The sequence below is a fragment of the Cricetulus griseus genome, chromosome 7 (genome assembly GCF_003668045.3).
Source record: "Cricetulus griseus strain 17A/GY chromosome 7, alternate assembly CriGri-PICRH-1.0, whole genome shotgun sequence".
In the NCBI taxonomy this organism is placed as follows: Eukaryota; Metazoa; Chordata; class Mammalia; order Rodentia; family Cricetidae; genus Cricetulus; species Cricetulus griseus.
In genome coordinates this window covers 43,314,896-43,456,273 of record NC_048600.1, presented here as the reverse complement: position 1 = coordinate 43,456,273, position 141,378 = coordinate 43,314,896, and the positions used below count along the sequence as shown (strand labels likewise).

General features: G+C 47.9%; 6 protein-coding genes across 7 annotated transcripts; 3 read left to right on the top strand and 3 right to left on the bottom strand.

The window, feature by feature from the left end:
- Positions 1-66,511: 66,511 nt before the first annotated feature.
- LOC100770108 (testisin) lies at positions 66,512-71,557 on the bottom strand. The gene is made up of 6 exons (XM_027424830.2): positions 71,434-71,557; positions 71,309-71,335; positions 70,842-71,007; positions 70,001-70,284; positions 67,044-67,201; positions 66,512-66,751 (listed from the first exon to the last, which is right to left on the bottom strand). The coding sequence occupies exons 1-6, from the start codon at positions 71,525-71,527 to the stop codon at positions 66,512-66,514; spliced, it is 969 nt and encodes a 322-aa protein (XP_027280631.1). The 5' UTR covers positions 71,528-71,557.
- Positions 71,558-79,259: 7,702 nt separating this feature from the next.
- LOC100770395 (serine protease 33) lies at positions 79,260-85,216 on the bottom strand. The gene is made up of 5 exons (XM_027424829.2): positions 85,093-85,216; positions 84,314-84,476; positions 82,401-82,681; positions 80,863-81,026; positions 79,260-79,526 (listed from the first exon to the last, which is right to left on the bottom strand). The coding sequence occupies exons 1-5, from the start codon at positions 85,214-85,216 to the stop codon at positions 79,260-79,262; spliced, it is 999 nt and encodes a 332-aa protein (XP_027280630.1).
- A 9,338-nt stretch (positions 85,217-94,554) lies between these two features.
- On the top strand, positions 94,555-99,014 carry Prss41 (serine protease 41). Its single transcript, XM_027424809.1, has 5 exons — positions 94,555-94,621; positions 95,005-95,176; positions 95,999-96,279; positions 98,255-98,412; positions 98,775-99,014. Exons 1-5 carry the CDS (start codon positions 94,555-94,557, stop codon positions 99,012-99,014), a joined length of 918 nt encoding a protein of 305 aa, XP_027280610.1.
- A 4,322-nt stretch (positions 99,015-103,336) lies between these two features.
- On the top strand, positions 103,337-105,217 carry Prss33 (serine protease 33). The gene is made up of 6 exons (XM_027424828.2): positions 103,337-103,382; positions 103,744-103,767; positions 103,882-104,044; positions 104,193-104,464; positions 104,712-104,881; positions 105,059-105,217. Exons 1-6 carry the CDS (start codon positions 103,337-103,339, stop codon positions 105,215-105,217), a joined length of 834 nt encoding a protein of 277 aa, XP_027280629.1.
- Positions 105,218-109,736: 4,519 nt separating this feature from the next.
- Positions 109,737-114,772, top strand: Elob (elongin B). Its single transcript, XM_027424889.2, has 4 exons — positions 109,737-109,819; positions 109,921-110,055; positions 111,412-111,517; positions 114,610-114,772. The coding sequence occupies exons 1-4, from the start codon at positions 109,817-109,819 to the stop codon at positions 114,720-114,722; spliced, it is 357 nt and encodes a 118-aa protein (XP_027280690.1). The 5' UTR covers positions 109,737-109,816; the 3' UTR covers positions 114,723-114,772.
- Positions 114,773-114,931: 159 nt separating this feature from the next.
- Srrm2 (serine/arginine repetitive matrix 2) lies at positions 114,932-136,227 on the bottom strand. 2 transcript variants are annotated; one of them, XM_027424887.2, is made up of 15 exons: positions 136,038-136,227; positions 132,023-132,294; positions 131,081-131,188; positions 130,727-130,891; positions 129,335-129,412; positions 128,894-128,956; positions 128,407-128,439; positions 128,144-128,194; positions 127,601-127,693; positions 126,768-126,960; positions 118,619-125,187; positions 117,606-117,893; positions 116,398-116,511; positions 115,984-116,091; positions 114,932-115,372 (listed from the first exon to the last, which is right to left on the bottom strand). In XM_027424887.2, the coding sequence occupies exons 2-15, from the start codon at positions 132,262-132,264 to the stop codon at positions 115,363-115,365; spliced, it is 8,115 nt and encodes a 2,704-aa protein (XP_027280688.1). In that variant the 5' UTR covers positions 132,265-132,294; positions 136,038-136,227; the 3' UTR covers positions 114,932-115,362. The 2 variants fall into 2 exon arrangements, with proteins under 2 accessions (XP_027280688.1, XP_027280689.1); XM_027424888.2 differs by lacking the exon at positions 132,023-132,294 and having other exon boundaries at positions 136,038-136,226.
- Positions 136,228-141,378: the final 5,151 nt, after the last annotated feature.

Genomic DNA, 141,378 nt, shown 5'->3' with positions numbered 1-141,378 from the left:
TGAAAGACAAGTAGATTCATCTTGGGCTACTTTGCCACACCAGGTGACATAAATTATCTGCTGTTAAGGATTGAACCCCTCTAGGGTGCTGTGTTTGTTAGGAATAAAGATAACAGTTCTTACATTGGGTATGACCTCTGACTCCTGAATCATAGCACTGGGAGATGCCATCCCCTTTTGTTGCACCTAAGTCAAAGGCCCGCCTGGATCTATGAGATCCTGTTTCCAAACCATCTAAACTGGCCAGGCAATGTGCAACATCCTCAGATCCCACACTCTGGGAGGCTGAAGCAAGTGGATCTCTGTAGGTGCCAGGCCAGCCTGAGGTACATAGCTGAGATCCTTCCCAAAATAACTACAACAACACAGGAAGATTAAGATCCTATTTTGTTACTGATTTGTGTTTTTGAGGGAAGTTCCTTGTCACACAGGGGTGTTGCCACAGGTGCAGAGTCTCAGTCCCTGGGCATGTGACATCATTCAGGAGAAACCAAGCCTTCTGAAGCCATCTAAACCTATGGGAAAACATGGTTCCACAATGTTCTCTTAAGTCACCTTTGGTGACCCTTGATTTTACATCTGCTGTTTCTCCAGAGAATCCAGGAAGTCTTCCCACCTCCCTGTGGCTCCTGAATCCTCTGGATCAGTAGTTCTCAAAGTGTGGGTCCTGACCATCAGAAAACACATATTTCCAATGGTCTTCAGAACTGAGACACCACTCAGTAGCTAAATTACAGTTATGAATAGCAATGAATATTAATATTTGGTTGGGTGTTCCTAAGACCATTGGAAACATTGGTAGTGCCTCCTGCAGAGCCCAGGATGGGTCTCTACACCTGGAGTGCAACCACAGCTTCATTGGAGTCCAATCTCTGAGAACTCCAGTGTTGCCTCATCTACTGATATAATACCTCAGAGGTTCAGGGTGGGAATGACAGCACCGGCTTCTTCTACATACAGGGTAGGAGCAGGGGATGTGTGGCAGAGAATCTGAGTCTTCTTGGACACCCCAAGCACAGTCGAGAGATAATAGCACCCTGGCTCCCGGTCACCTCCACTGGACACCCAGTTGTACTCATCTCCTGTGTCCCAGAGGGAAATCTCTGGCCTCACATCCCCAATTGACCCAGAACTCTCTCTTGTTGGCCTCTGCTTCCCCAACCTGACCTAGGACAGCCCACACAGGGCTTGAATGCCCAGCTTGGATAAACGTGGAGCCCATTCTCAGGAGAGGGACTTCTGATTCAGAAGATCACAGAGTCTGAGGGTCCCTTCTCCAGGTATTTCTTGAGACCTAAGGACCCTGTGTTAGTGACATAATGGCTCACATGAGCTGAGAGATGTCACTGTCTGCCCTCACAGAACATCAACTGTGTGGTGCACTTCTGAACCTTTGCTCTACTCTGGATATGTCAATCAATTCCTGGAACAGGCTGGATCTTGACTGTCTTCACCAGTGTCTGCCTCCAGGGCTCTGTTGCTCTCCTAAGGTGCCACAGAGATCTTGTTGCCAAGGGCACAAATAAAAGGATAGCATGGTTTGGGAGGAGCAGGAAAAGATGACTCAGCATTCAAAAGCACTAGCTGCTCCTGTGGAGGACCACAATTCATTAAATAAAAATAAAGACGAAGCCTCACCATGGTGAAGCTCGGCTCTTATCCCAGCACTTGAGAGGCAGAAGCAGGTGACCTCTGTGAGGTCGAAGCCACCCTGGTGTACACAGCTAGAGTTCCAGGACAGCCAGGGCTACACAGAGATACCTATCTCCAAAACCTAAATGGATAATTTATAAAAATTAAAAACAAGTCCTTTTGAAAATGAGGCTTGGGGAAATGCTGCATTACAGTGTTTCTTAGATCCAACCTAGAGAACTACAGATTCATCATCGTCATCATCATCGTCATCGTCATCATCATCGTCATCAAGAACTGAAGAGACTGCACTGGGGGTAAAGACCTTAAGACGCTGCAGCCAAACATAAAGACTTTGATTCCTGGGATCTGCATGGTAGAAAGAGAAAAAACTCCTTCACACTGTTCTTTGACATCCACAATCACACCATTGTACTTGTACCTAAACACACACAAACACAGGAGAGAGCCAGGGAGGCAGACAAGGGCCATGACAGGATTCTAATAGGCCCTGCCAGGCACTAGGCTTTAGTTAGGTTACTGGAGGTGGCAGCAGATGAGCAAGCAGTTCTCAGGAAAACCACAACTAGGAGGCAACCAATCATCAGGCATTCCACAAACTTTTGCTAGCTCAGGCTAGCTAAAGACAGCTTTCCCTACCTGCCACTGGATAGAGACAACCCAGGAGAGCCAAGTACCAATCAGCCCCCAGACACATCACCCCCCACCATTAGGCCCCCCCACTAATCACCCCCCCACCATCAGCCCTCAGGCTAATTGCCCCACCACCACCACCACCATCAGCCACCAGGCTAATCTCTCCTTCCTGAAATTCCCCTAACACTGCTTAAAATAGGGCCTGGGAGCCTCTTGGTTTCTAGCCATTTGCTACACCTAACATGAGGGAAGATTTTTCATTAATAAATGCTATTATTGATTGCAATCCACACTGGTGGTCTTGTATGAAACTCCTCTCGAGTACCCTAACAACACACACACCAACACACACACACACACACACACACACACACACACACACACACACACACACACACGCACAATTAAAAAGGCTTGATGGTCCGGAACTGTAACATCACTACTTAAGAGGCAGAAGGAGGGTTCATGTTCACCTCAGCTGCACACCTTGGCAACATGAAACCGCCATTAAAAATTAAATGAATAAATAAATAATAAACAAACAAAAAATAGACTTCAGGAAGCTAATAGAAGGGGACGTCCTCAAAGACACTGGAGGGAAGGTGCCACTGGTCCCTGTCCAGGCTGACAAATCACAGGAAGGAATCTCTGATGACTAGTGCTCTGTGCACCAGCACAAGGCACAGCTTCAGGAAGCAGCTTGCTCTGCCTCTGGGGGAGCATTGTGGCTCCACCTCTTCCCAGCATCCAGCTACAGTTCACCTCACACTGCAGCGCCCCCTAAAGAGCACCTGGAGGCAGCATGCAGGAGCTAAGACTGCCGAATAGCCAGTGCCATGGACTGTCCCCACTACAACTGCCCTGAAGGCCCAGCTCTGACCAAAAACCTGACTTCAGGAACTCTGGTAGAAAGCCTTCCAGCAAGTGCAGGTCCTAGCCAGAAGCTGCTGATGGTCAAGGCATGTACTGGACCAAGATGGCTTCTTAGAAGGTAAAAACAGCTAGGCCAACTAAAGTGCTCAGCTCAAAACCAGACCTATGACCAGGAGCACTCATCCCACAGGGCCCAGACACAACATGGCCCTGGACTGATGTAGGCAAAACTTAAGAGGCTCTGAATCCCTTTTTCAAACAATATTTCTGCACTCATGAAACCTGCCTGGTCCTTGTCACCAAGGGAGCCTCAGGACTCCCTGAACCTTCTCCCGACTGTCCTCTCTTTGGGCCCTACAGGCTCACTAAGCAGGGGTTTGGACAAGAAGGATACTTTCTTGGCAGAAGCCCCCAAAGTCCTGAGAACAAGGGCAGCATCCAGCCAGAGCTTGCCATAAAGCACCACTTGGCCTGCAAAGAGTGCTTAGTGTGTGGAAAAGCAAGGCTTCCCCTTGGTGGCAGGGGTAGTTTTGCAAAGATAGGCACAGCTTCACTTGAATTGGGGTGGGTGTGAGGTCACTGGCCTTCTCACCTTTCCTAGTACTTCTCCCGGCACCTCCGACTCTCCATTTTCCTGGCCTCGTATCCATCCAACCTCACAAGGAACAGGCTGCCTGGGAACAGGGTCTATTGATTTGATATTAATGAATTAGTGCATTTATGCACTTGTGCAGGACTGAAGCTTGAACACTGGGCTTGTACATCCTATGGCTTTACCAACCCTGGACCTCCACACAGCTTGCTACCTCCTGCCTCAGCCTCCTCAGAGTGGCTAGGATTACAGAACTGCATACACTACTTGTCCTGGCTAAAGAGAGTCACTTGCAGGAGGGAAACAGGTGCTGGGGAGGGTCTCAGCAGTGAAGGGCACTTGAGTGCTCTTCCAATTCCCAGCAACCATGGTGGCTCACAACCATCTATATTGGGACCTGATGCTGTCTTCTGGTGCGCATGAAGACAGAGCAGTCTTGTACATAAAATACATGAATAAATAAATAAATCATTTTTTAAGACTAGGTAAAGTCAATTTATATACATATGATAAAGAGAAACCTGTCACTTCTCAGTCAGCATGTTGCCATTCTTGATCCAGCCTTCTTGTCTCTCTGGGAGGCTCTGCAAGACACCTGCCAGCCCCAAGGAAGGGTGACTAGAGGAACCTGCCTAGCACAGAAACTCGGTTTCCTTTTTAGCAAGTCAGGTATTAAACAATGGGTAGAACTCCTGCAAGGTGGACCACTAAAACCCTGTGGGAGAGCCACAGCCAACCCCAGTGGCTTCCATTTCCCTCTGCACAGCTGCTGACAGCCACAGATGTGCACATTCCAATGGTCAACCCCTGCACGCCTGAAACTCACTGTGTAGACTAAGCTGGTGTCAAATTCACAGAGATTACCCGCCCCTCCCTGGAGTGCAGGGATAAAGACATGCACACCACCTACAGCAAATTGTCATCTAAAATTGGAAGTTTTTAAGGATGCAGCTATAGCTCAGTGACAGCTATAGCATGGTTGAAGTCCTAGCTTCAATGCCCTATAGGACAAACATAAATGAAATAACTAAAAAGGGAGAAACATGATGGTTTGTGTTTCCTTCAGAAATGAGGATTGATAATTACATCTTTTTTCTTTTTTGAAGATTTATTTTATTTATTATGTTTATATATTATTTATTATTTTGTTTATTATACAGTGTTCTTTCTGCATGTATGTCTGCAGGCCAGAAGTGGGGGACAGAGCTCATTACTGATGGTTGTGACCCACTGTGTGGTTGATGGGTTTGAACTCAAAACCTCAGAAAGAGCTCTGAACTGCTGAGCCATCTCTCCAGCCCCTCTTTTGTTTTTTTGTGGTTTTTGGTTTTCTTAAGGCCAGGTATCATGTAGCCCAGGCTGTCTTGGTACTCACTGTGTAGCAGAGGATGGCCTTGGGTATCCTGATCGGGTCTTGCTGCTACCACTTCTAAGTGTGATTAAATGCACAGAACATCACCCGGCTTTTGCGTGATGTTAGGAATGGAACCCAGGCTTCATATAAGTCAGGATTTTCCCTACAAAATGAGCTGAACCTTCAAGCTACTTGTGAAATTGTTGCCTTAGATGGGCTTCAGGGTTCAGACTTCTCAGCTGGACTTCAATGCTGCTAACTCTGCTGAGTGACTGAGAACAAATTCCTTTTCCCTCTGTGCCTCACTCAGTTTCCTCATGGGAGTACTCTCTCTCTCTCTCTCTCTCTCTCTCTCTCTCTCTCTCTCTCTCTCTCTCTCTCTCTCTCTCTCTCTCTCTCTCTCTCTCTCTCTCTCTCTCTCTTTCCCAGTAGTCGTGGAACTCACGCTGTAGACCAGGCAGCCCTCCAACTCACAGAGATCCTGCTGCCTCTGCCTCCATGTTTGCGGATTAAAGGCATGTGCATGGCACCCAGCCCAGTCTTCCTTGTGCAGGTGGGTCTGTGTGCCTGGGAGAACTGCAGGTAGACGCCTGTCCTCAGTGCTCTCTGTCCTGCAGCTCCCTGCTCCCTATATCTACTTGACTTATCTTCCCTCTTCTCTGAGGACCCAGCTCAGATCCCATTGCCTCCAGGAAGAGTCTCTGAGGATCTCTTGCCTGCCTGGCCTCTGGCAGGGGCACCCACACACCCCCTGTACATATGAGCAGGAATGCAGGAAACTCCACAGTCACCATGAGCTTCTTCATTGACCCCTCGTGGCAACTGGCCGCTCAGCTGGACTCCAGGCCCCTTCCTGTGTGTCCATGTCTGTGCGGTGTGCATGTGATGTATATTTTGGGTGTATGCACTAGTGAGACAGAACACACACTTATATATGTGTGTATGCACTAGTGTGAGAAAACACACACACTTGCATATGTGTGTATGGCTGTGGGAGAGCCACAGATTGGTGGAGACCAGAGACTGACCTTGAGTGTCTTCCTCCATTATCTCTGCCTTATTTTATAAGCCAAGATTTTTGCCCATAGTTTATTTAAATTAGAAACAAGATTTTTTGACATGGCAATCCCAGTTCCCTCTCCCTCCTCTCATCCCCTGCCCTCCACTAACACCCTACCTATCCCATATCCTTTCTGCTCCCCAGGGAGAGTGGGGCCTTCCATGGGGAGGTCTTCAGAGTCTGTCATATTCTTTGGGATAGGGTTTAGGACCTCCCCCATGTGTCTAGGCTCAGGGAGTATCTGTCTATGTGGAATGGGCTCCCAAAGTGCTAGGGATAAGTACTGACCTACTACAAGACGCCCCATAGATTTCTGAGGCCTTCTCACTGTGATCCACATTCATGGGGTCTAGATCAGTCCCAAGCTGGTTTCCCAGCTATCAGTCTGGGGACCAAGTGCTCCTCCTTATTCAGGTCAGCTGTTTTGTGGGTTTCACCAGCCTGGTCTTGACCCCTTTGCTCATCACTCCTCCTTCTCTGCAACTGGAATCCACTTCAGTTCAGTGTTTAACTATGGGTGTCTGCTTCTACTTCCAAATCATCTGCTGGATGAAGGCTCTAGGACTGCATATAAGTTAGTCATCAATCTCACTATCAGAGGAGAGCATTTAAGGTAGCCTCTCCTCTGTTGCTTAGATTGTTAGTTGGTGTCATCTTTGTAGATCTCCGGACATTTCCCTAGTGCCAGATTTCTCTTTAAACCTATAATGGTTCCCTCTATTATGGTATCTCTTATCTTGCTCTCCTCTATTCTTCCTCTGACTCAACCTTTTGCTCCTTCATGTTCTCCTCACCCCTCCTCTTCTCCCTTCCCGTTCTCCTAGCTCCATCTGAGCCAAAATCTCTTTCCTAAAGCAAGAGCCTACAGAGTTGACTGGACTAGCTGGCCAGTGAGCTCTAAGATTCAGCCTGTCTCCACCTCTCCAAAATTTCTCCCATTGCTGTGGTTACAGATTGCACCAGCTTCTGGGAAGGTGCTGGGGACACAACTTGGGTTCTCATTTTTGCACAGGAAGCACTATAGCCACTCAGCCATCTCCCCAAATCCTCCAGCCCCCTCCTTTTTGTTGATCCCTCAGTTCCGAGAAGAGCCTGGTGGAACAAGCTGTTGGCAAATGTGTAGTGGCAAACCTGAGGTCCCTTGCACAGGCATTGAAGTCTGAACAATGCAGGCAGGGCCAGCAGAGGACAGGTGGGTGTGTGCCAGGTACAGAGCACAGTCCACAGTGGTGCTCTTGAGCTGACACTTGGGGAGTATAGCCCAGGGTCACTGTGCCCATGCCCAAATCCTTGCCTCACCTAATTCTACCAACACTCACTTTGACCTACTTCTAACCACCCTCATTTTGGTTCCCAGAGAGAACCTTCTCAGACGCAAAAATCCCACTTGGACACAGAGTTCATGCAGATGTACTTTTTATTAGTGGGTTCAGTTTTGAAGTCCCAATGGTGTTATCTGACACAGACCACTTCAACTTGGGTGGCCATGAGCCTTACTATGCACATGTACTACCTGGAGTCCCCCAAAGAGCTTTGATGGCCCTTATGCCACTCCTCACATAATAGCCACAGAAGCCCAGGAACTCAAAGGAGGGATTTGGGGAGTCGTCAGAGAACTCATTTTTACCTCTGGCATTCCCATAATATATAACACGACCATTTGTAGTAGTAATGACTATTTGCTGCATGTAGCCATTGTATGTGCCGTAGATCGACATGACTTTTTCATCACCAACAAGTATCAGTTGCACAGGACGTCCATCTGAATAGCCATATAATTGACCCCATTCGTCTCCAAGTCTCAGCTCGATACTAGGGAAGAGGACACCCTTTAAATACCCATCCACACAGAGTGTAACCCGCCTCCCGGGGACCCTGGTGCTCCCTTTTGGCTTCTTGAGACACACTAGCCTCTCTGTCATTCTGGGGAAGCCAGTCTCAAACACTGATCTGAAGCACCTTGCTCAGCCTGTTGGGAACTCAGTTATTCATATTCACAGTAGACATGCCAAGCAGAGCAGAACTGGGGAACCTGCTCATGAGACCTTCAAAGGCAGCACCTACTGTCACAGCGGGACTGAGCCTGACAAGCTGGGACTTTCTCACCCCAGATCACTTATAAGAAAGCAGCAGATCACAGAAGAACAGGTGCCTTCCATGCCCCCTAGGGGACCGCACCAGCCCCACACACTGAGTTCTTCAGCATCCTCGTCTTTGGTGGCATTCCAGAGCTCTCTCAGCCCTGTTCACACGCCGTCTTCAATTTTCCTGACTCTTCCCCTCTCCATTTCCTATGAGTCCTACATCTTCCAAGTGAAAGCAGAAATCCACTCAGGCCTCAGGCAGGGTTGCCCCCAGTATGAAAGGCCTGACTTTGGTTTTCTGCTTCCAACATATCTTACCACGAATATTCAGTCAGAGGTCACCTCTGATCCTCACCTCCTAGACTACCCTGACAGGCTAGAATTTGCTATTACTTGTGGGGACTCAGGGGACTTTTGTGGTTGCCTTGAGTAGGAAGAAGCCTCTCCAACTTCTCTGATCAACCCAAGAGGCAAAACAGGACAGTACAAATGGATTCAGTAAAAAGCAGGACCGTGCTCAGGAGAGGTGGTGGGAACATTGACAAGACAAAAGGTTTGGCTTGTGGCTCCATGACTCTGAAATCAAATGGCTTTAAAGAGCCACTGGAAGCCAGATGGGGTTCCGTGAGAAGAAGACTTGATAAGTGGGCCATGTACTTACAGGTGGGGTTCTGAAAGTGTGGGAAGAACTAGGGCAGGGCACAGTGGTGGGGGCCATGAGCCTGCTCATACTTACCCTATAATGTTGATATTCCGAACATACATCCGAATTCCTGTTATGTTTTTTCCTTCGGGGATGGAAGTGCAGAAATGTGTGCCAGTAGTTGTACCATAGTAAGCTGTGTGGATGGAAACCCAGGGAGGAGAAAACCCACTCAGATGTGTGGAGGACCTGTCCTCCCACCCTAAATGCCAGGAAAGATTGTCCTATGACCATATTTAGTCTGTGGCAACGGCTGGGGAGAGTCCCTTTGTCTCTTAGGTTGAGAGAGATGAGGTAGACTCGAGGGAGGGGGACACACTCCAGAGTTGACTTACTTCCTGTAGAAATGGCGGGCGTCCCCAGGACGGCAAGGATCAGCAAGAGCAGCATGGCCTGCGGCTGGAACATCTGAAGGTCTGAGGGAAAGAGCAAAGACCACCTAACTCCAGACAGAGAACCAGCGGGGCTTCTCCATGCCAACCCTGGGAGCCATGCACTTACCTGGATGGGAGAATTCACCCTGGGTATCTTGTGCCTGGACCTCCCTCCCCTCCCCTTATATGCTCCTGGAGTCTCTTGGGCCCCTGTCCAGAAGGAAGGAGCCACGGGCCACCAGAGGGACAGGAAGGAGTTGGTGGGGGGTCTTCCTGCTGGAGTGTTCAAAGCCATCTGGGGAGGCTCCAGGACACACTGTGTTTGCCGACTTGGCACTTCCACTTACATCAACAGCGCTGGTGACAGTGACAGGCCTTTGTTTCTATTGTCTGCTCTGGGTTCTCTCTCATGAGCACATGGTCAGAATTGACATTAGAAATGCAGAGGTTTCCTGAGAGCGGTGTCCAGCTCTGTCAGGCAGGCTTCAACCAGCTATGGTGACAGAAAAGCTGGCCTCAGAAAGTCTGCAGACCAGGTCCAGACCTCCATAAGCCTAGGGATCCCCTGGTCTGGCAGACTTCGCAGAACCCCTACAAGCTCCCTGCAGACCTCAGAGCCAGAGACACAATCTGGCTGCCTCTGCCCTGCACTAGTTCAATGGTTGCTTGGCCTCTCACTCAGGTATTCATGGTGGTCTCCCTCACATGCTGGATTTGTGTCTAGTCAGGATGGACATGTGGTGAGAGACTCGGAGGCCATGGGTGTACAAAGACACACAAGACATAACAGGAGCCATGATTAAAGGCAGAGAGTACAAGCAGGAGCCATGATTAATGGCAGAGAGTACAAGCAGGGGGAAGTCTCTTGTCCAACCATGTGGTAGCTCCTGGGACTCAGCTGATGGTGTGTGTGTGTGTGTGTGTGTGTGTGTGTGTGTGTGTGTTACTGAGGATTGAACCGAACCACCAATTGGTCCACATTTGGCAAGTGCTCCACCCCTGATCTCATAAGGGTCTTTTCCTCTCTGTGTGTTTCCTGTGTGTGCATGTGGAGTCGGGAGTGCATGACTGTGTGCACATGTCAGTGGACATCAGTTGTCTTCTTATTTTTCCCTCATTCTCATCCTACCTGTCCTGTTCCTCCTCCCCCTCTTCCTCTTCTAGTTTTTCTTTTAAAATGGGGTCTTGTATAGCCTAAGTGGTCTGGAACTCTCTACATAGTCTAGATTTACCTCAGATTCACAGACATCTACCTCTGTCTTCCAAATGCTAACCTTAAAGGCTTGAAAATGTTTCTACTTTTCAATTTAGAGCATGAAATTTTGTATTTTACTCTTCTGAAATTTTCCTATCTTTTAATCCTAAAAATATTTGTATATGGATGGTTTTGCCTAAACATATACCACTTTTATGTATGGTCCCATTCGATTCCAGAGAAGATATCACATCTCCTAGAACTGAGTTACAGACAGTTGCGTTAGTGCAGGAATCCAACCCAGGACCTCTGGGAGAACAGCTGCACAGCCCTGTCTCCAGCCCTTTATTCCTGTTTTTGAGAACATCACTCAGTAAACCAAGAGCTCACTAACTCACTTAGACAGGCTTGTCAACAGGCCCCCCACTTTATTTGCACTAGTATTACAGTCATGCAGGGCTGCCTACAGCCTCCTTTTTTAAGACAGGTTTCTCTATGTATCCCTGACTATCCTGGAACTGACACCATAGACCAGGCTGGCCCACAACTAATAGAAATCCACTGCCTCTGACACCAAAGTGCTGGGATTGAAGGCAAAGGCTACTACTGCCCAGATACTTTGATTAATCTTCAAGCATGCTGTCAATTAAGTCCTTTGAGAGAAATGCAACATGAAAAAACACACCAGGGGTACTATTCTTCTTCCTATGCAATTCTCTGTTAAAAAAACTTAGTAAAAAATTGACTGACACTGCTTTGCTCTGGTTCACACTGAAGTTCTCTTGTGGGGGAAAGATGACGATCTGGCTTTATGTTAAGGACAAATCCCTAAAAGGGGAGGGAATTCCTCAGGCTACTGTGGGTGTGCTCAGCTATGTCTCCCTGCAGAGATCCTTCCTTTGGCTTCTCTGGAGACTTCTGAAACTGCTGGTAAGTTTGCTGTCATTCTCTTCATCATCTCAGCCTTGCTCCTCTGGCTTCTGTTTCTTTCTTTCTTGTCTTCTGGCTAGAGACCCACCAAGTATTCACTATATGTCTCCAGCAATCAACTAGGAAACCATAAAGAAATTCAATATGCTTGACGTTGATCAGATAGAGGAGCACACAGCTTGCCTAGGAGGACATCACTAAAGGACTAACTCTGGAGAAGTTCTGAGCTGCCCTTTGCCCTGACAAGGGCATCAGAATCAGCTAGACCCTGTTCAGACCAACTGGCTGTGGTAAGAACCCAGAGAAGCTAATCTAGTTGGGAGTTCCACTTTCAGATCCATGCATTTAGGAGGCCATCTGGTGACATAAGAGGACTCTTGACTTTTTCCATAGGTGGTAAGATTCTCCTGTCTGCCATCTCAACCCCATAAGCTCCCTGATGAGTCTAAGTGTGACACATACAAGCATGAGCCCCAGGGGTCCTGGACAGTGTGTCACATCCCCTGGAACTAGTTACAAGTGCTTGTGAGCTACCATGTGGATGCTGGGAACCAAACTCCAGTTCTCTGCAGGAGCAGTAAGCACTCTTAACAGGTCAACCATCTCTCCAGCCCCACAACTGTCCCTAGAAAGCTTTTAAGTGTCATGTACAAGGAGCCTGGCCAGCCTCTTTCCAGGCACTGCCTTGCAAACTTCTATGTCAGCCTCCAACCTTTCCTGACCAGGACTCTCTGTATCTCACCATGTTTCTAGATTCTTATAAATAATACTTGGGAATGGTTCCTCCAAAACATTGCAAAGCTGAAAGTGAGTAACACAATTCCCAGGGTTCCTTTGTATTCAGGAACAGGATTTTCTGTGTTTCTAACCCTATCTTTAGAACTTTGACAAGAACACACAATATGGCATCCTCAGAAGCCTCCATACACTCCTAGAGGGATCAGCCAACCGGCAGTGGGAATGCTAACACCAAGAAATTGCCAGTATAGGACAAGCCAGTGGTGTCATGTCCATGTATGGGAACTCAAAGGAAGGAGTCCCTCAGGCCAGATGTTATGATGCACATGCCTTTAATTCCAGCACTCAGGAGGCAGAGGCAAGCAAAGCTCTGTGAGTTTGAGGGCAGACTGGTCTTCAGAGGGAGTTCCAGAACCGTGAGAGCTGTGTAAACAGACACTGTCTAAAAGGAAATGTACCCCAGATTTCATGGGGGGAACAGAATAAAGGTCTATCTCATATCATACATGAATTTTTTCATTTTCCTGTAGGTAAGTAAATAGAGGAACAACACAATGTCTTCAGTAATCCATCATCTATTCCTGACAGCTAGCATTAGGCTACATTTTACATGATTAGAGACACTTTAAAAAGATACTAACAACGTGGTATTTATATAATTCTGCCTAATCATAGTGTAAAGTAAAACAATTAAATGGTGTGAACTATAAACCAGCATCTGTAAAACCAAAGCATGGGAGTCTTTCCTTTATTTATGTTTGGGTACTAGGGATTAATCCAAGATCTCCCTGTTCTAGGGAAGTGCTCTACCACTGACACTCATCCAGGCCCTAATATAAATTGTTTCCTTATTTGTGTGTGTGTGTGTGTGTGTCTGTGACAGTTATTCAACGTTCCTATAAAGCCAGTCCCACACAAAGCATAACATGGAGAGTTCGTTGTTGGACTAGCAGTGTAGCTCCACTGGGAGAATGCTTGCCTAGCATGCAACTGGATTCAATACCCAGTACTGTCTACATTGGGCATGGTGTCACTTTCCTGTAATCCAAGAACTTGGGAGGGAAAGAATCAAGAATTGTATGAGACTTGTCCTGGGATGATATGAACAAACATCTATTCATCCCAGATAGGGAACCAATGACATAAAAGTTAAGCCACCAAAGGGGTCAGTCACATGGTGGACAAGCAGCCACATAGCCAGGAAGGGAGCTTTAGAGGGAGAATAAGGAAGTAGCAGAAAATCCTATTCTACTCAGGCCTGGCCAGCATTCAGAAGAAAACCAAAAGAGAAGAAAAGGAGAAAGTTACACCTTCCTGAGTCAAGACTCAGAGAGGCAGGTTGCTCCACCAGCACCTCATGGATGGCCATGGAGCATCTGCCCAGATGAGAGAATAATGGGAGGAAAAGTACCTCTTACTAAGGGAACAATATTCCTCCTACTTCTTTTATATAGCTTCAGGGGACCAGCCTTCCTGAGGAGTGGTCCTTAGCTATGTGAATGACTTACAGACAGAGGCATGTCTCCATCTGCGAGTGTATGTCAGGGTTTACTGTAACCCAAGGAGTGGAAAGAGCAGCCCTCACGAGTGAGTATGCCTAGGCTAGGACCTGCTGACTTCTCAGTGAGAAACCTCATTCCATTAAGACATCAGATCTCTGACAGTACTGTGTTACCTCTGAAGGGACACTAGCCCACTCCAGCATGGGGCTCTCTGGCAAGCCTTGTCCTTCCCCCCAGTTCCCTCTGCCATGCTAAAAACTGTTAGATTACAGTCCTAAAACTATCCACCAAGGTCTATTCCCTTTTTGGCCACTTCCTCTCCTTGAGGCTGACTATTAAATTCCAGTAATCAAAACCCCTTTGTTTCACCTAATTAACATGCCCAATTAAAATTAAACTCTTCATCCTAACATGAAGTGTTTACCTATAAACCACCATTTGCCTAGGGGGCACATCTGTCATCTGTCTATCTATCTATCTATCTATCTATCTATCTATCTATCTATCTATCTATTCAGAAGCCGTCCTTTGTCACTCTAGGAGAAACATCCCTCCCCGTTTCCCTTTTCCATTCCCATTCTCCCTGGTCCTCTATTTCCGTTATCACTGCATCCTAGGCTATTCTGACACAGACATATCCTCCTCATCCTCATCCTCATCATCATACTCCACCTCCATCTCCTACTCCTTCACCTCTTAAGAATCTCACCTGCAAGATCATTTGCTGCTGCTTTCTGACTCAGAAAGCAGCACTTTAACATTTCTTTCCCTCTTAACAATGAATCTCTCTGAGAAACCAGGTGTAGTTGTGCATGTGGTGTAGTTTGTGCATGATCTAAGGTCTGGTAGGAAGCTCACTCTGCAGACGTCTCCTTCAGCATCAAGTAATATATGCACACATTTTGACTTTAACAGAAGTGGCAAGAGGAGGGGCAAGCACAATTGAGGGCTTCCCTTAATCTTTTTGGGACCTGGACTCACATAAACCAGATCATTGGCTTCACGGCAGACAATAATTTCAAGACCTGCCTGTAGGAAGCAGGGGTGGACTTTATTCAGAATATGGAGCAGCCCAGGGAAAGAATAAGGCACCTTGAGAACATGGGTGTGGACTTCTCAGAAAGAGTCACATTTAAATTTCCTGACATCAGCTGTTAAGTCCAAAGGAAACTGCAAAGGACAGTCCAAAAATCCAAAAGGCTCAACCTGTGCGATGGTAGGACTTCTGGTGCATGGATCAAAGCCAGCATTTCTCAGGGGCTTGTGAAGCTGGTTGTTTCGCCTCTATCAAAAGAAGTCATCACTCTGATCACTGACAGACTGGACAAAAGGCCAACTGTGGCACTAACAGCATACAAAGTGCATGCTGGCCTCCAGGCTCCTTTAGTATCTCAAGTACCTGTTACACATTTCAGAGTCCAGGCTAGCATCCTAACCCTTCTCACTTCCTCTCCTGCCTAAACGCCCCCAGCTTATGGGCTTTTCTCTTTCAGCTACTCATTCTAATTATAACCCTCCTATTTCTGGATATTTCACTCTTCCTCCCTCTGTGTTCCTCTCTCTCTCTCTCTCTCTCTCTCTCTCTCTCTCTCTCTCTCTCTCTCTGGCTCTGCTCTGCTCTTGCTTCTCTGAGGGTCATGTCTAGTCTGCTGGCCATATTCAGTCTATCTTTAAATCCCTCTCTACTCTGGACTCTGCCTGATATCTCTGGCTGCTCTGTGTCATATTTATAATGAAATCTTCCCCTTAACCAGACAGTTTATATACCAGCTATGAATACCATTTAGGGGCTCTGAAATTACATCTCAAAGGGTTCTGAAAACACTTTTCCTTTTCCTTCTCTTTTGATAAACAAGTTTATAGGGGCTTAGGGGTGCCTTAGATGGAATTACAATCTGATCAAATAAAGTAGAAGCCACAACGTGTTTGAGGCATGTCCTCTTACTGAAAGTGGGGTTGATGATGAGTTTCCTAAGAAATTTCAGGGTCATTTGCTGATAAGCTCTCCAAGTCCAGATCCTATCTTCTTTGTGCTATAAGTGACAGTTTGTTCTTGAGGTTTATTTGAAATTCTTGTCACTTAAGGGCTGAAAGGTTACTTGTAGATAACTGACTAGAAAGCACATGTATAGCTTGGCAGTTTGTTTCTCTTCTAATTAACCTGGTTTGGCATTCATCTTTAGGTTCTGTTGAACAGTTATATCTAGATTTGAGGTATGAAAGACAAGTAGATTCATCTTGGGCTACTTTGCCACACCAGGTGACATAAATTATCTGCTGTTAAGGATTGAACACCTCCAGGGTGCTGTGTTTGTTAGGAATAAAGATAACAGTTCTTACATTGGGTATGACCTCTGACTCCTGAATCATAGCACTGGGAGATGCTAGAAGAGCTCAGTTCAAAGCCATCTCCTTTTGTTGCACCTAAGTCAAAGGCCCGCCTGGATCTATGAGATCCTGTTTCCAAACCATCTAAACTGGCCAGGCAATGTGCAACATCCTCAGATCCCACACTCTGGGAGGCTGAAGCAAGTGGATCTCTGTAGGTGCCAGGCCAGCCTGAGGTACATAGCTGAGATCCTTCCCAAAATAACTACAACAACACAGGAAGATTAAGATCCTATTTTGTTACTGATTTGTGTTTTTGAGGGAAGTTCCTTGTCACACAGGGGTGTTGCCACAGGTGCAGAGTCTCAGTCCCTGGGCATGTGACATCATTCAGGAGAAACCAAGCCTTCTGAAGCCATCTAAACCTATGGGAAAACATGGTTCCACAATGTTCTCTTAAGTCACCTTTGGTGACCCTTGATTTTACATCTGCTGTTTCTCCAGAGAGTCCAGGAAGTCTTTCCACCTCCCTGTGGCTCCTGAATCCTCTGGATCAGTAGTTCTCAATCTGTGGAATCTGATCATCAGAAAACACATATTTCCAATGGTCTTCAGAACTGAGACACCACTCAGTAGCTAAATTACACCACTCAGTAGCAATGAATATTAATATTTGGTTGGGTGTTCCTAAGACCATTGGAAACATAAGTTTCCCTTGGTCACCAGCACTACTATTGTCCATCTTGATTTTCCTTGGTAGTGCCTCCTGCAGAGCCCAGGATGGGTCTCTACACCTGGAGTGCAACCACAGCTTCATTGGAGTCCAATCTCTGAGAACTCCAGTGTTGCCTCATCTACTGATATAATACCTCAGAGGTTCAGGGTGGGAATGACAGCACCGGCTTCTTCTACATACAGGGTAGGAGCAGGGGATGTGTGGCAGAGAATCTGAGTCTTCGTGGACACCCCAAGCACAGTCGAGAGATAATAGCACCCTGGCTCCCGGTCACCTCCACTGGACACCCAGTTGTACTCATCTCCTGTGTCCCAGAGGGAAATCTCTGGCCTCACATCCCCAATTGACCCAGAACTCTCTCTTGTTGGCCTCTGCTTCCCCAACCTGACCTAGGACAGCCCACACAGGGCTTGAATGCCCAGCTTGGATAAACGTGGAGCCCATTCTCAGGAGAGGGACTTCTGATTCAGAAGATCACAGAGTCTGAGGGTCCCTTCTCCAGGTATTTCTTGAGACCTAAGGACCCTGTGTTAGTGACATAATGGCTCACATGAGCTGAGAGATGTCACTGTCTGCCCTCACAGAACATCAACTGTGTGGTGCACTTCTGAACCTTTGCTCTACTCTGGATATGTCAATCAATTCCTGGAACAGGCTGGATCTTGACTGTCTTCACCAGTGTCTGCCTCCAGGGCTCTGTTGCTCTCCTAAGGTGCCACAGAGATCTTGTTGCCAAGGGCGCAAATAAAAGGATAGCATGGTTTGGGAGGAGCAGGAAAAGATGACTCAGCATTCAAAAGCACTAGCTGCTCCTGTGGAGGACCACAATTCATTAAATAAAAATAAAGACGAAGCCTCACCATGGTGAAGCTCGGCTCTTATCCCAGCACTTGAGAGGCAGAAGCAGGTGGATCTCTGTGAGGTCGAAGCCACCCTGGTGTACACAGCTAGAGTTCCAGGACAGCCAGGGCTACACAGAGATACCTATCTCCAAAACCTAAATGGATAATTTATAAAAATTAAAAACAAGTCCTTTTGAAAATGAGGCTTGGGGAAATGCTGCATTACAGTGTTTCTTAGATCCAACCTAGAGAACTACAGATTCATCATCGTCATCATCATCGTCATCGTCATCATCATCGTCATCAAGAACTGAAGAGACTGCACTGGGGGTAAAGACCTTAAGACGCTGCAGCCAAACATAAAGACTTTGATTCCTGGGATCTGCATGGTAGAAAGAGAAAAAACTCCTTCACACTGTTCTTTGACATCCACAATCACACCATTGTACTTGTACCTAAACACACACAAACACAGGAGAGAGCCAGGGAGGCAGACAAGGGCCATGACAGGATTCTAATAGGCCCTGCCAGGCACTAGGCTTTAGTTAGGTTACTGGAGGTGGCAGCAGATGAGCAAGCAGTTCTCAGGAAAACCACAACTAGGAGGCAACCAATCATCAGGCATTCCACAAACTTTTGCTAGCTCAGGCTAGCTAAAGACAGCTTTCCCTACCTGCCACTGGATAGAGACAACCCAGGAGAGCCAAGTACCAATCAGCCCCCAGACACATCACCCCCCACCATTAGGCCCCCCCACTAATCACCCCGCCCACCATCAGCCCTCAGGCTAATTGCCCCTCCACCACCACCATTAGCCCCCAGGCTAATCTCTCCTTCTTGAAATTCCCCTAACACTGCTTAAAATAGGGCCTGGGAGCCTCTTGGTTTCTAGCCATTTGCTACACCTAACATGAGGGAAGATTTTTCATTAATAAATGCTATTATTGATTGCAATCCACACTGGTGGTCTTGTATGAAACTCCTCTCGAGTACCCTAACAACACACACACCAACACACACACACACACACACACACACACACACACACACACACACACACACGCACAATTAAAAAGGCTTGATGGTCCGGAACTGTAACATCACTACTTAAGAGGCAGAAGGAGGGTTCATGTTCACCTCAGCTGCACACCTTGGCAACATGAAACCGCCATTAAAAATTAAAGGAATAAATAAATAATAAACAAACAAAAAATAGACTTCAGGAAGCTAATAGAAGGGGACGTCCTCAAAGACACTGGAGGGAAGGTGCCACTGGTCCCTGTCCAGGCTGACAAATCACAGGAAGGAATCTCTGATGACTAGTGCTCTGTGCACCAGCACAAGGCACAGCTTCAGGAAGCAGCTTGCTCTGCCTCTGGGGGAGCATTCTGGCTCCACCTCTTCCCAGCATCCAGCTACAGTTCACCTCACACTGCAGCGCCCCCTAAAGAGCACCTGGAGGCAGCATGCAGGAGCTAAGACTGCCGAATAGCCAGTGCCATGGACTGTCCCCACTACAACTGCCCTGAAGGCCCAGCTCTGACCAAAAACCTGACTTCAGGAACTCTGGTAGAAAGCCTTCCAGCAAGTGCAGGTCCTAGCCAGAAGCTGCTGATGGTCAAGGCATGTACTGGACCAAGATGGCTTCTTAGAAAGTAAAAACAGCTAGGCCAACTAAAGTGCTCAGCTCAAAACCAGACCTGTGACCAGGAGCACTCATCCCACAGGGCCCAGACACAACATGGCCCTGGACTGATGTAGGCAAAACTGAAGAGGCTCTGAATCCCTTTGTCAAACAATATTTCTGCACTCATGAAACCTGCCTGGTCCTTGTCACCAAGGGAGCCTCAGGACTCCCTGAACCTTCTCCCGACTGTCCTCTCTTTGGGCCCTACAGGCTCACTAAGCAGGGGTTTGGACAAGAAGGATACTTTCTTGGCAGAAGCCCCCAAAGTCCTGAGAACAAGGGCAGCATCCAGCCAGAGCTTGCCATAAAGCACCACTTGGCCTGCAAAGAGTGCTTAGTGTGTGGAAAAGCAAGGCTTCCCCTTGGTGGCAGGGGTAGTTTTGCAAAGATAGGCACAGCTTCACTTGAATTGGGGTGGGTGTGAGGTCACTGGCCTTCTCACCTCTCCTAGTCCTTCTCCCGGCACCTCCGACTCTCCATTTTCCTGGCCTCGTATCCATCCAACCTCACAAGGAACAGGCTGCCTGGGAACAGGGTCTATTGATTTGATATTAATGAATTAGTGCATTTATGCACTTGTGCAGGACTGAAGCTTGAACACTGGGCTTGTACATCCTATGGCTTTACCAACCCTGGACCTCCACACAGCTTGCTACCTCCTGCCTCAGCCTCCTCAGAGTGGCTAGGATTACAGAACTGCATACACTACTTGTCCTGGCTAAAGAGAGTCACTTGCAGGAGGGAAACAGGTGCTGGGGAGGGTCTCAGCAGTGAAGGGCACTTGAGTGCTCTTCCAATTCCCAGCAACCATGGTGGCTCACAACCATCTATATTGGGACCTGATGCTGTCTTCTGGTGCGCATGAAGACAGAGCAGTCTTGTACATAAAATACATGAATAAATAAATAAATCATTTTTTAAGACTAGGTAAAGTCAATTTATATACATATGATAAAGAGAAACCTGTCACTTCTCAGTCAGCATGTTGCCATTCTTGATCCAGCCTTCTTGTCTCTCTGGGAGGCTCTGCAAGACACCTGCCAGCCCCAAGGAAGGGTGACTAGAGGAACCTGCCTAGCACAGAAACTCGGTTTCCTTTTTAGCAAGTCAGGTATTAAACAATGGGTAGAACTCCTGCAAGGTGGACCACTAAAACCCTGTGGGAGAGCCACAGCCAACCCCAGTGGCTTCCATTTCCCTCTGCACAGCTGCTGACAGCCACAGATGTGCACATTCCAATGGTCAACCCCTGCACGCCTGAAACTCACTGTGTAGACTAAGCTGGTGTCAAATTCACAGAGATTACCCGCCCCTCCCTGGAGTGCAGGGATAAAGACATGCACACCACCTACAGCAAATTGTCATCTAAAATTGGAAGTTTTTAAGGATGCAGCTATAGCTCAGTGACAGCTATAGCATGGTTGAGGTCCTAGCTTCAATGCCCTATAGGACAAACATAAATGAAATAACTAAAAAGGGAGAAACATGATGGTTTGTGTTTCCTTCAGAAATGAGGATTGATAATTACATCTTTTTTCTTTTTTGAAGATTTATTTTATTTATTATGTTTATATATTATTTATTATTTTGTTTATTATACAGTGTTCTTTCTGCATGTATGTCTGCAGGCCAGAAGTGGGGGACAGAGCTCATTACTGATGGTTGTGACCCACTGTGTGGTTGATGGGTTTGAACTCAAGACCTCAGAAAGAGCTCTGAACTGCTGAGCCATCTCTCCAGCCCCTCTTTTTTTTTTTTTTTCTTTTGTGGTTTTTGGTTTTCTTAAGGCCAGGTATCATGTAGCCCAGGCTGTCTTGGTACTCACTGTGTAGCAGAGGATGGCCTTGGGTATCCTGATCGGGTCTTGCTGCTACCACTTCGAAGTGTGATTAAATGCACAGAACATCACCCGGCTTTTGCGTGATGTTAGGAATGGAACCCAGGCTTCATATAAGTCAGGATTTTCCCTACAAAATGAGCTGAACCTTCAAGCTACTTGTGAAATTGTTGCCTTAGATGGGCTTCAGGGTTCAGACTTCTCAGCTGGACCTCAATGCTGCTAACTCTGCTGAGTGACTGAGAACAAATTCCTTTTCCCTCTGTGCCTCACTCAGTTTCCTCATGGGAGTACTCTCTCTCTCTCTCTCTCTCTCTCTCTCTCTCTCTCTCTCTCTCTCTCTCTCTCTCTCTCTCTCTCTCTTTCCCAGTAGTCGTGGAACTCACGCTGTAGACCAGGCAGCCCTCCAACTCACAGAGATCCTGCTGCCTCTGCCTCCATGTTTGCGGATTAAAGGCATGTGCATGGCACCCAGCCCAGTCTTCCTTGTGCAGGTGGGTCTGTGTGCCTGGGAGAACTGCAGGTAGACGCCTGTCCTCAGTGCTCTCTGTCCTGCAGCTCCCTGCTCCCTATATCTACTTGACTTATCTTCCCTCTTCTCTGAGGACCCAGCTCAGATCCCATTGCCTCCAGGAAGAGTCTCTGAGGATCTCTTGCCTGCCTGGCCTCTGGCAGGGGCACCCACACACCCCCTGTACATATGAGCAGGAATGCAGGAAACTCCACAGTCACCATGAGCTTCTTCTTTGACCCCTCGTGGCAACTGGCCGCTCAGCTGGACTCCAGGCCCCTTCCTGTGTGTCCATGTCTGTGCGGTGTGCATGTGATGTATATTTTGGGTGTATGCACTAGTGAGACAGAACACACACTTATATATGTGTGTATGCACTAGTGTGAGAAAACACACACACTTGCATATGTGTGTATGGCTGTGGGAGAGCCACAGATTGGTGGAGACCAGAGACTGACCTTGAGTGTCTTCCTCCATTATCTCTGCCTTATTTTATAAGCCAAGATTTTTGCCCATAGTTTATTTAAATTAGAAACAAGATTTTTTGACATGGCAATCCCAGTTCCCTCTCCCTCCTCTCATCCCCTGCCCTCCACTAACACCCTACCTATCCCATATCCTTTCTGCTCCCCAGGGAGAGTGGGGCCTTCCATGGGGAGGTCTTCAGAGTCTGTCATATTCTTTGGGATAGGGTTTAGGACCTCCCCCATGTGTCTAGGCTCAGGGAGTATCTGTCTATGTGGAATGGGCTCCCAAAGTGCTAGGGATAAGTACTGACCTACTACAAGACGCCCCATAGATTTCTGAGGCCTTCTCACTGTGATCCACATTCATGGGGTCTAGATCAGTCCCAAGCTGGTTTCCCAGCTATCAGTCTGGGGACCAAGTGCTCCTCCTTATTCAGGTCAGCTGTTTTGTGGGTTTCACCAGCCTGGTCTTGACCCCTTTGCTCATCACTCCTCCTTCTCTGCAACTGGAATCCACTTCAGTTCAGTGTTTAACTATGGGTGTCTGCTTCTACTTCCAAATCATCTGCTGGATGAAGGCTCTAGGACTGCATATAAGTTAGTCATCAATCTCACTATCAGAGGAGAGCATTTAAGGTAGCCTCTCCTCTGTTGCTTAGATTGTTAGTTGGTGTCATCTTTGTAGATCTCCGGACATTTCCCTAGTGGCAGATTTCTCTTTAAACCTATAATGGTTCCCTCTATTATGGTATCTCTTATCTTGCTCTCCTCTATTCTTCCTCTGACTCAACCTTTTGCTCCTTCATTTTCTCCTCACCCCTCCTCTTCTCCCTTCCCGTTCTCCTAGCTCCATCTGAGCCAAAATCTCTTTCCTAAAGCAAGAACCTACAGATTTGACTGGACTAGCTAGCCAGTGAGCTCTAAGATTCAGCCTGTCTCCACCTCTCCAAAATTTCTCCCATTGCTGTGGTTACAGATTGCACCAGCTTCTGGGAAGGTGCTGGGGACACAACTTGGGTTCTCATTTTTGCACAGGAAGCACTATAGCCACTCAGCCATCTCCCCAAATCCTCCAGCCCCCTCCTTTTTGTTGATCCCTCAGTTCCGAGAAGAGCCTGGTGGAACAAGCTGTTGGCAAATGTGTAGTGGCAAACCTGAGGTCCCTTGCACAGGCATTGAAGTCTGAACAATGCAGGCAGGGCCAGCAGAGGACAGGTGGGTGTGTGCCAGGTACAGAGCACAGTCCACAGTGGTGCTCTTGAGCTGACACTTGGGGAGTATAGCCCAGGGTCACTGTGCCCATGCCCAAATCCTTGCCTCACCTAATTCTACCAACACTCACTTTGACCTACTTCTAACCACCCTCATTTTGGTTCCCAGAGAGAACCTTCTCAGACGCAAAAATCCCACTTGGACACAGAGTTCATGCAGATGTACTTTTTATTAGTGGGTTCAGTTTTGAAGTCCCAATGGTGTTATCTGACACAGACCACTTCAACTTGGGTGGCCATGAGCCTTACTATGCACATGTACTACCTGGAGTCCCCCAAATAGCTTTGATGGCCCTTATGCCACTCCTCACATAATAGCCACAGAAGCCCAGGAACTCAAAGGAGGGATTTGGGGAGTCGTCAGAGAACTCATTTTTACCTCTGGCATTCCCATAATATATAACACGACCATTCGTAGTAGTAATGACTATTTGCTGCATGTAGCCGTTGTATGTGCCATAGATCGACATGACTTTTTCATCATCAACAAGTATCAGTTGCACAGGACGTCCATCTGAATAGCCATATAATTGACCCCATTCGTCTCCAAGTCTCAGCTCGATACTAGGGAAGAGGACACCCTTTAAATACCCATCCACACAGAGTGTAACCTGCTTCCCAGGGACCCTGGTGCTCCCTTTTGGCTTCTTGAGACACACTAGCCTCTCTGTCATTCTGGGGAAGCCAGTCTCAAACACTGATCTGAAGCGCCTTGCTCAGCCTGTTGGGAACTCAGTTATTCATATTCACAGTAGACATGCCAAGCAGAGCAGAACTGGGGAACCTGCTCATGAGACCTTCAAAGGCAGCACCTACTGTCACAGCGGGACTGAGCCTGACAAGCTGGGACTTTCTCACCCCAGATCACTTATAAGAAAGCAGCAGATCACAGAAGAACAGGTGCCTTCCATGCCCCCTAGGGGACCGCACCAGCCCCACACACTGAGTTCTTCAGCATCCTCGTCTTTGGTGGCATTCCAGAGCTCTCTCAGCCCTGTTCACACGCCGTCTTCAATTTTCCTGACTCTTCCCCTCTCCATTTCCTATGAGTCCTACATCCTCCAAGTGAAAGCAGAAATCCACTCAGGCCTCAGGCAGGGTTGCCCCCAGTATGAAAGGCCTGACTTTGGTTTTCTGCTTCCAACATATCTTACCACGAATATTCAGTCAGAGGTCACCTCTGATCCTCACCTCCTAGACTGCCCTGACAGGTTAGAATTTGCTATTACTTGTGGGGACTCAGGGGACTTTTGTGGTTGCCTTGAGTAGGAAGAAGCCTCTCCAACTTCTCTGATCAACCCAAGAGGCAAAACAGGACAGTACAAATGGATTCAGTAAAAAGCAGGATCGTGCTCAGGAGAGGTGGTGGGAACATTGACATGACAAAAGGTTTGGCTTGTGGCTCCATGACTCTGAAATCAAATGGCTTTAAAGAGCCACTGGAAGCCAGATGGGGTTCCGTGAGAAGAAGACTTGATAAGTGGGCCATGTACTTACAGGTGGGGTTCTGAAAGTGTGGGAAGAACTAGGGCAGGGCACAGTGGTGGGGGCCATGAGCCTGCTCATACTTACCCTATAATGTTGATATTCCGAACATACATCCGAATTCCTGTTATGTTTTTTCCTTCGGGGATGGAAGTGCAGAAATGTGTGCCAGTAGTTGTACCATAGTAAGCTGTGTGGATGGAAACCCAGGGAGGAGAAAACCCACTCAGATGTGTGGAGGACCTGTCCTCCCACCCTAAATGCCAGGAAAGATTGTCCTATGACCATATTTAGTCTGTGGCAAAGGCTGGGGAGAGTCCCCGTGTCTCTTAGGTTGAGAGAGATGAGGTAGACACGAGGGAGGGGGACACACTCCAGAGTTGACTTACTTCCTGTAGAAATGGCGGGCGTCCCCAGGACGGCAAGGATCAGCAAGAGCAGCATGGCCTGCGGCTGGAACATCTGAAGGTCTGAGGGAAAGAGCAAAGACCACCTAACTCCAGACAGAGAACCAGCGGGGCTTCTCCATGCCACCCCTGGGAGCCATGCACTTACCTGGATGGGAGAATTCACCCTGGGTATCTTGTGCCTGGACCTCCCTCCCCTCCCCTTATATGCTCCTGGAGTCTCTTGGGCCCCTGTCCAGAAGGAAGGAGCCACGGGCCACCAGAGGGACAGGAAGGAGTTGGTGGGGGGTCTTCCTGCTGGAGTGTTCAAAGCCATCTGGGGAGGCTCCAGGACACACTGTGTTTGCCGACTTGGCACTTCCACTTACATCAACAGCGCTGGTGACAGTGACAGGCCTTTGTTTCTATTGTCTGCTCTGGATTCTCTCTCATGAGCACATGGTCAGAATTGACATTAGAAATGCAGAGGTTTCCTGAGAGCGGTGTCCAGCTCTGTCAGGCAGGCTTCAACCAGCTATGGTGACAGAAAAGCTGGCCTCACAAAGTCTACAGACCAGGTCCAGACCTCCATAAGCATAGGGATCCCCTGGTCTGGCAGACTTCGCAGAACCCCTACAAGCTCCCTGCAGACCTCAGAGCCAGAGACACAATCTGCCTGCCTCTGCCCTGCACTAGTTCAATGGTTGCTTGGCCTCTCACTCAGGTATTCATGGTGGTCTCCCTCACATGCTGGATTTGTGTCTAGTCAGGATGGACATGTGGTGAGAGACTCGGAGGCCATGGGTGTACAAAGACACACAAGACATAACAGGAGCCATGATTAAAGGCAGAGAGTACAAGCAGGGGGAAGTCTCTTGTCCAACCATGTGGTAGCTCCTGGGACTCAGCTGATGGTGTGTGTGTGTGTGTGTGTGTGTGTGTGTGTGTGTGTGTGTGTGTGTGTGTGTGTGTGTGTGTTACTGAGCATTGAACCGAACCACCAATTGGTCCACATTTGGCAAGTGCTCCACCCCTGATCTCATAAGGGTCTTTTCCTCTCTGTGTGTTTCCTGTGTGTGCATGTGGAGTCGGGAGTGCATGACTGTGTGCACATGTCAGTGGACATCAGGTGTCTTCTTATTTTTCCCTCATTCTCATCCTACCTGTCCTGTTCCTCCTCCCCCTCTTCCTCTTCTAGTTTTTCTTTTAAAATGGGGTCTTGTATAGCCTAAGTGGTCTGGAACTCTCTACATAGTCTAGATTTACCTCAGATTCACAGACATCTACCTCTGTCTTCCAAATGCTAACCTTAAAGGCTTGAAAATGTTTCTACTTTTCAATTTAGAGCATGAAATTTTGTATTTTACTCTTCTGAAATTTTCCTATCTTTTAATCCTAAAAATATTTGTATATGGATGGTTTTGCCTAAACATATACCACTTTTATGTATGGTCCCATTCGATTCCAGAGAAGATATCACATCTCCTAGAACTGAGTTACAGACAGTTGCGTTAGTGCAGGAATCCAACCCAGGACCTCTGGGAGAACAGCTGCACAGCCCTGTCTCCAGCCCTTTATTCCTGTTTTTGAGAACATCACTCAGTAAACCAAGAGCTCACTAACTCACTTAGACAGGCTTGTCAACAGGCCCCCCACTTTATCTGCACTAGTATTACAGTCATGCAGGGCTGCCTACAGCCTCCTTTTTTAAGACAGGTTTCTCTATGTATCCCTGACTATCCTGGAACTGACACCATAGACCAGGCTGGCCCACAACTAATAGAAATCCACTGCCTCTGACACCAAAGTGCTGGGATTGAAGGCAAAGGCTACTACTGCCCAGATACTTTGATTAATCTTCAAGCATGCTGTCAATTAGTCCTTTGAGAGAAATGCAACATGAATAAAACAGTACACCAGGGGTACTATTCTTCTTCCTATGCAATTCTCTGTTAAAAAAAACTTAGTAAAAAATTCACTGACACTGCTTTGCTCTGGTTCACACTGCAGTTCTCTTGTGGGGGAAAGATGACGATCTGGCTTTATGTTAAGTACAAATCCCTAAAAGGGGAGGGAATTCCTCAGGCTACTGTGGGTGCTCAGCTATGTCTCCCTGCAGAGATCCTTCCTTTGGCTTCTCTGGAGACTTCTGAAACTGCTGGTAGGTTTGCTGTCATTCTCTTCATCATCTCAGCCTTGCTCCTCTGGCTTCTGTTTCTTTCTTTCTTGTCTTCTGGCTAGAGACCCACCAAGTATTCACTATATGTCTCCAGCAATCAACTAGGAAACCATAAAGAAATTCCATATGCTTGACGTTGATGAGATAGAGGAGTACACAGCTTGCCTAGGAGGACATCACTAAAGGACTAACTCTGGAGAAGTTCTGAGCTGCCCTTTGCCCTGACAAGGGCATCAGAATCAGCTAGACCCTGTTCAGACCAACTGGCTGTGGTATGAACCCAGAGAAGCTAATCTAGTTGGGAGTTCCACTTTCAGATCCATGCATTTAGGAGGCCATCTGGTGACATAAGAGGACTCTTGACTTTTTCCATAGGTGGTAAGATTCTCCTGTCTGCCATCTCAACCCCATAAGCTCCCTGATGAGTCTAAGTGTGACACATACAAGCATGAGCCCCAGGGGTCCTGGACAGTGTGTCACATCCCCTGGAACTAGTTACAAGTGCTTGTGAGCTACCATGTGGATGCTGGGAACCAAACTCCAGTTCTCTGCAGGAGCAGTAAGCACTCTTAACTGGTCAACCATCTCTCCAGCCCCACAACTGTCCCTAGAAAGCTTTTAAGTGTCATGTACAAGGAGCCTGGCCAGCCTCTTTCCAGGCACTGCCTTGCAAACTTCTATGTCAGCCTCCAACCTTTCCTGACCAGGACTCTCTGTATCTCACCATGTTTCTAGATTCTTATAAATAATACTTGGGAATGGTTCCTCCAAAGCATTGCAAAGCTGAAAGTGAGTAACACAATTCCCAGGGTTCCTTTGTATTCAGGAACAGGATTTTCTGTGTTTCTAACCCTATCTTTAGAACTTTGACAAGAACACACAATATGGCATCCTCAGAAGCCTCCATACACTCCTAGAGGGATCAGCCAACCGGCAGTGGGAATGCTAACACCAAGAAATTGCCAGTATAGGACAAGCCAGTGGTGTCATGTCCATGTATGGCGAACTCAAAGGAAGGAGTCCCTCAGGCCAGATGTTATGATGCACATGCCTTTAATTCCAGCACTCAGGAGGCAGAGGCAAGCAAAGCTCTGTGAGTTTGAGGGCAGACTGGTCTTCAGAGGGAGTTCCAGAACGTGAGAGCTGTGTAAACAGACACTGTCTAAAAGGAAATTTACCCCAGATTTCATGGGGGGAACAGAATAAAGGTCTATCTCATATCATACATGATTTTTTTCATTTTCCTGTAGGTAAGTAAATAGAGGAACAACACAATGTCTTCAGTAATCCATCATCTATTCCTGACAGCTAGCATTAGGCTGCATTTTACATGATTAGAGACACTTTAAAAAGATACTAACAACGTGGTATTTATATAATTCTGCCTAATCATAGTGTAAAGTAAAACAATTAAATGGTGTGAACTATAAACCAGCATCTGTAAAACCAAAGCATGGGAGTCTTTCCTATATTCATGTTTGGGTACTAGGGATTAATCCAAGATCTCCCTGTTCTAGGGAAGTGCTCTACCACTGACACTCATCCAGGCCCTAATATAAATTGTTTCCTTATTTGTGTGTGTGTGTGTGTGTGTCTGTGACAGTTATTCAACGTTCCTATAAAGCCAGTCCCACACAAAGCATAACATGGAGAGTTCGTTGTTGGACTAGCAGTGTAGCTCCACTGGGAGAATGCTTGCCTAGCATGCAACTGGATTCAATACCCAGTACTGTCTACATTGGGCATGGTGTCACTTTCCTGTAATCCAAGAACTTGGGAGGGAAAGAATCAAGAATTGTATGAGACTTGTCCTGGGATGATATGAACAAACATCTATTCATCCCAGATAGGGAACCAATGACATAAAAGTTAAGCCACCAAAGGGGTCAGTCACATGGTGGACAAGCAGCCACATAGCCAGGAAGGGAGCTTTAGAGGGAGAATAAGGAAGTAGCAGAAAATCCTATTCTACTCAGGCCTGGCCAGCATTCAGAAGAAAACCAAAAGAGAAGAAAAGGAGAAAGTTACACCTTCCTGAGTCAAGACTCAGAGAGGCAGGTTGCTCCACCAGCACCTCATGGATGGCCATGGAGCATCTGCCCAGAGGAGGGAATTCTGGGAGGAAAAGTATCTCTTACTAAGGGAACAATATTCCTCCTACTTCTTTTATATAGCTTCAGGGGGACCAGCCTTCCTGAGGAGTGGTCCTTAGCTATGTGAATGACTTACAGACAGAGGCATGTCTCCATCTGCGAGTGTATGTCAGGGTTTACTGTAACCCAAGGAGTGGAAAGAGCAGCCCTCACCAGTGAGTATGCCTAGGCTAGGACCTGCTGACTTCTCAATGAGAAACCTCATTCCATTAAGACATCAGATCTCTGACAGTACTGTGTTACCTCTGAAGGGACACTAGCCCACTCCAGCATGGAGCTCTCTGGCAAGCCTTGTCCTTCCCCCCAGTTCCCTCTGCCATGCTAAAAACTGTTAGATTACAGTCCTAAAACTATCTATCCACCAAGGTCTATTCCCTTTTTGGCCACTTCCTCTCCTTGAGGCTGACTATTAAATTCCAGTAATCAAAACCCCTTTGTTTCACCTAATTAACATGCCCAATTAAAATTAAACTCTTCATCCTAACATGAAGTGTTTACCTATAAACCACCATTTGCCTAGGGGGCACATCTGTCATCTGTCTATCTATCTATCTATCTATCTATCTATCTATTCAGAAGCCGTCCTTTGTCACTCTGGGAGAAACATCCCTCCCCGTTTCCCTTTTCCATTCCCATTCTCCCTGGTCCTCTATTTCCGTTATCACTGCATTCTAGGCTATTCTGACACAGACATATCCTCCTCATCCTCATCCTCATCATCATACTCCACCTCCATCTCCTACTCCTTCACCTCTTAAGAATCTCACCTGCAAGATCATTTGCTGCTGCTTTCTGACTCAGAAAGCAGCACTTTAACATTTCTTTCCCTCTTAACAATGAATCTCTCTGAGAAACCAGGTGTAGTTGTGCATGTGGTGTAGTTTGTGCATGATCTAAGGTCTGGTAGGAAGCTCACTCTGCAGACGTCTCCTTCAGCATCAAGTAATATATGCACACATTTTGACTTTAACAGAAGTGGCAAGAGGAGGGGCAAGCACAATTGAGGGCTTCCCTTAATCTTTTTGGGACCTGGACTCACATAAACCAGATCATTGGCTTCACGGCAGACAATAATTTCAAGACCTGCCTGTAGGAAGCAGGGGTGGACTTTATTCAGAATATGGAGCAGCCCAGGGAAAGAATAAGGCACCTTGAGAACATGGGTGTGGACTTCTCAGAAAGAGTCACATTTAAATTTCCTGACATCAGCTGTTAAGTCCAAAGGAAACTGCAAAGGACAGTCCAAAAATCCAAAAGGCTCAACCTGTGCGATGGTAGGACTTCTGGTGCATGGATCAAAGCCAGCATTTCTCAGGGGCTTGTGAAGCTGGTTGTTTCACCTCTATCAAAAGAAGTCATCTCTCTGATCACTGACAGACTGGACAAAAGGCCAACTGTGGCACTAACAGCATACAAAGTGCATGCTGGCCTCCAGGCTCCTTTAGTATCTCAAGTACCTGTTACACATTTCAGAGTCCAGGCTAGCATCCTAACCCTTCTCACTTCCTCTCCTGCCTAAACGCCCCCAGCTTATGGGCTTTTCTCTTTCAGCTACTCATTCTAATTATAACCCTATTATTTCTGGATATTTCACTGTTCCTCCCTCTGTGTCTCTCTCTCTCTCTCTCTCTCTCTCTCTCTCTCTCTCTCTCTCTCTCTCTCTCTGGCTCTGCTCTGCTCTTGCTTCTCTGAGGGTCAGGTCTAGTCTGCTGGCCATATTCAGTCTATCTTTAAATCCCTCTCTACTCTGGACTCTGCCTGATATCTCTGGCTGCTCTGTGTCATATTTATAATGAAATCTTCCCCTTAACCAGACAGTTTATATACCAGCTATGAATACCATTTAGGGGCTCTGAAATTACATCTCAAAGGGTTCTGAAAACACTTTTCCTTTTCCTTCTCTTTTGATAAACAAGTTTATAGGGGCTTAGGGGTGCCTTAGATGGAATTACAATCTGATCAAATAAAGTAGAAGCCACAACGTGTTTGAGGCATGTCCTCTTACTGAAAGTGGGGTTGATGATGAGTTTCCTAAGAAATTTCAGGGTCATTTGCTGATAAGCTCTCCAAGTCCAGATCCTATCTTCTTTGTGCTATAAGTGACAGTTTGTTCTTGAGGTTTATTTGAAATTCTTGTCACTTAAGGGCTGAAAGGTTACTTGTAGATAACTGACTAGAAAGCACATGTATAGCTTGGCAGTTTGTTTCTCTTCTATTTAACCTGGTTTGGCATTCATCTTTAGGTTCTGTTGAACAGTTATATCTAGATTTGAGGTATGAAAGACAAGTAGATTCATCTTGGGCTACTTTGCCACACCAGGTGACATAAATTATCTGCTGTTAAGGATTGAACACCTCCAGGGTGCTGTGTTTGTTAGGAATAAAGATAACAGTTCTTACATTGGGTATGACCTCTGACTCCTGAATCATAGCACTGGGAGATGCTAGAAGAGCTCAGTTCACAGCCATCTCCTTTTGTTGCACCTAAGTCAAAGGCCCGCCTGGATCTATGAGATCCTGTTTCCAAACCATCTAAACTGGCCAGGCAATGTGCAACATCCTCAGATCCCACACTCTGGGAGGCTGAGGCAAGTGGATCTCTGTAGGTGCCAGGCCAGCCTGAGGTACATAGCTGAGATCCTTCCCAAAATAACTACAACAACACAGGAAGATTAAGATCCTATTTTGTTACTGATTTGTGTTTTTGAGGGAAGTTCCTTGTCACACAGGGGTGTTGCCACAGGTGCAGAGTCTCAGTCCCTGGGCATGTGACATCATTCAGGAGAAACCAAGCCTTCTGAAGCCATCTAAACCTATGGGAAAACATGGTTCCACAATGTTCTCTTAAGTCACCTTTGGTGACCCTTGATTTTACATCTGCTGTTTCTCCAGAGAGTCCAGGAAGTCTTTCCACCTCCCTGTGGCTCCTGAATCCTCTGGATCAGTAGTTCTCAATCTGTGGAATCTGATCATCAGAAAACACATATTTCCAATGGTCTTCAGAACTGAGACACCACTCAGTAGCTAAATTACACCACTCAGTAGCAATGAATATTAATATTTGGTTGGGTGTTCCTAAGACCATTGGAAACATAAGTTTCCCTTGGTCACCAGCACTACTATTGTCCATCTTGATTCTTCTTGGTAGTGCCTCCTGCAGAGCCCAGGATGGGTCTCTACACCTGGAGTGCAACCACAGCTTCATTGGAGTCCAATCTCTGAGAACTCCAGTGTTGCCTCATCTACTGATATAATACCTCAGAGGTTCAGGGTGGGAATGACAGCACCGGCTTCTTCTACATACAGGGTAGGAGCAGGGGATGTGTGGCAGAGAATCTGAGTCTTCTTGGACACCCCAAGCACAGTCGAGAGATAATAGCACCCTGGCTCCCGGTGACCTCCACTGGACACCCAGTTGTACTCATCTCCTGTGTCCCAGAGGGAAATCTCTGGCCTCACATCCCCAATTGACCCAGAACTCTCTCTTGTTGGCCTCTGCTTCCCCAACCTGACCTAGGACAGCCCACACAGGGCTTGAATGCCCAGCTTGGATAAACGTGGAGCCCATTCTCAGGAGAGGGACTTCTGATTCAGAAGATCACAGAGTCTGAGGGTCCCTTCTCCAGGTATTTCTTGAGACCTAAGGACCCTGTGGTAGTGACATAATGGCTCACATGAGCTGAGAGATGTCACTGTCTGCCCTCACAGAACATCAACTGTGTGGTGCACTTCTGAACCTTTGCTCTACTCTGGATATGTCAATCAATTCCTGGAACAGGCTGGATCTTGACTGTCTTCACCAGTGTCTGCCTCCAGGGCTCTGTTGCTCTCCTAAGGTGCCACAGAGATCTTGTTGCCAAGGGCGCAAATAAAAGGATAGCATGGTTTGGGAGGAGCAGGAAAAGATGACTCAGCATTCAAAAGCACTAGCTGCTCCTGTGGAGGACCACAATTCATTAAATAAAAATAAAGACGAAGCCTCACCATGGTGAAGCTCGGCTCTTATCCCAGCACTTGAGAGGCAGAAGCAGGTGGATCTCTGTGAGGTCGAAGCCACCCTGGTGTACACAGCTAGAGTTCCAGGACAGCCAGGGCTACACAGAGATACCTATCTCCAAAACCTAAATGGATAATTTATAAAAATTAAAAACAAGTCCTTTTGAAAATGAGGCTTGGGGAAATGCTGCATTACAGTGTTTCTTAGATCCAACCTAGAGAACTACAGATTCATCATCGTCATCATCATCGTCATCGTCATCATCATCGTCATCAAGAACTGAAGAGACTGCACTGTGGGTAAAGACCTTAAGACGCTGCAGCCAAACATAAAGACTTTGATTCCTGGGATCTGCATGGTAGAAAGAGAAAAAACTCCTTCACACTGTTCTTTGACATCCACAATCACACCATTGTACTTGTACCTAAACACACACAAACACAGGAGAGAGCCAGGGAGGCAGACAAGGGCCATGACAGGATTCTAATAGGCCCTGCCAGGCACTAGGCTTTAGTTAGGTTACTGGAGGTGGCAGCAGATGAGCAAGCAGTTCTCAGGAAAACCACAACTAGGAGGCAACCAATCATCAGGCATTCCACAAACTTTTGCTAGCTCAGGCTAGCTAAAGACAGCTTTCCCTACCTGCCACTGGATAGAGACAACCCAGGAGAGCCAAGTACCAATCAGCCCCCAGACACATCACCCCCCACCATTAGGCCCCCCCACTAATCACCCCGCCCACCATCAGCCCTCAGGCTAATTGCCCCTCCACCACCACCATTAGCCCCCAGGCTAATCTCTCCTTCCTGAAATTCCCCTAACACTGCTTAAAATAGGGCCTGGGAGCCTCTTGGTTTCTAACATGAGGGAAGATTTTTCATTAATAAATGCTATTATTGATTGCAATCCACACTGGTGGTCTTGTATGAAACTCCTCTCGAGTACCCTAACAACACACACACCAACACACACACACACACACACATACACACACACACACACACACACACACACGCACAATTAAAAAGGCTTGATGGTCCGGAACTGTAACATCACTACTTAAGAGGCAGAAGGAGGGTTCATGTTCACCTCAGCTGCACACCTTGGCAACATGAAACCGCCATTAAAAATTAAATGAATAAATAAATAATAAACAAACAAAAAATAGACTTCAGGAAGCTAATAGAAGGGGACGTCCTCAAAGACACTGGAGGGAAGGTGCCACTGGTCCCTGTCCAGGCTGACAAATCACAGGAAGGAATCTCTGATGACTAGTGCTCTGTGCACCAGCACAAGGCACAGCTTCAGGAAGCAGCTTGCTCTGCCTCTGGGGGAGCATTGTGGCTCCACCTCTTCCCAGCATCCAGCTACAGTTCACCTCACACTGCAGCGCCCCCTAAAGAGCACCTGGAGGCAGCATGCAGGAGCTAAGACTGCCGAATAGCCAGTGCCATGGACTGTCCCCACTACAACTGCCCTGAAGGCCCAGCTCTGACCAAAAACCTGACTTCAGGAACTCTGGTAGAAAGCCTTCCAGCAAGTGCAGGTCCTAGCCAGAAGCTGCTGATGGTCAAGGCATGTACTGGACCAAGATGGCTTCTTAGAAGGTAAAAACAGCTAGGCCAACTAAAGTGCTCAGCTCAAAACCAGACCTATGACCAGGAGCACTCATCCCACAGGGCCCAGACACAACATGGCCCTGGACTGATGTAGGCAAAACTTAAGAGGCTCTGAATCCCTTTTTCAAACAATATTTCTGCACTCATGAAACCTGCCTGGTCCTTGTCACCAAGGGAGCCTCAGGACTTCCTGAACCTTCTCCCGACTGTCCTCTCTTTGGGCCCTACAGGCTCACTAAGCAGGGGTTTGGACAAGAAGGATACTTTCTTGGCAGAAGCCCCCAAAGTCCTGAGAACAAGGGCAGCATCCAGCCAGAGCTTGCCATAAAGCACCACTTGGCCTGCAAAGAGTGCTTAGTGTGTGGAAAAGCAAGGCTTCCCCTTGGTGGCAGGGGTAGTTTTGCAAAGATAGGCACAGCTTCACTTGAATTGGGGTGGGTGTGAGGTCACTGGCCTTCTCACCTCTCCTAGTCCTTCTCCCGGCACCTCCGACTCTCCATTTTCCTGGCCTCGTATCCATCCAACCTCACAAGGAACAGGCTGCCTGGGAACAGGGTCTATTGATTTGATATTAATGAATTAGTGCATTTATGCACTTGTGCAGGACTGAAGCTTGAACACTGGGCTTGTACATCCTATGGCTTTACCAACCCTGGACCTCCACACAGCTTGCTACCTCCTGCCTCAGCCTCCTCAGAGTGGCTAGGATTACAGAACTGCATACACTACTTGTCCTGGCTAAAGGGAGTCACTTGCAGGAGGGAAACAGGTGCTGGGGAGGGTCTCAGCAGTGAAGGGCACTTGAGTGCTCTTCCAATTCCCAGCAACCATGGTGGCTCACAACCATCTATATTGGGACCTGATGCTGTCTTCTGGTGCGCATGAAGACAGAGCAGTCTTGTACATAAAATACATGAATAAATAAATAAATCATTTTTTAAGACTAGGTAAAGTCAATTTATATACATATGATAAAGAGAAACCTGTCACTTCTCAGTCAGCATGTTGCCATTCTTGATCCAGCCTTCTTGTCTCTCTGGGAGGCTCTGCAAGACACCTGCCAGCCCCAAGGAAGGGTGACTAGAGGAACCTGCCTAGCACAGAAACTCGGTTTCCTTTTTAGCAAGTCAGGTATTAAACAATGGGTAGAACTCCTGCAAGGTGGACCACTAAAACCCTGTGGGAGAGCCACAGCCAACCCCAGTGGCTTCCATTTCCCTCTGCACAGCTGCTGACAGCCACAGATGTGCACATTCCAATGGTCAACCCCTGCACGCCTGAAACTCACTGTGTAGACTAAGCTGGTGTCAAATTCACAGAGATTACCCGCCCCTCCCTGGAGTGCAGGGATAAAGACATGCACACCACCTACAGCAAATTGTCATCTAAAATTGGAAGTTTTTAAGGATGCAGCTATAGCTCAGTGACAGCTATAGCATGGTTGAGGTCCTAGCTTCAATGCCCTATAGGACAAACATAAATGAAATAACTAAAAAGGGAGAAACATGATGGTTTGTGTTTCCTTCAGAAATGAGGATTGATAATTACATCTTTTTTCTTTTTTGAAGATTTATTTTATTTATTATGTTTATATATTATTTATTATTTTGTTTATTATACAGTGTTCTTTCTGCATGTATGTCTGCAGGCCAGAAGTGGGGGACAGAGCTCATTACTGATGGTTGTGACCCACTGTGTGGTTGATGGGTTTGAACTCAAGACCTCAGAAAGAGCTCTGAACTGCTGAGCCATCTCTCCAGCCCCTCTTTTTTTTTTTTTTTCTTTTGTGGTTTTTGGTTTTCTTAAGGCCAGGTATCATGTAGCCCAGGCTGTCTTGGTACTCACTGTGTAGCAGAGGATGGCCTTGGGTATCCTGATCGGGTCTTGCTGCTACCACTTCGAAGTGTGATTAAATGCACAGAACATCACCCGGCTTTTGCGTGATGTTAGGAATGGAACCCAGGCTTCATATAAGTCAGGATTTTCCCTACAAAATGAGCTGAACCTCCAAGCTACTTGTGAAATTGTTGCCTTAGATGGGCTTCAGGGTTCAGACTTCTCAGCTGGACCTCAATGCTGCTAACTCTGCTGAGTGACTGAGAACAAATTCCTTTTCCCTCTGTGCCTCACTCAGTTTCCTCATGGGAGTACTCTCTCTCTCTCTCTCTCTCTCTCTCTCTCTCTCTCTCTGTCTCTGTCTCTCTCTCTCTCTCTCTCTCTCTCTCTCTCTCTCTCTCTCTCTCTCTCTCTCTCTTTCCCAGTAGTCGTGGAACTCACGCTGTAGACCAGGCAGCCCTCCAACTCACAGAGATCCTGCTGCCTCTGCCTCCATGTTTGCGGATTAAAGGCATGTGCATGGCACCCAGCCCAGTCTTCCTTGTGCAGGTGGGTCTGTGTGCCTGGGAGAACTGCAGGTAGACGCCTGTCCTCAGTGCTCTCTGTCCTGCAGCTCCCTGCTCCCTATATCTACTTGACTTATCTTCCCTCTTCTCTGAGGACCCAGCTCAGATCCCATTGCCTCCAGGAAGAGTCTCTGAGGATCTCTTGCCTGCCTGGCCTCTGGCAGGGGCACCCACACACCCCCTGTACATATGAGCAGGAATGCAGGAAACTCCACAGTCACCATGAGCTTCTTCATTGACCCCTCGTGGCAACTGGCCGCTCAGCTGGACTCCAGGCCCCTTCCTGTGTGTCCATGTCTGTGCGGTGTGCATGTGATGTATATTTTGGGTGTATGCACTAGTGAGACAGAACACACACTTACACATGTGTGTATGCACTAGTGTGAGAAAACACACACACTTGCATATGTGTGTATGGCTGTGGGAGAGCCACAGATTGGTGGAGACCAGAGACTGACCTTGAGTGTCTTCCTCCATTATCTCTGCCTTATTTTATAAGCCAAGATTTTTGCCCATAGTTTATTTAAATTAGAAACAAGATTTTTTGACATGGCAATCCCAGTTCCCTCTCCCTCCTCTCATCCCCTGCCCTCCACTAACACCCTACCTATCCCATATCCTTTCTGCTCCCCAGGGAGAGTGGGGCCTTCCATGGGGAGGTCTTCAGAGTCTGTCATATTCTTTGGGATAGGGTTTAGGACCTCCCCCATGTGTCTAGGCTCAGGGAGTATCTGTCTATGTGGAATGGGCTCCCAAAGTGCTAGGGATAAGTACTGACCTACTACAAGACGCCCCATAGATTTCTGAGGCCTTCTCACTGTGATCCACATTCATGGGGTCTAGATCAGTCCCAAGCTGGTTTCCCAGCTATCAGTCTGGGGACCAAGTGCTCCTCCTTATTCAGGTCAGCTGTTTTGTGGGTTTCACCAGCCTGGTCTTGACCCCTTTGCTCATCACTCCTCCTTCTCTGCAACTGGAATCCACTTCAGTTCAGTGTTTAACTATGGGTGTCTGCTTCTACTTCCAAATCATCTGCTGGATGAAGGCTCTAGGACTGCATATAAGTTAGTCATCAATCTCACTATCAGAGGAGAGCATTTAAGGTAGCCTCTCCTCTGTTGCTTAGATTGTTAGTTGGTGTCATCTTTGTAGATCTCCGGACATTTCCCTAGTGCCAGATTTCTCTTTAAACCTATAATGGTTCCCTCTATTATGGTATCTCTTATCTTGCTCTCCTCTATTCTTCCTCTGACTCAACCTTTTGCTCCTTCATTTTCTCCTCACCCCTCCTCTTCTCCCTTCCCGTTCTCCTAGCTCCATCTGAGCCAAAATCTCTTTCCTAAAGCAAGAACCTACAGATTTGACTGGACTAGCTAGCCAGTGAGCTCTAAGATTCAGCCTGTCTCCACCTCTCCAAAATTTCTCCCATTGCTGTGGTTACAGATTGCACCAGCTTCTGGGAAGGTGCTGGGGACACAACTTGGGTTCTCATTTTTGCACAGGAAGCACTATAGCCACTCAGCCATCTCCCCAAATCCTCCAGCCCCCTCCTTTTTGTTGATCCCTCAGTTCCGAGAAGAGCCTGGTGGAACAAGCTGTTGGCAAATGTGTAGTGGCAAACCTGAGGTCCCTTGCACAGGCATTGAAGTCTGAACAATGCAGGCAGGGCCAGCAGAGGACAGGTGGGTGTGTGCCAGGTACAGAGCACAGTCCACAGTGGTGCTCTTGAGCTGACACTTGGGGAGTATAGCCCAGGGTCACTGTGCCCATGCCCAAATCCTTGCCTCACCTAATTCTACCAACACTCACTTTGACCTACTTCTAACCACCCTCATTTTGGTTCCCAGAGAGAACCTTCTCAGACGCAAAAATCCCACTTGGACACAGAGTTCATGCAGATGTACTTTTTATTAGTGGGTTCAGTTTTGAAGTCCCAATGGTGTTATCTGACACAGACCACTTCAACTTGGGTGGCCATGAGCCTTACTATGCACATGTACTACCTGGAGTCCCCCAAATAGCTTTGATGGCCCTTATGCCACTCCTCACATAATAGCCACAGAAGCCCAGGAACTCAAAGGAGGGATTTGGGGAGTCGTCAGAGAACTCATTTTTACCTCTGGCATTCCCATAATATATAACACGACCATTCGTAGTAGTAATGACTATTTGCTGCATGTAGCCGTTGTATGTGCCATAGATCGACATGACTTTTTCATCACCAACAAGTATCAGTTGCACAGGACGTCCATCTGAATAGCCATATAATTGACCCCATTCGTCTCCAAGTCTCAGCTCGATACTAGGGAAGAGGACACCCTTTAAATACCCATCCACACAGAGTGTAACCCGCCTCCCAGGGACCCTGGTGCTCCCTTTTGGCTTCTTGAGACACACTAGCCTCTCTGTCATTCTGGGGAAGCCAGTCTCAAACACTGATCTGAAGCGCCTTGCTCAGCCTGTTGGGAACTCAGTTATTCATATTCACAGTAGACATGCCAAGCAGAGCAGAACTGGGGAACCTGCTCATGAGACCTTCAAAGGCAGCACCTACTGTCACAGCGGGACTGAGCCTGACAAGCTGGGACTTTCTCACCCCAGATCACTTATAAGAAAGCAGCAGATCACAGAAGAACAGGTGCCTTCCATGCCCCCTAGGGGACCGCACCAGCCCCACACACTGAGTTCTTCAGCATCCTCGTCTTTGGTGGCATTCCAGAGCTCTCTCAGCCCTGTTCACACGCCGTCTTCAATTTTCCTGACTCTTCCCCTCTCCATTTCCTATGAGTCCTACATCTTCCAAGTGAAAGCAGAAATCCACTCAGGCCTCAGGCAGGGTTGCCCCCAGTATGAAAGGCCTGACTTTGGTTTTCTGCTTCCAACATATCTTACCACGAATATTCAGTCAGAGGTCACCTCTGATCCTCACCTCCTAGACTACCCTGACAGGTTAGAATTTGCTATTACTTGTGGGGACTCAGGGGACTTTTGTGGTTGCCTTGAGTAGGAAGAAGCCTCTCCAACTTCTCTGATCAACCCAAGAGGCAAAACAGGACAGTACAAATGGATTCAGTAAAAAGCAGGATCGTGCTCAGGAGAGGTGGTGGGAACATTGACAAGACAAAAGGTTTGGCTTGTGGCTCCATGACTCTGAAATCAAATGGCTTTAAAGAGCCACTGGAAGCCAGATGGGGTTCCGTGAGAAGAAGACTTGATAAGTGGGCCATGTACTTACAGGTGGGGTTCTGAAAGTGTGGGAAGAACTAGGGCAGGGCACAGTGGTGGGGGCCATGAGCCTGCTCATACTTACCCTATAATGTTGATATTCCGAACATACATCCGAATTCCTGTTATGTTTTTTCCTTCGGGGATGGAAGTGCAGAAATGTGTGCCAGTTGTTGTACCATAGTAAGCTGTGTGGATGGAAACCCAGGGAGGAGAAAACCCACTCAGATGTGTGGAGGACCTGTCCTCCCACCCTAAATGCCAGGAAAGATTGTCCTATGACCATATTTAGTCTGTGGCAACGGCTGGGGAGAGTCCCTGTGTCTCTTAGGTTGAGAGAGATGAGGTAGACTCGAGGGAGGGGGACACACTCCAGAGTTGACTTACTTCCTGTAGAAATGGCGGGCGTCCCCAGGACGGCAAGGATCAGCAAGAGCAGCATGGCCTGCGGCTGGAACATCTGAAGGTCTGAGGGAAAGAGCAAAGACCACCTAACTCCAGACAGAGAACCAGCGGGGCTTCTCCATGCCACCCCTGAGAGCCATGCACCTTACCTGGATGGGAGAATTCGCCCTGGATATCTTGTGCCTGGACCTCCCTCCCCTCCCCTTATATGCTCCTGGAGTCTCTTGGGCCCCTGTCCAGAAGGAAGGAGCCACGGGCCACCAGAGGGACAGGAAGGAGTTGGTGGGGGGTCTTCCTGCTGGAGTGTTCAAAGCCATCTGGGGAGGCTCCAGGACACACTGTGTTTGCCGACTTGGCACTTCCACTTACATCAACAGCGCTGGTGACAGTGACAGGCCTTTGTTTCTATTGTCTGCTCTGGATTCTCTCTCATGAGCACATGGTCAGAATTGACATTAGAAATGCAGAGGGTCCTGAGTGACAGCGTCTGTGTGAGCCATGGTCAGAATTGACATTAGAAATGCAGAGGTTTCCTGACAGCGGTGTCCAGCTCTTCAGGCAGGCTTAAACCAGCTATGGTGACAGAAAAGCTGGCCTCAGAAAGTCTACAGACCAGGTCCAGACCTCCATAAGCATAGGGATCCCCTGGTCTGGCAGACTTCGCAGAACCCCTACAAGCTCCCTGCAGACCTGAGAGCCAGAGACACAATCTGGCTGCCTCTGCCCTGCACTAGTTCAATGGTTGCTTGGCCTCTCACTCAGGTATCCATGGTGGTCTCCCTCACATGCTGGATTTGTGTCTAGTCAGGATGGACATGTGGTGAGAGACTCGGAGGCCATGGGTGTACAAAGACACACAAGACATAACAGGAGCCATGATTAAAGGCAGAGAGTACAAGCAGGAGCCATGATTAAAGACAGAGAGTACAAGCAGGGGGAAGTCTCTTGTCCAACCATGTGGTAGCTCCTGGGACTCAGCTGATGTGTGTGTGTGTGTGTGTGTGTGTGTGTGTGTGTGTGTTACTGAGGATTGAACCGAACCACCAATTGGTCCACATTTGGCAAGTGCTCCACCCCTGATCTCATAAGGGTCTTTTCCTCTCTGTGTGTTTCCTGTGTGTGCATGTGGAGTCGGGAGTGCATGACTGTGTGCACATGTCAGTGGACATCAGTTGTCTTCTTATTTTTCCCTCATTCTCATCCTACCTGTCCTGTTCCTCCTCCCCCTCTTCCTCTTCTAGTTTTTCTTTTAAAATGGGGTCTTGTATAGCCTAAGTGGTCTGGAACTCTCTACATAGTCTAGATTTACCTCAGATTCACAGACATCTACCTCTGTCTTCCAAATGCTAACCTTAAAGGCTTGAAAATGTTTCTACTTTTCAATTTAGAGCATGAAATTTTGTATTTTACTCTTCTGAAATTTTCCTATCTTTTAATCCTAAAAATATTTGTATATGGATGGTTTTGCCTAAACATATACCACTTTTATGTATGGTCCCATTCGATTCCAGAGAAGATATCACATCTCCTAGAACTGAGTTACAGACAGTTGCGTTAGTGCAGGAATCCAACCCAGGACCTCTGGGAGAACAGCTGCACAGCCCTGTCTCCAGCCCTTTATTCCTGTTTTTGAGAACATCACTCAGTAAACCAAGAGCTCACTAACTCACTTAGACAGGCTTGTCAACAGGCCCCCACTTTATTTGCACTAGTATTACAGTCATGCAGGGCTGCCTACAGCCTCCTTTTTTAAGACAGGTTTCTCTATGTATCCCTGACTATCCTGGAACTGACACCATAGACCAGGCTAGCCCACAACTAATAGAAATCCACTGCCTCTGACACCAAAGTGCTGGGATTGAAGGCAAAGGCTACTACTGCCCAGATACTTTGATTAATCTTCAAGCATGCTGTCAATTAAGTCCTTTGAGAGAAATGCAACATGAAAAAACACACCAGGGGTACTATTCTTCTTCCTATGCAATTCTCTGTTAAAAAAACTTAGTAAAAAATTGACTGACACTGCTTTGCTCTGGTTCACACTGAAGTTCTCTTGTGGGGGAAAGATGACGATCTGGCTTTATGTTAAGGACAAATCCCTAAAAGGGGAGGGAATTCCTCAGGCTACTGTGGGTGTGCTCAGCTGTGTCTCCCTGCAGAGATCCTTCCTTTGGCTTCTCTGGAGACTTCTGAAACTGCTGGTAAGTTTGCTGTCATTCTCTTCATCATCTCAGCCTTGCTCCTCTGGCTTCTGTTTCTTTCTTTCTTGTCTTCTGGCTAGAGACCCACCAAGTATTCACTATATGTCTCCAGCAATCAACTAGGAAACCATAAAGAAATTCAATATGCTTGACGTTGATCAGATAGAGGAGCACACAGCTTGCCTAGGAGGACATCACTAAAGGACTAACTCTGGAGAAGTTCTGAGCTGCCCTTTGCCCTGACAAGGGCATCAGAATCAGCTAGACCCTGTTCAGACCAACTGGCTGTGGTAAGAACCCAGAGAAGCTAATCTAGTTGGGAGTTCCACTTTCAGATCCATGCATTTAGGAGGCCATCTGGTGACATAAGAGGACTCTTGACTTTTTCCATAGGTGGTAAGATTCTCCTGTCTGCCATCTCAACCCCATAAGCTCCCTGATGAGTCTAAGTGTGACACATACAAGCATGAGCCCCAGGGGTCCTGGACAGTGTGTCACATCCCCTGGAACTAGTTACAAGTGCTTGTGAGCTACCATGTGGATGCTGGGAACCAAACTCCAGTTCTCTGCAGGAGCAGTAAGCACTCTTAACAGGTCAACCATCTCTCCAGCCCCACAACTGTCCCTAGAAAGCTTTTAAGTGTCATGTACAAGGAGCCTGGCCAGCCTCTTTCCAGGCACTGCCTTGCAAACTTCTATGTCAGCCTCCAACCTTTCCTGACCAGGACTCTCTGTATCTCACCATGTTTCTAGATTCTTATAAATAATACTTGGGAATGGTTCCTCCAAAACATTGCAAAGCTGAAAGTGAGTAACACAATTCCCAGGGTTCCTTTGTATTCAGGAACAGGATTTTCTGTGTTTCTAACCCTATCTTTAGAACTTTGACAAGAACACACAATATGGCATCCTCAGAAGCCTCCATACACTCCTAGAGGGATCAGCCAACCGGCAGTGGGAATGCTAACACCAAGAAATTGCCAGTATAGGACAAGCCAGTGGTGTCATGTCCATGTATGGCTAACTCAAAGGAAGGAGTCCCTCAGGCCAGATGTTATGATGCACATGCCTTTAATTCCAGCACTCAGGAGGCAGAGGCAAGCAAAGCTCTGTGAGTTTGAGGGCAGACTGGTCTTCAGAGGGAGTTCCAGAACCGTGAGAGCTGTGTAAACAGACACTGTCTAAAAGGAAATGTACCCCAGATTTCATGGGGGGAACAGAATAAAGGTCTATCTCATATCATACATGAATTTTTTCATTTTCCTGTAGGTAAGTAAATAGAGGAACAACACAATGTCTTCAGTAATCCATCATCTATTCCTGACAGCTAGCATTAGGCTACATTTTACATGATTAGAGACACTTTAAAAAGATACTAACAACGTGGTATTTATATAATTCTGCCTAATCATAGTGTAAAGTAAAACAATTAAATGGTGTGAACTATAAACCAGCATCTGTAAAACCAAAGCATGGGAGTCTTTCCTTTATTTATGTTTGGGTACTAGGGATTAATCCAAGATCTCCCTGTTCTAGGGAAGTGCTCTACCACTGACACTCATCCAGGCCCTAATATAAATTGTTTCCTTATTTGTGTGTGTGTGTGTGTGTGTCTGTGACAGTTATTCAACGTTCCTATAAAGCCAGTCCCACACAAAGCATAACATGGAGAGTTCGTTGTTGGACTAGCAGTGTAGCTCCACTGGGAGAATGCTTGCCTAGCATGCAACTGGATTCAATACCCAGTACTGTCTACATTGGGCATGGTGTCACTTTCCTGTAATCCAAGAACTTGGGAGGGAAAGAATCAAGAATTGTATGAGACTTGTCCTGGGATGATATGAACAAACATCTATTCATCCCAGATAGGGAACCAATGACATAAAAGTTAAGCCACCAAAGGGGTCAGTCACATGGTGGACAAGCAGCCACATAGCCAGGAAGGGAGCTTTAGAGGGAGAATAAGGAAGTAGCAGAAAATCCTATTCTACTCAGGCCTGGCCAGCATTCAGAAGAAAACCAAAAGAGAAGAAAAGGAGAAAGTTACACCTTCCTGAGTCAAGACTCAGAGAGGCAGGTTGCTCCACCAGCACCTCATGGATGGCCATGGAGCATCTGCCCAGATGAGAGAATAATGGGAGGAAAAGTACCTCTTACTAAGGGAACAATATTCCTCCTACTTCTTTTATATAGCTTCAGGGGACCAGCCTTCCTGAGGAGTGGTCCTTAGCTATGTGAATGACTTACAGACAGAGGCATATCTCCATCTGCGAGTGTATGTCAGGGTTTACTGTAACCCAAGGAGTGGAAAGAGCAGCCCTCACCAGTGAGTATGCCTAGGCTAGGACCTGCTGACTTCTCAATGAGAAACCTCATTCCATTAAGACATCAGATCTCTGACAGTACTGTGTTACCTCTGAAGGGACACTAGCCCACTCCAGCATGGGGCTCTCTGGCAAGCCTTGTCCTTCCCCCCAGTTCCCTCTGCCATGCTAAAAACTGTTAGATTACAGTCCTAAAACTATCTATCCACCAAGGTCTATTCCCTTTTTGGCCACTTCCTCTCCTTGAGGCTGACTATTAAATTCCAGTAATCAAAACCCCTTTGTTTCACCTAATTAACATGCCCAATTAAAATTAAACTCTTCATCCTAACATGAAGTGTTTACCTATAAACCACCATTTGCCTAGGGGGCACATCTGTCATCTGTCTATCTATCTATCTATCTATCTATCTATCTATCTATCTATTCAGAAGCCGTCCTTTGTCACTCTAGGAGAAACATCCCTCCCCGTTTCCCTTTTCCATTCCCATTCTCCCTGGTCCTCTATTTCCGTTATCACTGAATCCTAGGCTATTCTGACACAGACATATCCTCCTCATCCTCATCCTCATCATCATACTCCACCTCCATCTCCTACTCCTTCACCTCTTAAGAATCTCACCTGCAAGATCATTTGCTGCTGCTTTCTGACTCAGAAAGCAGCACTTTAACATTTCTTTCCCTCTTAACAATGAATCTCTCTGAGAAACCAGGTGTAGTTGTGCATGTGGTGTAGTTTGTGCATGATCTAAGGTCTGGTAGGAAGCTCACTCTGCAGACGTCTCCTTCAGCATCAAGTAATATATGCACACATTTTGACTTTAACAGAAGTGGCAAGAGGAGGGGCAAGCACAATTGAGGGCTTCCCTTAATCTTTTTGGGACCTGGACTCACATAAACCAGATCATTGGCTTCACGGCAGACAATAATTTCAAGACCTGCCTGTAGGAAGCAGGGGTGGACTTTATTCAGAATATGGAGCAGCCCAGGGAAAGAATAAGGCACCTTGAGAACATGGGTGTGGACTTCTCAGAAAGAGTCACAATTAAATTTCCTGACATTAGCTGTTAAGTCCAAAGGAAACTGCAAAGGACAGTCCAAAAATCCAAAAGGCTCAACCTGTGCAATGGTAGGACTTCTGGTGCATGGATCAAAGCCAGCATTTCTCAGGGGCTTGTGAAGCTGGTTGTTTCGCCTCTATCAAAAGAAGTCATCTCTCTGATCACTGACAGACTGGACAAAAGGCCAACTGTGGCACTAACAGCATACAAAGTGCATGCTGGCCTCCAGGCTCCTTTAGTATCTCAAGTACCTGTTACACATTTCAGAGTCCAGGCTAGCATCCTAACCCTTCTCACTTCCTCTCCTGCCTAAACGCCCCCAGCTTATGGGCTTTTCTCTTTCAGCTACTCATTCTAATTATAACCCTATTATTTCTGGATATTTCACTCTTCCTCCCTCTGTGTTCCTCTCTCTCTCTCTCTCTCTCTCTCTCTCTCTCTCTCTCTCTCTCTCTCTCTCTCTCTCTGGCTCTGCTCTGCTCTTGCTTCTCTGAGGGTCAGGTCTAGTCTGCTGGCCATATTCAGTCTATCTTTAAATCCCTCTCTACTCTGGACTCTGCCCGATGTCTCTGGCTGCTCTGTGTCATATTTATAATGAAATCTTCCCCTTAACCAGACAGTTTATATACCAGCTATGAATACCATTTAGGGGCTCTGAAATTACATCTCAAAGGGTTCTGAAAACACTTTTCCTTTTCCTTCTCTTTTGATAAACAAGTTTATAGGGGCTTAGGGGTGCCTTAGATGGAATTACAATCTGATCAAATAAAGTAGAAGCCACAACGTGTTTGAGGCATGTCCTCTTACTGAAAGTGGGGTTGATGATGAGTTTCCTAAGAAATTTCAGGGTCATTTGCTGATAAGCTCTCCAAGTCCAGATCCTGTCTTCTTTGTGCTATAAGTGACAGTTTGTTCTTGAGGTTTATTTGAAATTCTTGTCACTTAAGGGCTGAAAGGTTACTTGTAGATAACTGACTAGAAAGCACATGTATAGCTTGGCAGTTTGTTTCTCTTCTATTTAACCTGGTTTGGCATTCATCTTTAGGTTCTGTTGAACAGTTATATCTAGATTTGAGGTATGAAAGACAAGTAGATTCATCTTGGGCTACTTTGCCACACCAGGTGACATAAATTATCTGCTGTTAAGGATTGAACCCCTCTAGGGTGCTGTGTTTGTTAGGAATAAAGATAACAGTTCTTACATTGGGTATGACCTCTGACTCCTGAATCATAGCACTGGGAGATGCCATCTCCTTTTGTTGCACCTAAGTCAAAGGCCCGCCTGGATCTATGAGATCCTGTTTCCAAACCATCTAAACTGGCCAGGCAATGTGCAACATCCTCAGATCCCACACTCTGGGAGGCTGAGGCAAGTGGATCTCTGTAGGTGCCAGGCCAGCCTGAGGTACATAGCTGAGATCCTTCCCAAAATAACTACAACAACACAGGAAGATTAAGATCCTATTTTGTTACTGATTTGTGTTTTTGAGGGAAGTTCCTTGTCACACAGGGGTGTTGCCACAGGTGCAGAGTCTCAGTCCCTGGGCATGTGACATCATTCAGGAGAAACCAAGCCTTCTGAAGCCATCTAAACCTATGGGAAAACATGGTTCCACAATGTTCTCTTAAGTCACCTTTGGTGACCCTTGATTTTACATCTGCTGTTTCTCCAGAGAATCCAGGAAGTCTTCCCACCTCCCTGTGGCTCCTGAATCCTCTGGATCAGTAGTTCTCAAAGTGTGGGTCCTGACCATCAGAAAACACATATTTCCAATGGTCTTCAGAACTGAGACACCACTCAGTAGCTAAATTACAGTTATGAATAGCAATGAATATTAATATTTGGTTGGGTGTTCCTAAGACCATTGGAAACATAAGTTTCCCTTGGTCACCAGCACTACTATTGTCCATCTTGATTCTCCTTGGTAGTGCCTCCTGCAGAGCCCAGGATGGGTCTCTACACCTGGAGTGCAACCACAGCTTCATTGGAGTCCAATCTCTGAGAACTCCAGTGTTGCCTCGTCTAATGATATAATACCTCAGAGGTTCAGGGTGGGAATGACAGCACCGGCTTCTTCTACATACAGGTTAGGAGCAGGGGATGTGTGGCAGAGAATCTGAGTCTTCTTGGACACCACAAGCACAGTCGAGAGATAATAGCACCCTGGCTCCCGGTCACCTCCACTGGACACCCAGTTGTACTCATCTCCTGTGTCCCAGAGGGAAATCTCTGGCCTCACATCCCCAATTGACCCAGAACTCTCTCTTGTTGGCCTCTGCTTCCCCAACCTGACCTAGGACAGCCCACACAGGGCTTGAATGCCCAGCTTGGATAAACGTGGAGCCCATTCTCAGGAGAGGGACTTCTGATTCAGAAGATCACAGAGTCTGAGGGTCCCTTCTCCAGGTATTTCTTGAGACCTAAGGACCCTGTGGTAGTGACATAATGGCTCACATGAGCTGAGAGATGTCACTGTCTGCCCTCACAGAACATCAACTGTGTGGTGCACTTCTGAACCTTTGCTCTACTCTGGATATGTCAATCAATTCCTGGAACAGGCTGGATCTTGACTGTCTTCACCAGTGTCTGCCTCCAGGGCTCTGTTGCTCTCCTAAGGTGCCACAGAGATCTTGTTGCCAAGAGCGCAAATAAAAGGATAGCATGGTTTGGGAGGAGCAGGAAAAGATGACTCAGCATTCAAAAGCACTAGCTGCTCCTGTGGAGGACCACAATTCATTAAATAAAAATAAAGACGAAGCCTCACCATGGTGAAGCTCGGCTCTTATCCCAGCACTTGAGAGGCAGAAGCAGGTGACCTCTGTGAGGTCGAAGCCACCCTGGTGTACACAGCTAGAGTTCCAGGACAGCCAGGGCTACACAGAGATACCTATCTCCAAAACCTAAATGGATAATTTATAAAAATTAAAAACAAGTCCTTTTGAAAATGAGGCTTGGGGAAATGCTGCATTACAGTGTTTCTTAGATCCAACCTAGAGAACTACAGATTCATCATCGTCATCATCATCGTCATCGTCATCATCATCGTCATCAAGAACTGAAGAGACTGCACTGTGGGTAAAGACCTTAAGACGCTGCAGCCAAACATAAAGACTTTGATTCCTGGGATCTGCATGGTAGAAAGAGAAAAAACTCCTTCACACTGTTCTTTGACATCCACAATCACACCATTGTACTTGTACCTAAACACACACAAACACAGGAGAGAGCCAGGGAGGCAGACAAGGGCCATGACAGGATTCTAATAGGCCCTGCCAGGCACTAGGCTTTAGTTAGGTTACTGGAGGTGGCAGCAGATGAGCAAGCAGTTCTCAGGAAAACCACAACTAGGAGGCAACCAATCATCAGGCATTCCACAAACTTTTGCTAGCTCAGGCTAGCTAAAGACAGCTTTCCCTACCTGCCACTGGATAGAGACAACCCAGGAGAGCCAAGTACCAATCAGCCCCCAGACACATCACCCCCCACCATTAGGCCCCCCCACTAATCACCCCCCCACCATCAGCCCTCAGGCTAATTGCCCCTCCACCACCACCATTAGCCCCCAGGCTAATCTCTCCTTCTTGAAATTCCCCTAACACTGCTTAAAATAGGGCCTGGGAGCCTCTTGGTTTCTAGCCATTTGCTACACCTAACATGAGGGAAGATTTTTCATTAATAAATGCTATTATTGATTGCAATCCACACTGGTGGTCTTGTATGAAACTCCTCTCGAGTACCCTAACAACACACACACCAACACACACACACACACACACACACACAAACACACATACGCACAATTAAAAAGGCTTGATGGTCCGGAACTGTAACATCACTACTTAAGAGGCAGAAGGAGGGTTCATGTTCACCTCAGCTGCACACCTTGGCAACATGAAACCGCCATTAAAAATTAAATGAATAAATAAATAATAAACAAACAAAAAATAGACTTCAGGAAGCTAATAGAAGGGGACGTCCTCAAAGACACTGGAGGGAAGGTGCCACTGGTCCCTGTCCAGGCTGACAAATCACAGGAAGGAATCTCTGATGACTAGTGCTCTGTGCACCAGCACAAGGCACAGCTTCAGGAAGCAGCTTGCTCTGCCTCTGGGGGAGCATTCTGGCTCCACCTCTTCCCAGCATCCAGCTACAGTTCACCTCACACTGCAGCGCCCCCTAAAGAGCACCTGGAGGCAGCATGCAGGAGCTAAGACTGCCGAATAGCCAGTGCCATGGACTGTCCCCACTACAACTGCCCTGAAGGCCCAGCTCTGACCAAAAACCTGACTTCAGGAACTCTGGTAGAAAGCCTTCCAGCAAGTGCAGGTCCTAGCCAGAAGCTGCTGATGGTCAAGGCATGTACTGGACCAAGATGGCTTCTTAGAAGGTAAAAACAGCTAGGCCAACTAAAGTGCTCAGCTCAAAACCAGACCTGTGACCAGGAGCACTCATCCCACAGGGCCCAGACACAACATGGCCCTGGACTGATGTAGGCAAAACTGAAGAGGCTCTGAATCCCTTTGTCAAACAATATTTCTGCACTCATGAAACCTGCCTGGTCCTTGTCACCAAGGGAGCCTCAGGACTCCCTGAACCTTCTCCCGACTGTCCTCTCTTTGGGCCCTACAGGCTCACTAAGCAGGGGTTTGGACAAGAAGGATACTTTCTTGGCAGAAGCCCCCAAAGTCCTGAGAACAAGGGCAGCATCCAGCCAGAGCTTGCCATAAAGCACCACTTGGCCTGCAAAGAGTGCTTAGTGTGTGGAAAAGCAAGGCTTCCCCTTGGTGGCAGGGGTAGTTTTGCAAAGATAGGCACAGCTTCACTTGAATTGGGGTGGGTGTGAGGTCACTGGCCTTCTCACCTTTCCTAGTACTTCTCCCGGCACCTCCGACTCTCCATTTTCCTGGCCTCGTATCCATCCAACCTCACAAGGAACAGGCTGCCTGGGAACAGGGTCTATTGATTTGATATTAATGAATTAGTGCATTTATGCACTTGTGCAGGACTGAAGCTTGAACACTGGGCTTGTACATCCTATGGCTTTACCAACCCTGGACCTCCACACAGCTTGCTACCTCCTGCCTCAGCCTCCTCAGAGTGGCTAGGATTACAGAACTGCATACACTACTTGTCCTGGCTAAAGAGAGTCACTTGCAGGAGGGAAACAGGTGCTGGGGAGGGTCTCAGCAGTGAAGGGCACTTGAGTGCTCTTCCAATTCCCAGCAACCATGGTGGCTCACAACCATCTATATTGGGACCTGATGCTGTCTTCTGGTGCGCATGAAGACAGAGCAGTCTTGTACATAAAATACATGAATAAATAAATAAATCATTTTTTAAGACTAGGTAAAGTCAATTTATATACATATGATAAAGAGAAACCTGTCACTTCTCAGTCAGCATGTTGCCATTCTTGATCCAGCCTTCTTGTCTCTCTGGGAGGCTCTGCAAGACACCTGCCAGCCCCAAGGAAGGGTGACTAGAGGAACCTGCCTAGCACAGAAACTCGGTTTCCTTTTTAGCAAGTCAGGTATTAAACAATGGGTAGAACTCCTGCAAGGTGGACCACTAAAACCCTGTGGGAGAGCCACAGCCAACCCCAGTGGCTTCCATTTCCCTCTGCACAGCTGCTGACAGCCACAGATGTGCACATTCCAATGGTCAACCCCTGCACGCCTGAAACTCACTGTGTAGACTAAGCTGGTGTCAAATTCACAGAGATTACCCGCCCCTCCCTGGAGTGCAGGGATAAAGACATGCACACCACCTACAGCAAATTGTCATCTAAAATTGGAAGTTTTTAAGGATGCAGCTATAGCTCAGTGACAGCTATAGCATGGTTGAGGTCCTAGCTTCAATGCCCTATAGGACAAACATAAATGAAATAACTAAAAAGGGAGAAACATGATGGTTTGTGTTTCCTTCAGAAATGAGGATTGATAATTACATCTTTTTTCTTTTTTGAAGATTTATTTTATTTATTATGTTTATATATTATTTATTATTTTGTTTATTATACAGTGTTCTTTCTGCATGTATGTCTGCAGGCCAGAAGTGGGGGACAGAGCTCATTACTGATGGTTGTGACCCACTGTGTGGTTGATGGGTTTGAACTCAAGACCTCAGAAAGAGCTCTGAACTGCTGAGCCATCTCTCCAGCCCCTCTTTTTTTTTTTTTTTCTTTTGTGGTTTTTGGTTTTCTTAAGGCCAGGTATCATGTAGCCCAGGCTGTCTTGGTACTCACTGTGTAGCAGAGGATGGCCTTGGGTATCCTGATCGGGTCTTGCTGCTACCACTTCGAAGTGTGATTAAATGCACAGAACATCACCCGGCTTTTGCGTGATGTTAGGAATGGAACCCAGGCTTCATATAAGTCAGGATTTTCCCTACAAAATGAGCTGAACCTTCAAGCTACTTGTGAAATTGTTGCCTTAGATGGGCTTCAGGGTTCAGACTTCTCAGCTGGACCTCAATGCTGCTAACTCTGCTGAGTGACTGAGAACAAATTCCTTTTCCCTCTGTGCCTCACTCAGTTTCCTCATGGGAGTACTCTCTCTCTCTCTCTCTCTCTCTCTCTCTCTCTCTCTCTCTCTCTCTCTCTCTCTCTCTCTCTCTCTCTCTCTTTCCCAGTAGTCGTGGAACTCACGCTGTAGACCAGGCAGCCCTCCAACTCACAGAGATCCTGCTGCCTCTGCCTCCATGTTTGCGGATTAAAGGCATGTGCATGGCACCCAGCCCAGTCTTCCTTGTGCAGGTGGGTCTGTGTGCCTGGGAGAACTGCAGGTAGACGCCTGTCCTCAGTGCTCTCTGTCCTGCAGCTCCCTGCTCCCTATATCTACTTGACTTATCTTCCCTCTTCTCTGAGGACCCAGCTCAGATCCCATTGCCTCCAGGAAGAGTCTCTGAGGATCTCTTGCCTGCCTGGCCTCTGGCAGGGGCACCCACACACCCCCTGTACATATGAGCAGGAATGCAGGAAACTCCACAGTCACCATGAGCTTCTTCATTGACCCCTCGTGGCAACTGGCCGCTCAGCTGGACTCCAGGCCCCTTCCTGTGTGTCCATGTCTGTGCGGTGTGCATGTGATGTATATGTTTGCATGTATGCACTAGTGAGACAGAACACACACTTATATATGTGTGTAGGCACTAGTGTGAGAAAACACACACACTTGCATATGTGTGTATGGCTGTGGGAGAGCCACAGATTGGTGGAGACCAGAGACTGACCTTGAGTGTCTTCCTCCATTATCTCTGCCTTATTTTATAAGCCAAGATTTTTGCCCATAGTTTATTTAAATTAGAAACAAGATTTTTTGACATGGCAATCCCAGTTCCCTCTCCCTCCTCTCATCCCCTGCCCTCCACTAACACCCTACCTATCCCATATCCTTTCTGCTCCCCAGGGAGAGTGGGGCCTTCCATGGGGAGGTCTTCAGAGTCTGTCATATTCTTTGGGATAGGGTTTAGGACCTCCCCCATGTGTCTAGGCTCAGGGAGTATCTGTCTATGTGGAATGGGCTCCCAAAGTGCTAGGGATAAGTACTGACCTACTACAAGACGCCCCATAGATTTCTGAGGCCTTCTCACTGTGATCCACATTCATGGGGTCTAGATCAGTCCCAAGCTGGTTTCCCAGCTATCAGTCTGGGGACCAAGTGCTCCTCCTTATTCAGGTCAGCTGTTTTGTGGGTTTCACCAGCCTGGTCTTGACCCCTTTGCTCATCACTCCTCCTTCTCTGCAACTGGAATCCACTTCAGTTCAGTGTTTAACTATGGGTGTCTGCTTCTACTTCCAAATCAACTGCTGGATGAAGGCTCTAGGACTGCATATAAGTTAGTCATCAATCTCACTATCAGAGGAGAGCATTTAAGGTAGCCTCTCCTCTGTTGCTTAGATTGTTAGTTGGTGTCATCTTTGTAGATCTCCGGACATTTCCCTAGTGGCAGATTTCTCTTTAAACCTTTAATGGTTCCCTCTATTATGGTATCTCTTATCTTGCTCTCCTCTATTCTTCCTCTGACTCAACCTTTTGCTCCTTCATTTTCTCCTCACCCCTCCTCTTCTCCCTTCCCGTTCTCCTAGCTCCATCTGAGCCAAAATCTCTTTCCTAAAGCAAGAACCTACAGATTTGACTGGACTAGCTAGCCAGTGAGCTCTAAGATTCAGCCTGTCTCCACCTCTCCAAAATTTCTCCCATTGCTGTGGTTACAGATTGCACCAGCTTCTGGGAAGGTGCTGGGGACACAACTTGGGTTCTCATTTTTGCACAGGAAGCACTATAGCCACTCAGCCATCTCCCCAAATCCTCCAGCCCCCTCCTTTTTGTTGATCCCTCAGTTCCGAGAAGAGCCTGGTGGAACAAGCTGTTGGCAAATGTGTAGTGGCAAACCTGAGGTCCCTTGCACAGGCATTGAAGTCTGAACAATGCAGGCAGGGCCAGCAGAGGACAGGTGGGTGTGTGCCAGGTACAGAGCACAGTCCACAGTGGTGCTCTTGAGCTGACACTTGGGGAGTATAGCCCAGGGTCACTGTGCCCATGCCCAAATCCTTGCCTCACCTAATTCTACCAACACTCACTTTGACCTACTTCTAACCACCCTCATTTTGGTTCCCAGAGAGAACCTTCTCAGACGAAAAAAATCCCACTTGGACACAGAGTTCATGCAGATGTACTTTTTATTAGTGGGTTCAGTTTTGAAGTCCCAATGGTGTTATCTGACACAGACCACTTCAACTTGGGTGGCCATGAGCCTTACTATGCACATGTACTACCTGGAGTCCCCCAAAGAGCTTTGATGGCCCTTATGCCACTCCTCACATAATAGCCACAGAAGCCCAGGAACTCAAAGGAGGGATTTGGGGAGTCGTCAGAGAACTCATTTTTACCTCTGGCATTCCCATAATATATAACACGACCATTCGTAGTAGTAATGACTATTTGCTGCATGTAGCCGTTGTATGTGCCATAGATCGACATGACTTTTTCATCACCAACAAGTATCAGTTGCACAGGACGTCCATCTGAATAGCCATATAATTGACCCCATTCATCTCCAAGTTTCAGCTCGATACTAGGGAAGAGGACACCCTTTAAATACCCATCCACACAGAGTGTAACCCGCCTCCCGGGGACCCTGGTGCCCTTCCCCTCTTGCTCCCTTTTGGCTTCTTGAGACACACTAGCCTCTCTGTCATTCTGGGGAAGCCAGTCTCAAACACTGATCTGAAGCGCCTTGCTCAGCCTGTTGGGAACTCAGTTATTCATATTCACAGTAGACATGCCAAGCAGAGCAGAACTGGGGAACCTGCTCATGAGACCTTCAAAGGCAGCACCTACTGTCACAGCGGGACTGAGCCTGACAAGCTGGGACTTTCTCACCCTAGATCACTTATAAGAAAGCAGCAGATCACAGAAGAACAGGTGCCTTCCATGCCCCCTAGGGGACCGCACCAGCCCCACACACTGAGTTCTTCAGCATCCTCGTCTTTGGTGGCATTCCAGAGCTCTCTCAGCCCTGTTCACACGCCGTCTTCAATTTTCCTGACTCTTCCCCTCTCCATTTCCTATGAGTCCTACATCCTCCAAGTGAAAGCAGAAATCCACTCAGGCCTCAGGCAGGGTTGCCCCCAGTATGAAAGGCCTGACTTTGGTTTTCTGCTTCCAACATATCTTACCACGAATATTCAGTCAGAGGTCACCTCTGATCCTCACCTCCTAGACTACCCTGACAGGTTAGAATTTGCTATTACTTGTGGGGACTCAGGGGACTTTTGTGGTTGCCTTGAGTAGGAAGAAGCCTCTCCAACTTCTCTGATCAACCCAAGAGGCAAAACAGGACAGTACAAATGGATTCAGTAAAAAGCAGGATCGTGCTCAGGAGAGGTGGTGGGAACATTGACAAGACAAAAGGTTTGGCTTGTGGCTCCATGACTCTGAAATCAAATGGCTTTAAAGAGCCACTGGAAGCCAGATGGGGTTCCGTGAGAAGAAGACTTGATAAGTGGGCCATGTACTTACAGGTGGGGTTCTGAAAGTGTGGGAAGAACTAGGGCAGGGCACAGTGGTGGGGGCCATGAGCCTGCTCATACTTACCCTATAATGTTGATATTCCGAACATACATCCGAATTCCTGTTATGTTTTTTCCTTCGGGGATGGAAGTGCAGAAATGTGTGCCAGTTGTTGTACCATAGTAAGCTGTGTGGATGGAAACCCAGGGAGGAGAAAACCCACTCAGATGTGTGGAGGACCTGTCCTCCCACCCTAAATGCCAGGAAAGATTGTCCTATGACCATATTTAGTCTGTGGTAAAGACTGGGAAGAGTCCCCGTGTCTCTTAGTTTGAGAGAGATGAGGTAGACACGAGGGAGGGGGACACACTCCAGAGTTGACTTACTTCCTGTAGAAATGGCGGGCGTCCCCAGGACGGCAAGGATCAGCAAGAGCAGCATGGCCTGCGGCTGGAACATCTGAAGGTCTGAGGGAAAGAGCAAAGACCACCTAACTCCAGACAGAGAACCAGCGGGGCTTCTCCATGCCACCCCTGAGAGCCATGCACCTTACCTGGATGGGAGAATTCGCCCTGGATATCTTGTGCCTGGACCTCCCTCCCCTCTCCTTATATGCTCCTGGAGTCTCTTGGGCCCCTATCCAGAAGGAAGGAGCCACGGGCCACCAGAGGGACAGGAAGGAGTTGGTGGGGGGCTCTTCCTGCTGGAGTGTTCAAAGCCATCTGGGGAGGCTCCAGGACACACTGTGTTTGCCGACTTGGCACTTCCACTTACATCAACAGCGCTGGTGACAGTGACAGGCCTTTGTTTCTATTGTCTGCTCTGGGTTCTCTCTCATGAGCACATGGTCAGAATTGACATTAGAAATGCAGAGGTTTCCTGACAGCGGTGTCCAGCTCTGTCAGGCAGGCTTCAACCAGCTATGGTGACAGAAAAGCTGGCCTCAGAAAGTCTACAGACCAGGCCCAGGCCTCCATAAGCCTAGGGATCCCCTGGTCTGGCAGACTTCGCAGAACCCCTACAAGCTCCCTGCAGACCTCAGAGCCAGAGACACAATCTGCCTGCCTCTGCCCAGCACTTGCTCAATGGTTGCTTGGCCTCTCACTCAGGTATCCATGGTGGTCTCCCTCAATAGCTGGATTTGTGTCTAGTCAGGATGGACATGTGGTGAGAGACTCGGAGGCCATGGGTGTACAAAGACACACAAGACATAACAGGAGCCATGATTAAAGACAGAGAGTACAAGCATGGGGAAGTCTCTTGTCCAACCATGTGGTAGCTCCTGGGACTCAGCTGATGGTGTGTGTGTGTGTGTGTGTGTGTGTGTGTGTGTGTGTGTGTGTGTGTGTTTGTGTGTGTGTGTTACTGAGGATTGAACCGGACCACCAATTGGTCCACATTTGGCAAGTGCTCCACCCCTGACCTCATAAGTGTTTTTTCCTCTCTGTGTTACATGTATGTGTTTGTGGAGTCAGGAGTGCATGACTGTGTGCACATGTCAGTGGACATCAGGTGTCAGTGTCTTCTTATTTTTCCCCCTTCTCATCTTTTCCTCCTCCTTTTTTTCCCTCCTGCTATTCTTTTATTTTAAGACAGTCTTACTATAATCCTGGCTATGCTGGAATTCACTACATAGACTAGGTTATCTCAAATTCATAGAGCTTTATCTCTGCCTTGCAAATGCTAACATTATACGTCTGAATTTTTCTATTTTTAATATTAGAATATCATATATATGGTTGGTTTTGCCTATGTGTCTATGCACTAATTTTATGCTTGGTCTTTTTTGAGACGTTAGGAAGGCATCAGATCCCCTGGTGCTGGAGTTGTATTAGTTCTGGGTTCCAACCCAGGTCCTCTGGAAAAACATCCAGTGTTCATGACTCCGGACTCACCTCTCCAGGTATTTATTCCTGTTTTTGAGGCCATCTCTATCTAAACCTGGAGCTCACTGACTCAGTTAGACCTGCTTGTCAACAGGCTCCTACATCCTCCTGTCTCCCCACTTTCCCTGCATTAGTATTGCAGCCATATACAGTGCTACACCCAACTTTTTTGTGGGTGCTGGGGAATCAAACTCAGAACCTTCTGCTTGATGGCAAATGCTTCACCAACTGATCCATCTCCCTGTCATTTCTTCCAGTTTCATAAGCCCCTTCTCTATCCTGGTGGTGATTTTCCTCTCCAGAGTTTAGGTCCTGGGTAGTTTGCTATATCTCCCTTTGTCTATCCTCCATCTGCCCCTGTTCAGCCCCTTCTTGAAGGAAGACCTATGATTCCATACCATCATTCCTAGACTTCACCTCGGTTACTGGAAAACCTACAATTGAATGGTCTGGAGAGATGGGAGGGAGTAGGATAATGATGGAGGAAATAAAGCATTTCAAACCTTATTTGGAGCAGAGAGCATCTTTAGGAAGGGCATCCGTAGAGTCTCTGGAAATACTCCAATGCCATGATTGTTGACAGGGTGTGGAAGCCATATTGATGCAAAGCCTAGCTTCTTCTTCTTTTTTTTTTTTTTAAGCCCAGCTTCTTACTCAGGAGGGATGTGATAGGTGAACCTTGGTCTCTGCTCTACTGATCAGGGTTGTTGTGGAGATCCACAGAGATTTTCCACCTGAGTACCAGATGCTATGCCGTGTAGGTCAAGGTCAGTCTCTGTAAAGGACAAAGTTCTAGGAAGAACAGGTACATGTCTCTAGGGTGACAGAGGGCCAGTGCCATGGTGGCTCCCAGCTCTGGAGCACCGAGGAGTCATGAGAAGAGCATTCTCCTCCCTACACTGCTTCCCTCACCTTGGTGAATGGATTGAGAACAAGCCAATCTTCTCCCGACCTCTGTCTCTGTCCCCCCCATTTCTGAATTTCTCTCATCCTGATTATTGATTCTTTTTTGTGGTTTACATCATTCTCTTAATGACTTTTTTGTTGATTTTTGAGGAAAAAAACTTTATTCGTTGGAAAATGAAGACTCATCAAAACAGAGATCTGCATCCTGGAGTGACAATTCTCTGTCCTCATTCTTTCTTTTCCCTTCCACAGCCAACCAGTCGTGACACTGACATTTTCTGTGACTTACTCACACATGACACTTGCTTTCTTGAGTCTCTGCAGGGGTCTGAGTGCAGCAAGGCTTTTCCCATCTGTCTACACCTTTGAATGTTTTTGCACCGCTCACAAGGCCACCACCAGCCCCCCTACCTCTGGGTAGCCATTGTCCAATGAGCCCTCCCCACTGGCCACCTGCCTGTTCCTGTCCTTCACTATGACTCTGAACCTGTGCTTAGAAAGGGATGCAAATAATGGCCTTGTTTGTACCCAGACTGGCTCTTTCTGGGAACTAGGGACACTGGTCTCACAGGGATGACAATGGGGGGACATCCGTTGCCTGAGCTAGGAGCTAATAGTACCTGCTCAAGGGGGGGGGGGACTAGAGAGTCAAAAGCCAAAGAAGCCTGTCGCATGTTTCTGAGATAAGAATGCTTCTCATGTCTTATAATCCTCAGGAAAGTTTAAAAAAACAGAAAAATGCTTTGTGACTCATGAAAATTTTCAGTGGTTAAGAACATGGACTGGGGGATGGAGAGATGGCTCAGAGGTTAAGAGCACTGGCTGCTCTTCCAAAGGTCCTGAGTTCAATTCCCAGCAACCACATGGTGGCTCACAACCATCTATTATGAGATCTGGTGCCCTCTTCTGGTGTGCAGATACACATGGAAGCAGAATGTTGTATACATAATAAATAAATAAAATCTTAAAAAAAAAAAACATGGACTGCTGTTGGGTGGTGGTGGTGCACACCTTTAATCCCAGCCCTCGGGAGGCAGAGGCAGGTGGACCTCTGTGAGTTCAAGGCCAACCTAGTCAACAGAGTGAGTTCCAGGACAGCCAGAGCTACACAGAGAAACCCTGTCTCAAGGGAGAGAGAGAGAGAGAGAGAGAGAGAGAGAGAGAGAGAGAGAGAGAGAACATGAACTGTGAACTGCTTACAGAGGACCTGAATTCTGTTCCCAGCACCCACACCAGGTGGCTCTCACCACTTACAACTCTAGCTCCAGGAGACTGTATGCCTTCATCTGGCCTCCAAGGACACCTATAATCACATGAATGTACCCCCCAGTGGACACACACAGGTACACATAAATGAAAATAAATCTTTCCTTTTTTGAAGACAGGGTCTTACTATGTAGCCCTGGCTGGTGTAGAACTCACTCTATAGACCAACCAGGCTGGCCTCAGTCACAGAGATTTCTGCCTCTGCCTCCCCAGTGCTGGGATTTTTCTGGCATGTGCACTACCACCATGTGCACTACCACACTTGCCCTAAAAAGAAAAAGAAAGATTTCTGTAATCCTGATGCTTTCCTTGTCAAGGTCAAGAGTCAGGGCACTTGTCTGTTGTCTGAGGCTGCTTATGGCTTCCCAAAGCACACAGTTGTGTTGTCTGGTCCTTCACACAGGCTTCTGACCCTGTACACACCACTCCTTACCCTGGAGCAACTACAGCCCTGTCCCTGGCAGGCTGGACAAAGTAGAGGGTAAGAGGCTCTGTTCATTAGCTAGCTTTGATGGGGGCTAGGAAGAGCTCTCCTACCCCATACCTGTGCTTGGTTCTGAGCACTGCACTACCTCCCTGAGGAGGCTCACAGAGGCTTGAGCTCCGGCGAACACCCACCTCACTCTCCCCTCTCCCCAGCCCTCTTTACACCTCTACTCTGCAGACACAGTAGAGTCTTGGCAGGGGACAGGGCAGCAGATCCCCTCCTGGTGGCCCAGGATGATCTTTGGGGAGGTGGAGGCGAAAGGGCCTAAGCTCTTAGCAGACAAGCTCTTGGAACCAGGGGCCTGAAAGGGAACACAAAGGGGGCTTGTGTTCTGTCCCAACCCGGCCCAAGGGCACTTTTGTGGGTTTGCTGTCACTTCAAGTGCCAAAAGGAGGGTCTGTCTAGCTGAGATTCAAGGAAGTACCCCTTGAATGGAGGGTGGGGTGAGAGGAACAGACAGTGGCTAGCCTGGCCAGAGGGAATTGTGGGACTTGCCCAGTTGCACAAGTAAGGAACATTTTCATATTGTTGGTATGTGGTAATAGCTGTCACACTTTCACACACATATGAAAATATACACTCACCCAGCTATACCCACATCGAACAGGTACAGTCCTCACATACACTGGTATGGGGTCCAGTCCCAAAAGAGTCTTTCTTTGTACCCCTCAGCTACAGAGCTGGCCCTGAGCCTACACTAAGGAATGTTCAACACAGGCCTTTTGTCCCTCAGGATCAGGACCCCCCCAAAGGGGGATTTACTGGGTATTTATCAACTGCCCTGGGCACAGCCCAGTCTGCATTGTGCCAGGGACTGGAACAATGAGGCCTTCTCCTCCAACAGAGGTGGGTCCTGGGCTGCCGAGTCCTTGTGTGGCAAGAGGTGGTTATAACGCCTGGCTCTGGTCTCCCAACTCTCCCGATATCGGGCTTGGGAAGACCCCTCTGGGCAGTCTGAATGAATGGTCTCCACTCAAAGCCACATTCACAGCTCCACGCTGGTCATCTACCAGAAACTTGGAGGCTAGATCCCGGGTCCCTGGCTCTGTTCTTGGGACATTCTGGCCAGAGTGTGATTTCTGGGGCCAAGGAGGAAGCTGGCTCTTCCACATTATCCCCAGCCGATCCCTGGGACCACAGGAACCAGAGGAGACTGATGGGAGCGGAAGAAGGATCAGAAGCCAAGTGGCATATGTGAACAGGATGGAACAGAGGCTATCCTTGTGCGTGGACCTGAGTCTACGCTGCCAGGGAAAGACCCTGAGAAGCAACCAGGCCTAGGGGATGGCTCATCTCTACTGACTGAAATACCCAGCAACCTTCACCAAGATCCCTGCCGGGTGCCTCTCTGTGCAGCACATTTTTGCTACACTCTAACCCAGACAACTTGGCACTTTAATAGAAAACCAAGGTGCCAATCCAAGTATCGCCTCATCATTAGCGTAATTAAACTCCATCTGTGGGTTAGTGAGATGGCTCAGTGGGTAGTGGTGCTTGCCACCAACCTGCCAACCTGAATTTGATCCCTGGGACACACATGGTGGAAGGAAAGAACTGACTCCTGCAAGTTTTCCTCTGTCTACTTCAAAATACCAAATGGAAGAGCACATTTGGATCAGAGCTGGATTATGAGAGACAGGATAGGCCCACCTCCACTCTTGAGTGTGGGAGGGTGTGCCCCTGCTCTCTGGGTACTTGGTGTTGAAGCCCAGCTGAGGATAAGACAAAAGGAGTTACAAGGACACTGCCCCAGGAGCGAGGAGAGAGAAGGTGCTGGGCTGTGAACGTGCTTTTGGGGTCTGACATTTTCCTTCTAGGCAGTTTTCACCCAACCCAGCTGTACAACCCACTGGGTCTCTAATCCTCAGGAAAAGTCCCTAGGCCCACCCTTTTTCTGGTGTCCTGAACTGCCCGGGATCGCTCACAGGCCACTGGGAAGCAGAAGGATGCATTCAAACATCTAGTTCAAAGCTTGTTGAACTGTTACGTAACTGGATGTAAGAATTGGGGATAGAAACAGTAAACAATTTCTGAAGGTGTGATGACTAAAAAAGTCAAATTCATAAAGAATCTGAGGTGTTTCTGGTGGGACTTAATCCATCTTGTGTCCTGGGACCTCATGGCAGCGTTGGTTCCAAACACACAATGAACATTGTGCCCCGAATATGCCACTGTGTCACCCAAGGCCAATGCTGCCTGAAGTGCCTGGCTCAGATTCAAGAGTATTGTATGCTATTAATTGCAATGTTTTGCTTTGGTTTTTGCTATTCATACAAAGTTTTCTGCTCTTATGGAAACTTAATAGCTTAATTACAGGAAACAAAAACTTAATTTTTTCCCATGTCACTCTTCAGCATGTTAAATATCAAATTGTAATTTCTTTGGATTGTAGACAAATAAGCATCTCATTACCACATAGATTTGCATTCAGGAAAAATGGTTAAGGGGGTGGAGAGACTACTCAGTGGTTAAGAATTCTTACTGCTCCTCCAGAGGCTCGAGTTTGATTCCCAGCACCCACCTCAGTGGCTCCCAATATCCTATGACTCCAGCTGTGGAGGATCTCACACCCCCTCCTGCAGCTGTGGAGGATCTCACACCCCCTCCTGCAGCTATGGAGGATCTCACACCCCCTCCTGCAGCTGTGGAGGATCTCACGGCCCCTCCTGACCTCCCCCAGGAACTTGCACACAAACACATACATATATACATACGAATACATTTTTTTAGACATTGCATATGCCAAAAAATCGTTTTTATTGATTTAAATTAAAAACAATCTTCTTTTACATACCAATCCCAATTCCCTCTCCCTCCCATCCTCTCACCCCCCTCACCATCTCCCCATCCCACCCCTGATCCACTCCTCTGAGAGGGTGAGGCCTCCCATGGAGGAATCATCAAAGTGTGTCACATCATTTGGGCAGGACTGAGGCCCTCCTCCTTGTATCTAGGCTGAGCAAGATATTTCTCCATAGGGAATGGCCTATAAAAAGCCAGTTCATGCACTAGGGATAAATACTGGTTCCACTCCAGTGACCCCATAGGAGGAGAACATGAGGGGTCAGGAAGGTCGATCAAGTTGGGGGAAGGACAGAGAAGAAAAGCAAGGAAAGAGATACCTTGATAGAGGGAGCCATTGTGGGGTTAATGAGAAACCTGGCACTAGAGAAATTCCCAGAGATCCACAAGGATGACCCCCAACTAAGAATCTAAGCAATAATGGAGAGGCTACCTTAAATGTCCTTCTCCTATAATGAGATCAATGCCATCAAAGAATTGTTTTAAAAGAAAGTTCTTTGAGGTCTATTATCAGTAAATTTGTACACCTATTTTATATACTCATATACTGGGTCCCATAAAAATTTCCCCAATGAGGGGCTAGAGAGATGGCTCAGTGGTTAAGAGCACCATTGCTCTTCCACCCAACAAAGTTCAGTTCCCAGCACTTAAAATCAAACTGTAGTACCTTCAACTGCCTGTAACTCAGGACCCTGGAGATCCAACACTCTCTTCTAGCCTCTGCATGCAAGTGTCCTCCTATGTACATAGACCCACACAGAAACACGTGCATACACATAATTAATTAAAAGAATAAATAGATCTCTTCTTAAAAAAAAAACCCTCTCCAGTGAAAAAGAGTCAAAGTGGAGAAAGTTACAAAGTCCTGTTCTAGTTGATATATCTAATTAGCCCACCCCCAACTCATCACCGACACTTGTATCCGCTGAGGCTCCCTCAGGCATCCCCCTTGTCCAGGCCACCATTTTCTCCATTGTGGCACCCATGCTTTCAACCCCAGCCCTCAGCTCTGGCTCTCTGCTTTCCACGGACTCCTCTAGTTAGAAAAGCTACTTCTTGGTGGCTGCCCTTCCCAGTGTTTCAACATATGTCATTGGCCTCTGGCCACACACATAGGTGTCACTTGGTAGCCTTTTGTCTTTGACACATTCCCTTGAGTCACCATCTGCCTCTTTTCCACTTAGATAGCCCCTGTCCCCTCACCAACTTTTCCAGAAATTAACTACAGGATGTAAACAAGTAAAGGCAAAATGCCCTCAGGAATAGGCTTCCTTGGAAGCTCTTAGTCCAGATACTAAGTCAAAGTTAGACAGAATTCTAGGAGGTAGCAGAAACACAACAGGAGTTAGAGGGTCCTGCACCCCTCCTGCACCAGCTCGGTGTTGGCAAGCCCTCCCTCCTTCTGCCTCTGAGCCAAAGAACCAGGCCCATGACTACCCCCTTGTGGACATGGAGGGACACGCAGGTACCTACTCTATCTGGTCACACAGCAGAGACTTAGGCTATTCCTCATCAGGCCCTGGTGGAAACATGAATAGTTGATGGGGCAGAGTGGGGTTTGCCTAGCCAGAACACCTCCTAAAATTCCTGAAGACTACAGTTTATGTCTTTCTTGTCCCCTTCCTTCCATCTGCTGGGGGGCCTTGGACACTGCAATGCAGAGCAGAAGGTGGGATTCCCCTTCTGTTCCCCTGCGGGACTAGATCACATCCAGAGTCTCAGTTCCAGTGCTGTGGGGTTATAATCAGAACAGCTCCTGAGGAGCCTGGGGGTGCGTCCTGTGGTTGGTGCTGTGCCAGGCACACTGTGCTCTGGTCCTGCATCAACAAAAGATGAGGGCTGCGGATGCTGTGATTCCTGGGTCAGGAAGGAGAGGGGACCAGAGAACCCCAGAGCATGTCTCAAAAAGAAAACTGGAAGGCTCAGGAAGAAGCAGAGCTCCCAATGGGTGTACTGGGTGTGCTGTTAGGGACCTCAACCATGCTAGACTCACTCTCCTGAGTGCTGGTCTTTGCGGAAGATTCAAGATCCTCCTGCCTCTGCCACCACCCACCCCACCCCTCATGTTCTGGAGTTACAGGTGGATGCCACCACACCCAGCCACAAATTGTGGTTTTTGTAATTACACTAAATGGATGCTACTGTTTACAACCAAAACTTGATTGATGAGGATGGGCTAAGATTTCAGGGGTTAGATACAGGTCTTGGACTGAGAGAAAGGAGGTGCCTGTACAGGAAGTCATCCAAGTTCCAGGAAAGTATTAGCATGTTTATTAGCAAACAAAATACAAAAGAAACACCCTCTAGCCCCCACAGATGACCTTATATTCTCAGGTGGGCTCAGGCAGGCCTCAGCATCAAGGAAGGCCAGGCCAGAGTAAGAAACAGCAGCGGTGGGGCCGGATCAGGCCTGAGCATCCCATTTCGAATCATAGTTGACCGGATCCAATCATAGTGATGACTGATGTTGGTATAGACTCCAGGCCGATTGGGCCGACCACAGCCTATTCCCCAGCTCACGACTCCAACCTGATACCACACCGTATCCTGGTCGCAGACCAAGGGTCCTCCTGAGTCACCCTGAGGGGCAGCATAGGTAAACCTGGCCTGGAGGGTGACAAGTGGGACTGGGAGGGAGGTCAGAGGAGAAGGGTTGCTGTGGAGCTGGCAGCCTGGGTAAGCTTCCGACTCCTTGCCCTGACAGCAGTAGAGCCTCAACTTCTTCCTCTGCAAAGTGGACCACAGTCTATTTCCCAGGATTGGCCTAAGATTGAATGAGGTACCATGTGAAACCTCAGTTGAATGGAAGTTGGAGCTAGGAATGGTAGGGTACTGGGCCCAGAAGACCACGGTGGCGTGGGGTGACACTTACAAAGCAGGAGTCCTTGCCGCCGGCAGGATTGCCGGCACAAACCATGTCTCCCCATATGGTCACTCGGAAGTCTGAGCTTTTTGAGAACATATGGTTACACATGCTGCTGTTGATCACCGCTACTTGCACTTCCTGGAGAATGTAGGGAGACGGCAGACCTGTACGGGGGATGGAAGACAGAGAGATAGAGCTCTTCTCCTGGAAGGAATGGCACAGGGTGCTGCCTGAGGCAGCCCTGTCAATGGTCCCTAGTTGCAGCCTCACACTAACATCATGGGTGATCAACAATATCACAGGACTCAATAGATGGAATCATGGTTAATGGCATCCCCTGAGCCTGGATGTAGAATGCACATCAAGTCCCTGCCTGAGCATATCACCAAAATCTGTATAGGGGAAGGAGCTGCGATGGGGAAGGACTGGAGTGGGTGCAGCAGGCCAAGTCCTGTGAGAAGTCCGGGTACTGGACCAGGGGTAGCAGCTTTATGATACCATTTCCTTAGGCCTGAACCAAGAACACCCAAACACCTCCTGAATATTAACAGAATCGGGATGCATTAATTAAAAGAGGTTCTGGGGAAGAACCTCATTACCAGAATGCACTAGGGAACTGTAAGAGACTGATGAGGACTCGCATCTGTTGGATCTCGGAGTCTAGGTGCCAAGCACTGTCTGACTGCAAGGATGACAAAGATGACAAGAGCCACAGTGGGTGCCTCCTGTCTGCTGAGAGCTCTCTAAGAGCTCAGATCTCAGGCGTCTCTAGGAAGCCATGGCTTTCGTTATTCTATTCAACCAAAGGGGAAACTGAGTTTCAGCCAAGTGTCTTGTTCAAAGTGTCCCAGCTAGCACTTAGCAAAGAAACAGTTCCCCCGGTTCCAGGGTGAACAGAGCTATATTCACAGCAGAAGTGTTTGCTACCTGCCTCATGTGCACTAAGTATAAGAGTGAAGCCAAGGCTCAAGGAGACAAATACACACCCCCTGCCGCCCACCACCATAGCCATCTGTTCGGCATAGGAGACAGGGCAGCAAAGTGGGCTCACAAACACCCCTTTAGGAGAAGAAAATGGACTCTTATCTAACATGCAGACTGAGAACTGAGTTCTCTATTCTCCCTGCCAATTCTAGCTCTATGGCCTTGGGGACATCCCTTACACTGTCTGAGCCATGGAACCCTGGCCTCACTTCCTTTTACTAGTTCTGGGACCTTGGACACTCTCCATAATACTCCCAATTACCTCAGCTATAAAGTGGACATAAAAACACACTGTTGCACAGGTGAGACATTCAGTGGGTAAAGTCCTTGCCATCAAGTCTGATTTTGATCCCCAAGATCCACATTGGAAAGAAAAAAAAAAGACCTTCCCTCAAAAGTTGTCCTCTGACTTTCACACATAAGCCATTGTGTGAACTTACACTCCCAGCATCACATACAAAATAACTAGGGCTGGAGAGAAGACTCGGCTGTTAAGAGCACTTGCAGAGGACTTGGGTTCAGTTCCCAGCACCCACCAGCAGCTCACAACCACCTGTAACCCCAGTTCCTAGGGAGCTGAGAACCCCTTCTGGCCTCTGTGGGTATTGTGTGTATGAGGTACACTCAAGCACACAACCAACACATAAAATAAATGTTTTATTTTGTTTTTCAAGACAAGATTTTTCTATGTAACCCTGGCTGTCCTGGAACTCACTTTGTAGAGCAGGCTGACTTCAAACTTACAGAGACCCACCTGACTCTGCCTCCTGAAGGCTGGGGTTAAAGGCATGTGCCCTTTTTTTAAATAAATGTTTTTAAAAACAAAATAAATAGATGTAATCCCTTTAAAGGGGTCTGAAGTGGTCTAAAGATAGCTCAGTGGTTGAGAGCACTTTCTCAATTATGAGGACTGAAGTGGGGACCCCATCACCCCTGAGAGGCTCAGAAACACCTGTAACTCCAGTCCTGGGGATCCTACACCCTTGTCTATCCTCTGTGGGCATCTCCACACACGTGCACATACGCTCAGATGCACTCACATCTGAATATGAATTAAATAAAATATTTAAAATCCCTTTTTAAAAATCACACTGCTGGAACAGGGAGCTGGTTCCAAAAGACCCAGGTTCAATTCTCAGCACCTATATGGCAGCTCATAGTTGTCTATAACTCCAGCTGCAGGGGATCTGAGACATACACATGTAGGCAAAATACCTGTACACATAAAAAATAATACAATGAATATTTTTAATTACACTGTCACCTTCATGTGCCAGGGTCCCCAAGCCTGCAACAGTGCCAAGCACATGATATGCAGGAAAGGAACTGAATCTATTACTACTACTACTCTTATTAGGGGATATTGCAGAAATGGGCCAGCTCAGGGAGCATTGAGCAGGGTCACTCCTGCACAAAGGGCATGCCCAGGCTATGGGGCTGTAGGCACCAGGGCAGTTAGGAGGAAACTATGATCTGGATTTCTGGGGGGCTGGGTTCCTGCTGAACTGCAGGCAGGTGTCTGATTATGGCCCATAAGGACCTCCAAAAGGATTTCAGTGATGAGTCAAGAGTGGAGGAAAATGGCTTGGGAACTGTGAGGAGAGTGCACAACACAGTAAGAATTGGGGTGGGTGGAACAGGCACAGAGGAGCATGTTTACTGACGCTCACTGATAGGGGTGGCTGCAGAAGTGGAAATACCATAAATACGATGATGTGGGAGCCATCCTGTAGTCCCTATGGGATTCCCCACCCCTGCTGACCTCCTGGCACCTCTGAGTTCTAGCCTGTGCCCTGTCTGGAAGGAAGGGACTGCCTCTTGTCCTTCTTGCAAGCAGAAGTAAGAAAAATAGTTGAGAAAATGTTGAGTGGTGGAGGAGAGGGGCTCACTGGAGATGCAGAGTCCAGGGAAGGACAGCTGGGACTGGTATGGAAGACAGTGTAAGGCCCCCTCCCAAGCCAATCTGTACCCAGCCTCACTTTGATCCTCTCCAATATCCCCCCAGCCGGTCACCCAGCAGTCAGTTCGGTTCTCAAACTTGGATGTGGAGTTCATGAGGCATATGGGTTGGATATAGTTATTGTAGTTGACAGGAGATGACAGCTTCAGCAGGGCGATGTCATGGGGATATGATGCCTTGTACTTGGGGCTCATAAAGATATCTTCTATTTGGTAACGGTTGGAATAGGCCTGTAGGTTCCATAGAGAAGGCTGGGCAGTCAGCTCACCAAACTGGACTGACCAATCATAGGGATCGCTGTCCCTGCCAGAGAAGGAGAGAGCAGTCAGGCCATCTGAGCTCCCCTGGACCTCTCTCTGTGGTGACACTGTAGGACTGCTAACACTTGCTCATCCTTAGCATAATTATCGAGTCCTTCTTATGGGCTAAAAAGCCTTCTATAGGGACCACAGAACCCAGACGGACTGGGCACTGTGAGTGGAGGAGCAGGAAAGTGGTCTTGTCATCTGTTAGAGCTGTCCTAAAGACAGAAGTTGAACCTATGGGAATGCTTGTGCAGCCCCCAAAAGAGCTGAGCAAATGTGGGAGCCAGTGTGGGTATATTTGGGAAAAACTTGAAGAATGAAGGGAAGGCAAAAGAGCAGTCAAATACACTCAAAGGAACATGAGAATGTCCTGAAAGAACATTCTAGAAGAACTGAGAGAGGGTTCCCTCCAGGGGCATTAATGTTGAAAATCTTATGAATTTAATCCATCACAACTACTCCTGAGGCTACACTAAAATGTTTACTTACGCAGGCACCAAACCAAGGTGACAGACCTCCCTACCTCTCAACTGTTGCAGTTGACCCCACACTCACTTTTGGAAGCAATGGGCAGCTGTAAGCACCCAGCGGCGGTTGAGCAAGGTCGCTCCACATAAGTGAGTGCCCCATACACGCAGGCTCCCTTGCCACGGCCATCGGCCAAGCTCCGAATCATCTCCACCCACTACACGTGCAGGGATGATCCTGTGACCGCAGGGCGCTGTGAGGAGAATCAGACTGAGCGCGCGCGCGCACACACACACACACACACACACACACACACACACACACACACACACACACTTCGTAGCCCTAGGGCATGGAGAGGGAAGGACTTCCTAAGGATTTACTGGGACATTCCCCACGTGATCCTGTGCACCTGTCCCCACCCCACCCCACCCCACGGGGGCGGGGGTACCATTACTATCAAGCACAGTTGAGTTCTCAAAAGGGAACTCAAGGGGCGAAAGGGAGGAGTAATTGAGGGCCACCACGCAGGAAGCATGTTCTGAGCATCTTACCTGACAGTAGGTCCACTTCTTGAATTTCTGGGTGGAAATGAGAGAATGAGTGACATTTCACCTTCCCCTCCCCATCTACCTGTCACTGGCCCCAGTCCCACAACAGTACCCTCAGAGCAGCTCACCGGAATTCTCTGATAACACCTGCAAGGCAGGCTGTGGGACCACCACCGCCGCCACCACCAGCAGTGGCACCAACGTCTTTCCCCACGCGCCCATGGTCTCTTCTCCTGCCACCTGGCACCCCCTCCTACTTCCTGCGGTGCCAGGCCCGCGCCCACTGGGGGAGACGCAACTCCTTAGACCCAAAGGGTGTTTGAGGACCCTGATGCCCTAGCACTGTTTCCAGGGCCTTCATTAAAGCTGTTGAAATGGCACAGCAACCAGTGAACCGGAGCGGTGCTTCAGTCATCTGAGCTCAGGGGTGCCGGCGTTGCCCTCTGTCCTCTGCCCACGACTTCCTCCAGGACCAAGCTGCTGACCCTTAGCCAGGGGCCCCCAGGAAGCTAGATGAGCACTTCTGAAGCCTATCCCTCGCGGGGTCAGCCAAGAATTGGTCCATCACAGGACTTGGTGAAAGGGCCTGGGCTTTCTCCCTTAGGCAATGAGCTGGGCCCCGCCGGCTTAGGCTGCCCCCTGGAGGCAAGTTCGTCTTTAATAACCCTAGCCTTCCTCCTTGTAGAACCTTTTATAATGTATTTACTTTTTTTTTCCTTCTCTGTTTTCTTTGGTTTTGTCGTTGCTTGTTTTTCTTTTTGAGACAGTAATTCATTTTGTATCTCACAATGGACTCAAATTTATGATTCTTTGGCCGTAGCTTCCCCAGAGCCTCCTAGAATTTCTTATACACACAAACACACACACACACGCACGCACGCACGCACGCACGCACGCACGCACAAAGACAAAGACTATCAAAAGATTTTAAAATATAGAAAGAGATAATTTAGCGGGGCGGTGGTGGCACATGCTTTTATGCCCAGCACTCAGGAGGCAGAGGTTGGCAGATTCTCAGTGAGTTTGAGGCCAGCCTGGTATACAAAGCGAGTTCCAGGACAGTTAGGACTGTTACACAGAGAAACCCTGTGTGAGCCGCCCCTCTCCCCCAAAAAAGGGAGAGAGAAAGATTTTAATTAAATATTTAATTTCTCACTCTTTTTAAATCTTTTTGGTTTTGTGGTTTTTGTTTTGTTGTCTCACTATATGGCTCTGCAGACAAGGCTGAACTTGAACTCACAGAGATCTTCCTGCCTCTGCCTCTTGAGTGCTGGAATTAAAGGCATGCACCAGCATGTCTGTCTTATTTTTTCTTCTCTCAAAAAAAGAAAAAACACGTTTGGCTAGGCCAGCACTTGGGTTGCAGAAGCAGGCTGATCTTCTATGAGTTCAAGGCCAGCCTGGTCTACAGCCAGGGCTACACAAAGAAACCCTCACTCGAAAAAAAAAAAAAAAAATATTTGTGGGGCTGGAAAGAATGCTTACTGGTTAAAAGCACTGGCTGCTCTTCCTGAGGAACCAGGTTCAATTCCTAGCACCCACATGGCAGCTCACAGCTGTCTGTAACTCCAGTTCTAGGAAATCTGGTATCTTTGCACAGATATACATGCAGGCAAAAACACCAATGCACATAAAAATAAATCTTTAAAAAAATATTTGTGAGTGTCTCTCTGTGTGTTCCACTCATGTGTAGTATCAGAAAGGCAAGAATAGCATGTCAGATCCCCTGGAGCTGGAGTTACAGGCGTTGTGAGCCAGATATGAGTGCTGGAAACAGAATTTGGGTCCTCTAGAAGAGCAAGCAAGTGCTCCTAACCATTTAGTCATCTCTTCAACACCATCACCACCTTCTTTTAAAATTTATTTTATGTGTATGAATGTTTTGCCTTCGTGTATGTATGTGTACCATGTGCATGTCTGGTGCCTGTGGAAGTCAGAAGAGAGCATTGGATCCCCTGGAACTGGAGTTACAAATGGTTGTGAACTAGCATGTGGGTGCTGGGAGCCAAATCCAGGTCTTCTGCCAGAGCGACAAAGGCTCTTAACTGCTGAGCCATCTCTCCAGGCCTCAATCCCCTAATTTTAACTTGCATAATTGTACATATTTATGGAGTGCAGTGTTGTATTTCTCTCTCACTCATTTTTTATTTTGTTTTTGTTTGTGTGTGTGTGTGTGTTTTGAGAAAGGGTCTTTCTATGTTCTGGAACCTGCTATGTAAACCAGGCTGGTCTGGAACTCACAGAGATCTGCCTGCCTTGCCTCCTGATTGTGGGATTAAAGGTGTGTAGCACTATGCCTGGCTTGTATGGTATTTCAATACACATACAAAATGTGCAACATCAGATTAGGATCAATAGCAACTCCACACCATCAAAATTCATCATTTCTTTGTGTTGGAAATATTGAAAATGTTCTCCACTATTCTAAAATAGTCAATAAATTGCTGTCACCCATAGTTCCCTCACCTTGCTATGGCACTTTAGAAATTACTCTTCTACCCCAGACCCCTGTCACTCACCCTTCTCTCCACCACCCTCCTCTCCCACACCTCCAAGACTCTGGATACCATTATTTTGTTCTGTACTTTGAGATCAACTTTTTATAGTGTTTCATTTTTGTTTAGGTTTTAAGAGGTGGGTTTGTTTTATTTGGATAGGATGGACCTCAGCGCCTTGCACATGCTAGGGAAGGCATTTACCAGTGAGCGACATGCCCAGCTCTTGGGGTTTTTTGTTTGTTTGTTTGGCTGGTTTTTGGTTTTTTGAGACAGGGTTTCTCTGTGTAGTCCTGGCTGTCCTGGAACTCGCTCTGTAGACCAGGCTGACCTCAAACTCACAGAGATCCGCCTGCCTCTGCCTCCCGAGTGCTGGGATTAAAGGTGTGTGCCACCACTGCCTGGCAGAGCTCTTGGTATTTATACTGTTTCTGATTTAATGAACTTACACAGTATCCTGCCTTATCTCTGTTGTTGCAAGCAACAGGGTCTTGTTCTATTTCTGGCTAAATAGGATGAATCTGCACCACATTTTTTTTATCCATTGTCTATTGGCAGATGCCTCTGTTGATCCAGTGTCTTGCTGCTGTGCCCAGGCTCAAGTTCTGGATTAATTTTTTTCTTCTTCATTTCCAGTTAATGTCTTCACTAATATACAAAGCAAAGTGTGTCGACATTTCATCCTGTGTCATTATTCTTGGTTCATATTCACCCTCATTCTTCTCTCTGGGCCCTTCCCACTGCTCTCCTTCCAAAAAACATTCCTCAAAAAAAGTGGAGGGACACAGAAAGCTTGGCAGGTGATTTGCTGATCTTGCCAAGGACCCCAATTTGGCAAAGTCCAGTTCCAGGAGATCTGATCTCTGATCCATGTGGTACACATACATAATACATATATACATACATGCATGCAAAGACTTTTTGTTTTGTTTTTGAGACCGGGTTTCTCCATGTAGCTCTGGTTGTCCTGGAACTGGCTCTGTAGACCAAGCTGGCCTTGAACTCATAGAGATCTGCCTGCCTCTGCCTCCCGAATACTGGGATTAAAGACATGCACTATCATGCCTTGCTGAGGCAAAAGACTCACACACACATTTTTTGTTAAATATTTATTTATTTATTTTTATAATTGTAATTAGACCAATTTTAAATTAGAAACAAGCTTCTTTTACATGCCAATCCCAGTTCCCTCTCCCTCCCCTCCTCCCCTGCTTTTCCCACCCCCTATCCAACCCCTTTCTGCTCTCCCCAGGGAGGGCGAGGCCTTCCACGGGGATCTTTAAAGTCTGTCGTATCATTTGGAGCAGGGCCTAGACCCTCCCCCTGTTTACTTATTTTTAATAATTTATTTAATTTTATGTGCATTGGTGTGAACGTGTCAGATCCCCTGGAACTGGAGTTACAGACAGTTGTAAGCTGCCATGTGGATGCTGGGAATTAAACTCTGATCCTCTGGAACAGCAGCCAGTGCTCTTAACCACTGAACCACTACACACACATTTTTTAATTTAAAACAGAGTAGTGTATTCAAATGAAGATTCAACATTAATGAAAATGTGTAATGCTCATCTTTTCATCTTGCTCTGGTGACAGCTTTTCTTCCCTCTCCTCCACTGACAGATAGCTCAGTGGTTAATAGAACACATTGATCTTCCAGAAGACCCAAGTCCAGTTCCCAGCAGTCATGTTGGGCAGCTCACTACTACCTGTAAGACCAGCTCTGGGCCTTCTGACTTCTATGAGCCCACACATACATATAAATATGAGTAAAAATAAAAAGATTTTAAATTGAATTTTATGTGTATAAATGTTTTGCCTGTATGCATATAAGTGCAACACACGCCGGGCATTGGTGGCACACGCCTTTAATCCCAGCAATTGGGAGGCAGAGGCAGGTGGAGCTCTATGAGTTCGAGGCCAGTCTGGTCTCCAGAGTGAGTGCCAGGACAGCCTCCAAAGCTACACAGAGAAACCCTGTCTCGAAAAAGAAAAAGAAGAAAGAAAGAAAAAAAGAAAGAAAGAAAGAAAGAAAGAAAGAAAGAAAGAAAGAAAGAAAGAAAGAAAAAGATTAATGGTCACTGGGTCTATCTGTGTATCTTGAACCAGACTTCCTCCAGGAAATAGTGGAAAAGGGAGGGTGGTGAATTCTCCAGCACCGCTTTCAGGGGCTCCCTCCAGTCAACACATTTCCACTGTCATGGATGTCTACTCCTGGGAGTCCTGAGTCTTAACCCTGATGGCAAAGCAAGAGCAATCATCCAGGGAACCTACCAAAAGGCATTTTAGGCAGCATTCCCAAATAGTGACCCCAAGAGATGCTGGTGTGGCAACAACAGTCATGATCTCCTTAAAGTCACATGCTTTTGTTCAGTACCTCCTGCCAAGAAAAGGCCAGTGGGCATAGGAGCTGGCCAAGACACTCAAGGGCAGAATGGGTCCCAAGGCAGCAGGTTAGGGGACCTGATCCATCGGGTAGGAAAAGAACAAGATTTTCCCAAGAACCTTTGTGTGTCCCTTAGCACCCTAGCATTAGCATCTCAGCCAGTCTCTGTATGCTCCCTGGTACCACAACAAAGCACAGCTCACCACTCAGGCACAGTGCCAGTTACCCCCTTGGGAGAATGGGTGACAATTGCAGCCCAAGGGGTTGCTCAGACCACAGGTCCCAACCTGACCTTTCAAACTGTCCAAGTGTGTGTGTGTGTGTGTGTGTGTGTGTAAGTCTGAGGACAACTTATAAAAGTCTGTTCCTTTTACCATGTAGGTCCCAGGGATCAAAGTGAAGTCATCAGGCTTAGTGACAATGGCCTTTACCCACTGAGACATCTCACTCACCCTACCCACTTCCTCGACAGTCTCTCCCAGGCCAGCTGACTCCCATCTCTGGCCCCAGGCTGTCCTTTCACAGTGAGGTCTACATCTGCCCCAGCCACCAGGGGACCATAGACTATCTCCCAGACAGCTGTGGAACTGGCACCTTCTTGACCTTCTGGCCCCTATGCTAGTGGCAACTCCTCAGCAGGGCCCTCTGCACCCTGATCTTAACAAAAATGAATCCCAGAGACCCCTATAAACCATCTACCCTACTGCCCTGAACTGAAGAGCCAGAAAGGTCTTCCCTGGTGAGTGCCATGTGGGATGGCTTGCAGAATGAACTTCTGCTGCGTTGTGGGGTTAATGGTGGAGGAAAGAACCGGGGAAATGGAAGAGGAAAAGGAAGATACAGGCTATCCCTAGGGCCAAGGGGCTTTGGTTAAGGGCTCAAAGTGGCCCTGCCCGAACTACTTCAGCTGCCTACAGACAGTGTTAGCTCTTTGGGATCCAGAGACAGAATCTGCGAAGATCAGAAGAGCCTTGGCTATCCCCAGGTCCTTCTGAGGGGATTAGCACTTTCTTTTTCTTTTCTTTTTTTTTTTTTTTTTTTTTTTTTTTTTTTTTTTGAGACAGGGTTTCTCTGTGGCTTTGGAGCCTGTCCTGGAACTCGATCTTGTAGACCAGGCTAGTCTCGAACTCACAGGCTGCCTCTGCCTCCCAAGTGCTGGGATAAAAGTGGTGGATATGTGCCACCACTGCCCGGCCAGGGATTAGCACTTTCTTCCCTTGACCCCTCTACTCTGTTTCATTAGGCTGCCATCCTACAGGGCTCCTGAGAAACTGGACAGTAACAGTGGGTAGTCATGTCCCAGCTGGGCAGGGCTTGAGAAAGTCTTTCATGTGAGAAGAGAGTGGGCCACACTCCTCCCTGGTGTACCGCAGCCAGTAAGCACAGAGTTTGGGGAGAGTGCCTCAGATGTGACAGGTGGAGGAGACTCGGGAACATGGGAACCATGCCATGGTCATAGTGATAGCTGACTGAATGGGTAATTGATCTGGAAACAGACATGAGCCATTTACCTCAGTGGGGCTGACTACTCGTGTGAGACGTGATGTATCACCTGAGGACTAGCCAGCCCTGCCCCATCTCCATCACCACTGCAATCCCTGTTCCCAACCATAGGCAGGCTGTCACTAGGCCCAGGGGACCTGTGGATGCCTCTGGAACTGACCAGCCAGCCAGAGATAGCTCTGGATGCTGACAATCCTGTCACAGTGGGCAAAAAGAGTGATGGTGACATGTGTACACCAGAGGAGGCTGCAGGGAAGAGCCTGTGTTCATGTTAACAAAGCACCAGAGACAGGAATTGGTGGAGGAAAATGAGGCTAGTGGTGGCTCTTCTGTATGTGGACCTGAGGCAAAGGAAACCTGGGACCCCAAGGGCCATGGTGCCCTGGGACAGTATGACCATTGGGCTAGGGAGGTACCTGGGGCAAGCTGAGGCTCACACCCAAACATGAGGAGCCTGTCCCCACCTCCTGCCCCTTCCTTTCCTTGGGAAACTCCTCTCACATTTCACCATTGTCTGGGCTGCTGCCTGAGCTCTGTCCTCCAGCTAAGGCATCCAATTCCCAGGCAGTTTCCAGGTTCCCCTTGAGGAGCAGGGGAAAGCAACCCCTGCTTGTCACCATACCAGAACTATTCGCACCCAGAGGTGTGAGCTGGCTTCTCACCTGCCCAACCTAGGCAGGCACAGGCCTGACCCACCACCATCCCTGCCATAGCCTGGGGATTGGGCCTCACACCTGCCAGCAAAGCAGAGATTCACTGCGATCCTACCAGTGACCTGTAGGATTTACCTGACACCTACCTATGACCCTGGAAGTCACCCCATGTCTAACTTATGACCCTGGTATCATCCCAGTCCTACCAATGGTCTCAAACTGTTCAGGAAGTGCTGCCTGCCATTCCTAGACGGAAGGATGCTGAACCAGGAGGAACTGGACAAGCTTGAGTTTCCAGCCCTTATTTGTCCTGCTTCTGAGTGATGGGACTGAGAGCAATGTGCACACAGGAGTGCCAAGAGTCTGGTGACACTTTGTAGATGATGTTTGCACATGTAGACATGTAGGGGCATCTTCTAGGTGCCTGTGGAAACTGACGCTCAAGAGTGTAGGAGGAACCATGCACTGGGAAAATGTGTCCTGCTGCATCCAGTCTTTATTGCTTCAGATATAGCCTCACTATAGAGAGACCAGCCCAGTCACAGAAGCCACCAAAGGATACCCTTACAGGTGCCTCCACCCTGGAGTGAGAGGCAAGAAGGATTCCTGTCCCTCCACCCCTGAAAATCCACAGACACCCCCCCCCCGCCGTGAGTGAAGGGCAGCTCAGGGCCAATGGGGGCCAGAAAACCAGAGCTTAGCTGATGGTCCCAGGGGTCTTAATGATGTGGGAGTTAGGAGGCCTCTGTGGGGGTGAGGAGAGGGCCCCTGGAGAGCAGAACACGGATGGGGTGCTTGTCTGCAGGTAGCTATGCAAAGGAGGGCACAAGAAGGGGGTCCTGAGAGAAGCTGCTCCAGCCTAGGAGCAGAGAGAGGGGCAAAAGTTCCAAATATAGGGGCTGAGATAATGAAATTGCAGGTTAGGGCCCCAGGAAGAGGAAGGAGCTAGCCAGGGATGCCAGGAACAGGAACTGGCCAGAGACTGAGGTCACTGAAAGGCTCAGAGAGAAACTCTTTACTTCTGGGGTTGAGTTCCACAATGTGTTCTCAATCCATGAGATGTAGACGCTGACATTGGTGTACACACCTGGTCTCTTGGGCAGAGCACAGTCGGATCCCCAACTCACCAACCCTGCCTGGATCCAGACACCATTAATGTCACAGACCAGGGGACCTCCAGAATCACCCTGCGGAGAAAGAAGGGATGCAAAGTGTTGCTTGAGCCTGCTGCCTTTGTTATATTGATAGGAAATCAAAGCTTTCCAACCCAGTCCCACCTGGTTCTCTTCATCATAGTAGACAGGATCAATGAATTGGAAGCTTCTAGAAGGTTCAGGGATAGGTGATCTGAGAACTGAAGGAGAGTGGAACCCCTAGAGGACACCGCCTGTCTCTAAATAAAATATGAACTCTGTGCCACAGCTGTGTGTTAAGAGCTGAGAGCAGGGCATGCCGGGCGTTGGTGGCGCACGCCTTTAATCCCAGCACTCGGGAGGCAGAGGCAGTTGGATCTCTGTGAGTTCGAGGCCGGCCTGGTCTCCAGAGTGAGTGCCAGGATAGGCTCCAAAGCTACACAGAGAAACCCTGTCTCCGGGGGGGGGGGGGGGGGGGGGGGGGGGGGGGGGGGGGGGGGGGGGGGGCTGAGAGCAGGAGTCACTTCAGAGCTTCTCACAATGCTGCTTGCTTCGGTTTGTTTGGTTTTATCTAGAACATCTCTTTGAAGTAACAATTAAGAGGTATTTGGCAGTCAGGGTGTGTAGAAGAGCAAACAAGACAGGATAAAACCAAGCAAACTTGAATGTGGCTTGCTCCTTGTGAAAATACAGTCAAAGGCTCTTGGTGTTATCCAATCTCTCTCTCTCTCTCTCTCTCTCTCTCTCTCTCTCTCTCTCTGCACTTCTCTACTGAGGGTGTAGCCCAAGGCCTTTCAAAGTTTGGTAAACATTGTACCACTGACCCACACCCCCAGCACTCTGATCATATTTTTTTATTTGACAGAAGAGAGGCATGTGGGGGCGGGGGGTACCCTCCTATGTATGCACTTAGAGACCAGAGGTCAACAATGGATGTCTCTGGCAGGTTCCCACCCCCATCCCCGCCCCTGGTGATAGGATTATAGACTTGTGCTATCACACCTGGCTTTTTAATACATGGGTGCTGAAGATTCAAATTCAGTTCTTTGTGCTTGTGACGCAACAGTGGACCATCTTCCCAGCCCTCTGATTATATTATATTATATTTGAAAGGGAGACAGTGTCTGGAATTTTTTCTTGAGCTCTCTCTCTCTCTCTCTCTCTCTCTCTCTCTCTCTCTGTGTGTGTGTGTGTGTGTGTGTGTGTGTGTGCGCGCGCGCGCGTATGTGTGTGTGTTGGTGATGGTGCTGTATGTGTGTATGTTGGTGATGGTGGTGGTACTGTTGTTTTTAAGATGCCCAGCCTTCCTGCAAGGTTCTTAGTGTGATGGCGAGAGGAACACCCTACCCACTGGGGTTACTAATGAGGTACCACTGTCTGACTCACTCACATTACAGGCATCCTTCTTGCCTTCCTCGAAGCCAGCACACAGCATGTCTTCAAAGATGACGGGCTCTGTGTTGAAAACGGAGTTCTCCTGGTAGTAGGCATTGCAGGTTCGAGCATCAATAAGAGGCACCTGCAACTCCTTCAGGGTAAAAGGTGGTGGGAGAGCTAGAGTTGGGAGAGAACAGAGTTAGGGGAAGGGGACACTTCATCTCCTCCCAGCTCCGCATGTTTAACTGAACCCTGTGGCCAGGGTCATTTCTTCTGCTTCTCTGAGCAGAGCCTTGCCCGCCCCCCCCCCCATGAAACCCTGAAAGCTTTGTAAAGGCGGCATCCCAGAATGAGGACATAGATTTGTCCTCATAGTCACAAACTGGGGGAAACTTTGCTCTTCCTCCCCCAGCTGGGCACACACAGATGTATGATGGCTCTGTGGGTCTCAGCTTCTCTCCCAGTATCAGGACAATGGAATGGGATGCACATGGGGAGAGGCCACAGGACAACAAGCAAGAGCCTATAGCTGACTTCAGAACACTGGCCTGTGGTCAAGTCACACCCATCACGCGACCGTCCTCTTCTCAACATTCCAAATACCAAGTTGAAGGCGACTTAGTTGCCGAGTGGGTTAAATAATGTGGCCCCAAATTCATGTCTACCCAAAACTTCAGAATGTAAACTTTATCATCAAGCAGGAGACTTGGAGATGTGACTGGCTAAGATGGTGTCACAGTAGATAAAGATGGAAGGCTCTTAACAGACACAGAGAGGGGACCTAGGGAGACACACCGCAGTAGAGGTCTATGTGAACCCCAAGGCCAAGACTGGAGTGATGCAGCTAAGAACCAAGGATCACCCAGTGCTGGCAGAGGTGAAAGCCAAAAAGGGGCCTCCCTAGAGCCCTGAAAGGGTTGAGGCCCAGATAATACCTTTGTTTCAGGCTTCTGGCCAGGCTCCTGAACTGACAGTGAACACCTATCTGATTTATCATCAGCCTCAGGACACTAAAACAAGGTGAGATCATAAATATGATGACAGGAATGGGGCCATGCTGATGACAGTTGGAAAACGGGAATGCCTGAGAAAGCATTGTGCCGGGGACCTCTGGCATTAACCCACCAGGTTAGCACTCTTGAGAGCTCACTGACAAGAGGAAGAACCAGGACCCCATCAGATAGTGAAGGCTGCCCAGTCAAAACTGAGCCCCTGGCAAGCACTGTCCACAAGGGCCTTAGCAGCAAAAGCAGCAGGAAGGTTGTAACGCAGACTGGATCGGCATCCCTCAGCCCATTGCTGGCTGTAACACTATCCTTCTGGTTATTAGACACCAAGAGGACACCTGGGAGCCAGCAGCAGTCAGCTGGTGATGAGCCAGTGTGGCAATGTTTCAATGCACCCTCTGTGGTGGACATTCTTTGCATAGACTCCATACGGGTCCTGTCTGAGGGTGGGGGCTGACCCTAGGGAAGGTGTCAAGACTGGTCCTTGCTGAACACACATTTCCACTCTCCCCCCTGCCCTGACACCAGCTCCAAACATCCTTACGTTGATTGGTGGCAATGTCTCCCCAGCCAGTGACCCAACACTGGGTGCCTGGGCCCAGGGGGTCTCCAGGTTTCGGAAGGCAGACTGGAAGGATGTAGTCACTGAAGGAGACGGATGAAGCCAGCTGCACCAGAGCAATGTCTCCACTACTGTGCTCATCTGCTGAATAGCTCGGGTGCTTGATAAACTGGGACACAGTTCTCAGCTCACCGGGCTCACTGGACTCAGGGTAGGAGAAGATGGTACCCAGCAGTACTTTGTAGGCAGACAAGGGCTGGTCCCTGGGGAGAATGGGAAGGACAATGGGTGAAAAGGAAAGAGAATCTTTATGGGGAGGCTCTGCTATCCAATATTGCCACTGGGCTTTTCTGGGAGCTAAGCACCCCTTTTTAATAACCACCATTAATGATCATTATAACCCATAAGTTTGCTGTCATTTCCTCCATTTTTCAGGTATGGAGTACAACTAGCAAAGTCAAGTTACCCATCAAAAGGCCACCAGGCTACTGAGCAGTACATTCAAAAGTTTCTGAGGAGATGGGTCATTATGTAAGAACACTTGTGGTACAAGCATAAAGACTTGAGATCCCCACAACCCACATAAAAGTCAGGCCCAGTAGCATTCACATCTTAATCCCAGCCTGTCCCTGTGGAGAGGTCGGAGGTGAAGACAGGAGAATTAATAAAAGCTTGCTAACCAGGTGTACACAGCAGTGGGCAAAAAGAGAGACCCTGTCTCAAAAGGAAGATGAAAGTCAAGGACTGACACCAGAGGTTGTCCTTTGACCTTCACACACTCATTGTGGCATGTCTGTGCCCACATTTGCACACATACATGAACAAATACTTCACATATGCACATATACATACACAAAGACATTGGGTTCTTGAGGGCTGTTGATTCTATGTTTGTGTGTATGTTGGTGGATGTGTCTGTGTTGTGTGTCTGTGTGTTGGTGGGTGTGTCTGTATGTGTGTGTCTGTGTGTTGCTGTGTGTGTCTGTGTGTTGCTGTGTGTGTGGCTGTGTGTTGGCAGGTGTGTCTGTGTGTTGGTGGGTATGCCTGTATGTTGGTGGGTGTGTCTGTGTTGTGTGTCTGTGTGTTGGTGTGTATGTCTGTATGTTGGCAGGTGTGTCTGTGTGTTGGTAGGTGTGTCTGTATGTGTGTGTCTGTGTGTTGCTGTGTGTGTGGCTGTGTGTTGGCAGGTGTGTCTGTGTGTTGGTGGGTATGTCTGTGTGTTGGTGTGTGTGTCTGTGTTGGTGGGTGTGTCTGTGTGTTGGTGGGTGTGTCTGTGTGTTGGTGGGTGTGTCTGTGTTGTGTGTCTGTGTGTTGGTGTCTGTGTGTCTGTATGTTGGTGGGTGTGTCTGTGTGTTGCTGGGTATGCCTGTATGTTGGTGGGTGTGTCTGTGTTGTGTGTCTGTGTGTTGGTGTGTGTGCCTGTGTGTTGGCGGGTGTGCATGCTCCTGTGCATGTACAGAAAGCAGAGAATGATAACAGATGCCCTGCTCTATCTCTGCTACTCTTGACCTTGAGATGGGGTTTCTCACAGAACTTAGAGCTACACCAGAGCTCAGAAATCCTCTGAGATCCTCCTGTCTCCACATACAACCCCAGTACTGGTCACACCTAGCTTTGTACATGAATTGGAGCAGGCAATTTGAACTCAGGTCCTTGTGCTTGTATAACAAGCCCTCCTACCCTCTGAGCCATCCTCTCCACCCAAGACCAGGTGACTGACCCTCCAGGGCCAGCCTAGAGACAGGTAATTTCCATACTAAAGAAACATGGCCCTGCCTTATCTCCTGTCATAGTAGGCAGAGGTTATGGTTCAATTGGAGAAATGAGAGCATCTGGAAGGAGCGTAGGGAAGCCCAGCCTGCACCAGCCCACATGACCCTTAGGGAGATACTCACTGGCTGAAGCAGTGGGCAGCAGTCAACACCCAGTCCTCAGCAATCAGGGAGCCCCCACACACGTGCTCCCCATTCTCTCTCACGCTGACCTGCCAAGGCCATTGGCCTGGCTGGGCATCTTCTCCTGACACGATGCGGCCTGAAGCCCTGGGACGTCCACACACTGCAGGGAATCAGTAGAATTGAGTGACACAGGGCTACTGTGCCCTCCTGTATACCTCAAACCTGGCTTATTTGTCACAGCCCCTGGGCTTGGCCAGAGGATGCCACCCATGCCTGGCCCCTAACAGCATCTGCCTCATATAAGACCGCGAGGAGCCAGGGTCAGACAGCTCTCTAGTTTGCCTCTAAACCTATGCTCCTTCTGTCTCCTTCCTATATTCCCAGGACTTGAATGCTGAAGCAGAAGGATAAAAATCAGAAGGTTACTTTCATCTACATAAAAAAGTGGAGGCCAGTCTGGGCTACAATGAGATCTGGTCTCAAAGCTAAAACAGAATAAAATTAAAAAATAAAATAAAAACAAAAACAAGCCAGGCATTGGTGGTGCACGCCTTTAATCCCAGCACTCGGGAGGCAGAGGCAGGTGGATCTCTGTGAGTTCGAGACCAGCCTGGTCTACAGGACAGCCTCCAAAGCCACAGAGAAACCCTGTCTCAAAAAAACAAAAGCAAAAACAAAACAAAACAAAACAAAAAAAAAAAAAAAAAAACACCTGGCAACAAAAGTACATTCCACGTGTCTTCCTGAAGCTACTGTTCCCCACACACCCATCTTACCTGAATCCAGGTTAGTGCTACTACTGTCTGTCACAGGAGACAGACTGTAGAATCTGAGGTTCTCGCCCCCCAAAAGGGCTCCAGGAAAAAGGATAAATAGGATGGCAGGCAGGGCCAGCTCCATGATACCTGCTGGGGGCCAGAGGTTTCCAGACACTCCAGGAAGGAGGAAGGTGACTTTAGCTCTTGTGTGGTTTCTGGGCTCGCCCTGGGCGGGGCTCACCCTCCACACCTGCTCTGAAGCTTTGAGAGAGGCGTAACACTGCCACTGTTCCTGGGCACAGAGACCCTGGCCTCCTTACACCCTACATGCTCTGGGGTCCTCTGGTCCCTTCTCCTTCCTGACCCAGGAATCACAGCATCTGCAGCCCTCATCTTTTGTTGATGCAGGACCAGAGCATAGTGGCTTAGCACAGCACCAACCACAGGATACACCCCCAGGCTCCTCAGGAGCTGTTCTGATGACACCCCACTGGAACTGAGACTCTGGGGTAAAGGATGTGATCAAAGCCCCAAACAGGCAAAGCCAGGAAATTCCACCTTCTGCTCTGTATTGCAGTGTCCAAGGACCCCAAGAGATGGAAGGGAACAGGTGGACCTGAGCTGATTCCCAGGGTCTACTAGAAAATGTCCTCCACACTCTGCCCCATCAGCCATTCATGTTCCAACCAGGGTCCAGCAGTCCAGGAAAAGCTATAAAGTCCCTTCTATGTGACCACATAGAGCAGGTGCCGTCATGTCCATCACTGCCCACCAGAGGGTAGCCATGCTGGCTCTTAGACTCCAAGGGGACTTGTCGGAAATTGTGTAGGCAGAAGGACTTGCCAACATTGACCTGGAGCAGGAGGCATAGAGACACCCTTTTGGATCCTGTGGTATTTTCCACTTCTCCAGAAGTTTCTATTCTGTTGGCTACCCTCCACTCAGTCTAAGCAACTCCTTCCAAGAAGGCATTACCCCTGGAAAGGCTCACAGGCCTTCCAAACATCCCAAATGCCACACTGAAATAAAAATCATGCACAGTGATTACATCGACAGCTGCAGTGTGGCTTTAATCAGGGTAAAATAACCTTATGTTTCAGGCTTAAGAACACTAGCCTTGGGCTGGAGAGATGGCTCAGAGGTTAAGAGCACTGGCTGCTCTTCCAGAGGTCCTGAGTTCAATTCCCAGTAAGCACATGGTGGCTCACAACCATCCGTTATGAGATCTGGTGCCCTCTTCTGGTGTGCAGATATACATGGAAGCAGAATGTTGTATACATAATAAATAATTTTTTAAAAAAAGAACACAGTCTTGGATGCTGTCGTATCCAATATTAAAATTTCTACAACCACTTTCATCCTGTGTGCAATCTGTTCACCAATGCATTTGAAATTTAAAGGAAAAGGAAAACAGGAGCTTAGGATATAGCTCAATTGGTAGAATGCCTGCCTAGCATGCATGAAGCTCTGTGTTTGGTCCCTGGCACTGCATAAACCAGGTGTGGTGCATAGTACATACCTGCAATCCCAGTACTCAGAGGGTGGAGACAAGTGAATCGTCACTCAGAGTCATTCTAGGCTACAGTACTGAGTTTGATCCTGTGGGGGTTTGAATGAGAATGGCCCCCATAGGCTCATCTCAATGTTGGTCTCCAGTTGGTGGATCTGTCAGAGAAGAATTAGGAGGTGTGGCCTTGTTCCAGGAGATGTGTCACTGCGGGTGGGTTTTGAAGCTTCAATAGTAACACTCTTAGATGCTATTCCAGTACCATGCCTGCCTACCTGCCACCATGATGAGCATGTACGAATCCTCTGAAACTGTAAGACCCCAGTTAAACTTTCTGCATTGGATAGTTTTGTGTAAACTCAACACAAGCTGGAGTCATCAGAGGAAAGAATCTCAATTGAGAAAATGTCTCCAAAAGATCAGATCATAGGCAAGCCTGTAAGGCATTTTCATAATTAGTGATTTATGGGAGAGAACCCAGCTCATGGTGGGTGGTGCCATGCCTGGGCTGGTGGACCTGGGTTCTATAAGAAAGCAGACTGAGCAAGCCATAGGGAGCAAGCCAGTAAGCAGCACTCCTCCATGGCCCCTGCACCAGCTCCTGCCTCCAGGTTCCTGCCTCGTTTGAATCCTGACTTCCTTCAGTAATAAACAGTGATATAGAAGTTCAAGCTGAATAAACCCTTTCCTCTCTGGATTACTTTTGGTCATGGTGTTCCATCACAGCAACAATAGCCTTGATTAAGACACTTCCTTGTTTAGAGTTGCCTTGGTCATGGTCTCTTCACAGCAATGGAACAATAACTAAGACAGCAGCCAACCTGTGCTACATGAGACCCTGAGAAAGATAGAGAGGATGATGGGGAGGGAGGAAAGAATGAAGAAAGGATTGATTTACAAGAGAATAAAAAATGCAAATCTCTTTACCCACCTGTACTGGCTGGATGATATACAGAAATCTTTCTGGAATCCTGCAAGATAGTAAATATGTTTGCCAACCACATGATAGACTCTGGTGTTTGCAAAAGAGACTGAAGTTTCATGATTCACAGCCAATTTTGAGAATAAAAGACACATAAAAGCTTAAGAATTTTTCTGGAAATGGTGTTGGAGCTGAGCATGGTGGTACAAGTCTATGATCCTTGCTGTTTGAGATGTGAGTCAGGAGCATCACAAGTTGAGGGCCCGCCTAGGAGGTGGGATGAGACACTATCTTAATAAAAATGAAATTGGAGAACTGAAGATATAGCCTGGTGGTAGAGCATTTGCCTAGCTTTGAGAGGCCCTGGATTCACCCACCATCACCGCCACTGTAACATAGCTGTTTCCTCTGTATTGAAAGTAGCCAAGGAAACTAGGAAACTCAGAGAGCTGGGAAATCAGCTCAGTCCTTTAGGTGCTTGTACAAGCTTGAAGACCTGAGTTTGAGTGCCAGCATGTGGATAAAAAGCCAGGCATGGCGGTGTGCATGTATAATCTTAGCGCTGGGGAGGTGGAGACAGACTACAGGAGCTTGCAGGCCAGGCTTATCAGCAAGCCACAGGTTCCACTGAGAAATTCTGTCTTCAAACAAACAAACAAACAAACAAACAAACAAACCAGGGTAGAGAGCTGGAGAGACAGCTCAGCAATTAAGAGCACTTGGTGCCATTGCAGAGGACCAAGCTTGGATTCCTAGTACCCACACAGCAGCTCACAGTCATCTTTAGTTCCAGAGGATCTGATGCCCTCTTCGGCCTCCATGGGCACTGCGTACTTGTGGTGCACTTAGATCCATGCAGGCAAAAACACTCAAGCATATAAAATAAAAATGAATGAATCCTTAAAGAAAGAAAGAAGAGGGGAGGGGAGGAAAGAAAGGAAGGGAATAAACAAGGAAGATGACTCCTGAGAAATGACGCCTGAGGTTGACTTCTGGACTCAACACACACCTGGTCACACACACACACACACACATACGGTGTGGGGAGGGGTTGGGGAGGGCTCAGAGTTGCAAGATAAGATCCATAAAGCCCCTCCCTCAGGTTATAAAGGCAGTTTTAACAATTGCTGAGGGGAGGATAGTATATAGCTGGCAGAGCTGCCTGTAGGTTGAGTCATCCATATCTAGGGTGTACTTTGGTGATGCAGCTGCCTTTGAGTGACCCATGTTCTAATACATAATCCCCATAAAGTCACTAGTTCACTAAACTACACTGGGGCTGAATCTTTGGTCTGTCGTCGGTGTCCTGTCTTGGATGAATAGACATCTGTTATTTTCTCTCCCAGGAAAAGTCATACAATATTCCACAAGAAAGGGGACAGGAAGGGAAGAACAGGAAAGGGGAGGGAGGGAAGGGAGAGGAGGGAACAATAGGGGAGAACGAGGATGGGAAGTGAAGTACAGGGGAGGGCAGGAAAGGACAGGGAAAGGAAGGGAAGAATTGAGATTAGTGAAAAGCAATTGTGTTGGAAAATTCCCCCAAGACCAGAGCCAGTGCCTACCCAGTTAATCTTGGGTCCTTAGGTCTCACACCCATCCACAACCCTTCCTGTTTCCAGGTGCCTGGTTACCTGCTAAATGTGGTACTGGTAAACCTCCTTGGGCCTGTGAAGGATCTCACCAGACGGCAAAGAGCTGCAGATCTCTCCTTTCCAGCCATGGCCATCATGTTTCTCTGGGAATAATCAACACAGTCCAGGTCACTTCCCCCCCCCCCCCCCCGACACAGATAGACAGAGTTCATGAGCCCATCTCCAACATGCCCCACCTTTTAGAAGATGGGGATCCTAGACCCGGTCTCCTATTCAGATTTCTCAAACCCTTTATATTACTTTAACACTATTTTTCCTAAGATTCATTCATTTTTTATGTGTGTGAGTGTTTTGCTTGCATGTGTGTATGAGCACTGTCTCTGTGTCTGATGCCTTTGAGTCCAGAAGAGGGTGCCACATGCTCTGTAACTAGAGGTACAGAGGGTTGTGAGCTCCCTGCCAATACTGAAAATCAAACCCTGCTTCTCTGCAAGAGCAGCAATTGCTCTTAACAACCAACCCATCTCTATAACCTAGCTAACACTTTCTGTTGTGGAAAAAAATGTGTGTGTGTGTGTGTGTGTGTGTGTGTGTGTGTGTGTGTGTGTGTGTACATGTGTGTGTGCATGCGCATGCTCGTGTGTGTGCATATATTTGAATATTTGAGTGTGTCATGCATATATGTGTATGATTGAGGGCACATATGAATTGCACACACGCATGGAGGCCAGAGGTTGGCATTGTGTGTCTTCCTCAATTACTCTCCACTTTAGTTTTTGAGATAAGCTCCCTCAGTGTACCTGGAACTCCCTGGTTTAGCTAAACTGGATGACCAGCAAGACCCAGGGATTCTCCTGTCTGGACCTCCAGCACTAGGATTCCAGGCATGTGCCAATATACCCAGCTTCTTTCATGGATACTGGGGATCTATATTAGTCAGGGTTCTCCAGAGCAACAGAACTGATGGAATGAATGTGTTTTCATGTGCTAGAGGGTATTTATTAGAATGGCTTACAGGCTGTGGTCTGTCTAGCCCAACAACTGCTGTCTCTCAAAAGAAAGGCCAAGAGCCCAGTTGTTCAGTCCTTGAGAAGGGATGACTCAGCTACTCTTCAGTCTATGTTGGTATCCTGAAGAAGTAGGCTCTAATATCAGCAAAGGAATCCATCAGCATCAGGATAGATGAACATGCCTCAGAGGATGACCACAAGCAAGCAAAAAGCAAAGGCTTTCTTCTTTCATATCCTTTCATATGGGACCGAGATTATGGAACCCTGATTTTGGGTCCCACCTCAAACGATCAATAAAATCCCCCACAGGTGTGGCCAGCTGCTTGGGTTTAAGTTAATTCCAAGTGTAATCAAGCTGACAACCAAGATTAGCCATCACTGTGCTGACTGAGCCATCTCCCCAGGCCCTATTGCAGGAAATGTGTATTAAACATTGATGTAGTGATACAAAGAGACCCCAGCCCTGTCTCCTGGCTTGAACACAGACCGATGCAAATGCAAAGCTATGTTCCCTTTTCAAATATTTGCTCCAACATCTCAGCTCCACATCACTCACCTCTGCTTCTCTTAAAGCTTCTTTCTTTAGCTAGGTCTGCTTTACCCTTCATCTCTTCTGCTAAAACACCTCGACCAGAAGTTATAGTTTACATTTCTGTTTGCACCCTTATTCTCTTATTGCTCTGTTCCCACATAATGCTTGTTCAGTGTATACAAAGACCTCTCAAGTCTTTCTAAGGGGAGCCAGTGGTGGCACACGTCTTTAATCCCATCACACCGGAGGCAGAGGCAGGTGGATCTCTGTGAGTTCAAAGCCAACCTGGTCTACAGATCAAGTTCCAGGACAGGCTCCAAAGCTACAGAAAAACCCTGTCTTGAACCCCACACAACCCCCCCCCAAAAAAAAGGGAAGAAGTCTAAGGGGAATTTAGGAGATGCCCAAAGGGCTGTTGTTCATGTATTATCTCATTATCTCAGTTTTCTTCATTTTTTATTTTCTTTTTGCAACACTGAAGGCTGAACTCAGGGTCTTGCCTATCTATGCTAGGCAAGTCTTCTGCCTCTAATCCCTAGGTCTTTGGTTGCTGTCCTAGTTTATTTTATGTTGCTGTGTGTTGGGCACACAAAGGTCTTTGTGCTCACTGATAAGCACTAGGGAGATGAGAAATGTTAAATATGCAGGGTTGACTCTTCAACAAAAGAGACAGATGTATAACCTCTTCTGCCCAGAAGGCTGGGGATAGATGTGGCTAATAGCCTAGATGACTGCTGTACTATCTGAAGAGATAGGCCATACCTGGCTCCTCCAGCAGGGGGATCCCACAAAGCAGGACTGGAAATAGTTAACAGCCTACATTTGGCAGGTCTGTATGACTGAGACCACACCAGATCCTCCCCGGGCCCTTAAGGTAACATATGTAGCCTGTCCCTAGAAGACATCTTCATGGAAGTAGTGACATGTACTTTGAGAAGAGTTTTATCTAATTATGCTTCCTTATGCACAGGGGATTGTATTTCAGCAGGAAACCTTTTCCCAAACTGTATTGATTTAAATATGCCTATAATAAACTGCCCAGTGTCAGACTCTAGAAGTTTGAACCAACACCAGCTACTGAGTTGTCTTGAATTAGATTTCCTTCTTTCCTCTCTCAGATTGTTGCTCTCTTGGCCCTGTTGTTTGCCGAGACCCCCCCCAGCCCCCCCCCCCCAGCTGTGGTTAAAAAAATGTCCTGACAAAAATAACTCAGGAGTGGCAACAGAGTAAAGACACTTCCCACTAAGGCTGACGATGTACATTCAGTCCTTGGAACCCACATGGAGGAAGGAAAAAACCAATTTGTGTAAGTTGTCCTTTGACCTCAACACTTGTGCTGTGGCATATAAACACACACACAAATAAATATAAATAAATGTAATTTAGGATCTGGAGTGATGGCTCAGCAGTTAGGAGTGCTTGCTGATCCTTCAAACGACCAGAAACTGGTTTCCAGAAGTCACATCGGACAGCCCAAAGCCAACTATGACTTCAGTTCCAGGGCATACAAGGCCCTCTTCTGGTCTTCTCCAGCACTCAAGAACACACACACACCACACACATACACACAACACACTATATAACGTGCACATAACACACATATCGCACCACATATACACATCATACCACATACACACACACACCATACACACACACACACACACACAACATACAACTCATACACCATACACATCACATAACACACACACACATACACACAAATCCAAATAATTTTTTTAATTTTAGAAGCTAGGCACAGCAGCACACACCTTTAATCCCAACACTGGGGAGGCAGAAGAAGGTCGATCTCTGTGAGTTCGAGGTCAGCCTGGTCTACAGAGCAAGTTCCAGGACAGCCAGAGCTACACAGAGAAACCCTGTCTCAAGATAGCAAAATAAAAAAATACATATTTTTAATTGTTTTATTTTATATGTATGAGTATTTTGCTTGAATACCTGTCTGTGCACCACCTGTGTGCTTGGTGCCTTCAGAAACCAGAAAAGGACATCAGATCCCTAGAAGTGGAGTTGAGGACAGTTGTTTGTGAGCTGCCTTGTGAGTACAGGGAACTAAACCTGGGTTCTCTGCAAGAACAGCAAGTGCTCTTAACCACTGAGCTATCTCCCCAAAATAACTCTTTTAAAAAATTAATTAGGTAAGGAGTGGGTGGCACACACCTTTAATCCCAGAACTTGGAAGCAGAGGTAGGCGGTTCTCTTTGAGTTCAGGCCAGCCTCTTCTAGATAGTGAGTACTGAGGCTATGTAGAGAGACTCTGCCTCAAAAGCAAATAAATAAGTAAATAAATAAATAAGGGGAGAAAAGCTTTATTTTGACTCATAGTTCCAGGCCATATCCCATCACTGCAAGGCAATCACAGAGGCAAGAGCTCAGGACAGCTGCTCACACTGCATCTGTGGTCAAGAAGCTGAGAGAAACAGGTGCTTATGCTCAGCCCCTCCTGTCCCGTGCATTCAGCTCAGGGTCCAGCCCCCACATTAGTGCTGCCCACACTAGGGTAGGTATTCTGGAGAGTCTTTGTCAATTTGACACAAATTAGTTCACCTGGAAGGAGAGACCCTCACCTGAAGAACTGCTGGGCCTGTGGCACATCTGTTGGTCATTTTCTTGATTGTTGCTATGGAAGGAACAGACCCATTGTGGATGGTGTCGCCCCTGGGCCGGTGGTCCTGGAGTGTATAAGAAATCAAGCTGAGTAAGCCAGTAAGCAGCAGCAGCACCTCCCTATGGCCTCTGCATCAGCTCCTGCCTCCAGATTTCTGCCTTGGCTTCCTTTGACAGAGGGCTTGTAACCCATAAGCCAAATAAACCCTCTCCTCCCCAGGTTACTTTTGGTCATGGTGTTTATCACAGCAACAGAAAGCAAGCACACACTATGACAGAAGGCCTTCCCATGGGCCAACTTGATCTCGATAACCCTCATTGAGATTCCCTTCTTCATGATTTCAGATCCTGCCAAGCTAACGACTAAAATTAACTATCACAGTTATTTGCTCCTGCCCATGGTGCTAGAGATCAAACCCAGGACCCTGGAGCAGTTAAGCAAGCATTTTACCACTGAGCAACAGCTCCTGCCCTCACTTCTGCCTCCTCAACAGATCCTTCTGATGGATGTGACGTTCTTCTGTGGACAGGTCTTCGTTCTTGGGTGTTGTGCAGTACTGGGTTAACTTCGTGTGAGTAGTCATAGGTCGTTACTGGGAGAATTAAGTGTGGTCCATTAGTCTGGGCTGGTAAGGAGATCTGGAAGCATATGCCTGGTTGTGACAAGTGGCCTTTATTGCACAAAGCTTGGCCCTGAACATACTGAGTTGGCTGAGTTTTGGGGGGACAGAGGGTTTTGGTATGGATGTCCAGCTGGCTGGGCATTCAAAGCTGATAACTGATGAGCCAGAATGTTTATTCTGGCCCTGCCTCTCCCTACACAAGGAGTAAGAGTTTCTGGTGGTCCCCATGTAGTGTGTAGGACTTACTCCATGGCAGCTGGCCAAGTACAGGGCTCTAAGCCCTGTCTACCCTCAAACCGGGCCAGCCTTTGTTGAGTGCATTCAGCAAAAAAAGCCATCACTTCTAACAACACATAACACATTGCTAGGCTCCAAGCCAGTGTACCCTGAGGCCTGCTCATGAGCTTTCCTGGGGGTGCTGGCTGAGGGCCAGTGCCTTGGTCCTAGAGAAAGTTGTCAGTACATAACAAGAGGAGGCATCCAGCCCCAGGCTCAGACAATAAAAGGATGGTTGTGGGTCACTGGCTGATGCACCACATGAAAGAGTGTCACAGAACAAATCAGGGGTCAGGCTTGGAGAAGGTAGCCAAGCAAGACTCCCACTCTGCTGCTTCTCCCCTAGAGGGCGCCACTGAGCGTGGAGCATCTCTCGGCTGTGGAGAGGCGGCCATGGGTGTGCGCCGCCCGTTGCCGCTGGTGGTGGTGCTGCTGGTGTGCGTGGTGCTGGGGAAACCTGGTGAGCTAACAAGATGCATCCACCTGGACTGGGGAGGATGGGGAACGTGGAGGTCCACTGAGACTTACCTTCGCACCCCCACCCAGGATCACGTGTTTTTTTCAGGCGTCGCCTCATCTTTTCCACTTCTCCCCTACAGGTCCCAAGAACTCTACAAACAAGCTCCTCTCAAGTGATTGGTGGGCTCTGTGGGGAGGGCTGGGTGTCTGCAAGCCACATGGGAAGGGTTCCTTCCAGCGGCATCTCCCGGCTCTCCCAGGATACTGGAGGAAGGGGGTGTATGGTTGCGCGGTTCTCCCCAGCCCCGCCCCCACACATGTACCCTGGGGACGCTAAGGGCCTGCCTCAGCAACTCAATCAGGTGTCTTATTTGTCTGTCCTAGTACCGTGTGGCCGCCGCTGGATTGACTTTCGGCCACTGATAGTGGGCGGGGTAGAATCCGTGAAAGGGCGCTGGCCATGGCAGGCCAGCCTGCGCTTGAAGAAGTCCCACCACTGTGCAGGGAGCCTTCTCAGCCACCGATGGGTGCTCACTGCCGCACACTGCTTTAGAAAGTGAGTCTGGGGTGGCCGGGGGCTGGGTAGGGTGATCTTGAACTCGCCTCCTGATATCCTGAGCTCCAAGTTGAACAGCAATTGGTTACAGTCAACCTTCCTCATCGCCCTGTGGGGAATGCTGTTCTGATTCTTCTAGAACGTTTACGGAAACATTCCTGTGCGGGTGTGGGTATATTCGTTTGTGCTTACCGCCCCCAACCAAAACAAATCAGGATGGTGCAGGCCTCATCCCACCTCCCGTTGGCGGAGGAGGCAGAGGTTAGCCTCACACCAAGGTTAGTTGTTGTGAGGTGGTACAGCCCAGGTTGTCCTTGAACTTTATATATAGCTGAGGATGATTAGCTTGCTTCTACCTCCTGGCATACTGGGATTACAGACATGCACCACCATGCCTGGGCTATACAATGCTGGGGACTGAACCCTGGGATTCACTCATGCTAAGGAAGCACCCTGTCAACTGAGTTACATCCCCAGCTCCGTACCAGATGTTGACTCTGTTCTGTCCAGACCCCACAGCAGCCTCTCCATCTTCTGAGTCCTCTTTGGATTGCACAGACAGTGTCCTTAGGAAGTGATGAGACCACTGCAGGCAATGGTCTTCCAGATCCTCTGAGTGCCCAGGAGCAGGAAATCTGGTTATGACCTGTTTAGACCCTGTTCCTACAAGGAGTCCTTTGACCTAAGAGAAAGATTTGGTAATGATTGAGGATAAGAAAAAAGTAGTATTAGCCCTGTGGTGTCACCTCAGAAGGGGTCTAGTGGGCTCTGGTGGCCAGCACACCTTCAGAGGGTCCTGATGACTCTCTTCTTCCCTGCTAGGTACACTGATCCAGAAAAGTGGACAGTCCAGCTTGGACAGCTTACTTCCAAGCCATCTTTCTGGAACAGGAAAGCCTATTCTGGCCGGTACAGGGTAAAGGACATCATTGTAAAATCCAAAAACACAATGGCATTCCATGACCTGGCCCTGTTGAGGCTGGCCTCTTCGGTCACCTATAACAAGTACATCCAGCCCATCTGTGTCCAGCCCTCCACCTTCATGTTCCAGCACTGGCCCAACTGCTGGGTGACTGGCTGGGGAGTCCTAAACGAGAATATGAGTGAGACTGGGGACAAAAAGGGTGGGCATGTGAGTGGGCTCTTTCTTCCCCGTTTTAGCCTCAGTAGGCCCCAAAGCCCTTCTCGGGCTTCTGGGGTGCTTTGAGTTTCCTGCCTGCTCACCGTTCCCATTCTCCCCTCACTGCTTATCTCCTTGTTCCCACCTGCCCGGAGCTCCCTTATCTTCTAGAGAAGGTGTAGTCTAGATATGGGGGTGGGAGAGGGGGTCTTAGCCAGGCCTGCAGTCCCTGGCCAGCCTGGATGGGTACTCAAGGCCTTCTGGGGAAAGTCTCCTTTACATTGAGATTCCCTTCACAACCCCCAAATATGGAAGTGCACAGAGCTAAAGCGTACGGTTCAGTGGTCATTAGTGTAGTCACAAAGTTGTGACACTGTTACTCCTGTCACTCATCTAAGTCCTAACTAGGTGACCCTTCAACAGTTTAGCTTCCAAGATCAGGCATGTTCAGAGTGGTGAGGCCATAGACTGTCACCACTTCCAATTACAAAATTTTCATCATTTCAAACAGAAAGCCTGCCAGCCTGGTCAACAGAACTAGTTCTAGGACATCCAAAGCTACACAAAGAAACCATGTCTTGGGTGGGAGGGAGGGAGTCTCAGTAGGCATGGTGGTATAATCTCAGCACTTAGGAATTGAAGGCAGGAAGGTCAGGAGTTCAAGTCTATCCTTGACTCCATATCCTAGACTACATAGCAAGTTTGAGACCAGCCCACACTACAGGACTGCATGTAGCCTTGTGTCAAAGGAAAGGAAAAAACCTCTGTCATTTCTTTTCATCTCCTCATTTTCCTAGATTCTGTAGCCCCTGGCAGCCCAGACATGCTTTCTGTCTCTCATTTGCTGGCTCAGGATACAGTCAGAGAAGATGGCCTTTTCTGTTGGGGCTCTTTGATGTAATTGGTGTCTTCATGTTGCCCCCCTGTGGCATTTGTGGGGATTGCTTCTAATTCACATACCATTAAGGAACCTCCTAAAGAATATACCCCTTTTTGTGTGTCCACAACTGTTCAGCCAGTGATCTTCATTCCCACACAGCTTCTCCTCAGCCCCTCCCTACAGCCCCTGATAACCACAAGCAAGCTTTCTGAGCGTGGAGCCCTCATTTTCAAATACTCACATAGATGGAATACAGTTTGTGGTCCTGTGAGTCTGGCTTCTTTCACATACCATACCATCTTTAAAATTCACCCTGTTTTCTTTCCAGCTTGAATGCATTTATTTAAAAAAAAACTATGCCCTTTACTCTGTGTGCATGTATGTTATCCGTGTGTTGTATTTGTATGTGTGTTGTGTGTATATGTGTGTTGTCTGTATGTGAGTGTTATGGGGGAGGTGTGTGTGTGTGTGTATAACCCACAGAGGTCAAAAGAGGCACCCAGTTCCCTGGAAATAGAGTTATAGACAGCTATGAGTCTCACTATGAGTCTCAGCTATGGGTTCTGGGAACTGAATGAGTCCTATGCAAGAGCAGTCAGTGCTTGTAACAGCTTTCCAGCCCCAACCCTGGAAATATTTTTAAGACAATGTTTTGCTCTGTAGTCTAGGCTGGACTGAAACTCACAGCCCTGCCACCTCAGTTCTGAGATCCTAGGCATGTGCCACCAAGCCTGTGAATTTGGGGATTTCTGTCTTGGATCCTATATCACCAAACTCTCTCAGCATCCCTAGCCCCACCCCACCCCACCCCCCATCTGTGCTTAGGCAAAGAAATCTCTCCACTTGACCACTCAGGAGCTGGTCCTTCTGGTGCAGAAATAGAGGGACCAGAACTCAGACAAGCTTCTGCTTATCTACGTATCTACCTCTTGGTTCCTTCTGTCATACTGGATTGTCCATGGTGTGGGATGGTCAGCAGGGGACACCACTACAATGTAAGGTGTGTCCTCCCTACTCGTCCTACCTCAGAGAGTAGAGGAGGCCCTAATATGATGCTCTGTCTCTGTCCTACTCCCAGAACCTCTGCCACCACCCTACTACCTCCGGGAAGTACAGGTCACCATCCTAAACAACAGCAGGTGCCATGAACTGTTAAGAGTGTCCTCTCTCTATCCCTTTCTCAGCAGTGACGTGTTTTGTGCTGGTGCTGAGGATGGCAGTGCAGACACCTGCAGTGTGAGTATGCCTACCCCTCTGAGGAAGCCCACTCTGCCTCACCCAAGGCCTGAGGGGTCTCTCCAAGTCTGTCATCAACCTGTCCCCAGGATTCATACACAAGAAATCATGTCCAGCCTTTAATTACACAGCCCAAAAACAAACCTCTCATTTTCCACTTATGATACTTTTTCTCATCCCTGAGACCCTCAGAGGTAGAAACCATGGCCCCACTTTCCTGATGAAGAAGCTGAGGCTCTGCTGTTGCCAGGGGGAGAAGTAGGATCCTCACCCAGTCTTCTACCCCACAGTGTCCCCTGTCCCTGTGGCCTCCTCCCCAGCCCCACCTACCAGCTCTCAGACTCACTCGTGCTGCTCCTCAGGGTGACTCGGGAGGACCCTTGGTCTGCAACATGGACGGTCTCTGGTATCAGATTGGAATTGTGAGCTGGGGAATAGGCTGTGGGCGGCCCAGACTGCCTGGCCTCTACACCAACGTGAGCCAGCACTACAGCTGGATCCAGAGTGTGATGATCCTCAACAGTACAGGCAGGCCTGACCTGGTGCTGCTACTGCTGTCCCTCACTCTGCTCCAGGCTCCCTGGCTTCTGAGGCCCACCTGAGCCTCTGAAGCTGCAGCTTTGGGGCCAAAGCATCACTGCACTCCTCCCAGCCACAGGACACTCAGTATTGGGAAGGGGCATCCTATTGGACCAGGCTCTTGTTGTCTTCCATCTCCTTTGCCAATAAACTCTTACGCATATCTGAGTTGGCACCTTGCAGAACATTATGGAGACCTTGTGACTTCCTGGACACCTCACTGTGCTCACCTTGAGCAGTCTAGCCCAGGACCCATGATAGCTGGTCTAGGCTCTGGTTGCAGACAGCAGACCTGTCAGTGACAATAGTGTAGACTGGAGACCCAGCTCTGTGGTGCTGCCTACAGTGGTGTGCCAAGTTCCCCCAGAGCTCTGCTCATGTGAAGCTGGGCTTCCTGACTATATGCACAACAGATAGACCAGCCTCTGCCTCTGCCTCTGCCTCTGCCTCTGCCTCTGCCTCTGCCTCTGCCTCTGCCTCTGCCTCTGCCTCTGCTCTGGCCTCTGCTCTCTGCCTCTGCCTCTGCCTCTGCTCTGCCTCTGCCTCTGCTCTGCCTCTGCCTCTGCCTCTGCCTCTGCCTCCTCTGCCTCTGCTCTGCCTCTGCCTCTGCCTCTGCCTCTGCCTCTGCTCTCTGCTCTGCTCTGCCTCTGCCTCTGCCTCTGCCTCTGCCTCTGCCTCTGCCTCTGCCTCAAGTGCTGGGACTAAGGGTGTGCACCACCACCACCTGACCGGCCATATATGTGATTTTGAGTGGCTCCTGAAACCACAAACAATTGCTAAGGAACTTTTTCTTTTTTGCCTCTCTTTTGATTATTATTATTTTATTTGTTTATTTGATTTTGGTTTTTTGAGACAGGGTTTCTCTGTGTGACCCTGGCTATCCTGGAACTCGCTCTGTAGACCAGGCTGGCCTCGAACTCAGAGATCCTCCTTCCTCTGCCTCCCAAGTGCTAGGATTAAAGGTATGCATCACCACCACCCAGCTTATTTTTTAATATGTATGAGTGTTTTGCCAAAATGTCTATCTGTGCATCATAATATGCATGTTTGCTGCCTGAGAAATTGCCTCCCTTCCAGAAAACAAATAGAAGACTGAAGAGATGGCTCAGCAGTTAAGAGCATTGCTCTTCAAAGGACCTGGGTTCCATCCCCATCACTCACACGTCAGTTCATAGCTGTCTATAACCACAGACCTTACGCACTGTTTATTTCTATTTTACCATTCTTATTTTAAATATCTCTATACAAAAGAAATATTGGCTGAATGTGATGGCTCAAGGCCTTTAATCTTGGTACTCCAGAGGCAGAAGCAGGCAGATTGTTATAAATTCAAGGCCTTCTTGATCTACATTTTGAGTTAGGACAGCCAGGAATATCAGTGAGACCTGATCTCCAAAAAAAAATAAATAAATAAGAGTATGATGTCACTTATATGGGCAACCTTTGCATAGATTTTGTTAATTGGTGGCATTCTTGACCTTCAACAGACCAGAGACATCACCAGGCCTTGGGGAGAGGACCTCCTTTCCTTCCTTTGTTCCTTTAATTTTTCCTGCCTCAGACCTTCTCCTGTTACTGGAACATGAAAGATAACTTACGGAAAGATGGTTGTGGCTGTCTGAAGGCTGAGAAGACAGGGTGGGGAGTGATGGGCAGAACTCCTAACCATAGCCAGCACCCGAGGGCTCCCCATCACACCAGCACCTCATGCCCCTATTCTCACCATGGCCCATGAACTCATCTTAGAGTCAGGACTCAGCTACATGTATTTTATTGAGGAATGCAAGCCGGGGTCGCACAGGTGAGCACACATGCTAGTGTTTTTTGTTTGTTTGTTTGTTTTTACCAGTAAAATGAAAAAACTGAGTCTGACAGGGAGCTAGGCTTAGCACACACTCTGTGCCTCCATTGGGCTGGGTTTCAGAAAGCTCTCTTTTTTCTCCCAAGGTTCAGATAGCTAACATTCAACCAGTTGCAGACCTTTTCCCTGAACTGAGCCAAATTCTCAGAAAGAACTCATCTCCTTGCTGCATGCATCCTCCAGCCTTGCCCTTCACTCCAGATTACAGCTTCCAGGCCCTGTGCTAGATGGATGCCCACCCTCTGAGCCTTATGCTCACCTGACTTGCAAAATTTGGCCCAGGACCCCAGAGCTGACCATATGCCCAGAGGTCCCTCCCAAACACACTGGGCCTTAGTCTTCTAACAGCCACAGACACTGATTAGGAGCTGACTCACCTTCAAGGGGCCCCCAAACCTGGAGCAACAAAAGATCCCAGAAGTTGGAGGAGGATGGGACATTTGTCTGCCCTTCCTGCACTTTTACAAAATTTGCCACATGCCTGGCACTGCTGCAGGCTCTGTGTGGTTCATCCAGTTAATCTTTACAACAACCAAATGGTTGGTTTTAGAGACAAGAAATGTGAGGGAGTTGAGTTACTCCTCCAAAGGGAGGGAGGACATGGCCCTTCCTCCCTCCCCCCATTCTCTGTGTGTGGGGGCGTTCTGGGGGTCAAATCCAGGGTCTCAAATAAGCAAGGGCTCTCTCTACCACTGAGTTATTTACCCCCAACAAATAAGGAAGGTAAGCCGGGCATTGGTGGCGCATGCCTTTAATCCCAGCACTCGGGAGGCAGAGGCAGGTGGATCTCTGTGAGTTCGAGGCCAACCTGGTCTCCAGAGCCAGTGCCAGGACAGGCTCCAAAGCTACACAGAGAAACCCTGTCTCAAAAACCAATAAATAAATAAATAAATAAATAAATAAATAAATAAATAAATAAGGGAAGTCTGTTTATTTGAGACAGGGTCTCACGTACCCTAGGCTGACCCCAGACTGACCTTGGACTTCTGATCTGACTCCATCTCTGAAGTGCTGGACTGGTAGCTGTGTGCCACCACACCCTGTTTGTGTCATCCTGGCTAAAACACAGGGTCGTGTGCATTCCTGGAAGCACTCTACTATTTCAGTCACATTCTCAAACCCCAAGTGTGAATTTTAAGTTTGGTCTTTGGCTATGGACAGCAGAAGCCATGTCTGAAGGCCAGCTTCCTCCCTACATCCAAACAGACACTGGATCTGGGCCACCACGGGGGTCCTCTTCTCTTTATCTGTCTTGCTTCCAGCTTGTTGTCTTACTCTGCCTTTCCCCCTTACTCCCAGTTATTCAAAGCTAGCTCTGTACCAAGCATCGTTCTGCCCACTGGAAACTCTCTTGGAATGAATATATCCCCTATACCCCCTCCTTTATTGGCTTTCCATTTATATGGAACATTATAAGAAAATACCAGAAGCATAATATAAAGAGAGATTTAAATATATATATATATATATATATATATATATATATATATATATATCTCATCTTACAGTTTTATAGATGCAAAGGCATGACGAATCAGCTCAGTTCTAGTGTTCCTTGCTGTACCCTGACCACTCCCAAACCAAAGAGTGCACTGTTCCCCAGTGTAGTGCATACTGCTGCTTGTGGTCTGGTAAGGTGGTTGTAGCAATTTGGAACTGTTCATTCTCCACTTCAGGCTCATACAGACCTGGGATCCAGACCAGGTTGGGTTTGGTGTGTAGTCAGCTGCAGGCCTGAGATCTAGGGCGTGGGTCTAGGGTCTGAGCTGCCATGTGGGGCCCCTGGCCTGGCTGAGCTGGGATTACTGAGCAGAACAATAGAGCTCAGAAGCCCCAGTGAGCAGGTCCACAAGGCTGCGGGATCAGGTTTAGAGATGAGCTGCCAAGGATCTTCTGGAGCTTCCTGGCCTAACCGCAGTTCCCCCCACCCCACCCCACCCCACCCCACTTCTCAGTACCTGGTGTCCTTTTCCTGCACCTCCTAAGTTCTTCTCAAAGCATCTTTGTTTGAGGCTGTTCAGGTGCAGCCACAGCTCCGCCTTGGTCTTGTTAATTACCTGGGCTTCCACCTCCTCTGTCTTTTAAGCCCCCAGGCCCTCCCCTGGTTCCAGTCACCAGAGAGGACACCAGGCTTCAAGGGTGAGAGCTGGGTCCAGGGGCTTCTAGGAAATGAAAGATGGGGTCCAGAGGGTGAGGCTCCAGGGTTCCTACTGAGGCCTAAGGCGCCTGATCTCAGATGTTGGGCATGCTTGGTCAGAGTTGGTCACATGGAGCCGAGGCACCTAGAGGTGTGGAATCTGGGTGGCAGGGACAGATCCAGGGCCAAGCAGAAACTAATGGCAGACAGAACTGCCACAGAGGTACAGGGTGGGGTTGGATGTGTCCCCTAGCCTAGAATGTTCCCTTCTGCTCCCTGCCCCCTCCAGACCAGAGACCAAGCCCTGAGTAACATTACCTGTACCCAGGCCAGTCCTGAAGATTAGAATGAGGGGTGCTTCCCACCTCCAGATCCTGTTCCTGTTGGTGCTGGGTGAGTGGGGTGAGGGTCAGGGAAGTTGCCGCAGAGACTTTAGCTGCAAGTTGCCCACCTCATCTCTCCCTAGGCCTGGTGCCTCTAGAGCACCATGGGGCATTCTGATCTTTATTCCAAGGCATGGAGTCTTTCTGGCACTGACCTTGGGTTCTCCAAATCTGAGTATGTATATAGTGCCTAGTTCCCACCCCCAGCCTCCCAGTGCTTTGGGGAGGGTGATGGAGGCTACCAATGGCACAGAAGCTTGGCATGAGGTCAGTGTAACAAATATGTTCCACCTCCTACCTAATCTCTGACCCAGGCTCTATTACCTGGCACCAAATCCCTAATCTAGTCCCTTGCCTGCTTCCTCCTGCAGGAGCCAGAATGCAGAGGTGTGCAGGTAAGGAAGCCTGGGAACCACCTCCTCCCCAGCTTGGCCCTGTCCCCCTTCCTACACCTACTTCCCAGGTCCCAAGTCCCATCCAACCCTCACTGCCCAGTTGTCCTGTCACAGCTTGTGGGCAGCCACGCATGTCCAGTCGAATCGTGGGGGGCCGGGATGCTGGAGATGGAGAATGGCCATGGCAGACAAGCATTCAGCACCGTGGAGTCCATGTGTGTGGAGGGTCACTTGTTGCACCCCAGTGGGTGCTGACAGCAGCTCACTGCTTCCCCAGGTCAGCTCTCACTCACTATTCCAGCTCCAGAGAAAAAACAAGGCCTGAGGGAAAGTGAAGGTGCTGCCTGGGGAGGTGTGGGCAGTGCTGGCTCCTGACAGGCCCCATGGACCCGATGTTGTCATCAGCCCCCATGTCTATTCTGCAGACGGGTAGTGCCATCAGAGTACAGTGTGCTCCTGGGAGCACTGAGTCTGGGTGTGACATCATCCCATGAGCTCTTGGTTCCTGTGCTGCGGGTGCTGCTGCCTCCTGACTACTCTGAGGATGAGGCCCGTGGTGACCTGGCACTGCTTCAGCTTCGTCACCCGGTGTCCCTGAGTGCCCGAATCCAGCCTGTCTGCCTGCCTGCACCAGGATCCCATCCACCACCAGGGTCTCCATGCTGGGTCACTGGCTGGGGTAGCCTCAGCCCTGGAGGTAAAATACATAGTCAGGCTTTGGGGACTTCGGGGCACTCCATTCTCCTCGGGCTCTGACTGTGAATCCTGGTCTGTCACCATCCCAGTGTAGGACCCCAGGCACATGTGAGGACCCAAACTTCGCTTCCATTCAGACTCAAGGAGTTCTGGTTGGCAAGTCAGGCCCTCCCACTCATCTTTTCCCACTGAGCCCCACTCCAAGCCAAGCTCTCTTCTGATTCTCAGATCTTTTCCTTTTCCCTCAGTGCCACTCCCGGAGGGACGACCCTTGCAAGGAGTGAGGGTGCCATTGCTGGACTCTGGTGCCTGTGACCGCCTCTACCACGTGGGTGCCAATGTGCCCCAGGGTGAGCGCATAGTGCTTCCAGGGAACCTGTGTGCTGGCTACCGCAGGGGCCATAAGGATGCCTGCCAGGTGTGTCTGATAACCCACATCCTCTGGAATTGGTTCCCCTCTTACCTCCCTAAAACCTAGGATCCAAGAGGTTGCAGACCCCTATCCTAGAGCTACTTCCCCAGGGAACTGGACCTAGGAAAGTGGCCTTGAAAAGCTTTAGGAGGGCTGTGACCTAAGTTTACCTTTTTCCTGTAGGGTGACTCTGGAGGACCCCTGACCTGTCTGCAGTCTGGCCGCTGGGTCCTGGTGGGTGTAGTGAGCTGGGGTAAGGGCTGTGCCCTGCCCAACCGTCCAGGTGTCTATACTAACGTGGCCAAGTATAGTCCCTGGATCCAGGCTCACCTGCGCCTCTGATGCTGGTGGATTCCATAACGTGAATCGGGGGCTTCCTAGCCCACCCTGTACTTCTCTTTCCTACCTGAGGCTGAGCCCATCTGCCCATCCCCCTGCCTCCTCTCCTCCTTGAGGCACATCTTCTGTCACTCAGGGATTTTCTATGAGTCCCCTGCAGTTACACTTCTGCCTTCTCCTTCTGGCTAGTATTTACTACTTTCAACTTTAGAGATGGTTCATTTGGCCTGTTTGTTTCCCCAGAGGAAGTCAGACCAATTAAAGCCTAAGAGGGACTCAACACTAGAGAGAATCTCCATTGCTGACTTTGAAAGCCGAGGGGCCAGGCATTGTGAGTAGCCACAAGGCACTGACAGCCAGCAGGAGAGAGAAATCTGCAATTACCAGGAAACACATTCTGCCAACACTCAGGAGACCGGATATAAATTTCCTCCATCTTCTAATCCCTTAGCTTCACACTGGTGAAGCCTTCAACAGAGAACTCAACCAAGCCACCCAAGCTTTAATCAACAGATTTTTGATTTAATAAATTTATGTTGTTTTAAGCTGCTACTTTTGTGGCAACCTGTTACATAAAATCTAGTATAAATCAGTTTTACCCAACTGTGATGGCAACGTGCCAGAGGAAACTAGACTTGCCCTCTGTACTCCAGGTGGCTCAGGAGTCTGGGCTACATGAGACCAAGTCTCAAGACAAAAAGAGAAACTTCATAGACTTTTTATCTTCCCTGAGTCCCTGTACTGAACCCATGCTAGGCAAACACACAAATTCCAATCATATTAGAGAGAACTAGGCCCGGGCAAGGTTAACAGCCCAAAGCTGCAGCCTCACCTGGGAAGCAAGCTTAGTAATCAGTGTAAATGGAGGCCATGCCCACCGCACAGTCGGTTCATCTGGTAAGTGAACCAAGCCAGGAGATAAGAGAGTAAAGAAAGCTTGATTGCTTGTAGCAGATGAGAGCCCTGGGGAGCTTTCCTTAAACAGTGTCTCACAGAACAAAAGCAGGAAGGAGAATTTATTGGAAGACTCACCCAAGTTAATACCAGAAGGACCTGTCACAATATGAAGAGGTGCACCCTTGTATATGTCAGCTTGAGATCATGCTTCATAACCACACTTCCTAAACATTTTTTTGAGACACTGTCTTGCTATGTTGCCTTAGTTGGCCTTGAACTTACCAGCCTCTGCCTCCCATGTATGGGGATTAAAGCTGTGCTCTACCTGCCAATATAAATTCATGGTTTTTTTTTTTGGGGGGGGGTGGCTTTTATTTGTTTTATTTGCTTTTTTTTTTTTTTTTTGGTTTTCGAGACAGTGTTTCTCTGTGTAGCTTTGGAGCCTATCCTGGCACTCACTCTGGAGACCAGGCTGGCCTCGAACTCACAGAGATCCGCCTGCCTCTGCCTCCTGAGCACTGGGATTAAAGGTGAGCACCACCACTGCCAGGCATTGGCCTTTCAGCATGGCACAAATCAACATTCAAACAGCTGTCAGTATGGAAAATCAAGTCCTCAGATCCTTCTGGGCACTGAATTTAGGCAAGAAGGTGGGTTGATGCCCTAGGCTCCTGGGTGGAGTAGACACTATCCAATCTTCTTCAGTCCCAGGAAGTGTACCCAAGATAGTGAAAGGAATGATAATAATCTAAAGAGTCACTCGTGACCTTCCCTTTGGCTATTGGACTGTTAAAACGATGTTTCCTAATTAATCAGCATTTCCCCAGGAGTCTCACACTGGAATAAGGAAAAGTCTCGTCCTGAAACAGAAATTACAGTTTATCAGATCATTTTGTAGGAATGACTGCAGCTGAAACTGTAAGGAGTTAAGTGTAATGGGTTGGGACCTCACATCTCTTGGGCTCTGGACAACAAAAATCAGCCTGTGCCTCTCAGTCTCTGGGAGGCTGGAGATTATAGGTTTTGGATCTTCTCTACCTCACTCATGGAAACTGCACCCCTCCCCTTCAGTATCAAGCCACATGACTACTTATTGGCACCCTACATTGTAGCAGGGATCCACAGTTGGAAGTGCGGCCTCTGCTCTTTTTCACTTGTCTGTTCTCTTTCCTTCCCCTTCCTCCACCCCCTTCTTTTTTTCCTGTTTTTTTTGAGACAGGGTTTCTCTGTGGCTTTGGAGGCTGTCCTGGAACTAGCTCTCTGTAGAACACACAAAGTTCTGCCTGCTTCTGCCTCCCAAGTGCTAGGACTAAAGGCGTTGCCACCACCGCCCAGCCCTCCCCTCCCCCTTCCCTTTCTAATAAAACTTCTCATTTAAGCTCTGTCTACCTGGCATGTTTGTCCCTCATCTGCCATGAAATCCGCCAAGGTCCCAACCCGTTAAACTTTATTCCTAACAGAAACAGTCAGATGATTGGCCACACCATGCCTAGGAATGCTTTTTCATTCCCCTTCACTTAAACTCCTGTCAAGAACTCCCCACAGACTTGGGAGAGTTACTGGATCTCTTCACATATTCCTCTTCCTCATATGGCCACATTTAATAAATCTGCCTTTGCTTTCTGCTTTTCACTGTTTTTTGAGACAGGATTTCTCGATGTAGCCCTGGCTGTTCTGGAACCCACTCTGTAGATCAGGGTGGCCTCAAACACATCTGCCTCTTGAGTGCTGGGACTACTGTGACCAGTCAGTCTTCTAAAACCAATAGCTTCTCTAGCTCCTAACAGGCTACAAAGCATGCCTGAATTGGATTTAACAAACCCTTTGACCCAAGCCTGAGGCTGGATGAGAACATACAGTGTTGATAAGATCTAAAATTGTACATCAAGTGTAGCAGGTTACAGCCCCGCTCTAGGGAAAGGCTTTCCCAGCGAAACAGCTCTGCTCCAGCAACAGGGTTTTCCCAGGTCCAGGGAAAAGCTTCCCCAGCAAAGTTATTCCAGTCCTCAGAGTGTGGAGTGTAACAACACTGCTTTGATAGGGGAAGGTTTCCCTGGCAAAAGTGTTACAACCCTGCTCCCCTCCACCCAGGGTTGTCTCTGTTTCGTGAAAGTAGGTCTCACCCAAACCTCATTCAAGAGATTTATTGGGAGGGAAGAATCCAGGAGAGTGGCTACCTCTGCCACCAGACAGCTACAAGCTGAACAGGCACAGGGTTTATATAGGGCATTTTAGGGGTGGTGTTTTTCCAGGGAGATTTACAGAGTGGGCATTGGTGATCCGCTAGATCTTGTGCTCAGGGATTGGTTGGTTTTCTGCTCAGGTTCAGGGTCAGAATTGGCTCTGGTTTTGAGGAACCAAAAATTAAAATTAATAAAAGTTTAAAAACTTAGGCCCTGAAAAGGAACTACTTACGGTAAAGGAAAACTTAACTCCTTAAATCAGGAGTGCCATGACTGGCACCTGATCCCCTGCTCTCAGAGAAGGGGAGGTAATTATCCACCACTCCTGTTAACATCCCTTTGCTAATTGCTGCTCCTAAAGATTCCCTCAGCCCAGGGGATAACTGACAGACCTTGTGAACCTGTAACCCTGCAAGCCCATGCCTTGTCTTATCTCACTCAAATGTATCTCACTTAAAATATATACCTACTGCTTTACTCTGAACTTTGAATGACCTGAAGTAACATGGAAACTCTGTAATTTGTGGCCTTCAACCTTATGGGGTACCCCTTTAAAAGCTTCTCTTTTTGGCTGGTTGGCATCTCATTTGCCCACCATGCAGTGAGATCCTAGCTGGCCAGCTTGAAATAAAAAGAAACCTTTCGCTTTTGCATCAGAGTGTCGACTCCTTGGGTTAGTCTCTGGGCTCCTCGAACCTGGCACAACAGTTTCAGAGCCTAAGTGTGTTTCTTTCACTGGTGATTTTTAGCCTTTTGTCTCTAATTTTAGGGCCAGGGCATTTTTCTCCCACTGGCTCTGATTCTAGGGCCAAAGAGTGTTTATTTGGTACTAATCGCAGGGTCAGGGTGCATTCCTTTGGCTCTGGTTGCAGGGCCATAGTGTGCTTCTTTGGCTCTGCTCAGGGTGTTTCTTTGGCTGGCCCTATTTCCCTACAGTACACCTTCTCAAAGCGGTTGTAAAGTCACCGTTCATGAGCTTGACCCTTAAATAAACGTGGGCTGGAGAGATGGTTCGGTGATTAAGAAGACTTGACTGCTCTTCCAGGGGTTAGCTAGGTTCGATTTCCAGCACCCACATGGTGAGCCACTACCGGCTGTAACCCCAGTTCGGAGGGCCCGACGCCCTCTTCTGGCTTCCCTAAGCATTGCATGCAACTGGCGCACAGACATAAATGCAGATAAAAAAAACAAACTCATTAAAATTTTTTTTTAAGACAGGTGCGCTTTCTCCCTAATTCTCTCTGTCGCTCCAAAGCAAGCCACGTTTGCGCCTCAGACCCATGAGGGCATCAATACTAGGGCCTCAGCCTTTGCAAAGCGGTAGCCTAGACACCGAGATGGCGGCCACGCACAGCGACGCGCTCCCGGATCGCATAAAATGGCGGCGGCGGTACGGGAGGGGCTGAAGGATGAAGGGGGCGGGACGGGCGGGGCCGCGCGGAGCACGCCGGGCCGCGCTTGGGTTGCTGGGAAGGGGCGGAGCGTGGCCGCGCCGGCGCGTCGAGCCAGAAGCAGCCGCCGGATGGTGAGCGGGCGCGGGGGGGAGGGGCGCGGGGCCGGGGCGCGGGGCGCCGGGGCCAGGCCGGGGGCCGCGGGCTGGCGTTGACGCGGGCCCGCCATCCTCAGGACGTGTTTCTAATGATCCGGCGCCACAAGACCACCATCTTCACGGACGCCAAGGAGTCGAGTACCGTGTTCGAGCTGAAGCGCATCGTCGAGGGCATCCTCAAGCGGCCGCCGGAGGAGCAGCGGCTGTACAAGGTGCGACGAGCGGGCGTGGCGGTTGCGCGCGTGGGGGGCCAGGCATGACGCCCAACAAGGGGGTCTCGGATCATGCCGAGGGGCCGGCCGCATCGCGTCCCGGGCCAGCCGCCCCGCCCTGCCAGGCGGCCTTGCTCAACGGTTGGGGAAACCGAGGCCTCGGTGATCCTATGCAGCCGAAGGTGGTGGCAGAGCCAGGGTTGGAACCACAATGTGCCTAGTCTCTGGACCTCGGAGAGTCTTCGGACCTGCGGGGAGTCCTCGGCCTGCGGGGAGTCCCCCGGAATCCCATTGCTGGAGGGTGGGGTGGAACTCGATGAATGCGAGTGTGGTCTACAAGATAGGTCAAGATCCCACCAGTGCTTCAGCTAGCCAGTGTTTATCCCTGCCAATCTCTTGATGTTCTAGAACCACCTCTCATTCAAGCACACCTTTTTACTTGGGAAGCCAGCCCCAGTTTTCAGTAAGCCAGGCTGTGGAGTTGGATCCTCATGCCTTAAACTCGATTCAGGTTTCCCAGAAGCATGATGTCAGTCACCAAAGTGCATTGAGCTAATTCTGGCTGTAAACGGGAGCAGACCTTTTGCTCCAGATTAAAGTCTGGCTTCCTGTCTCTGAAGGGCTTTCTCTCTGATATCCACTGGGCTTTTCCTTGAAAGACCCTTTTGCTATTCTAGGAACTACATAGTGTTCCTAGTACTGCTTTCTAGGCTTCTCAAGTTATCGACACTTCTGACCGCCCTGTGAGTTGGATAATCCAGCAATTTCTATTTTAAGGTGAAAGTTGATTTAAAAAAACAAAAGCAAAAAACTGACTAGAGGTCAGGGATGCAGCTTTGTTGAGTGCTAACATATAACCTGCATGAAGCCCTAGGTTAGATCATCAGCCTGGAAAAACTGGGCAATAATCCTGTTTGGGAGGAGGAGGATCAGAAGTTGAAGAACATCTACTGTGTGAGATCTTTTCTTCAAAATAAATCCAATTACCTTTTTGAGTTAATTTACCTAGAGAGCTTGGAAAAGCCAGAACCCAGATCCTGTGTGAGTTTTATTGTTGTGTGGTACGTGCCCACACACAGTCCAAGTGCTTGAGGAGGCCAGAGACATCAGAATAGGTGAACTGGGGGTTGGTGAGCCAATCTATATGGGTGCTGGAAAATGAACTTCAGATTCTCTGCCAGAGCTTTTCAGAGCCATCACTCCATCCAGCTTTGGAAATTCTTGGCTATAGTTCTGGAATGTGTGCTTTACTTAGGGATGCCGCTCCTCAACATAGTTGCTGACCTGCTGACCAGAAGGCTCTCTTTGGGACTTGTCCCTTTAGGGCCTGTCCCCCAAACCTTCTTCTCTTTTCAGGATGACCAGCTCCTTGATGACGGAAAAACTTTGGGCGAGTGTGGCTTCACTAGCCAGACAGCACGGCCACAGGCCCCAGCCACAGTGGGCCTGGCCTTCCGAGCAGGTAAGATGGCTAACCTGGATGGCAGCTAACAATCTGGTTACATCCAAAAAGGGACTTGGGGAGCCTGTAGTTGTTCCTCAAAGAACATGAGGTATTTCTTACTTAAAAAGCAAAGCCTGGGGACTGAATACATATAGTTCAGCAACTAAGAGCACTGGCTCCATTCCTAGCATCCACAAGGCAGCTCAGAATTGTAATTCCAGTTCCAGGGGACCTGAAGCCCTTTTCTGGTGTCCTTGAAGCGCCAGACATTCGCATCAAGCAGACTTACATTCAGACAAAAACCATATACATAAATAATTTTACAAAATTACACACACACACACACACACACACACACACACACACACACACACACACACACACACACACACACACACACACACAGAGTTGGGAGGCAGAGACAGGTAGATCGCTGAGTTCAAGGCCAGCAAGAGCAAGTTCCGGGATAAAACCCTGTCTGAGAAGAACAAACAAAAAAACTGGAACACAGACAGGAGCTTGAAATTAAAGAAGACTTTCAGGTTTCTGGTACCAGCCACATTTACAAGATTTATTGATACTTCGCCCTATACTCTATATATCATGCCCCCCCTCGATTTTTTTTTTTTTAAAGGGGGGTTCAAGACAGGTTCTGTTTGTAACCTTGACTATCCTGGAACTTGCTCATTGACCAGTCTGGCCTTGAGCTCGAAAAGGTCTGCCTGCTTCACTTCCCCAAATGCTGGGATTAAAGGCATGGTTAGATTTTAAGGATAGGGTAGTTAGATCAAGTGCCTCAGGCTGGTGTTACATGCCTTTAATCCAAGGCAGAGGCCAGCCTTATCTACAGAGGCAGTTCCAGGACAGCCAGGGCCCACCCTGTAGAGGCCCCTGCCTAGGGGCAGGAAGACATTTAATAATTTTATTCTTTGCCTCTTGAAATTTAAACAAGGGACAGTGGACCCAGGGACTGTGTATAAGGGCAAAAAAAAAAGTGAAGAAATGCCTCAGCAATTAAGAACACTGGCTCTTGAACAGGACCTGAGTTCAGTTCACAGTATCCATAACTCAATCATCCATAATTCTAGTTCCCAAAAAAGCCCATTGCCTTTGGTACAAGCCATACACACACAAAAATCTTTTAAAATAACAGGAAGTACTTTTTTTAAAAAAATATTTAACCTACTTATTTTATGTGCATTATTGTGAAGATGAGATCCCCTGGAACTGGAGTTAACAGTTGTGAGCTGCCATGTGGGTACTGGGAATTGCACCCAGGCCTTCTGAAAGAGCAACCAGTGCTCTTACTCACTGAGTCCTCTCCAGCCCCAGAAGTACTTTTTTTTTAATCTTGAAAGAAAATATAACCAAAAGTTAAGGCAGGGAAGTTCTAATTATACTTTTTAGTTTTTAACAAGTAAATCTCAGGGAGTTATATCCTCATGTATAGCCAATTCCCACTCTTGTGCCACCAAACCTGGAGTTCCCATGTCCACAGGGCACCCTAGGCAGGACCTGCTCCAAGTGTCTCATACAATGAAAATCTGCCCTGAGATAACTGCCTGTGAGGTGACACTGGAACACTTGTAGGGCTGGTGAAGATCCACAGGCCAGATGTCAAATAAGGTTTTCTTTTGCATGGGCTCCTGTGAGGCTGAAAACACAACTTGTCAGTTTAAGCTAAGGTTGTGTTCTCTCAAGTCACTCTTCAAGCAGAACCTACTCCCCTGGAGTACACTGTCCTAGAAGACACTGATAGTCCTGTTTTAGTTATATGACTCCTGATATGGCATTGGATGTGCAGTTAACTGGACTAAAAGGCCCTATTATCCCTCTGGCACATGGAATGTTGTGGCAGAATGTTCAAAGTTGCTGTATCCTTCACAAATTTACAAAAGCACTTCTAGAAGCAACTGACAGCATTAGGTGCCATCTCTCCCTCTGCTATTCAAGTGTCCATGCTGAAGGATAAAGCAAGCTTCTCCCTAACGCTAACTGCTATTAGGGAGGTTTTGTTAAATCAAGAACTGATGGGTCCTTCTACCGTAGCCACCCCCCAAACTGGGTTTCTCTGGCTGTCCTCAAATTCAACCCACCTCTACAGAGGTGTATGCAACCACTTTAGCACTACTGGCATTTTGTGACCAGAGTGGTTGTTTATGCTGCTCTTACAGAACACCTGGGTCCAAGCACTCACATGCCAGCTTGTCAGAGACATGCATGGACACCTCCGTAAATTGAAAACTGAGAGGCAGGTCAAAAGTTTCTAGGTGGGTGTAATCCAAGGAGGAAAGATGTGTGGTGGGCATTTGCTTTTGTTGTTACATTTGTTTTGTTTTTGTACTGGGTTAACAGTGGGCACTGAAATAGAGCTAAGAAATTGAGAGTATTACTTGCCCGACAGGCATAAAGCTGAGGGTCTGATCCCCAGCACTGCATTTAAAAAAATTTGACGGGTTTTTGTTTTGCTTCTGTGCTGTGCTTGCCTGGTGATCTCAGGTTAGAAGAGGTTGTCAGATCCCCCAAAAACTGGTTCAGGCAGTTGATGAGTTGTCATTTCCCAGGTCTTCTGCAAGAGCAACACTTTGTTTTGCTTGAGGCAGGGTTTATGTTAATAGCCCTGGCTGTCCTGGAGCTCACTTTGTAAATCAGGCTGGCCTTGGAACTACTTCTGCCTCCCATGTGCTGAGATGAAAGGCTCAATGCAATATGCACTTTAACCACTGAGCCCTCTCCCCAGCTCAGGTTTTCTGATGTGTACATGTATATTGTGATTAGAGTGTGGAATATAATGAACAGAACAAAGGGAAACAGTTCTGGGATTCTCAGTCACTTGATTTTTGGTATCAAAGGATGCTGGTAGAGCGTAATGGCAGTTTGGGGACAGAAGGTGCATGCATCCTGGTCACATTGGTTGATTAGAATATCTAGGGGGAATCAGTGGTAAAATTAGGTCTCTGGGGACAGAAGATGGCCATTGCCATGTCAGGCAACCCAGATGGGAAAGGCCATGGCTTTGGTGGTGTTTTGGAGAGTGCTTACATAAAGACCATACTTCCAAGTGAAAGGAAAACACTGGGCATCTTCTAAAGCTTTGCTTCCTTCCACAGATGATGCCTTTGAAGCTCTGCGCATTGAGCCCTTCTCCAGCCCTCCAGAGCTTCCAGATGTGATGAAGCCACAGGATTCTGGAGGCAGTGCCAATGAACAAGCTGTGCAGTGAGGGACCCACCCCTCTAGATAACATTTCCTCAATAAAGATTTGGATGCTGATTGCTTTCTCTGTTCCCTCTTTCTCCAAGTAGTTCAACTTGCTCACTTACAAGGCTATCCTGTTGTGTATATCACCAGGCCACACTGATTATCACCAGAACACACTGAACACAAAGTCCCAAAACCTACCCACAAGTAGAGTCATAGACCAGACCAAACTGCATTTCTCATTTTTATTTGACAGAAAAGTTGCTTTTGCTGTACAGATTTTAAAAAACCAAAATGCCTTAAGAAACAAAGTTGGGGGGAGGGTGTCACAACCTCATGAAGGGGGCTACAGCAACTCCTTCCAAGAACACATGACTTACCAAGTCTTAAAACATCAGTCTCCCCCAGAAACTTGAGGTGGAACAGCTCACTAGATGTCCTGAACTGCCCCTCTCCCCAAACTCACACTCCCTCCCACTCCAACCCCCCCCAAAACACATGAACCAGGAAAAACTCACAGAGATCAACATTTCACAGGAACAAAAACAAGGGGTGGGGGGAAGAGCCCTCCCCTCAAGATGCTGCCAAGGTTCAAGGGAAGGCAGACAAAGACTCCTTCCATGATTCTTCTGGGAAAAAATGAGGAATACTCATGTTCCAGATTATGGAGACCTGCAAAAGAGAAGAGTGGTGTAAATACTGCATCATTCCACATACCCCAGTGTCAACTCTCAGAAGGGCCAGGCTTCCAAGGAGACAAGATAGATAGATAGGGTTATACTTTTCTAGAGTTATTATAAAAGATAAGTCATCCTTTTTATTTAGACAGAAAAGAGAAGATGATGGGGAAAGTACTTCTGTGTATGTTTATCTTATTGATTGTTGAATAAAATACTGTTTGGCCAATTAAGACAGCAAGTTAGACGGAACTAGGAGTCAAAAAGGATTCTGGGAGATGTAGTAGAGAAGTGGTGGTCCAGGCAGGAAGTGACAAGGAGACTCATATTTGAGCAAGGAGAAACAGGAAGTCCCCTCTTTTCCCCTCCGCTCCTGCTCTAGCGGCACAATGTGATCCACCGGCAAGGAGGGACGCCAATAAGGCGTCCTATAGTTAAGACTGAGCTAGCAGATGAGAAGTCCTAGTCATTGGCCAAGCAGCATTGTACCTAACACAAGTTTCTGTGTATTCATTTGGACCTAACTCGGGCAGGCAGCTGGCGTAAAGCTCACACGTGGTGGTACGGCTCAGGCAGCTTTTGGCAGAAAGATTTATCATAACATACCTGGAGGAGCGGTGGCGATTAGGTCGGGGACTGGGTGTCTCCTTCCTGCGCTTGTGTCCAGGAGAACGGCTGTCCCCACGCTGGCCTCTCCAGGAAACCCGCTCACTGCTATAAGATAATAGAAATTAGGTGCCAGAACCATATCAATAAACCTTTTTGTTTACAAAATACTGGTGGCTAGGGCTGCAGAGATGGCTCAGAGGTTAAGAGCACTGACTGCTCTTCCAGAGGTCCTGAGTTCAATTCCCAGCAACCACATGGTGGCTCACAACCATCCCTTATGAGATCTGGTGCCCTCTTCTGATGTGCAGATATACATGGAAGCGAATGTTGTATACATAATAAAATCTTAAAAAAAAAAAAAAATACTGGTGGCTAGATGAGCCAGATTGATAGCACCTGCTATGTCCCTACCTCTGTTGATCCCTTGGTGAGGGCTGGGGCGAGGGCTGGTGCCGCTCCACAGGTGAGTAACTGAGGGATCGGGAATCCCGAAGGGAGTCTATTGGCTTTCGAGGGCTGCGTGACCTAGGGGGCAGAGTAGACCTCTATAGCACCACATCCTCCCAAACCCACCAGCCAAGCATTCAGGACCACCCACCCAGGTCCTGACCACCAAACCTCACACCACACAGGGCCAGCCTCAGACCCACCTTTGTCCGCACTCACCCATCCGCCCGCACACCATCCACCGAGTGCCCCCAGTGGACAGGGCACAGGGTGCAGCGGGGGATGCAAAGATAAAATTTGAGTCCCTGCCCTTGGAGTTTTGTTTGGTAGTGAAGGAGGTCAACAATGAAGGCACACATGCCCCCTACATAGGAAACAGGCCAGTGGGGATGGATATGCATGGGCCTGGGAATCCCGAGCAAGGATGGGGACCTGGGCAGGGCAGGGAAATGGCAAGGCAGTCTTCTCGGAGGTGCTGTTTGAGTGCAGTCTTGCAGAACGAGTTCACCAGGCAGACAAGGAAATCCCAGGCAGAAGGAACAGCATGTCCAAAGGCATGGGGCTCTCCTTAGACTGCAAGGCGCTGGGTATGGCTGGAGCACAGGGCATGTGTGGGGGCGGGCAGGAGGAGCACAGGGTGGGCAAGGGCAGCTGGTGAAGAGCCTCACACGCCATTCCCGCAGAGGTGGCACTTTATCCTGCAGGCCACAGGGCGTCCCGGAAGGATTTGTGGAGTGAAGGGAAGTAACCAGATGTGCGTTTTAGAAAGATCCCTCTGGCTACGTGTGGAAGAGAATGGCGTGGAGGCAGGGAGACAGGGAGGAGGCTGTGGACAGAGTCGGGAGAAGATGACGGTGGCCAGACCAGAGCCCTGCAGCAGCAATGGGGAGACTTAGAGCTAGAATCTCTGAGACCAGGCTGCTTGTCAGGGGAGGGGAGAGGGAAGAAGAATCCTATAACTTCCCAGTTCTGGCCTGGACCCTCAGTTGAATAGTGCAGCCTTGACCAGAACACAACAACACTGTGGGAGGATGGGAGGAGTGTCGGACTCCTCCCGTACAACCAGACGCAGACTTCCACACTAGGCACCCCAGCAGGAACCTCACCCAGGGTCCCTTTTCTGGAGAGCTCACCCCCAACCCCCTTTCCATAACAGGCAAGGAAGCACTCACCTCCTCTCGCCAGGGGGTGGCTTCTTGGGGCTTGCAGGTTTGGGTAAGGCCTGAGGGCCAGGCTTAGCAGGGGAAGGGGAGGAGGAAGAGGAGGAAGAAGAGGAAGAGGAGGAAGAAGAGGAAGAGGAGGAAGAGGAAGAAGAGGAGGAGGATGAAGAGGAAGAAGAGGAGGAGGAAGAGGAGCTGGAACTAGAGCTGCTAGAGCGCCTCTTCCGTTTGGCTGGGGTTGGCTCCTGAGGACGTCCTTCTCGAACAGCCTCCTTTGGGGCTGGGACGGGGCTGGGGACCCTGTGAGAGAAGAAAAGTGTCACAAGGAGACAAGAGGCCCCAGCCCCAACCCTACCTTCCTTGGCCTGGAGGAACGGCAGTGGGGGAGGGGTGCCTGAGAAAGGCCCTGGGAACACACGAAGGCAGGCCAGTAAGCACTTCTCTGCAGCAGTGGCACAGAGCTGACCAAACCTCTGCTAACACAAGCAACAGGCTGGGGCCCGAAGCACAAGGGATCAAGGTTAAACCTCAAGAATGTCCCTGATGAAGGAATAAGGCCCCTGGACTCAGATGTGGAAGCTGAAGCTGGGTGGTCTCCTTCCTTGGAGAGCCGCAGCTTGGGAAGGCCCCTGTGAGTGCAGGTTGGCTGGGGAGGGGCCGTCCTGCCTGGAGGCAGGGAGAGGGATGGGATGACCTCTGAAGATCCTTCCAGCCCAGGGAGTTCCTCTTGAGGTCTAACTGCCATCCCTCCTGCTGTAAAATTAAGTCCATTTCCTCTAGTTCTGTCCTCTGTAGAGATGGAAAACTTATCATTATCCTCTGGAGAATTAACCTTCGGAGACTGTTATCTGTCCCATTCCTCCCCACAAAGCCCCCACCCCAGCAGTCTTTCTACTCCCAACTTGAAGGTCAAGGTCCCCCACACTTTTTCAAAATGTCAAGTACTTGTGACAAGATTTCTCCCTCCCTCCCAACTCCCCCACCCATTGTAAATACCTTCCCCCTAGATTCCTTAACTCCCTCACCTTTTCAGTGCCACCTCAGGTTGAGCAGGAAGGCTGGAGCCCTCAGAGTCGCTAGAACTGGAGCCAGAGGAAGAGGATGATGATGATGATGAAGATGAGGAGGAGGAGGAGCTAGATGATGATGAAGAGGAGGAAGAGCTCCGACGTTCCTTTGTTGGTTGCAGAGCAGCCAGTGAAGAAGGCTGCTGGGCCCCAGTAGAGGCTGGTGGTTCCCCACCTTCAGCATGGGGCAGCCCTGGGGCAGGGCCAGAAAGCATGCCATTGTGGTCACTAGCAGAGGATGTGGACTTTGCTACAGTCCCAGATGAAAGGGACTGAGACCCAGCTACAGGAGTGGTCTGGGCAATTGAACGAGATTGGTCTGAAAAAGCAGATGGCACAGGGGACCGAGGCCTATCCTGTGCTGGAGGGAGAAGAGATTGTGAAGGAGCCTGGACCATTCTTGAAGCAGGGGAAGAAGCCCGCTCAGAGGTCATTCTAGACTGGCTGGGGGCAGATGGTGGTGTTCTGGACCTGGCTCGGTCAAGCAATAAAGGTGAGGTTCTGCCACTGACACGCTCATAAGCAGAAAGGGGCACCCTGGGACTGGTGAGATTTGCACCAGACAATGCTGGAGCCATCCTGGCACTGGAGAGATTTGAGGGAGCCAAGGCTGCAGGGGTTCTAGAGCCAGCAATATTCACAGGAGCTGTGCCATGTGCAGATCGAGGACCCACCAGGTTTGCAGGAGTAGGAGCCTGGGGTGTTCTGGAACTGGAGGGATAATTTGCAGCAGCCGGGGGTGTCCCAGAGCCTGTGAGACTCAAAGCTGCCAGTGCAGCTGGTGTTCTAGCTCCTGCTAGGTTCACAGCTGTGGCTGCAGGGGCTCGAGGATCAGCAAGGTTCACAGCTGAAGGAGCTACTGCTGTTCTAGGGCTGGCTAAGTTCATGGCTGCTGCTGCAGCTGGTGTTCTCGAGTCAGCAAGGTTCACTGATGCTGGAATAGCAGATGTTCTGGCACTAGCAAGGTTCATGGCTGCTGCAGATGCTGCTGGAATCCTGCTGGCAAGGTTTGCAGCTGGGGCTGTTCTGAGGCTCATGAGAGGTACAGGAGCTGGAACCTGGGACATTCTTGCAGCAAGGCCAGCAGCAGACATAGATGGAGGTGGCCGGGCAGTGCCAAGACTGATAGCTGTGAGAGCAAGTGCAATTCTAGACTGAGCATGGTTTTCTGGAACAGATGCTCTTGGATGATCAGGAATCCGGGGACCTGGACCATCCATCATGGAGCCACCACTTTGCTGTAGCACAGACATGGGTGTTCTAGCACTTCCAAGGGGTTCAAGCATTCCAGGTGATCTACATCGATCAAGAGGCGTTGGTGACATGCTAGGACGACTGAAGCAGCTCATTCTAGAGCTACTGAGTGCTACAGGAGGTGTACGAGATCCAGAATGATTCCTTGTTGCTGGAGGAGTGGCAGAACGTGACCGATCAGAACTACTTCCAGATGCAGACCGCCTACGGATGGCTGGAGGGGATCTTGTTAGGGACCGCTTGCCTCGAGTTGCTCTAGGAGTACGAGACCTAGAGCGGCGACGGATAGCAAGTGGTGAGCGACTTCGAGAGCGCTTGCGTGGCAACAGTGGTGTCCGAGACCTAGAGCGTCTACGAATAGCTGGAGGAGTTCTGGACCTGGAGCGGCGACGTGTCACTGGAGAGGTTCGAGAACGAGAGCGCCTTCGAGTGACTGGAGATGTGCGAGATCGAGATCTTCTACGTGTGACTGGGGATGTCCTGGATCTGGATCTTCTTCGAGTAATTGGTGAAGTTCTGCTTCGAGATCGCCTCCTGGTTACTGGTGGAGTCCTAGATCTGGACCTTCTTCGAGTCACTGGAGGAGTCCTAGAACGAGAGCGACGGCGCGTTGTTGGTGTTCTGGATCTTGATCGACGACGAGTTACTGGTGGTGTTCTTGACCTAGATCTCCTACGACTCACTGGGGATGCTCTTGATCTAGATCTACGCCTATTCACTGACCTTGACCGTCTCCTACTCACGGGTGAGGTCCGAGATCTGGACCTGCGCCGGCTGATCAGTGGTGTTCTGGACCTGGATCGCCGATGAGTAGCTGGTGAGGCTCGAGATCTAGAGCGCTTCCATGGGGCTGGTGATGTTCGTGATCGAGATCGCTTCCGACTGGTCAAAGGTGTCCGAGATCGGCCTCTTCTGCGTCGAGATGAAGTTCGGGAACTCTCCTGTCTTGTAGGTGATCTTGAATGGTAACCAGAGCCACCCCTCCGCCTACGAGTGACACGAGACCTAGACCGGCTCCTCTGTCGTCTTCTTGATGTTGACTGAGATGATCCAGACCTATCTCGGCGTCTGGTTGTTCTGGTTTTGTCTCTACGTGAGCGGGATCGGGACCTTTGGAGTCCACGAGGTTTTGGTGAAGGAGATCGGCCTCTCCTTGAAGTAGTCTTGGTTCGGGGTGATGAAGCTGAGCGCCGCCTCCGTGAAGACCTTGACTTTTCAGTTGGCTCTGGTGAAGACACTGAAGGACTTCTTCGACGTCTTGGTGGAGTTCTGGAGCGGGTTTCTGGTGATGAGGATGCAGAGCGGCTTCTTCGAGAGACTCTAGCCTTCCTGGTTAGCTCGGGAGATGATCGAGAACTCCGACGTCTAGGTGGTGTGCGAGACTTTGTCTTTGGCTCCATTGAGGACCTGGAGCCTCTTCGAGCAGTTCTGGATTTGGGTGGGTGTTCTGGAGAAGACTCAGAACTACTACTTCCTTCAGGTGAAGGGCCTCTGTCTTTGCTTGATGAACCTGACCTACTTCGTCTGGGCAGGGCCCGAGGGGCAGGTATTTTGTGTTCAGGAGAAGAGTCAGTACCACTCTGAGCCCTTTGCAGCCCTCTTGGCTTATCTTTCATTTCAGGGGATGAACCAGACCTACTGAGCCGGGGAGAGGGTCGAGATTTGCTCTCAACCTCTGGGGATGAACCAGAGTGACTCCTCTGTCTAAGAGGGGTTCGAGTCTTGGGTTTAGAATCTGGAGAGGAGTCTGATTCACTTCTTTCTTGAGGGGATGCACTGGGTTTTCCATCAAGCTCTTGGGAAGACCCAGATCGACTTCTTTGCCCAGGAGAGGTTCTAGCCACAGTTTTCTGTTCTACTGATGATTCTGACCCGCTTCTTTCTCTTTGAGGGGTGACACTTTTGTTGTTGTGCTCTGGGGATGATGGAGGGCTTCGTGCTCTTGGAGTCTGAGGCAATGCTTTTGGTTCTGGGGAAGAGTCACATTCACTTCGTCCCCTGGATGGGGTATGAGGTGCATCTTTGATCCCAGGAGATGACCCAGACAGGCTATGCCTAGAAGGACTCCCAGACCCATCTCTAAGTCCTGGAGAAGACCCAGATCGGCTTCTCCTAGACGGAGTTCTGGGCAAACCATCTTTCAGTTCAGGAGAAGATGCAGAACTACTTCTTTCTCTTGAAGGTGTTCTGTGTACAGTCTCAAGTGTAGGAGAAGACACACTCTGATTTGAAAATATTCCTACCTTTTCTACTACTTCTGGGGATAACTCAGAACTGCTGCGCCTGGAGGATCTTGCTGATTGTTCTTTCATGTCCAAAGAGGGATCTGTCTCTGTTTGATTAAGAAATGGCCCATTCAATTCTTCTTTAACTTCAGGAGAAAATCCAGCATTTACTTCTGAAATAGGGCCCGAGTTTCTAAGCTCTAAAGATGACTCAAAGCTATTCTCCCCAGGGGAAGAATGAGATAGTTCTTTATGTTCTGGAGACATTTGCAGCCCACTCCAACATGAAGCCACTGCAGGGATTTCTGCTGGTTTAGAAGAGGGCTGTGCCTGGCTTTGGTCAAGAGCAGACAATACAGCAGGCCTTTCTATTTCAGGAGATGATTCAATGTTACTTCCAGGCATTTCTTTATGTTCTGGAGATAAACTCTGTATAACTTGGCTTAAAGGTTGCTCAGATTTTTCTGCTTCCATTAATTCATCTTGGCTTGAAATAGGTAATGAACTATTTTGGTCTCTTGTGCCTGGAGGTGACCCAGCTCCAATTCTTTCCTTTAATAGTACTCTAGGTGTGTCTTTCAGTACTGTAGAGGATTCAGGCCTGTCCTGTATAGGTAAAGATGATGGTGCAGTAACATCCTCTTGAATTAACCCTAGTTTCTCTTTCAATTCAGATGGCTCCAATCTGCTCTGTACTAGAAGAGATTTAGACTCTATTGAAGGATATAGGTTAGAGTCAGGTTTAGTCTTAACCTGCTCAGGAGACAATTCTGATTTCAGCTTTGGATCTGTTGATAATTCAAATTTATCTTGATTTACTGGTGATCTGAGTACCAGCTCAGTGACTGGAGATGAAGATCTGGAAGGGCCACCCTTAGGAGATGTCTGATATTTGCTCTGCAGTGATGGAGATTCCAAGTGACCCTGCCTCACTTCTGGACTTGAAGTATCAGACCTGGGATCTGGCCAAGTTTGACACTGTCCTTTCTGCTGCACAACTGAAGAGCCAAAACAGCTCTCTCCTGGTAATGTACTAAGTGTTACACCTGGACAGACGGAAAAGGATCCAGAGCTTTCGGTTGATGAATCCTTAGACTTCTCCTGAGGACAGGGTGACTTTGATGCAGGGACATTTTGCTCTGGAGGAGTCTGGAGCATGCCTTTTGGGTATGGTGATGTAGACCCAGAGTGTCTCAGTGGTGTTCCTGGTTCCACTTTAGTATCTGGTGAAGAGGATCTAGAACGACTATGTCTTGGCAACAATCCAGAATCCACCTTGGAGCAGGGGGATACTGATCTGCTTTGCCTCGGAGGTGTTCCAGATGTCACTCTAGAAGGACTTGGAGAAGAGGAGCCAGAATGGCTTCGTCTTGGTGATATTACCGTCTTCATTTTGGGTTGTGGAGATGATGACCTACATGGGCTCTGTCTTGGAGGTGTGCTAGATTTCATTTGAGGAGAAGACCCAGAGCAGCTTTGTCTTGAAGGGGTCCTTGATTTCACCTCACCATCAGGTGATGATTCGGAACGGCTCTGTCTTTGTGGTGTTGCAGAGTGTTCATCAACCTGGATGTTTGTTACAGACCCTGATCTTGGTGGTGTTCCAGATTTTACTTTGGGCTGAGGAGATGAACTTGAATGACTCAGTCTTGGTGATGTTTTTGACTTCTGTTTGGGTGGTGAAGAACCAGAACGGCTTCTCCTTGGTGGTGTCTCCGACTTTTGTTTAGGACATGGAGAGGAACCTGAAAGGCTTCGCCTCAAAGATTTTGCTTTGGATCTTGGTGAAGAAAGAGACCTGCTCCGTCTTGAGGAAACGTGAGATTTTTTCATTTCCAGGCTTGAGTTGGATCTGCTCCTCCTCTGAGAGGTTCTAGATTTGTTCTTCCTCTCTGATGATGAGCCGGATCGTCCTCTTCTTTGTGGTGTTCTAGAGTGAGATCTTCCACGTCTACCCAGACTTCTGCTGCGAGATCTTCGTCGTGCTGGTGTTCTAGAGCGTGACCTGCCACTTCTCCTGGCTGGTGTTCTAGAGCGTGACCTGCCACTTCTCCTGGCTGGTGTTCTGGAGCGTGACCTGCCACTTCTCCTGGCTGGTGTTCTGGAGCGTGACCTGCCACTTCTCCTGGCTGGTGTTCTTGAGTGTGACCTGCCACTTCTCCTAGCTGGGGATCTACTTCGGGACCTCCTTCGAACTGGTGATCGGGTCCTAGATCTACGCCTAGCAGGTGTTCTAGACCGAGACCTGCCCCTACGAGCAGGTGTTCTAGACCGAGACCTACGCCTGGCAGGTGTTCTGGATCGTGATCTGCGTCTAGCAGGTGTTCTAGAACGAGACCTGCCCCTTCTAACTGGTGTCCTAGAACGGGATCTGCCCCTAGTGGCTGGAGATCTAGAGTGTGACCTTCCTCGCCTTGCTGACCTAGACCTTCCTCTTCTCTGGGTATTTCTACTCCTGGACCAGCCTGGCCTCTGAGATCTAGACCGGCCACGCCTCTGCGGGCTTCTAGATTTTCCCCACCTCTGAGTAGACCGTGACCTACGCCACTGAGGGGAACGGGATCTAGAATGACCTCTCTTAGTGGGGGTTCTAGATCGAGATCGTCCCCTCTTAGTGGCAGGACTACGGGATCTCCCCGCTCTATGAGATGGGGTATGAGAATGAGATTTATCCCGCTTTGCTCGGCCATGTGAACGATTCTTAGATGTGGGTGAAGAAGAAATCTCTCGGCGGGCCCCAGGAGCTGGTGTGGGTTTAAGACTTTCAGGAGAGGAGCTGACATGCCGAGAAACTTTGGTAGGCTGAGGGGATGGTGGACAGCTCTCTGAGGAAGAAGATCGGGGAGGTTTCTCAGGAGACTTAGGTGGTGAACAACCCCGGGTTGGGGAGACCTCAGATGAGGGGTTAACTGGCTCCTGACTGGATGGGATTGCTGCAAGGGGACGTGGGGAGTCCTCATGTTGCTCAACAAGGAGCGGAGTAGGGGCAGGTAGTTCTGGCCCTGTGCTGCTCCTTTCCGGAGAGGGACTAGGTCGAACTGCCGATTTCTAAGAGTGAAAGAGAAAGTAAGGATAGTGATAAACACCAAAGCTTCATTATCATCCATAAGATTCCAAATGTTTCTAACAAAACTTTCCTCTACACATCTTAGACCAATTGACCCTTTCCTTACCCAAAGAGACAGCAAGATAGCCTCCTGGGTGGAAAACCATGGGAGCTATGAAATGGAAAGAGAATACCTACTCCTCTGAGTTGTTCCCTGACTTGTACATATGCACCCACCACATGCACACATACAAAATAAATGCATTTTTAAAATTAATAAAGCACTAGTAGAGGACGATCACTGATCTCAAGTCAGAGAAAAGAAAAACTGAAAACAAAGTACTACTATTACCAACAAATACCAACAGTGTCAAGAAGCTTGGCACAGTGTGGGAGATACATATGAACACTAACCACCCCCGCTCCCAAAAAGGTATGATTCAATGGAAAGAGTAGTTTGTGTGACAATAACTTTACCCTCAAACATGAACTAAGTTATGATTTGGCATAGTAGAGCATGCCTTTAATCCCAGCAATCGGGAGGCAGAGGCAAATGGATCTCTGTGAGTTCCAGGCCAGCCTGAACTACGTAGTGGGCTGCAGGACAGTCAGGGCTAAATAAATAAGTAAATAAAAGGCTGACCAAATGAAATGGCAGTTGTCACATAAGCCTGGTAACCACAGCTCAATCCCAGAACCCATATATAGGTAGAAACAGACAACAGACCCAAGTTGTCCTCTGACTTTCAAACATACATGTGAACTGACACCTGCCTTCCCCTAAGCACAGCACACACAAAAATTAATTCACTAACATCTCACTGGAAGAGGCCAAAAGAAGGTGGTCAAACCATAACACTGTAACTTTTAAGACAGAAGAAAAAACCATAGAACTAGAGTACAAGGAATAAAACTGGAACTACCAAAAAAGACCACTCCTTTATGTTTTCAGGTTGGAGGCATCAAATAAAAGGGTTGAAAATTTTAGTGAGTGATGACAAGCACACATTAAGAAGGAAACAGACACTGTAAATAAAAGTTAAAACAATTTCTTAAAAATCTTTTGTTCCACTGTATTGATATAAACAAATTACAAATAAGATCTACCAATCCATTGAAGTTTCATTGTGAAAACTTCACAATTTAGTGGGTCACAACTCAAATTGGAGGTGTCTAATAGGACTTAGTAAACTGAAAGAGGAATGTAGAAATAGAAACTTATTGCTCAGCAGTTGCTTATAAAATGTCCATCCTGCAGTATTGCTAAGCCTGCCCACTTTTCTGAGTTTTATCTCAGAGAACTCTTCCTTTCTATTCTGTATCTCCTTTAAATACTGTCCAAAATACTCATGCTTGTTACACTACTCCAATCTTTATTTCTCTGAAACAAGCCCCCCAACTGCCTCCAACACATTCTGTTTTCTATAAGCTCAGTACCAAATTCCATACATAAACCTGACCATAACTCAAAAGGGCAAGATTTCTCTTAATAACAAACCTTAAGATACTTGTTATACTTATCCTTTTAAGGCAGATCCCTGAGTAGATACCCTTCAACCCAATGAACCAACTCAGAACATACCTCCTTCTTATCTTTGTCTTCATACAGACTGCTAGATTGCTTTGTGGAAGGGTCTGGGCTACTAGGCTGCTGTATGTTGGTGGCACCTGGTTCACTAGAAGGTGCATCTCCTTCCCCTTGATGCCCTGAAGCAAGGGGAGGACTTTGCCCAGTCAAGGCCGTTGTATGAATTTTAGCAGCAGCACTTCGAGACCTGTGAGTTGATGGAGGGCAGGGGAGAGCAGGAAAATCAGTTCAAGGGAGAATAAAAAACCCCCTCCACCCCCAGCTTGCAATCCACTCTCCTACATGTATAACCCTCTCTGAAGAGTAAAAAAAAAAAACTTGGTCACACCACTCAAATAATTTTCAAAAATGCAAATGCAACCCTTGTTTTGTTCCATCTCTTCCCAATATAATCCCAAATAATATATACCCCTCTACCCCTTTATTCACCACCCTTCAGCATACCCGAACCTTCCACCCAGGCCCTTCCCTACCCACTTCATTCATAACTCACCTCTGAGCCCACCTCCTTCTGGAAGCCTTCCCCGATTAAGGAAGCCAGGGTAAGGACTCCTTCCTCCCCCAGACACCAAACCAGCAAACCACCCCCCGCCCTATTCTGGTAGTCCATATACATCATAACAAACAAAAATAAAATAAAAAAAGACAAGGGGAAATGTATATATGTCTGTCCATCCTGTTGCTTTAGCCTGTCAGCTCCTAGAGGGCAGGGACCGTGTCTTCGGAATGGTCTGTGCAGCGCCTAGCACACCGTGGGCGCTCAATAAATATTAAATTGATTAACCCATCATTCCCTCTCCCTCCATTTCTCCTGGACTACCCCTTACCGACTACGAGAAGTATCAGAGGAAGAAGCAGAGTCAGCAGAAGTTGACCGATGGGCTCGGCGGCTCTTAGGAGCTGGTGTTGTACTTCGAGACCTGAAGAAAGACCACCACAAAGCTCAGGAGACTGTCATACCTATTTTGAATTCTCCAAACGCATCTCTTTTTAAAAACAAAGAAACTCAGGACTTGGGAGGCAGAGGCAGGCCAATCTCTTCGAGTTGAGGCCAGCCTGATCTACAAAGTGAGTTCCAAGACAGTCAGGGTTACATAAAAAGAACCTGTCTCAAAAATATACCAAACAAAAAACATTGTGTTTGACTGTATGTATGCAGAATGAAGTCAGAAGACAATTTATATGTTGGTCCCAGAGATACAGTTCAGGTGTTTTTAGGTTTGGTATGAAGGGCCTTTTACACTTGTGCCATAGCACCCACTCAGTTTTCAGTTTTAGAGTTTCCCCCTTAAACACACCCATCTCTCAATCCTTATTTCAATCCCTTTTCCCAAGTGGGGCATTTATCTATTTCTTACAAATACACTTACCGCTTCCTCTTCTTATCCTTTGATTTACGTTTGCTCTTTGGAGTAGGAGACCTGGAAAATAAGGAAATGCTGTCTAAAAAGAATTTTTAAACTATTAATAAAATCTGAAGCAAAATGAAAACATAACTGGCCAAGTGGTAGTTAAAGGATTGAGCTCTACTAAAAAAAAAGGGGGGACCAACTACTACAGGCCAAATATAGAATAGCTCACCACTCCCATCATGCCACTATGTCTCCCCCAAAAACCACAAGCTCTTTCTTACCTGTGTTTCCGTTTCTTGGATTCAGATTCTGACCTGTTTGGAGGAGGGGGGGGAGATCATTAAACTACACTTAACTCTTCAAGAGCTGCTTCTAATCACTACCAAGAACTTCCACCTTGGGTCTGGAGAGATGGTTCAGCTGTTAAAGAACACTGGCTGCTCTTCCAGAGGTCCTGAGTTCAATTCCCAGCAACCACATCTATAGTGGGATCCTATGCCCTCTACCGACATAAAGTTGTACATGCAGATAGAGCACACACACACACACACAAAATCTTAAAAAAACAAAAAACAAAGATCTTCCACCTTAGCCAGGGGTGGTGGTACATGCCTTTAATCTCAGCAGAGGTAGGCAGATCTCTCTGAGATGGAAGCTAACCTGGTGTACACAGTGACCTCCAGCACAGCCAAGGCTATGCAGAGACTGTCTTTAAAAAAAAAAAAAAAAAAAAACCTACAAAAACAAAAAGAACTTTTCATCTCATACCTGTGTTTCTTCTTCTTTGAGCTCTTCTTCCTCTCCCGTCGAGGAGAACTGCTCTCTGACCTCCTAAAATGGGTTCAGAAGCAAGTCATTTTATTTGGCTTTCTTTCTAGCCCTCTAACCTATAATTCTCAAAACTGTTTCAAAATCACCAAAACAAACCCAAAGGCATCACCATCAATGGCCTACACCTTATTTACTTCTATATTCAATCAATAAACATAAAACTGAAATCTGAAATGATGCTAGCTAGCTTTTTGGGCTGGGCTACAGATTCAACCATTTCCCACTAAGCACACACACTTCTCAGCTGAAAAGGAAATTCTGTCCCCTTCAACTGTTTTTGCAATTTGGATTTTCCACTACCCAAAAGCAAACTCAACTTCTAGAAGTCCAACAGGAAAGGTCACTCTGGATACTAGAGTAATTTTCCAACTGACTTACCGTCCTCTATCTTTCTTCTTTTTCTTCTTCTTTTGCTTTGGAGTTGGTGATCGAGAACTGCTTGTCTCTCGAACAAGGCTGGAAAAGGTGGCAGGACAAATTTTCTCAAAACATTTCACCCTAATGAATATACTTGCAACAGTTCACTGATAATGGTTTTACCTTAGGACAACAGCTACAAGCCAAATTTATGTGTGTGAAAGCTTCAGAATTAAAAATATAAATTTGCTGGATGGTTGTGGCACTCTGGGGAGGCAGGCTCAAGCAGAACTCTTTGAGTTCAAGGCCAGCCTGGTCTACAGAGTGAGTTCCAGGACAGCCAGGGCTAGAAAAACCCTGTCTTGAAAAAAAAAAAAAAAATGTAAATTTAAAAGTGGTTGTGTATCTAGGTCCTAGTGTGTGTGTGTGTGTGTGTGTGTGTGTGTGTGTGTATGAGAGAGAGATGGGGGGGAGTGGAAGAGTGGGTGAGGGGAGGGAGGGATGGGGAGAGAGATTCTATTTTGAGGCAAATCTTACTATATAGCCCTCCCTGACTGTCTTGGAACTACCTATGTAGAGCAACTTAGCCTCAACTCCCAGAGATCCTCTTGCCTCTGCCTCCCAAGTGTTGAGATTAAATGTGTGTATCACATCTGATTTCATTAAATTGTTTTGAGACAGGGTCCTTAATATGTAGCTAACCCTGGCTGGCCTCAAAATCAGAGATGTGCCTGGAGTGGTGGGATAAAAGGTGTGTACCACCACACATATCTTAATTATTTAAAAAAACAAAAACAGGGGCTAGAAGCAGGAGGGTGGGGGGTGGCGCACGCCTTTAGTCCCAGCACTTTCGAGGCAGAGGCAGGTGGATCTCTGTGAGTTCAAGACCAGCCTGGTCTACAAACACTAGTTCCAGGACAGCCTCGAAAGCCAGAGAAACCCTGTGTCAAAGAAAAAAAAAAAAGGGGGGGGGGAGTGACTAGGTCAGCAGTTATAAACCCTGGCTGCTCTCCATTGGACCTTGGGTTCCTTTCTGAGCACCAAGGCAAACACTCAACCATCTGTAACTCTACCACCAGGGGATCTAATGCCTCTTCTGGCCTCCAGGGGCACCAGACACACGGCACAAAAACAAATACAAGCAAAACAACCATACACACAAAAATAAAAATTTGACCTAAAGACAACAAAATCTAAAAACTTTGGAAAGGAATAGTGGCACACTCCTTTAACCTCAGCATTGGAGAGGTAGAGGAAGGCAGCTAGCCTGATCTACAGAGTGAATTCCAGGACAGCCAGAGTCACATAGTGAAACCCTATCTCAGGCCAAAAAATAAAAAAAAAATAGTAGTAGTCTATTAGTAATAATACAATACTTTTAACAAGAAAGCAGATCCAGGCTTCTCTGAGTACCTGTATGGTTTGGGGGGCTCAGGAACTGCTTGTTTAGCTTCTCGAGCACGTCTCTGAGGATCAAAAGAACTGCCATCCACATAGGAATCACTGATGCCAAAGGCTGCACGGAGTCTCTCATTCTTCTTCTCATTCAGTTCTGCCAACTGATGGGTCTCAGTTACCCTGGAGGGGAAAAAAGGCCCAAATCTGAAGGAGACATACAGGGAACAAGTAAGAGCCCCAATTTAGAACTTAATTATAAAGATGAGTCAAACAGCTACGAAGGCAAAACCCAATCCCAGGTCCTTTTTAGAAAGGATAGCCATAGCTATAATATCATAGACTCCAAAGAACTAAGAGAAAAACACTTACATTGGCCTCTGCCCTGGGGTTTCTTCCTTACCCCCAGGGTTCACATCCTTCTCCAGCAACATGAGTCGAAAGGTCGCCACTTTCTCCTGAATCTGCTGTTCTTCGTACCTGAAGGATAAATCCCTTCATGGTTAGAGCTTGACAGGGGTTTTCCCAAGTCCCAATTTATAATTGCTTCCTTTTCCAACACGGTCCTTTTACCTTCTCCATTCACACAGTATTGTAACTCAAAATTTCCGTAAGTTTTCCTTATCTTTCCCCTTGACCCTTCCTTCCTTTTCTACACTATTCTCTCTAGAACAGTGGATTTTAAACATGCTACAATTCAGGGGCCAAGAGAGGACAGTTTGCTTGCTGGCATAGTTCCCAGTGCTCCTTTCCCAACTTCAACACAAATAGATCTTTTATTTCCTGGGACTTCAAAGAAAGCATAATATATAAAAGGATACCATTGCTCAAGTTTGAAAACCACTGCTCTAAACAGGTTTCTACCTGAATGTGCTCCTTTTCCAAATTTTCACTTCTCTGCCAAGCTCATGATATCCACTCTTTCAATTCCAATCTTCTGCCTTTGCCACCTTCCACAGCCGAAATCCCTTAAATCCACCTACCTTTCTCTTCCTTCCAATAACAACACCTATCAGGTTACCTAGCTCTTCTGCCTGATGCTACTTTCCTATACAGCACATTTTTGGCCCCCTTCCCCTTCATAAATTCAGCTAAATAATTCAGACCCCCTTAGCTATCACTGCTCCAAACAGTTTCCTTGACATCCCCACCATGCACTGACCCATGACTCTTGATTCTTCAAGCTCATTCTTTCTCCCTTACAACTCCTTTTTAGGACTCTGTCAACCTGCTCCAGTTTCTTTCCACACATCCCACCTAACACCCAACTAAGCACTCACTCAGTGCTTGGCTTCTCCCCACCCATTCCCTCACCCCTGCTCTTCCATCATCTCCTCCAGCTCGAGGCATCGCAGCTCCACGCGCCGCTTGCGCTCGTGGTCCAGGATGTCAGGATTAGGCCGCTTCACCAGGGCAGCCTCCAGGCGCCGCAGTTCCTCCTCTCCCTTGTAGTCAGGCCGCTCACCACGGCGGCCCCGCACCAGGGACAGGTTGCGCTGGACGTAGCCGTTGGTGCCGCTGCCCCGGGGCGTCGGCAGCCCGATCCCGTTGTACATGGCCCTGTGCCCAGGGGGGCACCACCGCTCCTGAGGGGGAGCGGGGAGACACCAGTCAGGCTCCTGACCCCAATCTAACTACTTACCACATCTCCCACATCCCTGGCTCTCTTAGCCTTTAGTTCAATACTTAATTAGTCTCACACTGAATCTCCATTAGCAAAATGATGTTTCCTCATTCCACTAGTCTGCAAACAAAACCCTCCCTTTATCCTCCCCACACTTCATCCTTTCCACTAAATCACCACCTACTTTTAAATCTTTTCTCACAATATACTTTCACCAAATTCTAAAGCCATTCTTTGTACTTTTATTTTCCTTTCTACACCCTAACCAATCAAGAATCCATGTTGTCTCAAATCTCTCCACACTAATCCTTTATTCTTCTCTGGCCACACAATACACACAAATGGTATCTTCATCAAGCACTCTGAATATAACTATTGGTAACCAAGTTCTCAAAATGGCACAACAAACACCATAGATCAATCAGAAGCACCTAAAGTCCATTTTCAAAGACTCCTCCCAAGAGAATAAGTATTTAGGCTACCTTAAACAAACAAGAAATGGATTAAACAGTCTTGGGTATCTAAATAGGTAAACTGACTAGTAACATAAACCAAATGTCCTATGCAGTCTCACACCCAAACTACTGGCAAGCAAGATCAGAAACAGAGGAAACGTGGATACATGAGCTTATACTTCATATGGGGAAGGTGAGCCATCTCCATTCTCTTTGATTCCAAATATTCAAAGCTCCTACCAACTACAGTGATTTTATTATTTTAGTTTTCTTCCCAGTAAGGTTTACCACATAGCTTGCAGCTCCTCCAAGTCTGGCTAGCTCTTGTTAAATATTGTCTGTTTTTTAACTTGATAGTCTAAATACATAAAACCATTTTTCTCTGTTCCAACTGTTTCCATACTTTCTTTACAAGTGTCTAGAAACCTTCAAACTTCGTATCTTTATTGTAAAACTGTTGACTTTCCCTATCAATCTCTGTTCTGGCACTTCATTTTTTTTCCTAGTCCTGCTCTACTCTTCAATTTAACCCTGTTTTCTTTTTCATCTTGTTCCAACCTCAGCATGACTAAGAACCCCCAAGCTCTAGCTTTTTGGACTGCATTACTCATTTTCTATGCCCTTCTTGCTGTATATGCTTTATTTTTTCCACTCCAACACATTTTCTCCAAGACAGATTTTCAGAACATTAAAGACAAGCAAGCACACAACAGGGAAAAGTGAAGGTTAGTAAAAGCAGATGGAAGAGATGGAGTTGGATAAAAGATTACACTCACAGAATTCCAGAACCAGTATTATATCAATTCCTCAACAAAACACCAAAGTGTGAAGAAGAAAAAAAAAAAAAAAGACAAATGTCAAATGTAAAGAAAATACCCAAATGTACTTCTGTCCCTTCCCACCCTCAATCAAGCCTATCCTAAGACCTACTCAATACAAGTAAGAAGTCTATCAGGGTCGAGAATGAATAACAGATAAGACTAAATCTATGAAAAACAAGTGTAAATTCAGGAAGCCACAGAAAAACCTTTTTTTAGAGCCAAGAAATGTTTCTGTAGTACCTTCCAACAATCTTTTTTTTTTTTTTTTTTGGTTTTTCGAGACAAGGTTTCTCTGTGAACTTGGGAGCCTATCCTGGCACTCGGAGACCAGGCTGGCCTCGAACTCACAGAGATCCGCCTGCCTCCACCTCCCAAGTGCTGGGATTAAAGGCAAGCGCCACCAAGCCAGGCCCAACAATCATTCTTAAAAGTCTAAAAATACCAATCCTTTCTTCCTCTAAATCTAAGGCCTATATTGCTTCATTTGTGTCCTCTGTGAAAGGCTTTTTTCTTTTTCTTTAAAGATTTATTTCATTAAGATGTATTTCATTTATTATATATACAGTGTTCTGCCTGAATGTTTGACTGAACACCAGAAGAGGGCATCTGATCTCATTATAGCTGGTTTTGAGGGACTATGTGGTTGCTGGAGATTGAACTCAGGAGCTCTGGAAGAGCAGCTCTCTCTCCAGCCCATGCAAAAGGCTTCTTACAATCTTCCAATTTACACACACTTCCACCATTTCACACAAAAATCCGCCCACTCCATACCTGAAGAAGGCTAAGTAAAATGTATTAAAAATCATGATTTTGGTGACCTTTCAGGAAAGAGGTGTGTGTGTGTGAGAGAGAGAGAGAGAGGGAGAGAGAGAGAGGGAGGGAGGGAGAGAGAGAGAGGGAGAGAGAGAGAGGAAAAGAGGGGGAGAAAGAGAGAGGGAGGGAGGGAGGGAGAGGGAGACAGACAAGAGAGAGAGACACCACCCTGGATCCAAAGTAGTGCTCAAGACACTAAAAGGGAATTACCAAAACCAGGCAGCACTTAAAACAGGAGCACAAAGTATGCAAGCCTTCCAAAGTTAAGAACAGAAAGAAACCAAGTTGCCAAGGGAAAATAATGATCAGAATGACAAACTACAAGAGGCAGAAATTTAGAACTAAGACATTCAAGATAAAAAAAAAAAAAAAAGGTGGGAGGGGCACCTGAGAGAACAGCAATGGGCCCAGGAAAAGGACAGAGTAAAATACTGAGAACTCAGGGCTGAGACACTATTAACTATGTAAACACATGTGTAACATACGCAGCTCCAATATTAACCCAGGAAGAGACCTTACCTAAGCCCATCCAAAGGAGAAAAAACAAGACTCCTTTTGAATCTTTGAAACAGCTTAAAAGAACTGCAAAATGGAAACAGCATAGGAAGAAATTCATGCCAAGTAATGGCTGACACAAGCCAGGCTGTTTAAGCCCAGAATTGCCTTCCCATTGAAAAGCTGCAAAAGCCACCCTAGCTGTATCATTTGAGAAGACATGTTTAAAAAGCAGGGTAGGAGGCGGACACGGTGGCGCATGCCTTTAATCCCAGCACTCGGTAAAGAGGCAGGCAGATCTCTGAAGTTCCAGGCTAGACAGGCTATCTCATAAAACCAGAAGGTAAAAAAAATAAATAAATAGCCAGGTAGTAGGCAGGAGCACATGATCTTCCTTATACACGCGGACTGAACACGTTCGTTTTTTTTTTTTTTTTTTACTTTTAAGATTTGGGGATACCCGACCCCGCCACCTCACACACACTCATAACCTCAGCGCTCTAAGGACAAGTCCGGGCCTCCCGATGTTCAAGGCCTCCCAGCGCTCGCTCACTGGCCGCCGGGCCTATTTTCGGCCTTGAGAATGGGGGAGGGGGCCGCGCGGCGCCCGCCCGCCCCGCAGTCTGAGGCCCGGCCGTTTCTCAGGCCCCCAGCAGGGGCAGGAGGGCCCACGCCCGGGTCATCGGGGTGGGATACCCGCAGGTCGGAAGCCCGGGCGGGGCACAGGACCCCCCGGCTGCCGCCCCCTCCCCGCGACTCAAGACGGAAAAGGGCGAGCGCGGAACGAGGGTCTCTTCAGACCCAGGTAGAGCAAAGACGGCGGCAACCAGAGAGGCCCGCGCGCCGCTATCTCCTCGGGGACGCGCGGACGGGAGACCAGGCGGCGGCGGCGGCGGCGCTGCGCGCGCCGTTGCCATGTGGGGGAGGGGCGAGCGAGTGGAGGGCCGCGCGCCACCGGAACCGCGGGAGGGGAAGGGAGAAGGGTAGGAGAAGGCGTCCGCGCGAGCCGGGGCGCCGAGCACGCGTGCGCGAGGCGGCCTGGGCCGTTCTCCGAGCGCCCTGGCCTCGAGCCGAGACCGCCGCCCCTCCCCCACCCAGCTAGCGCGCTCCCTTTCTCTCACCCGCCGCCGCCTTCGGCCGCCGCCTCCGAAGGGGAGAGGTCCTGCCGCGGCCGCTGCTAAGGTCTTCGGATCCCTCGGGGCCTGAAGCCGCCGCCGCCGCCTCGCGGGTCCGCCCGCCTCAGCCGCCTCCGCCGCCGCCGCCTCGTCCGCTTCCTCAGGGGCCGCAGCGGGCTTCGACTGCGCCACTCGCACCCCGCCTGGACCGCGGTGCACGTCAGCACGACCGAGTGCGTCAGCACGCAACCACGAGAGGCGCTGGGCCCTCTGGGAGCCGTAGTGCGTTGTGCGCAGGCGTTGAAGGCACACGATGGCGATATAGGTTCTTTTTTTTTTTTTTTTTTTTTTAGGCGCAAGGGACGTTCGGTAGCGAAGTCGAAAAACCCCGAGTCCCGTCGGGCACTGCGGGGGAAAAGCGGGGAAAGGCGAGGCACCGTACCGAAGAGGCAACGTCTGCTGGAAATCTTCTGCGGGAAGGGGGAGGGGCACGGGGTTCTCTACCCGCAACGTCGAAGAATGCCTCCCGCCCCCCGCGCAGAGAGTTCTGGGAATTGTAGTTCAGCTGTAGAGAGCGCGTCGCAGAGCACCTTCTCCCGGCAGTGTCGCCATTTTGTCTGCCTGTGTTGTGTGGCAATGGCTCAGCAACTCTACCTCTTCCCTGTGACTGCGGGTTTCTTCAGCAATTCTGAGGGCACACAGCACCGGGTCTCCCGCTCTCAGGAGGAGTTGCTCCAAAGTCAAGTCTCCTAGCACCCCTGGAACCACGTAAACCGACTCTGGTCCAGGTTCTGAAGCAAAAGCCAAACTAGTCTCTTGCGGTGTCCTTAGTCTTCACCATCTTAGACGGAGCTGAAATGGGGCGGGCAGGCCAATGAGAAACCGTTTCTCTTGCTTGGCGGTGGTGGAGCACACTTCTAATCCTAGCGCTCGGGAGGCAGAGGCAGACCACCTTCAGGACAGCCAGGGCTACACAAAGAATAGGGTTGTCTCCAAAAGAAAGTTCCCTTACCTTTGGGTAGAGAGACTAGATATTCCTCCTGTAGAATCTGTGCTGTGTGTGAAGGAATGTGCCAAGAATAACTTTAAAATGTTATCTCTTCTGTACCATTCCCTGTGCCTTGTAGTGCGGTACTGGGAATTGATCCCAGAGCCTTCAAATGTGCCAGCAAGGGCTCTACCACTGAGCTGTACTCCAGGCCTATTACCTATTTAATTTATGTATTAACGATTTTGTGGGCCGGGCGGTGGTGGCGCACGCCTTTAATCCCAGCACTCGGGAGGCAGAGGCAGGTGGATCTCTGTGAGTTGAAGACCAGCCTGGTCTACAAGAGCTAGTTCCAGGACAGCCTCCAAAGCCACAGAGAAACCCTGTCTCAAAAACAACGTTATGTGTATCCATGTTTGTCTGTTCAGGGTATGTGCAGTTCCTGTGGGGGTCAGAGGCATTGAGGGCTTGTGAACCAGCTGAGGTAGGTGCTGGAACCGAACTTTGTTCCTCTGCATGAACACTACAAAGTCTTACTGAGCCATCTAGATATCCAGCCTACCCCCATTCATTTCTTTTGGTTTTTCGAGACAGGGTTTCTCTGTGTAGCTTTGGAGCCTATCCTGGCACTCACTTTGTAGACCAGGCTGGCCTTGAACTCACAAAGATTCACCTGTCTCTGCCTCCCAAGTGCTAGGACTAAAGACCTTCAACACCAACGCCTGGCAGTCACCCCCATTCATTTTTAAGAGTCCTTTTTTTTTTTTCTAGGGCTGATTAAAAGATGGTCTTCCACAGAGCAGAGCTGTAGGAAGCTGGCCTTATATAAGCTAATGTCTGATGGCCTTAGCAGATGTAGTACTAAGTTGTCTGCAGTCTTGATTTTGTTGTTTCTTTTTAATTTACCAACAAAAGGATATACTCGGGTTGTAGAATTCCAAGATTGTGAGATCCACCACATTAGAGTTCACATTTCTCTGTTCTAGAATTGTGCTAACCCTGTTTCCTTTAAGTCCCCAGCACTGCTAGACTTCCATAAGCATTTATTTTAACCCCTTGGGAAAATTTTTTTCCATGACAACAGTGAATTCCTTTTCATGTCCACAGTGCAATTTTCAAAATCAAAGTAACACTGAAAGCTGGGCATGCATGTCTGTACTCCCAGGACTCAAGCTTTTGAGACAGGAAGATCCCTGTGAGCTCAAGGGCAGTCTGGAATATATGGCAAGACCCTTCTCAACAATAACAGCAAGAATGTAGGGCTGACAAGATTGGCTCAGCTGGGGAAGGAACTTAACCTGACAGATATGGTGGAAGGGCAAAACTGCTTCTGCATGTTGTCCTCTGACTTCCTAATGTGTAGTGTGACACCACCCCAGTCCCCCAAACACATGCACAAAATAAATGAACAAATAACAGGTGAATGTAACATTCGAACAGTGCTATCACCTACACACCTTATTGAGACATTGTTATTTGTTCTAACAACATCTTTTATAACAACAAAAAAATTCAAAAGCATGCTTTGGTCCCAGGGTGGAAGTATTCAGATATGGCAGATGGCAGTAGGTTCATCTGTAGGTTCATTTTAGTAATCCCCAGACCTTAGGAGGTAGGATGTGTGTGTGCCATGAGTTCAAACACAGGTTGGGCTACATAGTCAATTCCAGATCAACTTGGGCTGTAGAATTAGACATTTTATTTATTTGTTTGTTTTGTTGGTTGGTTGGGTTTTTTTGCTGTTTTGTTTTTGAGACAGGTTTCTCTGTGTAGGCCTGGTTATCCAAGAACTCACTCTGTAGATCGGACTGGCCTAAAATTCACACAAATCATCCTGCTTCTGCCTCCTGAGTGCTGGCATTAAAGGCATGTGCCACCACCAAGCTGTATTTTCATCTTGAAGGAAGCAGAATATTAAGTAGGCAAAAACAAGCATTTATTAATAATAAAAGAGTCCTTTCAGTCCCCACTAGCAGAATATGAATGGGCCTGCTTGTCTATGGCTTCTCCAATAGAGGGAATTGTGATACTTTTGAATTTTTGTTACTATGCTAAATAATAAAAGGTATTTTAGTGTAGGCTTTCCATAGTAAAATATACAGAAAAGAGAATTTATCTTCTTAATTATATAATTCAGTGGTATTAAATATCTTCACAATGTTATGTAACTATCACCACCACCCACTTCCAGAGCTTTTTACAACATCCCAAATAGAAAATGTATTCATTAAAAAGTAACTGGGGGGGGGGGGTCTGGAGAGATGGCTCAGAGGTTAAGAGCACTGGCTGCTCTTCCAGAGGTCCTGAGTTCAATTCCCAGCAACCACATGGTGGCTCACAACCATTCGTTATGAGATCTGGTGCCCTCTTCTGGTGTGCAGATATACATGGAAGCAGAATGTTGTATACATAATAAATAAATAAAATCTTAAAAAAAAAAAAAGTAGATATGGCTCAGGGGTTAAGAGCACTAACTGTTCTTCCAGAGGTTGTGAGTTCAGTTCCCAGCAACCACATGGTGGCTCACAACCAGATCTGGTGCCCTCTTCTGGTATGCACTGTATACATGATAAATAAATAAATAAATAAATAGCCAGGCGTTGGTGGCACACGCCTTTAATCCCAGCACTTGGGAGGCAGAAGCAAGGGGAATCTCTGTGAGTTCCAGACCAGCCTGGTCTACAATCCAGGACAGCCTCCAAAGCCACAGAGAAACCCTGTCTGGAAAAAAAAAAAAAAGAAAGAAAGAAAGAAATAGAATTTAAAATTAAAAAAAAAGTAACTCCAGATTTGGCATAATGGTGCACACCTTTTAATCCCAGCACTTGGGAGGCAGAGGCAGGCAGATCTCTGTGAGTTCAAGACCAGCCTGGTCTACAAATGAGTTCCAGGACAGTCAGAGCTGTTATATAGAGAAACACTGTCTCAAAAAACAAAGGAACGAAAAAGTATTTCCACAGATGGAGAGATGGTTCAGCAGTTAAGAACATTTGCTGCTCCTCCAGAGGACTCCAGTTTATTTCCTCATAAATACATGTAACTTTACCTCTAGGAAATCCAACATTTCTTCTGTCTTCTGAGGGTTTGTGCTCTCGAGCGCGAGCTCACACACACACACACACACACATACACACAAATGAGTGATAAAAATCTTAAGAGTAGATGTGTTTGTTCAACAGCTTTATTCCCAGTATTCTGGAGACAGACAGACAGATCCCTATGAATTCAAGGCCAGCCTGCCTGCAAAGAGTGTTCTAGAGCAACCAAGGATACAGAGAGGGACCCTCTCAAAAAACAAAAATCTTAGTAAGAAAAAATTAACTCCAGGGCCAGCAATATTGCTCAACAGGTAAAGGTGCCTGCTATTAAGCATGACAATCTGAGTTTACTCTCTAGAACCCACACGGTAGCAATAAATAAAAATAAAAAGTAAACCAACAAACACTGCCCCCCTCCCCACCCTCAAAACTTCTAGCTACAATCACTCATGAATTTGCTAGCCCTGGGTACCTCAGATGAGCAGGACCATGCAAACAAGTGCTGGCTTATTTCAGTTAGCATGATTTTTTTTTTTCCGAGACAGGGTTTCTCTGTGTAGCTTTGAAGCCTATCCTGGCACTTGCTCTGTAGACCATGCTGGCCTCAAACTCACAGAGATCTGCCTGCCTCTGCCTCCTGAATGCTGGGACTAAAGACATGCACCACCACCCGGCTTAGCATGATGTTTTAAAGATTCTTACACCTCACAGCATATGTCAGAATTTAACTTTTAATGACTAAATAAAAGCAGAAAGACAGAATGTTATTAAAGAGTATTTGTATTGCATCTGCCTTCTATCTGTAGTGAATGATGCCACTATAATCATTTAAATGCAAATTCTTGTTTTATTTTCTGATCCACTTTCTCACTATGTAATCCTGGCTGTTCTTGAAATCACTCTATAGACCAGGCTGGCCTGAACTTGTAGATCCACCTGCCTCTGTCTCTCTATTGCTGGGATTAAAGGTGTGTGCCACTCTACCTGAAAGTTTTTGTCAGGATATATGTTTATCAATTTGGGTTTTTTGTTTTTGTTTTGTTTAGGGATTTATTTTTAGACAGGGTCTTACAATCCAGTTCAGGCTTGCCTCAAAAAACTCACAACAATCCTCTTGCCTCAGTCTTCCTCAAGTTCTGGGATTGCAGTATGTGATACTACATTTTGCTATATTTTTCATTTCTTCTATCTAAAAGGAGAATTGTTGGCTGCATGATAATTGCTATTTATTTGGTGGGGGGGTCAAGACAGGGTTTCTCTGTGTAGTTCTAGTTATCCTGGGTCTTGCTTTTGTAGACCAGGTTGGCATTAAACTCACAGA

What these genes read in the sequence shown, in the direction of transcription:
- LOC100770108 (XM_027424830.2), bottom strand. Translation starts at nt 71,527, where the DNA reads ATGGGCGCGTGGGGAAAGACGTTGGTGCCACTGCTGGTGGTGGCGGCG. An exon ending in GGTGTTATCAGAGAATTCCG is followed by an intron (nt 71,336 to 71,433) that starts GTGAGCTGCTCT and finishes ATTTCCACCCAG; the next exon opens with AAATTCAAGAAGTGGACCTA. An exon ending in GCTGCCCATTGCTTCCAAAA is followed by an intron (nt 70,285 to 70,841) that starts GTGAGTGTGGGG and finishes CTTCTCTGGCAG; the next exon opens with GGACAGCGATCCCTATGATT.
- LOC100770395 (XM_027424829.2), bottom strand. Translation starts at nt 85,216, where the DNA reads ATGGAGCTGGCCCTGCCTGCCATCCTATTTATCCTTTTTCCTGGAGCC. An exon ending in TAGCACTAACCTGGATTCAG is followed by an intron (nt 84,477 to 85,092) that starts GTAAGATGGGTG and finishes GATTCCCTGCAG; the next exon opens with TGTGTGGACGTCCCAGGGCT. An exon ending in AGACATTGCCACCAATCAAC is followed by an intron (nt 81,027 to 82,400) that starts GTAAGGATGTTT and finishes TCCCAACTCTAG; the next exon opens with CTCTCCCACCACCTTTTACC.
- Prss41 (XM_027424809.1), top strand. Translation starts at nt 94,555, where the DNA reads ATGGGTGTGCGCCGCCCGTTGCCGCTGGTGGTGGTGCTGCTGGTGTGC. An exon ending in AGTCCTAAACGAGAATATGA is followed by an intron (nt 96,280 to 98,254) that starts GTGAGACTGGGG and finishes TCCTACTCCCAG; the next exon opens with AACCTCTGCCACCACCCTAC. An exon ending in GCAGTGCAGACACCTGCAGT is followed by an intron (nt 98,413 to 98,774) that starts GTGAGTATGCCT and finishes GCTGCTCCTCAG; the next exon opens with GGTGACTCGGGAGGACCCTT.
- Prss33 (XM_027424828.2), top strand. Translation starts at nt 103,337, where the DNA reads ATGAGGGGTGCTTCCCACCTCCAGATCCTGTTCCTGTTGGTGCTGG. An exon ending in CCTGTTCCTGTTGGTGCTGG is followed by an intron (nt 103,383 to 103,743) that starts GTGAGTGGGGTG and finishes TTCCTCCTGCAG; the next exon opens with GAGCCAGAATGCAGAGGTGT. An exon ending in GGGTAGCCTCAGCCCTGGAG is followed by an intron (nt 104,465 to 104,711) that starts GTAAAATACATA and finishes CTTTTCCCTCAG; the next exon opens with TGCCACTCCCGGAGGGACGA.
- Elob (XM_027424889.2), top strand. An exon ending in AGGAGCAGCGGCTGTACAAG is followed by an intron (nt 110,056 to 111,411) that starts GTGCGACGAGCG and finishes TTCTCTTTTCAG; the next exon opens with GATGACCAGCTCCTTGATGA. An exon ending in GGGCCTGGCCTTCCGAGCAG is followed by an intron (nt 111,518 to 114,609) that starts GTAAGATGGCTA and finishes TTCCTTCCACAG; the next exon opens with ATGATGCCTTTGAAGCTCTG.
- Srrm2 (XM_027424887.2), bottom strand. Translation starts at nt 132,264, where the DNA reads ATGTACAACGGGATCGGGCTGCCGACGCCCCGGGGCAGCGGCACCAAC. An exon ending in TCCAAGAAACGGAAACACAG is followed by an intron (nt 128,195 to 128,406) that starts GTAAGAAAGAGC and finishes CTTATTTTCCAG; the next exon opens with GTCTCCTACTCCAAAGAGCA. An exon ending in AAGGATAAGAAGAGGAAGCG is followed by an intron (nt 127,694 to 128,143) that starts GTAAGTGTATTT and finishes GTCTTTCTTCAG; the next exon opens with GTCTCGAAGTACAACACCAG.